The sequence below is a fragment of the Ornithorhynchus anatinus genome, chromosome 16, assembly GCF_004115215.2.
Source record: "Ornithorhynchus anatinus isolate Pmale09 chromosome 16, mOrnAna1.pri.v4, whole genome shotgun sequence".
Classification (NCBI taxonomy): domain Eukaryota; kingdom Metazoa; phylum Chordata; class Mammalia; order Monotremata; family Ornithorhynchidae; genus Ornithorhynchus; species Ornithorhynchus anatinus.
The window spans coordinates 35,788,275-35,932,453 of NC_041743.1; the positions used below are offsets into that span (position 1 = coordinate 35,788,275).

Genomic DNA, 144,179 nt, shown 5'->3' on the forward strand with positions numbered 1-144,179 from the left:
CCTGAAAAATCCAAGAGGAGAGGGTTGAACAGGTGAGAAGAGAGGAAGGATACCAGGAGCAGAGTGGGGAGTGGGATTAAAGCATCCACGAGAGGCCTGAAGACTCATGGAGACAGAAAGCAATTGAAATGGCCAGAATTTTGGCTAGTAGTCTCACGAGGAGCTCAAAGACAGAGGCACCACCTTGAACCTCTCTACAGCTTGCTTGCTTTTTCCTCTTCAGCCACCACGGTGAGGGCTGAGAGATAGAGGCTGAGAGTTGGAAGTAAGCTTAGAGCTCACTCCGTACCATCAGGATATTCAGTGTTCAGTCACCAGGGCTGCTGGTTGGAAGCAAGCATAGGAAATGTTCCTGGGAGTGTTTGGGGGTGAAATTTGGGGCAGGGACATCAGGACAGGGACCCTCACTGTCACTGCAGCCAGAGATGGCTGCTGAGACACCCAGATCCTGCCCAAGTTATCAGATTTCCTAGATACACAGCTGCATACTTGCTAGATTGTCTTCCAGCCCCCTACATCTCCATAGGTGAATTTCAACAGCAATGGCCTTCAAGCACAGAGGAGAACTACATTCATTTGAACTTGAGAGATACAACAAAGTTCATTTTGATTGTTGGTTAAAGAAACAATACACTCCATGGATTCACAGTTAAACCTTATATTTGTCATTTAAGTTATTTTTCGGAACAGTTTAAAAAAAAATCACACGCACACTATATTACCATGATCCTAGCTCAAGTGAACAGATTAGTACATTAACTACACATCACCATAACATAATCACAAAATTCAAAGCACTCATTACTTAAGAATCTAGAGAACAAATATAGCAGAACTACAAACTGAAAACTCAAAGGAAACCTCATGCCTCTGGGCTTCCATCCTCTTCTTCCCAGCCCCCACTCCGTCTGAACATCCCTGAAACACGGCCTGAGTTGGACTACTGAGTGTGCAAGGATTTGGAGATCATCATGCAAAAGCATTATATTCATTTGCAGGCCTATTCTCAGGTAGACTGCGCAGCCTTGTCACCCGCTAATAGCCATGCCTTTCTTCTGCATGTGGAGAGTTGTGCAGAGGGGATGTAATCAGGTGAGCTGTAATGACCTTGACAGTTCTGCTCCCGAGCAGAACAGGAACAAAAGCTCTCTACCAACAAAAACAGCTGAGAGCTCTGCTCTAGTCAGGAAAGGGGCTTTGCACATCTCCTCTCTCTAGGAAGCCCAGTTCGACGGGGCTCAGGGTATGGATTGGAGTGGTTTCTACATCCCACGGCTGCGGGCTCTACTTGGTATCTGGAAGTCAACTGTGCTCTTTCTGCCGACTTTAGCAGCACCAGAGACTCTGAAACAGGAAGTCAGCTAAAAACGAAGACGCAACGGAGAATGCACAGTTCATTTTGTCCTCCCAGAAAGAGGTTGTCTCCAACCGTGCTGATTTCGGGGAGAACTTTGATGGAGAGATGGAACTTCGGATCTGTAGGGGGAAGGTATGTTGAGTTCAGCAAACGTGCTCTCTTTAGAACAGCCTATGGAGGAAAACAGATAGAAACGTCTCCAAAGCACACCCCGACTCTGGGTGATAAGCAAGGGAGTGAGGAGAGCTGTATGGATGTTCTTGAATCCTTAGTGAAATGTTCTAGACAAATCACTGTGTACTTAAGGACTCGTTCAACTCTTACTGAGAAGCTGCTAGGTGACTACTTCGGAAATTCTGACTCATCTTCAGCTCCTGAAGACATTCCACTTGACACAAACTCTGAGGGTGTGGAGAGATGGAGAGTGCAATACCGATCTGGGAATGTTTTAAGAACAAGGGGAGAGAAATGAGATGTCTTTACATTTACCTGGTGGACAAAGGGTCAAAATAGAAGAAGTTGTTCTCCAAAATTACCCTGGACTATTTCACTAAATATGTGTGGGTGCTTTTGTGTGCCCACACACACAGGCAATATACCTTCAGACATCAACTGCAACACCCAAAAGGGTGAAATGAACCCCTAAATTTATGCTGCTGGTGCATATGGTCTCCTTCGAATTTTTCAGATTCCATCTAAATACACTAAGTGCATATGAAGTGAAATCCATCAACACCCAATCAGTCCAATTCAGTTCGTGCTGGGATATAATTTGCCTGGAAATTTCAGATTTTCCCTTCCCCTTTTCCTCCTTGTCTTATAGGCCCAATCAGACGACAACTGAAAATTTACAACTATAACTTTGTTCAGACCAGTAGGAAACCAGGAGGAGGAGAAGAGAATGGCATGTTCTCTCTAGTTTCTGATTGTACAAAATTAAAATATAAGAAAAAAACAAAACAAAATGTTTCTGATGCAAACAGATTAGCATGGAGTGACTTGGAGGTGCTGGATTCTTATCCAGTTCAGCATGTTATAAGCATTTCATGTTTATGATGATCACAGACTTTAATTCAGTTTCCATAGAGTCTCTGTCTTGACGTTTGGGTTCACCAGTAAGAACCTGGCCACAGACTTGCACAGAGTCTCCTTTTCCCATACCCATTATCAGCTTACACATTTGTCTTAGCATTAAAAATACGCACATTGGCAACAAGGTGGGCTCACTATCTTTGTCCAAGAAGTCTTGAGTCTGAGCTAGATCACACATTCTCTCTCTCTCTCGCTCTCACACACTCACACATATACACACACACACTCTTCGTACCAGCTTCAACAGCCCATCTTCCACAGGAGAGCTTTTTATATTTCCAAGCCCAAGATATTATGAATACAAGCCAAATCCTTTCATAAAAAGCAACTGATAATCTCTACTACAGAGGTATTTCATTCCACAGAATTGTGCAATATTCAAAGTCCGTTAGATGCCTGCAGCTCTTATTTGCTTCTTATTCCTTTACGTAAGGAAGATCATTTCTACACTCCCTTTCAACCGCCCCCCCCCCCTTTTTTTTTCTCACAAAGGTCAAACTCTCTGTTTATTCTAGCCCAGTTGGGGATTAGTGAAAATCAATTCCTATTGAAATCATGCAGAGATGGTTAAGTGGGGCTTACCTTCTCTTCAAATGAACTTCTACTTACCTGATTATTTCTCTTACAATGAACTGGTAAATGACTCCAAAAGCTCAGATTTGTGAGTGCTTCAAGTTTCTCAGACCACTTAACTTCATTTCCCCTTCCATCACCAGCAGAGGCAACACTTGTAGAATGCCTCATCTTTTCATTATCATCCTCATTAAGACTTTTAGAAACTCCTTTCCCACAACCAAACAAGACAAAAGCCAAACTTTCTAACAGTTCTGGGAGGGTTATGCCTAAACACAGATGGACCTAGGCAGCAGAGAAAACCTCTGATGCGAAGAGTGGTGAGACCAATTTTTCAGGTAGCAGCACAGAGCAGACAGGGACCCTAAAGTAATGGAGAACAAAGCACTCTAACAACTAAACATCCAACACTCCTTATTTCAGTCAGACGTCTAGGTTTTTCTGATCTGACTTCTCTAGAGCACAAAATGAGCAACCCCCCTCAAAAATGGGATGCACCTCAAACACTAGTAAACCTTTAGAGATAAAATGTGGAATCACTTCTGCAGCATTTGAAGGGATCATTTGCGGCAGAGAATGCTGTCTTTGCATAACCTAGAATTCAAAGGGTGAATAAGGTCAGAGTAGGGTGGGTTCTACTGGATATGCAGCTTTCTGTCTCAAACATACACACACAGTGATATTAAACCACAAAAGCTTAATCAACCCAGAGCCCTTCCTAAAAATGGGATAATCCAGAAAGAAAATATAAACAACACTCTCTTTTGTTCCACTTTCCTTTCCCCGGTGGGGCCACACCTGATGACATCATCTACTGACTTGACAGCCCCTCAACAGTTTCCCCTCCTGGGCTCTGTGAACCAATCCAGGCTCAGCTTTAGGCTTCAATTGAAGGCAGATCACCAGTGTGGCCTGAAGAGCTACTTTATTTTGTTCAACAGCTGTAGTTAAAAACGGAAAGAACAGGCACCCCATCGACCGGCTCGGCATCCGAGAGGAACTTGAGGATGGACGCTGTGGCAACAGGACCTTATATGTTCTACTTGTAGTGGGTATTCAGTTAAGACAGGTCTCCGCATTCCCTGGGAAGCACTCAAGAACGAGCCACAAACACATTAACAGCGTACACCTGTGCGTTTCCAGAGTCCGAGCTACAAATGTACAGACCTCACATGAGAGACAAGCACTGTGTGAGCCCACACAGCTGCTTTCCAACCAGCCATGTTATCTTGGCCGTAGCCGAGAGCGATTAATTTACATTATGGACTGATCGCCTGAGAAATTTCACTGCAGGGGGTGGAAGGGGAGGAAGGAGGACGACTGTGGAGGGAAAGGGGGACAGAGGGAGAGGGGAAAAGTAAGACAAATACAGCTGCAGCCCCCAGAATTCACCTCGCCTGCCAAGTGTCAGCTTCAGGGTCCTTCTTTACAGCAGTCCCACCTGTGGGAAAATCCATGGTCTTGTAAAAGGAAACTGGTTCTGAAAGGCAAGGTTGGGGAGAGTTCCCCTCCCACCCCCAAGACAGATTCTGGATTTCCTGGCTTGAAATCTCTCCTCTTTCCACCCTTAACTGCTCATCTCCCCTGTAATAGTAAAAATAATGCTTCTCTGATGCTCGCATACACAAGGAGAACAACCTAGAAGTGAGCCCTGCTCCCATTTTTCAAACCTTAGTTCACAGGCTGAGGCTCAAGGTGAAGGAGAAAAATCCCTTTTATTACAAACCTTAGCTTTGATCAGAGGGAATGCCACCTGCTGCTTCCACCGAGCCTCCTCCAGAAGCAGAGAGGCTGCTGGATCCCCAAAAAGTAGTTCAATCGAGGGGGCTGCAGCCCACTCCAGTTTCATTGAAGTCTCCCCTATGAGAGCCTCCTCATTCTACCAATGCTCTGGAGATTCCCTTTGCAGATACTTGGCAGAATGATGCTTAACTCTGGCCCTTTCCTGATGACCAATCTCCGGCACGCTGAGGCTCACGACCAAACGACCACCTTTAACAGAGTGGTCAGAAAAATAAGGAGGAAAGAGAGAGAGAAATCTTGGTTCCACCTCCATAACCCCCCCAGAAGAAACAAACAGACATCATCTCCCTCTCACACGTTCACATCCACACACGAATGCACACTCAGGGTTCGCCTTGCCTTCGGCTTGTAGGTTGCAGTTCACGGACAGATGTGGGCCAGACCCACCAGAGCCCCAGGAGCGTTTGCAGAGTACCAGTTTTTAGGTTTTTGTTCTGTCTTGAAGCAGCAGTCTCCCCCACCCCACCCCCGTCTCGGAGTGGCTTTCTTCTCCCATTGGGCTGTGCAGTGGCGTTAGTTCTTCTGCTTAAGTGCAAAGCAGCAGAAATTCTGTCAAACACTAAGTATATTTATAGGTCATTTATGTCTGGGGCCAGAGGGAAAAACCAGGTGGGGTAGGAAAGCAGGGAAAAGGAGGAAGAATAGCAGGGGTTGAGGTTTAAAAGTTTCAATCATTCATGAAAAGACATCTTCCGATAGCAGCACTTCAGCAGTCAGCTGTGCAGACTGGGCCGCCTGGGGCCAACCGCATGCCAACTTTGTTCCAAACATGAGTCTGAAAGCCTCTTTCCTCAGCAAGTACTGGTTAAGTGGATAGGTTGTTTGTCCTGGCATTGGCAGATACATTAAATACTGCAGCTTTAATGAGTCCTGTGAAAGGAAAATGAAAAATTACTTCCTTTTGCCAACCTTCTCATCCGATAGGGAAGAAAGGGAGGGAACAAACCCAGGGTTACTATGGGACGGAGGCTGTGGAAGCTTGCCTTACACCTGTCCCCACTGAGAAGTGGGAACCCCAACTTCAAAGGGGCCCTTCAGGAGCTCTCCAAGAGGTAGAGGTCCTGCGTTCACTCACTTCGCAGTCTCTGGGGGAGTCAATCAATAAAAGAGAAAGAGTGATAACTCTACAGTTGCTGCTACTGTGATGGACACTCCGCTCTACTGGTCCATTTCAATTTGATCCCACTGGGCTCAGCTGCATGGCGACAAAGAGAAAAACCTGCGTTACTTTGGCTTGAGTTTCAGCCCATGAACCAGGAGGATGCTGAACCCTCAAGGTCACCCGACTGGGGCCATGGAAACTGGGAAGAATTAAGAACTGCTGACAAAGTTGAGACACTCCAACGCCAATCCCGACAGCCTCCGACTTTCTACAGTGACTATCTCAATGAGATACTGCTTAGATCACCAGGGCTAGAAGCTTCTCAAAGCACCTGACCAGAAATTCTCCGACTGCTCTACCTGGCCACAGCTTGACATATTGTAGAGAGGGTTTTAAGGACGGAGCAAATGTGGCAAAATGCCACTTTACTGGGTGGAGCTTTCATAAGAACAGATGTGTGCAGAGAAAAACCAATGAGGCCACACATATCCTTTATCCTTAAACCAAGTTGCTTTCACAGAAAGGAATCCATGAGCACAGTAGCCAGCTCCCACTTCTTTTTCAACTGTTTGGAAGAACCGGGATAATCTTGGGCTGTGCCTGTGTTGCCTCCCGCCCCCTCGGGGTCACATGCAGCTTTGGTCTTCTACCTGTGCAAGTGTGAGGTACAGTGTAGTGTTATTTATCTGGAGACATAGGTGTATGTTCTAGAAGGGGAGCGAGTGGATTCTGCTTGGGCTGCTGGATCATTTAGGAAGTCCCAGATGAGGATCGTATCATCGTGTGAACTACTGACGATTTGGAATTCATCAAACTGGAGTCGGAAAACTCTTCCGGAATGTTCCTAAACAGTGAAAGCAAAAAGAAGGCATTATTTTAGCCTGCCTACTAGGGTGGGGTGGCTAAAAGACAACCATCAAGAACTGGGTGATAAGTTCTACCCAGACAACACTGCCCCAGCTTTCTGAAAATGAGATGCTCCCTGATCCACTGGACTGGAAGCAATAAAGGGCAACCAGAGAAATGGGGAAGAAGGCAATGGAGAAGAAATGCGCTTCCGATAAGTTATTGGAAATGAGGTTAAATGAAAGAGAAAATGACGTCTTATGCCAAGTCTGAGTAATAATTCCCCATCCAACTTTCTAAAAAAAAGGGGGGGGCAGGGGCAAGATGGAAAAGTCCCAAAGATTTTGAAGGACTCAAGCTCCAATCAGAGTTTTCACCTGAAGCTTAGAAGCTCTTGATCCTGGGCAAGGCGGAGGGAAAGGCAGTGTTGAGTTACTGAAACCGGGCCTGAGCGAAAACCGGCTACCCAGCACTCTTCCCTCCCTGTTAATTACGGCATTTATCAAACACTTTCTATGTGCCCAAGCACCGTGCTAAACCCTGGGGTGGTATTTAGATTCAAGACTATCAGCAATTGCTGGTGATATGGGAAAGCGTGGCAGGGAGGAAGTAGAGGGGAAAGGCGTCCAGATTCCTTCTGGGGAAGGGGTAACGCAGAGAGATGATGACCTAGGGGCATGGGATCCCCATTATTGCAGGTGAGAGCTACCCCCAGATCTCCTGGGACTTGCAAGGTGGGGTAAGACAACTCAACTATATTATACTTTCCCAAACACTTAAATCAGTGCTCTGCAAACACAAAACCCTCAATAAATACTGATTGACTGTGAGTACGACAGGGATGAAGCTCCAGCTAAAGGGTTTAAACTGGTGTGACTAGTATCTGCATCCTCTAGGATTCAGAGTCCTCACTGAAATCCCTGGTACAACTGCAGTCTCAGAGGTGCTTCTCAGGGCTGAGGCCAGAAGGGTGGGTTGTGCAGGTTTAGGAGGTAGCCCTGGGTCCTAGGTCTTCCCACTTACAGAGCTTTGGCGACTCTCTCCTTGTCTGGACCGCTGCTGTGGCTTCTGGAGGCTGGAGGGCGGGTTGTGAGGATGGGAATGGAAGTGAAGAGGAAAGAGGAGGAAGGTAAAGCAGCTGGAAAAGGGCGAGAGGTTCAGAGCAGGAAGGCCATGAAGAGAGAGCAACAGGAAGGAGAAATGAGTCAAAGAATGGAGGAGCAGGGAGAGCTGGGATTTTGCAAAAGAGGAGAGGGACTTGGGGCGGGGGATGGACTCAGGAGCAGGGGTTATGGAAAAAAGAGGGAAAAGGGGAAAGGCAGGCAGACCAACAAGACTTGAGGGTATTAGGAGAAGATCAAGAGAGTCACAGGGCAAAAATAACTTTGAGGGACAAGACTCAAAGTCAAGGTAATTGGACTCTGATTCCGGATCAGTCCTTCCGCCCATATCTGATGACCTGTCCTTTTCTAGGGCTTATTATGGCATGCTTGAGAGGCAGCAGGATCTACTGGATAGGACATAGGCCTGGAAGTCAGGAGACCTGGGTTCTAATCCTGCCTCTACCACTTGCCTGCTGTGTGATTTTGGGCAAGTCACTTACTTCTCTGGGCTTCAGTTTCCTCATCCGTAAAAATGGGGATGACATACATGTTCTCCCTCCCTAATAACCACTGCTACTTCAGAGCTTAGAATGGGTGCTTGGCACCTAGTAAGCGCTGAGCAGATACTGCAATGATTATTATCTTTCTCACTGATGAGGCCTCTAACACACCAGCTAGGAGGAGAAGTAGAACGAGAAGTGCAACCAGGTGGCGGTGGGGATAGGACATTTAAAGAGCAGAAGGTCAATGGACTTGGGGCTTACAGTGGAAACTGCCCTATCTAGACTTGGGGAGAGCCCTGAGCAGAGCTCAGTAATTTCCCCATTTAAGTTTTATTATTTGTTTAAAATTCCCTAGTCCAACCACTTTGGGCAAACTGCTTAATGCCCAAGACCTAGCTGGCTGGCTGCATGTGCCAAAACATTTTGCCTTAAAGTGCCTGGTTGGAAGCAGCCGCTCAGGCTTCCAGCATGAGAAGTGACGGGGAAACCAGCTTTCGAAGCTGCTGTCAGCTCACGGAGCTCTATTTCTATCTTGGGGAGGGGAAAAAGAATGAAAGAGAACTGGCACACAGAGAGCATTTGTTAGCTGTGGACTTTCTCCTACTGTTTGAAAATTGAACACAAACAGTGGGAGGCATGCCATGTTCAGTATGCAGCCAGGTTTAATTCTGGCAGACGACGAAAACAAAGAACTTGGATCGGTGGATATAGGGCTGTCCTGTTGTCAGAGCAAACTTCCTAAAGGCCCCACTCTACCCCTCTATCATTATTCATGCTGGATCCGGCACACTGAAACAATTATTTATTGGTTCTCAGGTCACATTAGCAATGCTAATTTCAAAAATTCAATAAAACTCATCCCTAGCTTACAAAGGGAGACACCAGTGGAGCTAGAACTGTGCTGATTAAGTGGATCCTAACAAGTAGGTGGATTCATTGCAGCACAAGTGTTCCTGACATTGAGATGGGCCAAATGATAAAATTACTGAAATCAAATACTGTCTCTAAAAAACATCAAATCATGAAAAATAACCGAAGTTAAAAAAAGGTCAAAATTAAGACTTTCAATTAAATTCTCCTTGAATTTGCTGGCTCCTGGGTCTTTGGTTGAGTTGATTTAGGTATCTGAAGCCTTTAAAAACTTTCTTTAGATGATTTGATATACTTGTTTTGATTCTGATGATTTGTTGCCAAACCAGATCTCAGAAGAGTTTCTGAATGTTCATTTTCATGGGCAAAGTGTTTATTTTTTGTGATTTGGATGGCCGGGGCTGGGGGAGGAGGGGAAGGCAGCCAATCTAGTTTTTCTGTGTGCCACAAGATGGTTTCTTTTCTGCCCTACTGAAACAACTGGGGAATTTCAAAGTTTGTTCTGTTTTCCCCCTGAGAGAGGTTTTTTGGCCTGGACTTCTCATTCTGTCTGCAGAGCAGTCAAACTCTACTTAATGGGTTACTCTGACTTCTGAAATTTAATGGACATTTGAGCCTCAAAGGTGAAGAGCCGATTATGGCCGAAAACAATAACAAGAAAAAAAGACAACATAGCTATTTGAACTCTCTCAGGGTAGGTTTAAAAGGCCAAGATAATTCTTGACATCCCTTATAAGGTGCAGAGGGACGCAGGCGGAGGTGAAGACCGTGAGCCCCATCTGGGTCGGGGACTGTGTTCGACCTGATTATATTGTATCTATTTCACCCCACAGGTCTTATGTATCAGTTGTAATTTACTTATATTAATGTCTGTCTCTCCCTCTAGACCGTGAGCCTTTTCATCATCAATATTTATTGACCTCTTACTATGTGCAGAGCACTGAACTAAGCGCTTGTGGATAGAATTTACCAATTCTGATGTATTGTACTTTCCCTTGCAGTTAAGACAGTGCTCTGCACACATTAAGCATTCACTAAATAGCAATGATTGACTGTTCAAAGAGGCCACTCTGGCCAACAGAGTCCCATAGTGGGACAGCTCTATCGCTCTGTAAATCCTCCATGGGCGGCAAAGGTCCCCTTTGGCAAAAAGGAAAATTTGACCTGGGCTTTCTTTCTCCAACAAAACACAAATTCTTCGCCGGGAACCATTTCAGTGTACATTGGAAATGTTACAGTGAGGTGCAGGTCTGATATCTCCAATGCTGAATAGAGTGCACTGGAAGTTGGCCCTCCTTTGTTCTAAAATGTAGAGGACATTCTTTTGGGTTAGTTAAGGATCAGACTCGGCCTAAAGCAGCCTAGGAAACAACAGGTGGAACTATGCCTGTTTCGAGACCCCAACATATATACACCACAAAACACCCATATGTGTCTACAGTCAACAAGAACATGGTGATCTGAAATATATCTGCAGCATTCCCATTTGGGGGAAAACCCCAATTAGAAAAATGATGAGGCATTCTTTTTAAAGGCTCTCACTGGATATGATTTGAGATCAAAAATAAATGAAAATTCCATGACGGAAATGACTCCCGGAGAGTGGTTGTTTTGCTAAGGTGGCAAATACTGCAAATACAGTTCCATATTGTACTTGCAACTAAGTTAATGAGTTTAAGGGTAGATTAAAGAAGCTCCAGCTTTTCTAAAGAGAAAAGTACTTAGTCTGAAATGACTAAGAATGAAAACTCCTCCAGGTATGAGTGACCTACACTTATGCAGTGAAGGTCTTGCCCTGGCTGATGCCAGCAGGTTGGGTTGAGCCAGGTGGGGCTGGACAGAGAAAATGTATTCCCCTCCCCGTGACAAAGCTAGAGATTGCTTGTTCAGTATTACGAATCTGTACTGCAGATGCTCATCTCTCCTTTTTCACCTTTCCTGTTCCACCCCCACCTTCAAAACTCCTCTTGTGATTGGAAAAGACTGAAGCCCGACCCTACTTTATGACTCCTGATCTTGTCCTCCTCTCAAACAACAGGATGTAGACAGGGCAGTTTGGAAAGTGGGTTCTCACTCTGCCTCTGCCATCTGTCTACTGTGTGACCTTGGACAAGTCACTTGACTTTTCTATGCCTCAGTTAACCTCATTTGTAAAATGGAGACTAAATCCCTCCTCCCTCCCTCCCTCTCAGAGAGGGAGCCCTATGTGGAATAATAATAATGATTTTGGTATTGGTTAAGTGCTTTCTATGTGCTGAACACTGTACTAAGTGCTGGGGTAGATACCACATAATCAGGTGTCACATGGGGCTCACATTCTAAGTAGGAGGGAGCACAGGTATTGCATCCCCATTTTGCAGAGAGGGAACTGAGGCACAGAGAAGTGAAGTGACTTGCCCAAGATCACTCAGAAGGTAAGTAGCAGAGCCAGGATTAGAACCCTGGTCTTCTGACTCTGAGGCCCATGCACTTTCCGCTAGGCTATAGTGTTTTCAAACTGATTATCTTGTATCTAGCCGAGTGCTCAGTACAGTGTCTGGCACAGTGTAAGTGCTCATCAAGTTTCATTTAAAAAACAGAAACAAAATGCACCCACAACAAATGGAAAAAAAAACCCACAGTGGTGCTCTTCCTTGACTCAGTTCCTTAAGGACAGCCCAAGTATGCTGTTGGGAAATGGAGGACAGGGAGGGAAAAGATGGGCAGGAGGGAGTACAGGCAGCCATGTTGCTGGAGGCACCATCTTTTGAATAAGATGCAAAACCAAGATGTTGACCAAGTGGGGTCATTAAAACTCCCATGGCACTTTTTGAAGGAGCAGGTGTGCTAGTCCCTGTGTCCTGGAAGAGCTCCAACTTGGGTAATTATATTCTCTCTCCCAAAGAACCCCCTGCAGTTTCTAGTGGATTCAGGATTCTTATTCACTTCCTATAGTAAACTATTGGGTGGAGTTGTGCGCAGCTGTTTAACAGCTGCCACATTCTCCTCCTCGTATAGTCTTTAGAGCATTTTCTGATGAAAGGCTTTATATAAACTTAGTTTGTCACGTTCATCTGCCGCTTTCTCACTTGATTCTCATTTTTGTGAGGTTCTGGTTATGAGACCCAGCTCAGAATTTCCGAGAACCATAAAAGCCTCAATTTCACCCTCTTCATCTTCCCTACCTCTCCTTTCCAACCATCCCCCGCTCCCCTCAGTCCCATCTGCACCCCTCAGGATTCTTCTACCCCCCAACCTCCCCACCCCCCCCCCCCCCCCCCCCCCGCCAAAAATCTCTTACCACGAGAGTCCGCAGGCACAGGGTTCCTGCAGGGGCACGGGGGTCAAGGGCAGCCACAAGATCCCACACTTTAATTTTTCTAAGGGCCAGAAAGAGGACACCATCAAAGCCTTTGTTAAATTCAAAACATATAGAAGAGGAAAAAAGAACAGCAATCGTTCACAGAAACATACATGTACAGTGAACACAACTTATATGATAAATCCAGCTCACGGGAAAATATATAAACTTTTCTGCTCTTGGGACTTGGCTCTTGCATTCACTCTTGGGTAGAGCTTGCTGATCTTAATGGGGGGAAAAGGTATATGGTTAACATAAAAATGAGATACAAGGGAATTTAACTGAACAGGACGTGGGTGAATGGAAAGGTTGCACCAAACCTTTAAGGAAAGAGGCCACATGGAATACAATTAGACAACTTTCTGAAATCTGTTTACAAAGACACTGGGCAGGGAAAACAACAACCAAAGTATTCTTTAATCATCTACAAGCCCTCATTCCCTTATACTTTTACAATGGACACAGTAGTAGTAGGAATAGAATTTAATAAATACTTACTCTATGCAAAGCCCTGTATTAAGAGCCGGGATATTAAAGAACCTAGTTCCTGATGTCTTGGCGGCAAGAGTTACCATATTGGTACAGGAAAAAGGTATTTGAGACCCAGGAACTCAACTGGGCACAGGAACATAAATTCTTAACATCGAATGCACGACCCTTGCCAAGGGGCTTCAAGTTATGGAAATCACCACATTTTGGTTTGACTATGTGTAACAGCTCAACATCCTCAGGGATCAATACTGAAAGCTCGTTGTGGGCAGGGAATGTGTCTGTTTATTGTTGTATTGTACTCTTCCAAGCACTTACTACAGTGCTCTGCACACACTAAGCTCTCAATAAATATGACGGAATGATCGAATGAATCATTCTCCATCCCTCCATTCAAGTAAGGACAATCTCTTGATAAAAGTACAGGATTGACAGCAACTGTGGGGAAGTCTCTTGAAACCTCCCTTTGGAGTTTGGGACACAGATGGAATAATTTAGGACAATCGCCCCCAACTGCCCAGGAATCCTTGGGATGCGTTCCTAATCCTAGGGGGAATTCTCTTTGTTATTCCAGCAGAGTTCCAGGGTCCAGATGTCCATGCTTCTGGCTTTCCGGCTTCTTGGAGAAGCATGGAACTTCAGCATTTGCACCGGTAAAGCCTTGCCTGGGATTTCAATCCCCTCAATCAAAACTTTCAGGCCTCCTCGCCCCACTGCAAATGATAGCTGGGCACTATGATGCCACAGACACAAAAGTCCTCCCCCAGCCTGGAATCCTACCCCATGGCAAATTTATTCCACTGCTGGTTTGGAATTTAGGGATGAGGAGGGAAGCTTTTATATCTGATAGAGTTGGCTGATATGTGGGTGAATTGGTTGCTTTGATTTTTTTTCTTTAAACATTAAACTCCACATGAGCCTTTTGAGGATGCCTTTTTCTAAACTCCTTGTGGGCAGGGAATGTGTCTGTTTAGTCTTGTATTGTATTCTCCTAAGTGCTTGGTACAGTGTTTTGCACACAGTAAGAGCTCAATAAATATGACCGAATGAATAAGAGGTGGGACAATGGGGAGGAGGAGAGGCATAGTAAACCGAAATAGGAGGGGGAGACCACCCCTCAAAACCCAAATTTTTTGTAGAATGACTATTTAGGGGAAGTCATCCCCTAAATAATGGAACTCTAGCTTTAGCTCTGTTTAATACTAGCAAAGATGCAACCAAACAGCTTGGCTAAACAGTTAAGAATAGGTGAGACAGGGAGGGGTGTCAGCTGCTTTCAAGAAATTGAGCAGCCAAATGCCATCAATCACATTCACAGACACAGTCCCAAACTCTGGACTGGGGAGGTGGGTAGGGGGTTGTTCTGCTCATCTGCCACCACTCACTTGGTTGCCTGTATAAGCCTGGGGCTGGGCTTGCTATTGGGAAACCAGTTCACAAAGACCTACATATTTCAACATCAATTACATAAATCCATGAAAGCCAGTAAAAAATTAAGAGGAAGAGAAGGGTTTTTAGACAAGTGACAGTAGACCTGAACAAATTAATTTAGAGGATAAGGAGTTCAGAGTCACAAGATGCTGAGGAGATCCCTTGAATAAAACTTGAGACCGTACTCTCTTAAAAGAAAGGCTCTCGTTGTCAAAGGAGTCTGATGTATTTCTCAGGTACAATAGGAAACTGATGATGAGAAGGCTTCCCTAAAAACATCGGGGTTATCTGGCTGGGGGAGCACAGGTTCAAAAAACAAAAGACAGTTAGCAAAATCTCAACAAGCCAAACTCAACTTTTGTTTTTTGTCCCAAACTTTGATTTTCTGAGTTAGTCTCAGTTTCAAATTTTTTATGGATGGCTACTGGTCATTTAAAATGACAGCTTGATTTCATAAATGGTCAGCTGAGGGGAAGAGGAACAGGGAGCAGCAGGCATTTCGAACTTGCTTGAAACCTCACCCATCATATGCCCCGCTCACTATCCTCTTGTTATCAAAGCGAATACACCGCACCAGCTCTTCATGGCCTTCCAGCACTCGTAAACAGGCTCCACATTCAATATCCCATAACCTGGAAAAAGAGGCAACACAACCCAAATGAAGGCCTGAAACCTTATTTAAAATGCCTGGACTGTGATTATGAAAATTTAACAAGACCATGAAAATGAATAATAAAAATAGTAAGACGGCCTGCACACCAAAGCAAGAAATTGCACTCTGTATCCTAGTTCTACGTGGTAATTCAGGCAGAAAAGCTACATTCAGCTCAGATACAGCACGTACTTTCAAAGTCACCTTGTGCTATTTAATTATATAACCAGGCTCTCTTAGGCATCAGGGGGTCTAGTGACCTGGCCAAGGTTATATGAAGGGAGTGCCTGAGCCTAAACAATACTGACTGCCTCTAGAAATCACCAATGAAGACTTAGCATTTAAGATCAGCTGCTTCGCTACCTTGAGTGACACCTCTGCCTTCCAGTTAAATGACAGAGGTCTCACCAAGGGCCCACTTTGGCTCACTGTTTTACAGAATGCAGATTTTTCCACTAGAGGAGGTAAAGTGTGATGAGAAAAAGAGGCCCATATAATCAAGGCACAACTGGCATTTAAAAGGGTCTTAGGCCGAAGAGCAAATAAACCCTATCTTCAGAACAAAGTGACTACTCGCTGTCCTTGCCCACTCCTGTAGCTTGGAGAGCTAATGATCACGGCTGGCACTACACAAAGCCCTTTTCACTCCTCTGCAAAAATGGGCACCATGTTAAATTTGTGATATCGAGTGACAAATTTGTGAGGTGAGACCACAAAAATCAAGCCTTGCTCTCTTCACCTCTGGATTATGCAGTGCTTTCAGGGACAGATAAAATTCCAGGCAGTGCATAAAGCTTCGGTAACATGATCAAACAAAAACTGACAATAAAGTGCTGGTGTTGGAAGAAATGTTCTCAGTGTAGAGTTTTCATAGTAATAGGTCTTTAAAACAGGCAGAGAGAAAATGCCTTTGGCTTCTCTGCTGTTGCAGCTTCTTTGGGCAGGGGTACTGTGGAGAGAAAGGAAAAGCGGTCTCCAAGGGGTCCTATTCCTCAGCACGCCTCACATCCATCACAGCTCAAGCTTTTGGGGACTCCTGGGCAGGGCTGCCTCTGGACAGAGAGGTACTCTCAGGTTAGTGCTCGTGAATGGAGGGGGAAAAGTGCAGTGTGCATGAGGAGTGGAAGTTATTATTTATTAATGGTATTCATTAAGTGCTTACTACGTACCAGATACAAGTTAATCAGGTTGGACAGAGTCCCTGTCCCATACGGGGCTCACAGTCTTGATCCCCCTTTTACAGATGAGGAAACTGAGGCACAGAGAAGTTCAGTGACTTGCCCAAGGTCACAAGGCAAACAAGGTCCTTCTGACTTCCAGGCCCTTGCTCTATCCACTAGACACGCTGCTTCAAGTTCCTTCATTTTCATCCACGAGTCTCTCTGACAAGCTTACTTTAAGAAGGAACTGTTTGGAGCCAGGAGTCCACACAGATCTGAGCCCTCCTGGGGTCCTGGGGGGGGTCTTCCAGTTTTGCACATCTGTGTCACTGACCCCTTGTAGTGGCCTTACTCCTAGGTCTCCAGTTGTACATTTTTAGGTTGTAAGCACCCCCATGAGGGACAGGGACTGCGTCTAATTCCCACCTGTGTATTCTTCTTAGTGCTTAGGACAGGGCTCTGCCCATGCTCACAGAAAGTGTTAATACGACTACAACAATATATTTTCAACTGTTTTAGGACTCTATACGTATTATAATTCAAGCACTCCTGGAAGATAGTCTATCACTCGGACCAGTCACTAGCTCAGTAACAATGTACGTTACTGACTTATTAAAGAATCAGCAACACTGCTCTATGGTAGGATACTATGGAAATGAAAGGGTATCTTGGATTGCTTTCTAAATACTCTTCTATCAAACAGTGGTTTTTACTGAGCGGTGACTATGTGCAGAGCTCTGTACTAAGTGCTTGGAAGAGTACAATATAGCAGAATTAGCAGACACGCTCCCTGCCCTTAACAAGTTTACAGTCTGGAAGGGAAGACAAACATTAATATAAATAAGTGATTTATAATAAATAATTTAAAGATATGTATATAAGTGCTGTGGGGTTGGGATAAATATCAAATATCCATAGGTCACAGATTCAAGTGCATAGGCGACCCTCTAGACTCTAAGTTTCTGGGCAGGGAAGGTGTCTGCTTAATGTTGTATTGCACTCCCCCAAGAGTGCTTTGCACATAGTAGGTGCTCAATAACTACATTTGAATGAATGATGCATAAGGGAGAGCGAGCTGGGGAAAAGAGGGCTAAATCAGGGAAAATCCTCCTGGAGAAGGATATGACATGAATAATGCTTTGAAGGTGGAAAGAGTGGTGGTCTGGCGTATATGAAAGGGCAGAGAGTTCCAGACTAGGGGGAGGATGTGGGAAAGGGGCTGGTGGTGAGATAGATGAGACTGGGGCACAGTGAGTATGACACTAGAGGAGTGGAATGCGCGGGCTGGGCTGTAGTATATTGGTGAGGCATGATGGGGCGAGCTGACTGAGTGCTTTAAAGCCAATGGTCAGAATTTCTGTTTCATGCAAAGAAAAAGAAGCATTGGAGCTTCTTGAGGAGTGGGGAGACATGGCCCAAAAGTTTTTGTTGATAAACGATCCAGGCAGCAGAGTGAACTATGGACTAGAGTGGGGAGAGATAGGAGGCCAGGAGGTCAGAGAGGATGCAGATGCAGATGCAGTAGTCAAGGTGGGACAGGATAAGTCCTCGGATCAGCAGGGTAGCCATTTGGATAGGGAGAAAAGGGTAGATTTTAGCAGTGTTGTGAAGGTAGAACCGACGGGATTTGGTGACACTGGATATGGGTGGAATGAGAGAGATGAGTTGAGGACAATACCAAGGTTACAAGCTTGTGATATAGGGACGATAGTGGTTTGTCTACAAATATGGAGAGACAAGGGGAGGACAGGGTAGGAAGTTAAGGAAGTTCAGTTATGTTCTATATGTCCCTTTCAGGGGAAACTCATCCTTAAGGGACACACAAAATACCTGGGTAAAGGTCGATGCCACCCATGGACTCTGAGGGTCACCAAGCTCGGTTGTTGGTGGGAAAAAAATTCTTTTTGGGAAGGACTGTCTCACCTGATGGTGTTGTCTGATGAGCCACTCACTACCAGCCTATCTCTGTACTGCAGGCAGGCAATGCCTCGTTTGTGTCCGTTTAAGGTCCTCACAAACTCACAGGTACTTGTGTTCCATACCTCGGAGAAAGACAAAGGGAAAATAACAGGATGTGGTACCTCATTTCATGCTAGGCTGTTCTCAGCAAAAAGCAGGGCTATTAATAAAGGCCAAATGCTGTGCCCAGAAGGTAGAGAGAGGACTGCACCACTAGGGAAAGTAATCCTTTTCAATTATGTAGAGTACAAGCTTCAATTCCTAATAGCCCAGCGCTTGTTTGAAAAGAGTTGCCATGACCTGAGAATCTCCCAAATAGTGTCTGACTATAATGGGGGTAGTCTTATCTTGCAGGTGGACTTCCTTAAATTTCCTAAAATTTCTCCCAGTCCTTAATCAGAACGGTAGCAATAATGCATCTGATGACAGGGACCACGAGTAACTCCAATTTCACTACTCGCGTGTTGCATTACATTTTCTTTTTCCACTGAAATTCTTCAGCTTCTGTGGCATCTCTTCTTATGGGCTGTCCAGATGTGCAAATCTGGCTGACCAAAGCCTGAGCAAAACTTAAAGGGTTTTGTTGGTTCCTATACTAGAGAATGGCTCTCAAACCAGGACACTGGCAAATTTTGTTAACAATCCCTCTCATTCTCGAATTTGGAGGAAGGGGAAGTTTCCTGATGGAATTGACCTGTTCACACACTTAAGGTTTTCAAAGCACCTCACCTTTATAGTCCTATCCCCTGATGCAGAAACGATATACTTGTCATCAAAGTCAACCACATTGACAGCAGCTCGGTGCCCTACGAGCACTCTTCGGAGGGTGATGTCGGTAGGGGAGGCCATATCCCAGACGGCAATGGAGCGGTCTTTGGAACAAGTAACCATCATCCCATTGTTGAAACGCAAGTGGAGTACTGCTTCACAGTGGTGAATCAGAGTGTTTAACATTTCACCTGTATTTACATCCCACACTCTGGAAAGACACAATATCAGAAAAAAGAGAGTCGGGTTTTAAGTGTCAGCAAATTTCTGATGTAAATGATGGTCCCAAAGTTCTTTTTCAAACAGCTTCTTAACAAGCCCCTAAAAGGCAAAGCTCTTGAAATTCATTTAGGAATAACCTCCGGGGCGGTGCCAAAGAGTTCAACTTGGTTTTTGGTTTGTTTTTTTTTTTGGTGGGATGGTAGAACAGGATCAGCATGGACAGTGCTAGACTGAAATCACTGGAAATTGAGACTTTTGATAGTAGATGTTAGTGGAAAGAACCATACTTCATGCAGGAGTGAGAAAAGGAAAAAGGGATACGTCCGAGTCACAAAGATAAACACCCCCATCAACTCCTCAAACTCACATACCCATACTGTCCTTATATCAAGTATACTTGAGCACTTTTCTAAGGGCCTGGGGACACATGCAAAGATGCGATCCCTGCTCTCAAGGAGCTTACGACCTAATGGAGACAGAAGAACAGAAATTGGTCACTACTTAATTGGGGGATTTCAGTTTCAGAAGGTCTACCTCAGGAGGGGATAAAGATGGGGAGAAGAAGAGGAGAAACAGCAGGGAAGGGGAAAGGGAAGCTCAGGAATAATGTCCCTAGACCCAGCCCTGTGAAATAATTCCATGGAGGGGGTAAGAAGGATTCCAACAAGAATGGAATCCTTATACTTTCCCATTATCCTTGATCTCTCCCATTTTCCCTCTCCCTCTCTCGTCTCCCCCTCTAGTTTATAAGCGTCTTATGGGCAGTACTGTTTTGTACTGTACTCTCCTAATTGCTTAGTACAATAAGTACTTCGTGCTTAGCACCTGCTAATAAATATCACATTTTATTTGACAATGAATAGCTATACAGTTTAAGTAACAGAATATCTAACAAACACATCATTATGAGCGCTGAGGTGGCTGCTAGAATGGCATTACTGGAAGCACTGGGGGATAATGAGGGAGTGTTCTCTAGAGGAGGTGAGTTTTTAGGAGGTCTTGGAAGGAGAGGAGGGATGTGGTTTAGCTAACCTGAGCAGATAGAGCACTTCAGGCACAGGCAAAGAGGTCAGCAATGGGTTGGCTGGCCTCCCATCCACTGTTGAGGATGAAAGCGGGACTCTTGCTGGGTGTTCTGGCCTTGGCAGTCATCCCAGCCTGCTCCTATGGGACTTCGGGGCTAAGGCTGTGACTGTAGACTGGAAGGAGGTGGAAAGCAGGTGATCCGCTCTTGGAGAAAAATGACTTCCCTGCTACTACACAGCCAAACTGAATTTCAATTTCTGTGACCTTTGTGCTCGAGCTATAGGCTAGACTGGCTCGCAAGAGACCAGCAGTCCTCACTGCTTCCTGTTCTTTTTTTAACGGTATTGTTAGTACAGGCACTGGAATAAATAGTCGGGTGGGCACAAGCTAATCAGATTGGACTCAGTCCCTGTCCCACATGAGGTTCACGATCTTAATTCCCATTTTACAGATGAGGTAACAGAGGTACAGAGAAGTTAAGTGACTTGTCCAAGGTCACGCAGCCAGCAAGTGGTGGAGCCGCGATTAGAAGCCAGGTCCTTCTGACTCCAAGGCCTATGCTCTATCTACTAGGCCACACTGCTTATGCTTCTCTTGTTGGGAACACAGGGAACAAGGGCCTCTCTGCTCTGGCATTAGATTGTGCTATCTCTATACGACAACTATTGCTAAATATTGGTTATTATCAGGTCCTGCATCTAGAAAGTATGCAAAACATTAGCTGTTGCTGCACATAATCAGGCTAGGTAGGCCTTTAAGTCGATAGACCAGAAATAGCAACAATCTATTCTATTTACAAAAGATAACTTAGGATGATAGGTAGATGTTCAATCTAAGCGCATCAAAGAATGAAGGTTGCTGTTCTCTCATTTAAAAAAGAAGTTACTTTTGATGCATTGTATTTGTGAAGTCCTTTACCTCAAGGCAAAATTCCTTACAGAGATTTCCTGCAGTGCTGTCATACCCAGAATTCGAGTTACATTGAACTCCAGCGGCATAATGGCTGTGTCATCAAATCACCAGAGCCTCTAGAAATTGAGTGTACCCTCCCTTGGCGAAGCTTACAATTAAAAACTGCAGGGATAGTACGGGAAGTACCGGAAAGAAGAGATCATTGCTCACCTCTACAGAATCCAAAAAGGGTTACCACATTCTTACTTGGAATACAGTGCTTAAGTATTTATAGAAATCCCTCACCATCTGAAACTTGGATTTCATAGACCGCTATGCTGTGCGCAGCCCAAGCCAGCATTTCCCCGATGGAGTATTTTCAAAAGATGCAAAAACCCAGCCACAAAAATGACATGCTAAAGGCAGATTTTGTCCTAGAAAGTAGCATGGCCTAATGGAAAAAGCACAGACCCGGGAGGCAGAGGAGCTGAGTTCTAATCCTGGTTCCACTACCAGCCAGTTTGACCTTGGGCAAGTCACAACTTCTCAGTGCCTCAGTTTCTTCAACTGTACATGGGGATTCAATACCTGTTCTTCCTCTCTCTTAGACTGCAAACCCAATATGAGACACAGACTAAATCCAATCTGATTATCTTCTATCTACTCTGGCACTTAATACAGTGCTTGGTACATAGTAAGTGATTAACAGATATTATTAGAAAGTATCTGCTATGGAGGCAATATTCTCCTGTGAAATACTAAGAAAGGACATGCAATACTTTTAAAGGGCAAAAATGCACATACATTTTTAGTACCACCTTGACTGTTCTCAAGTCACTAGCTAAAGCATGGAACCGGGAGTCAGGAAGAGATACACTCTAATCCTGGTTCAGTTACTGACCTGCTGTGTGACCTCAGGCAAGTCACTTGGTCTCTCTGTGCCAGTTTCCCCATTAGCAAAATAAGACTCCTGCTTTTCCTCCCTCTTACATGACAGAGTCTGAATCCAATCTGATTATCCTTTATCTACCCCAGCATTTACCACAGTGCTTGGCAAAAAAGTGCTTAATAAATGCCAAAATTACTTGTTGGAATTGCTTTGAAGAGTTCAGTATGCAATGATCCACTCATTAGACTGTAAACTCCTTGGGGCCAGGGATACCTCCTTGATATATACTGTTGATAGTGACCAGACTGTCAAAGTAATTTATCTTTTGACATGGGAGTTATCACTTTCAAGTAGTTCAAGACTGATTAGAGACAATCAAAACAGCTCAACTGCATATCACTGAGCTCTTGATTACCTTAGGTCAGTGTTTCACAGGCCGGGAGCCAAGACCACCAATTATACTGCAGGAGTATTTGAGTAGTAAGGAAAGAGGGAGAATTGCCAAGCTCAGAGCTGATTCATACAGAGGTCTGGGAGGGAAAGCAGTGAACTGTGGCCTCCATAAACATGATGTGCTAGTATTCTCCATCTCCTATGTCCCTCCCTGGCTTTTTCTTGCTCTCACTCTGTGGATATGCTGTCTTTAAGATCAGGGAGAATCACATGAGGAAAAAAAAAGCTCCAACAAGGAAATGCTCCTGTTTTTCGATCTTTTACTTCCTCTTCCCCTCATTCTTTTCTTCTTTCCTTCCTCTTCCTTTCCCTCCCTCTTTTCCTCTCTTCCTTGTCCCCACAAAGCCCTGCCCAATGCCCCACCTCAAAATAAGGAATTGGTGACCTTAGGAAAAGACTGATAAGTCTAAACAACTCGTAAAAAGGGACCAGAAAAAGGTCCCAGAAAGTTGAGAAAAACTCCCACAACCAATACATCATGACCTATATTTTAATGGTATTTGTATACAGTAGGCACTCAATAAATAAGACTGTTTGATTTGTTAAGTGCTTACTATATGCCAGGCACTCTACTAAGCACTGGGGAAGATACAAGACAAGATACATGTCCCACAGGATTAGAACCCAGGTCCTCTGACTCCCAAGTCTGTGATGTTCTGATGTTTTGGGTGTTCATACCTGACAGTAGAATCAGAAGATCCAGTTATGATGACCCTCTCATCATACTGAAGGCAAAGAACAGAGCCTGTATGTCCAGTGAGAATTCGCTTACATTCCAATGTATTTTTATCCCAGATCTAGGAAGACAAAAAAACAAAATTCAAAGCAACAACAAAACCCCCCACCCAGGATGGCTTTTAATCCCTTTGCAAGTATGTCACATTTCTGTGACTTATTTTTGTAACAATGTTTGAACCATAGTAAAATGAAAATTGCTTTAATAGCATAAGAAAGCTCTCTTTCTATAGCTATAGCATCTGTTTTTATTTAAATGCATTTAATGGATTTAATATAAATCCTTTCATTGAACAGGGATGGATGGGAAGACTGTGAGCCCATTGTTGGGTAGGGATTGTCTCTATCTGATGCCGAACTGTACTTTCCAAGAGCTTAGTACAGTGCTCTGCACACAGTAAGCACTCAATGAATACAAATGAATGAATGAATGAAATACTGAGGGACCAGTATTTGTAAGAAAAGATCAGGCAGTGCAGAAGCAGGGTATATCCTGCTGAATATCATATATTTATAAATTCTCTGGTGAAGCAGGCATTTCTCTTATGCAGAAACCGCTTTGGGTGGCAGGGATGTACACAGAAGCCTACAATTCCCCCCTTGCTTTTTTCACCCTTTCTGTAGTTAGGTAACTAGAAGTGTCAAGAAGGAGGAGGGTTGGAAGTGGAAAGGGAGGTATAGGACACACTTTAATCTTTACCTTGATAGTATTGTCTCTCAATCCGCTTACTATCTTCTGATCATCATACTGTAAACAGTAAACTCCTTTGCTAGTTTCACTTCGGCAATGAATTCTCTGTAAGCTATGTCTTCCACATCTCCAGTTAGATTCTATGGTCTGTAGAAGGAAAGATGAAGAACCAAAATAAAGGAATAGTTTCCTGAGCAAAATAAAACATATTCTTTTTTTATTTCTCAGCAGACTAATAGTAGTAATGGCATTCATTGAGCACCTGCTGAGTGTAATGCATTGTACTAAGTGTTTGGGAAAGCCCAAGAACACAAGTTTCCCACTCCCAAGGAGTTTACATTCTAAAGGAAAAGATGATGGCCTAGAGGATAGAGTGTGGACCTGGGTTCTAATCCCAGTTCTGCCACTTGTCTGTTGTATGACTTTGGGCAAGTCATTTAACTTCTCTGTACCTCAGTTATTAATTTTTCAGATATTTTTTTTTTAGCAAATACTCTACTTTTGTGGACAATAACTACCAACTCCCTATAGAGACTCTCCCAGTTTAACCCCCGCCCCCCAAAACCAAGCAGAGACTTTTCCCAGAAGGATGAAACTGTATGCTCCTTGTGGGTAGGGAACATGCCTACCAAATCTGTTATACTATACTCTCCCAAGTGCTTAGTACAGTGCTCTGCACACAGTAAGTGCTCAATAAATATCACTGATTGATCATCTGGTCAATCACCTCCAATGATCTTTTTTGAATATTTCCTAATTAAGCTTTAAAGGTCATTTTATTAAGGGTGCTCTACCATAGGATTAGCAACGTGATGAGAACCACACAATCCCCCTAAACTATTTAACCACTAGCTAAAAGAATACACCGGCTTCATGCTCCGATTTTCTGTTTGATAAAAAATTCAATTTTGTATGAATTTACTAGATTATTTGCCTTACTGGATTTTGAAAAAGACTCTCACTCAGATTAATGCAATTTAAAAGGTTCAGTTTAAGTGGGTGCATGTGTCAAGTGTGTAAATCAACGGATTTCAGAACACTGGATAAAAACAGAACATTAAAAAAGACATAAAATCAGATTCTAATGATAATTTTCTCTTTTTGCTGAAGGATATACAGGAAGCTTGGGGACTAGAAAGGACTCAGATCCTACCCGAAATCTTTGTATTCTACACCAAGCCTTACCTCAATGTCCTGAATAATTTTAGGATAAAGTGCTCTGTAGAAGGAGTTCGGGGGGGCAGTTCCATCGGGAGGCTTGTTTTTAAATAAATACTGTCCCCTAAAAAACAAGAAGCATTCCTTATATGAAATAAATCCTCATTGCTGCTTTTCAAATCAAGAATTGCGTATTAAAGATATCAAGTGACTTCCATCCGCACTTCAGGTTATATGGCAACGGAAGATTGAATTCAACATGTTTTCTGCTCAATAAAGCAGGGTAGATTTTCAATAATGAGGGGACATGCATAAAAGGGCATAGGTTTTGCATACAAGCAAAGGAGAAAACTGTCTGGAGGCAGGTAGACTCATGCTTAAGAATGAAACCTAACTTCACAGGTGTGTCATTGATGTTCATTCATACACACACACACACCACACACACACACCCATCTTATTGCCACTGCTTGTTTCCAGTAAGCAACATTTATTAGCATCTTCTTCCTTACCACAGCACAGCCCTGGAATACTCATATCCCAAGCTAGATCTTTGCCACAAAAAAAAAATCCAGTAAATGGCAATCACTTCCTGCTGAGTAAAAAATTTAATTCCTCATCCTGAAGTTAAGAACCCACCAAACACGGTGTGGAAGCTAGTAAACCCCACTATGGGTGTACTAACTGCTGTTCTGACTGGCACGGTGCCTTGCAAAGTGGAGATAGGCAGAAATGCCTTTGAGTGTAATCCTGGCACCAGAGAAACTGCGTTTTCTCTGGGCCAGTCATCCCCTCCTCCCTCTATAGCCCCATTACAATATAATTAATTGTTCAATGTCTCCAGGAGAGGTTCTCCCTTGCCCTCTATTATACACCTTGAAAATTAGTTGAGAAAATTTCCTATTAGGAAGGTAGCTGGCTGAATCTGTTAGGCTGAGCCAGAAAGTTAAACAAAAATGACATCATCTGTAAACATCGCCCGGTGGTTATCAAGACAAAGTGTGAACACAAACTAAAGGAAAGGCAGAGAGGAAAAGTCTGATAGTCAAATTATGACCTAAAATACACTTCTCTGAAAGAATGACTTCATGAATGCTTTCAGCGTGGCCCAATTTCAAGCCTCCATTGACAGGCATCGTGGTTTTGAAATCAAAGCTTAAAACCCACTGAATACTCCACTTAATGCACTCTGGGAAGATTTTGAAAAAGCCCCCAGAAAGACCCAGTTTCTGCAATGGTTCTGTTCAAGAGGGCACTTGTACCTTCATCTGCTGGGCATTATGGTCCAGATACTTTTTCAGCCAGGGCCAAGATATACTAGGAGAAATATGTTCTTTTTAGGAAGGGGGTGGGGGATGGTGGGCAATAGGGCAAGGGGTCCAAAACCACCACTGAGTTGCACTTCCCAAGGCAGATCTGTTGGAGCATAACTGAGCAAAATGACCCAGATTTCCAAGGCACAGCTTTTCATTCACCCTTTTTTTTATTATGACCAAGGATGGACAACTTTATCAATCATTTCAACATGAGCAAATAAAAGGCTCTCCAGAAAGAGGTGGCCAGATGGAGGCAAAAAGTGGCTTCATGCTGCCTTTTCTCTACTTCCGAATCCTATGTGAAGACCTATTCGGATGTACCCTCTCTGACAACGGGGACTACTTCTCTCTATGTGCAATGTCTGGCACTCTACCAGAGCGTGGGCAGTTGACAAATGTTAAATAATAAGTGTGAAGTGCGATCATAAAACGTGGCACTGCTGATTAAGAAAATGTTGAGGAGAAAGAGCTTTCCCAAGTGGTCTTTTATTGTATTTAAAGGCTTATCATTTATTGACCATAGGTAGTGTACTCAGCACTGTACAAGACAGAAAAACGAGAGTGCATGCCCTAGAGGGTTACAATCTAACTTGGACCGACAAATCCATTCGGGCATAAAATACATCTGCTGAGAGGGAGCTAAATCTTAGAGGCTGAAAGCTTCATTGATAATTCGAATTTATTTTTTGGTTGGAGGGAATGAAAGAAGCCATCAAAGGGTGTGAGTGTGGAGAAAGGTGTATCACTGCAACAGTGAGCTTTCTGGACAGACTGGAAAACCAACAGCATGATTGATAGATGAGGTGGAGGGAGACTTCTAAGCCAGGCAGAAAGCACAAGGATGAAAGAACGGCAAGGAAGCACTCGCTAAAGAAAGGGAGAAAGGAAACATGAGCAAAGGGAGTAAGAAAGCCGGGAGAAGGGAATCACAACTATAGCCCTAAAGAATATTTGAAAGGAGTAGAATTAGGTTCGGATTCAACTATAGGCCATGGGAAACTCTGAGTGGTATCTTCAGGAAAGGCTTTGGAGGCATTTTTCAATGAACTCATTTGTAAATAAAAGAATTATGCTACCAGTGGTCTTTCTTGGAAAAGGGGTTCTGGCTGCATATTAAAGCAAGTCTTCTCCTTAACAAGGATGAAAGTTTAAGGTACTGATGTATATCAGGGCCAGTTTGAGAGAAGCTATTGAACTGCCTTTTGGGGTAAGCTTTAGTAAGAAAAATAAATTGCTGCTGGATGGTGGTTTGCACTGAAAGAACACTCAGTGATATTTCTCTTATTCAATATTCCTTGAACCTTTGTGATCCATCCAAGAAAAACATCTGATGAAAATGAATTAGGGAGCAGGTCACTAAGTACCCAGAGGCTTGAACCATTTTTAAAAGAACTAAAATGCATGCAAACATCACAGTTTATTTATGCCACCTGCTTTTCTTGTGGCCATCATCTTAGACACCATTTGGAGAGAAGATTCTAAAGAAAGGACTTAGCCCCTAGGGTCAAGGAGCTAATGAAATGCTGCCATTCTGTTAACAGAACAGTTCTAAACTCCAGGGCAACACCCATTCAGGGAAGTCTCTGAAGTTTCTAACCAGATAATGATACCCCATGGCTTCCGATTTTAAGATGAAATTTATATTTAAAAGTGAAGCTCTCCTGTGGAAAACTAATAGACCTAGGAGAAAATATTGATTCAGACTGACCCCCACCCCCAGTATCCTCCATCCTGCTCTCCAGAGAAGGTCTGAATTTTCAGGGTGGCCCCATTAGCCTAGCCTTGAAAACATCCTTTGTCCACTCAACCTAAGAGAATATTTGTCAGGTGAGAAGTACAGAACAGTGATTCCATTAATTTCACTATCTATGAACAACCCAGAGGGTGGGATGGAGAACATTTCAATTTTTCCACAGTGGCATGCTAGCCCCGTGTCATTCAACTTAAAGTGACTAGTGAAAGGGGTGTATTGGCAATCTTCCCTTTGTTTAGCCTAAGAAAACCCCCCCCTGCCTAGGGTGTAGGTGATCTGTCACAAAAATAGCACCTGTTGAAATAAGAGGAATTATAGGCCCTTCCCAAATCAGCCTCCTTCCTTCTAAGGATTCTGAATGTTCAACCTTCTCAAGTTTCTGAGTAGTTAAAAAGCTGAGAGAGCTCACCATCCTCTCCGTTCTGCCAGACCCCTCCAAAGTGAATCAGTCCTGACCATTCTCTCGATCAGCTTCTTCCACAACATGCCATCTGACGTCACCCGGTACCATTCCTTGCACACCAGTTCAGCAGCACAGAGCGATGTGGCATCAAGGTAGGACAGAATATTTTCAGCAATGTGATCCAATCCTCGAGCTGTCAGAAAGACCAGAAACAAGAGGCACGGTGAGATTTCAAAAGACATCCTTTGATATAAGCAGCATTCCATTTGCCATAAGAGACGGTCCCATTCTTTACCCGGCTCTAGGTGCTCGTGAGGTGCAAAGATGGCTCAAATAAGTGTCAATCATTATTTCATGCGATAACTGAAATGAATAGTATTTTCCACCCTCCTCTGAATAGGAGAGCTAAATCTAACAACTACCAAAACCCCCGAAGACATTAAAAATAAAGAGAAATACAGAAAGCAATTCACATTTATCTACAAGGATTTTGGCACTAGGGAGTGTTCTATGGATAGTGTCTTAAACTTGGTGATACAGACCCCCACCCCCAAAATCTTTATATTAGGAACATTTCTCATCTTGCCGCTGCAGCTATTCCTATGTTCAAGCAGTCCAAATATCTGTTTTGTGAAAGAAAAAAATTAGCTTTTAAATGCAATGAAAGTGGAAAAATATTCCCAGTGAGAACTCTAAGAGAAAATGGAACTTTGGAGGGGAAGAGGAAAGGAGAATGGAAAAGGAAACGGAATCTGCAGTGTATGAAAGGTACTTTTGGAGAAGGAAGGCGCCAAGCAGGTTCACTGTAAGGAAAAAAAAAAGCTGGATTTAATTTGAAAGCACTTTTCAGGGTTTTGTATTTCAATAACCCTGCGGTGAGATCTAAAAGACAATTGACTAAAAATGAAAGGGCACTGGACCAATAGCAACCCAGTGGCTATGTTAGTGTATATGCAAAGAAATACAGTGGGGGGTTTGTCCTGGGTTGTTTAAACTGGATGGGCTTCCCCATTAAGAATCTCTACCACCCACTCAAGCCTAATCTGTACCGAGGCCTCAGAGGAATTGATGCCTATAAAATAAGATGGCTGCACTAATAAACGCTCTCTTGGATGCTATTCTAATTCACCAGTTATTTCTCTTCCTAGGTCACAAATCAGAGGCTTTACACAGTCCTGGAGTTCAGAAAAACTCCTCCTGCTCCCAACTCCCTCAAGCAAAAAGTTCTTTCTAACTAAGAGAGCTGGAACACCAGAAGGGTATTTAGCACATCTCTTATCTGGTGCCATGCAAACACACTCACACAAAAATTATGCACACCATCAACAACAACCCAAGTGTGTTTAAATACTTCTTAATCCAATTACAAAGGCTGTAAAGACTTAACCACATTTGTCAGCAGTGCAGGGGTAGAAGGCGTTAAATGCATTTTGCTTGGCTGGAGTCACATGCTCATATTTAGGGATAAACAGATGGAGGCATCCATCACCTGATTCTCATCAAGGGGACTTCAGGACACCATGTGCCCATCCTTTTCATGAACAGGAACCAATTCAAGATTTCAGTCTTGACAGAGCAAATTAACCGGCAGCCTTTAAAGTGCTTCTTTGTGTGGCTAAATAGGTATATTAGACCGTGGCAGCATATATATGAAGTACCCATTTCTCCTCAAGAGGCTTTAAAAATCATCCAAATATTTTAAAAGGCTGTGGTTTTTCAATCTTGGAGGTATAAGACAACTCAGCTTCCAGTTACTTGGGAAGGTCTACATTTTGCTGGCCACATCGTGTGTGATGCTGGACAAGAAAAAAAAATAGGAGCAGGGAAGGTGGGAGGGAGGGTAGAGGAAGACTCCTTTGAGTCCATAATACAATTCATAATATAATATTGGCTTGCAATAGTATTTCAATAAATAAAATGACTGTGTCAAAAAGCACTTGATTACAAATTTAACATAGTAAATATCCCAGCTACTTCTCCAATACATTTCAAAATCAAACAGCCCACTGATAACTGGCAATTTGGTAAACACAGCAAGCTTACTTTGGATAACTGAAAGGTAACTGAAAGGCAGTGAATTTCTAGCAGGTCCCCTACAGCCCCAGCCTGACTGAAAGAGCCATAAGCTAACGTCCATACAGAAGTCATTCCATAGTTCAGAAAGCTGTTATTTAGCTACAAAAAAGAGATTGTGGTAAATTAAAGTCATAGGTCATCCAATCATTTTTAAGGGTCATCAGACCACTCACCATATGGAGCTGAATGTTTAGACAGCTGCGGAACTCATTCACTTCCTTGGCTTCAACTACCATCTTTTAGGTGGACGATTACTATATCAACCTCTCCAGCCCTGACCTCTCTCCTCCTTGGCAGTCTTGCCTTTCCTCATGCCTTTAGGGCATCTCTACTTGCCTGTCCCATGGATGCCTCAAATTTAATATGTCCAATACAGAACTCCTCATCTTCCCACCAAAATCATGTCTTCTCCCTGTTTTACCCATCCCTCTAGACAACACCACTGTCCCCTCTCTCCCTTTATCTCTGACTCATCTCTCTCATTCTGCCACCAAATCCTGTCAGTTCTACTTTCACAACATGGCTAAATCGGCCCTTTCCTCTCCACCCAAACTGCTGCTACTCTGATCCAAGCACCTATTATATTCTGCCTTGACTACTGCATCACCTCCTTTGCTGACCCCCCTAACTCCTGTCTCTCCCTACTCCAATCCTTACTTCACTCTACTGCCTGGATCATTTTTCTTAAAAAACAGCACAAAACACCAAAATCCCCCCAAAAAAACCATACACCAAAAAACCATATTCAGTTCATACTCTTCAAAAACCTCCAGTAGTTACACACCCACCTCCGCAACAAACAGAAACTCTTGACCATCGGTTTTAAAGTATTCAATCAGCCAGTCCCCTCCTATCTTAAACCCTCTAGTTTCCTAATACAATGTAGCCCACACACTTCACTCGTCCAATGCCAACCTATTCACTGTACCTCAATCTCATCTATCTTGCTGCTGACCCCTTGCCTCATCCTCCTTCTGGCCCGTAACTCCACACTGCCCTCCCCCTCACCTCCCTTCATATCCAGCAGACCACAACTCTCTCCATCTTCACAGCCTTATTAACATCTCATCTCAAAAGGCCTTCCCCAACTAAGCCCTCATTTCTTTTACTCCCTTTTCCTTCTGCATTACCTATGCACTTGGATCTGTATCCTTTAAGCATTTAACATTCACCTCACCATCTACCCCACAGCATTTACGTACATATCAATAATTTAATGTCCGTCTCCCCCTCTAAACTGCAAGCTCCTGGTGATCAGGGAACATATTTACCAATTCTGTTGTACTGTACTCTCCCAAATGCTTAGTACAGTGCTCTGCCCACAGTATGCACTCAATAAATACCACTAATTGATTGATTCTCTGCCTGTCACTTGTGAGGGTGTCTCACTGCATCACACAGTAAGGGTGTTTATATGAGTCCTTTTGTGGATGTTTTCTGAGCTCAGGTCTGGCTTATGCATTCTTTGCCCTCTTCAAAGGTCAGGTCTGGGTTCCTAAGGCTTCCTGTTCCTCTTGCCCTCAGAGGTAACACCCTTGGGAGAATGAGGAAGTGAGGGAAGACATTCAAGGCCCCTAAAGCCTTCTGTGCTTGTATTCCCCAGTCCAGCCCTGCTTGAGGAGGAAACACATGGTGAGTATCATCATCATCAACATCAATGGCATTCACTGAGTGTTTGCTGTGTGCAGAGCACTATACTTAGTGCTTGGGAGAGTACAATGCAACAGAGTTGGTTGACACGTTCCCATCCAGAATGAATTTACAATCTAGAGGTGGAGAATAGATGGGAGGAGAGAGTGGGAATGTCTGTCCTCTTACTGGCTCCAACCACTCAAGGTCAGAGAAGGTGGGCAGACTGCGGGAGGGGAAACAGGGTCCAATAGCTCCCTCTCTCCTTCCTTAAGCAGGTTTCCCTCAAGCAGTGCTACGGACTCTAAGGGAAGTCAATAGCATTGTCAGAAGAAGGCAGGGTGGGGGCTGGAGGGGTAAGAGAGAAAAAGGGAAGGTGAGGGCCATCCATCTTCCCCTCTCCCCTCATCTCTTGCAGAGGCCCTAGTGACTTCTGTCCTCAACAGGATGGGAGGTCTCCTCCAAAGGAGCAAGATAACCTACTCATTGACTGCAATTGAAGATATGAGCAGCCCTGGGTTATGGTGAGCCATACTAATTAGGTGCACAGACCGTTCCCACACAGTTGGTACAAAACTCTCTGGAGGGGATAAAAGGGTAAAAATCTATTTTCCATTTAATGAGAGGTGTACTTACAAATTAAAGCTTCAAGATGTTTGTTTCCAAGATATAATTAAATATATAATTGTGGAATTCTCTTCCTTAGAAAAAGCAATTTAAGTTTGGGGGCTGAAATGGGTCTTTTTTATACAAGATATGCTTGGCTGTAATTAATTTTACAATGTGGTTGAAAGCCATTCATTTTTCAGTATGATTTTCTTTAAGAATTGGCTTTTAATATAGGCAATATCCTCATACCCAAAGAGAAGACTTTCCCTAAGTAATAATACCTTTCTGGTGCACAAGATTATTGCTATTAAGCACTTAGCATAGCAGAAGAAATAGATTTCTGTATCTCTTTGTCTACATATTTATATAGTTTTCAATAGCTATTTGGTAACTGAGCACTCTGAGGTTGTAAAATCTTGAGTTTACATGTTTAACTTCACAATAAGGCTCCCGAGGTACCCTTCTTTCTAGGATTCTCAATTAAAAATAATGTTTCCTTTTCAGCCCAAGAATTTGAATCTGCTGTTGATAAATCCCTTTAGAAATCAAACATTAATATATTGCAAAGCACACCTCTAAACAGGCATACTTTCCATGGCTCTGCTTCCAAATGAGGCATAAGCCTCCCAAAGGGCAAGATCTGGATTTGGGTGCAGGGTGAGAGTGTTGGGGCCAGAAGTGAGGGGGAAAAAATAGGAGGGAAGACCTGATATCAGAATGTTTTAATTTAATTCAGGCCTAAGGATCACTGACAGAGAAGCCATCAACATAGAAAAGAAATTTCAGGGTAAAGTCAGGTGTCAATAAGACTGCACAAAACATTTCCTCCAAGAACCATGTTAATATAACTAACCCCGAGGACCAACCCATGGCCAATGAAACCCCTTGGAAATACCTGGCAAAGCAGTGATGAAATCCCTTTGTAACATGGGTTTGAGATATGAATTTATGTGTCCGTGCTGATAGTGACACATCTGGGAGATGAGATGCTCCACAAACTCCACCTGGTCAGACTCCGACCACTGTTCAAAATATTTGACACACAGCTCCTTCTCCTTCTCATAGCTTGCAGAGAGTTTTCTTTGCTTGGGCACAATCATGCTGGAAGTGCCATTGGCAAGTTTTGTCTGAAAGAGGCAAAGAAAGAGAAATACGCAGCATGAAATGAAACTCTGCAACCTAACTTCTCAGAAGGATCTGCTAGGCAACAGGGGGAATTGTTTGGGTGGGGCCTTCCACAGCAATGTACCAGATTTGGACAGTGAAACATGAGGTGCAATCCTGGTTCAGGATACAAAATAGGAAGGGATATTTTCAGGAGAGGCATCATAGGACTCTTATTTATACAGAGCATGCTGACACCTGTAACCAACAGTAGGAATATGTGTGTGTGTGTGTGTGTGTGTGCGTGCACGTTTGGGGGGTGGGGGGTAGGTAGAGAAAGGAAAGGGGCTGTTCTGATATAAGTGCCATTCTTGAAAGTGGTACAGTTAGGGAATAAAAAAGATAAAGAACCACCTTGTTGGAAATTGCTCTGAAAGACCTTTTGGTTGCTCTTTGAGCAGGTTATTTCTAACACCAAAGGGACAAAAACAAACGATATTTTGGATCTCTATTTAGATTATCAATGGTGTATTTTACAAACCCCTTCTCATCACTGCAACACCACTGTCTCTCAAAAAACCCTACTTCGTTTTGCAGATTTTTGCTCGAAATGGTCTTTGGTAGTGGGAAGGAAACCCATATAAAATTGTCATCATTTGATATGCAAATGTTCCTTGCTTCTTTTTGCTACTTTAATTACTATATAGGCGGTCGGTTCATAACTGCTACTGTCCCGAACTCTGACTTCCATCACTATTGTGCGAGACTGGTTAAAGGATCTGGAGAGTTCCTGGTAAACTCAATAACATAGCCTACCACCTTGTAGTTAGTAGTACTCTGTTGAGCAAATATTTTAAAGTGAAAATGCTAAAATGAGCTGCTGCCTAGCATCCAAGCTGTATGTATTTGGTGCAACATAGGAAATTTGGACCTTTAACCCTGATATGCTAAAATTTCTTTTGGACACTTAGAAGATGGGAACAGGCACTCGATCCTAGGTGAAAAGCAACCATCCAATATCTTTTGCATATGTGATGATGTAACAGCAAATTGCTGTCATTGTTTAATACCTGTCCTCCCACAATATGAATCTCCATCTCTGAAGGCTTATCACCTCAAGTTTAATACGTCTGGAACTGGACTTGTCAACCTCTCTAAACCCAACCTCTTTGAACTTTCCCATCACTTGAAAATATCGCTATCCTCTCCCACTCTGCTCACTAACTTGCAGTCATCCTTAACTCCTCTCTCTTTGATGCCCACTCCCCATCTGTCACCAACTTCTGCCAATCTTTCCTCCATAATAATTCACAGATCTGACCGTTACTATTGCGTGTCATTAGCCTAACTGAAGTTCTCGTCGCCGCAAGCTTAGGCTACTGCTTCAGCCTCCATGCAGGCGGTCGGTGGTGGGGCAGAGAGGAACCATTAGAAGTGTGGTTGGGAGTAGCGGGTGAAAGGAATCAACCTAAATGTTGGAAAAATTTAGAGGGGAGCCCATTATAAGGAGTTTTTGCTTGATACAGAGGGATATGAGTAGCCATTGGAGGATTTTGAAGAGTGGAGAGTTTTGGACCTGACAACCTTTTAGAAAGATAATCCGTCCCGTGGCCGGCTATACTTGTGGTTTGAGTACTGGATTTGGGTATTTTTCATTTTTGTTTTAAAGTTATGCCTAAGTTTTTGAGGGTTTAAAGCTGAGCAGAGAAGGTATTTGATTAGATCACAACAACTCATTTAATTGAACACAGCATTTGCATGAAGGAGCTACATTTGCATATAGATATCTGGAAGTAAAAGACCTGCATAGTATTCACTGGCCTACATCCCCACCTCCAGTTTTTCTTTAAGTACCTAGAGTAAATGCTGCAAGAAGCTATGGGCTACAGTTAAAAAATTAAATCCCCAAATTTCAATTTGAAGACTTCTGAAAATCCACAAGGGTACAGTGAAAAAGTTCAGTTATTAAAAAATCAAAAGGCTGTATATTAAAGTGATGGTGAGAGAGTATAATAGTTACTAGTGGTGGTAGAATTGATTTGGCTTTCTCTGCAAAAGCCTGATGACTCAACCACTTGTGTTCAAGTGTCTCAGAAAGCTGACAAACCGCCTCAGTTTAATAGTAGCAGTAACTATCTTATCTGCTACAGATTCCAACCACCTCCTCCTCCTCCTCCCTTCAACGCATGCATCTCCTCACCTTTTCTTTCTGCAGTAAGCATACACTCTTTTTGGGGAAAACAAAGCTGTCACGCAAGGTACAAATTGGAGAAATTAAATATATATATGCACACACAATGGTCCTCAAGATAATATGGTTTTCAAAGGCTATGGAGCAGAGAGCTCTGCAACATTTTCCCAAAGATATGCTGTATGCATCATTATCAAATTATCATGCTTTCTCGGATAGGTGCCTGAACCATGAACCATCAATCAGAGATACTGTTACTTGTGAAGAGGGCCTCGCCCCAATTCACCGTGTTACCAATTTATCCCAGTCAAGCCACAAAAGTGGGTAGATATGTGTTCAATTTTTTTTTTAACATGGGTACTTTCTGAGGAGAGGCCGTGCTGATCAGATTATCTTTTATGCGTGTCTGTAAAGTTGGCCACTAACATTTCGGCTTCCCATAAGGTTGTGACGGACAGTGGCAAGAAAGTGACGAAGCTGCAAACGTGAAATGTGACAGGTGGAGTCCTCAGCAACTGGTCACTGGCATAAATTTGGGATGATGGCATATGGCTCCACCCGAGCTCAAAGCAACTGCTACAGCCAGGGATATGGCATTCTGACCCAGTAATGAGGCCATTTGGGAGCCCGCTCTCCTTTGGGTCTTGCTTACAAGTCTTTCTGGGACAATACTATAAAAGGGGCATCCACATGAATTTCCATTTTATCCACAAACCCAAGAACTATTTGTCTGTTCAACCATTACCTCTGACTTACAATTAATTTAGTTGTCAGTCCTGGATTGGGAGCCATTTTAGCTTGAAAGGAGACATTTCCCTGTCCCTAAATTCGTGTTGGCTTTTATTAACAACCTTATACTCTGTTACCCCAGCTCCATACTTTATGAGGATGGAATGTCAAGGTCCCTTGGGAAGTTTCAAGTCAGTCCTACTCTTCTTAAACCTAAGGGGTGTAGGCAAATGCAAATTCCATGAGTTGCAACTATCCAAATCCATAATGAAGGAATCATTGAAATGAAATGATTTCAAGACTATTGAGAATGCATCCGGATCATACCCAGTAGGACCCTCTTGCTTAGTGACAGATGAAGGTTTCCCATCCAGAACTAACAGATCCTCCTCTTCCGTCAGAGCCAAAAATTGAATCGTCACTTCTTAGATGCTGTATTTTACCCATTATGGCCACGACTTCTAGTTATTGGAAATATAAGGCTTTGGGTGAGAAACTAATGGGAAAGATGGTAAATGTCAGACGTGCAGAAAATGGAATGGTTGTCAATAGAGATAAACATCAGGTTTCTCTGTAGGGTCAGGTTCATCTTTTATGGTTCATTCTATTAATATTTTAACAGCTTCTACTAAATATGATTACATACCAGGTGAACTCATAAGTATGTCAGATCTGATTAGGCTTACTTTAAAAGAGCAAAATGCTCTATTTCTCAGCAACAATTTTGTTAGAGAGTCTGAGGAGCAAGTGTTACTAGATGGAAAATGCACACTGATCCTCTGAGAAATTCCTATTCATGCGACTAAAATAGTAAGACAAAAGATGATCCTACTTTTTAAAAATCCACCCCTTCCAAACCAACACAACTAAATTTATATATGTATGTCATTTAAAAATAAGGTCAGCATGTGAACAAAACATATTTTCCCTATGCACTTCCTTCGACCAGGCTTTATAAAAGACTCCTAAAACTGAAAACGGTCCAATAATTTAGATTCTCTTCTGATTCCTTCTATAATCAAGGGGCTGGGATAGAATCTGAAATGGTTTTGTTTCAGAGCTGGGATCCTTCTTCTCCTATTTGGCTGTCTCACCTAACTTTATAGCATTTAGGGTGATAGGTTCTTTTGTTCTAAACCAAGATACTCACAGCGGTTTAATTTTCAGCTGCATTATTATAGCTACTAACTGCTTGCACCTCTAAGGCTGATAAACCCACTGATCTAGACAGTGCCACCTTAACAGGATTTTTGGATGGGTCCTAGTGAAGGGGAGAAAAAAAAAAGGACATAATGTTTAATTATAAGAAATGATTGAAATAGGCACAGACATACCCCGGGTGCCTCTGCAGAGTAGCAAGCTCTAAACTTGTTATCGTTAATGGTTTAAATTTCACTGTGCTAATCATTTCAGGACACAAGCCTTTCTTGATAATCTAATGAATTATTCCAACATCCTTCAGCAAAAAAAATCCTCCATGACAGCACTAATTACAAGACGTTTTCCCAGTGCTTATGTAAAATATGACAGAGCAGCAGCTTAGGGAATTGCAGAAAACTGCTTCTAATTTCCACTGAGAAACTGACAAACACCTCTCTTTCATCTCTCCCAGCTCTCAAGTAAGATTTAACTTTCTCATTTAGTTAATTACCGAGTGAGGATCATCATTCCCCCGGATCGGAGCGGCGCAGAGCCTTTATCGTGTTAACTTGTGAACTTGATCGATGGCTGCTGCTAAAACTTAATAACTTCACCCCCTGGCAAATTGTAAGATAAATATAATAGGAGAAACTCTGACAGTAAAAACCTGCCAGAAATGAGCGCTGTGTTTATGTTTCTTTGCAGGCAGGAAAAAAAACAAAAAAAACCCCACCAAAAAAAAAAAAAACCACCCCAAAACAACCGACAGCTTATTACTGGGTGCGTGTTACTTATATTTAAAAGACTCCAGGCAGTTAACTTTCTGCGTACTGTTCAAACTTTGCTCTCAAGATGAAAAACTGGATTAAAGCCCCACAAAGGCAGGCCTGGGATGGAAGTGGCAGAAAGAAACAGCAGGTAGGTAGCTGAAATGATTCCATCATGGCTGGATGTGAATCCCTAAAATTGCTTCAAATTTAGCGGATAAGATACCCAGGCAGGCATAAAAATTAAGCTATAAAAACCCTGCAAAAACAAGACTCTGGAACTTTTGAGGCACCTTCAAGAGCTATCTCTAGAGCCAAAGCAGAATTTAGCAGCACTAAAATGTTTCCAATGTCCACAGTTCCATGCCTGAAGAATTCAATTAACTGCAGAATTCCTGGATCCCTGGCTTTTCAAAATCCCCACGGCTAGAAAATCATTCACTGCCTACACCGTTTAACATTTTCAGTGCATGAGGACATTCAACATGGTGCGAAGTGTGGAAAAAAAATATAAGGTACTCCAGAATGTTCCTTACAGAGAGCCCTGCTTCATTTTCCCTACACAAACCGGCTATGTGAGATGACTGAATTCTGAAATCATTTATTTGCTGGCTATGCTTAAAAGTGGAAGTTCAGAATTTAATTGAGAACGGGAGTGGTTTGATGACCCAGTGCCCACGCACTGCCCCCAAACTCCTAAGCAGGAATGGATTCGTGTTTTATCAAACTCCCATATTCCCCAGAGAAGGAGAGGTAGAGTCACGGCCACAGAGAAAGCAAGTTCAACTTCAACAGTAAGTAAAGAATAGTATAATAGGAATAATAGTATGGGCTTAGTATTTACCAAGCACTGTGCTAAACACAGGGTACAAAATAATCGGATTGGACACAATCTCGGTCCCACGTAGTGCTTGTAGTCGAGATAATGGATGAGGAAACACAGGCGCAGAAGGCTTGAGTTGCCCAAGGTCGCAGCAGCCTAGTGGCGGAGCTGGGATTAGGACCTGGGTCCCCTGATTCCCAGGCCCTTGCTCTTTCTACTAGGCTATCCTGCCTCAAGTTGTGCAACAATGACCCTGTAACTGAACAAGGAGGCAAAGCAGCCTTGCATATGGGTAGAATAATTTACTAGCCAGTCTCCCTCAGCAGCTCAGAGTATTCATGAAAAATGAAAATGTGGGGTCTAGAGGTGTACCAGAAGGGGTATCTTCGATGAGGTTGGTGAGTAAAGGGGCTAACTAGGCGTTAGACAAAAGCAGGTAAGGTTAGAACAATTCAAAGATAATGGTGGCATTTGAAGGCTATGTGGCAGAAACCAGCAGGCCACCATTTTGACCACTAGAGAAATGGGGAAAGGGCACCAAGCTATCACACCTAGACTTTCGCATGAGTCAGGCCTGCACCAAAGGCTTTAGGCATATACTATGAGTGATTTATTTACATTAATGTCCATCTCTCCCTCCAGACTGTATGTAAGCTTACTGTAGGCAGTACAACTCTTGTCTGTAGTCTCCCAAGTGTTTAGTGCAATGCTCTGCTCATACATAATAAATACATTGACCACTCCCTCCCCCATATTCACTGGCCTGAGGAAAGGATTTGTTTGGCTTTTTTTCTTAATTTCTTCATTAAATTCTTCATTTTGAGAGAGCATTCCCAGTTAACTGACAGAGTGATAAAACAGTGGTCCGCAGTCTCCACTGAAGGCATGAAGGAAAATGATTCTGCAAGAAAGGATGTAGGACTCAGGCTTCTTGCCACAAAGGATGAGAAATAACCTATATGGACACAACTGTAGTATAGAGCACCCCCATCCAGAGATAGCTCTGGTAAAATGTGATCCTGGATCACTGCCAGCATGTATATTCCAGCAGCCTTTGTTCTTGTGCCACTCACTTGTCAATCATGAGTCACACTGGGACTTCAGAGGCATACAAGATGGCAGACAAGTCAGCATACTGAGAGCCAAAGCACTTTATCTTGTGACTGCCAAATGAATGTCACCTTTCAGTCACAACAGGTCTAAATTCAGCCTGGGTCAGGCTCCAGGTTACTTGCTGATGGAAATAATTGTTTAAGAATGACTGATGTCCTCCTGTTAAATTCTCTGTCCATGTCATCAAACTCATTACAGCTGTCAAAATTAACACCCCTTGAGAAAGTCTGAGAAACAAAAGCCAAAAAGGGGACTCATTTTGGAGGGCAGTCTTACAGTAGAATGAAATGCCAAAGGAACTATCGTGAAGCTAAAGGTGGTGGTATCTTTAAAAGCATCCTCAATTCATTTTAAATATTAATACACTCAGTTTTGTCATCTACAAACATGGATTTCTGGATGCAGTGCTAAGCTGTGTTGGAAAAAACAGGTGTGAACATGGCAAGTGGCATACCGGCCATGGAGTACTAAAACCCAAGTATTCCTTCTGCGAGAATACATCCCCCAAGTTATAGGGAAATAGGGTGGACTCTTTCCATGTTCCAGAAGCTGGCAAAGGATATTTACTCGAGTAGACTTAACTCAAGAAGGAACAAGAGTCAATATCACTAGGCAATGGAAAAAAAAGGCTCAAGGAAAGAATCTTAGTTTACTTGCTACAAAAGGACTGGCAGTAATGTTTGCTGGACAAGCAGTTTCTCTCCCACACTGCTAAACAATAAACATCAACAGGGAGCGGAGATGAAAAACTATTTTCTTAAACCCCTACTTAATGTTTCAGGCAGGCTAATAAAGTTTAATTGTCTGGAATCTGGTTGCTCTTTCTGCAAGTTCTTCTGATAGAGGTTGCTCATCTGGTTGTTAACTGATGCTAATATTACTAAAATAAAATTTCTCTGATGGAGAAAGTTTAAACTAAGAGTTTTCTTCACCTCCCTCCAGATCCTCCCTTGATTTAGGATTATAAAGTTTGATTTGACTATAAATAACCAAGACTGATGAAACCCTTGGATGCTGGCAGGCAAAGAGGATGGTCAGAGACCACACCACTTCCTTCCGTTAATATATATATATATTGAAGGGCTGTAAATTGAGTTCCCAAGCATCTTTCTCAAAATAGCAAATCAGAGAAACCTTGCCAAATTTGAAAAGAATTCAAATAAGCTTATATCTTTTCACCGTCATTGTACTTTTAGGATTTCCTTAGCATGCCAAAAAAAAGCAGCAATTGTTTGCAGATCTTAGCATAAAAAGCTTTTACGAAGCCCAGCACAAGTCTGGATTGGAAAAACCAGAAAATTGAATGGCAGTGCAAGCAACTTTTTAAGAGAGGCAACTTTTTCCAAATGCTTGTTAATGCATGTTAAAGCCAGCAGAAAATAATATGTCAAGAGGCAGGCATGCAAACCTCTCTTAGCTGTATTGAAGTAAATGACTTGTGACTTCTGGAAGTCTTGGTTATCTGCAGGTAAAACTTTAATAACCCTCTGAGCATCAAGGGACTGAAACCATCTCTCTGGAATTCTTGGGTAATTGTTTTCTTAATTTATCCTGGAAAGGCTTAGTTCCGATGCAGCATCTGTTTTTCAGCAGAGGTGATCAAAATAACTAGTTCCAATTCACAGAATGAGTTTAACTGGGACTAAAACCAAAGAAACACTTGGAACTAACCATTAGTCCTCTTTGCATTTCTAGGGTGAGAGATGAACATTTTCCCTTTTGACTGCAATCAAGCCCCAAGGTAATTTTTGGGTTAAAAGGTGGGGAATCTCCTTGGCTTTGGAAAACTGGATAAATCAGGTTTGAACTGATAAGGTAGGCTCATCTGAGTTTTTCGTATAACAAACTATGACTACAATGAAAGTGAGGCAGTGCTGGAATAAAGCACCTGTTAAACCTCAATGGGATCTGATCCTTTGAATAACAGTAATAATGATAATAATAACAGTTCCAGCTACAGGCACTTATAAAATGCTTTTCATGCTGTCTTCCTTATGAAAACTTGAAAAATATTAGCATCTGGATGTGTCTTTCCCTTAACCATAGACGGTATGGAGTTCAGAGTGTTCCAAATACTCATTCATCCTAGGGCCCAACTGGATGGGTATCACCTTCATGAATGCAAAAACAAACTATTTCACATCTCCATACCAATTTTCCTTCAAAATACTCCAAGACTTTCATCTTCCTTTTAGAAGGTTTATTAAAACAAACCACGGTGGAGTTGGAAGATGGAGATGGAGTTCATTAGAATATGCCACACACAATATCTTAGCAAGAGTCTGATTTAACGACGCTGAAAAACAGCACAACAATACTATTGGGCAGTCTTTCTGAAGTTCCAAGAAATATTTTCCTCTCATTTCCCAACTAATTGGAGGGCTAGGGAGAGGTGAAGGATGAGATTACCAGATTGGGCACATGATCCTCAGAGTTGACTCTCTGGTTTCCTTTTCATGTATCTGGAAAGCTAACTTCCCAAGGGTCACAGAGAGCATTTTACTTCCCTCCAAATTTTTTGCAGCATTTTAGCAATCAGCAAAGAGGGAGCAAAGGCAGAGACCAGACTGCAATTCCAGCTGCCATCAGCACCCCTTTCTCTCAAAAATTGGCAGAAAATCCCTACTACCTTGTAATTCTGTCTGAGGGTTATTTACATTTTCCCCACATGAGCATCATTTTTATAGGGATTCGTCAGGCAGAAAAGAGATTTTTAACTGAGAAAGGAAGGTGTGTTCTGAATGGCCCAAAAGTAACTTTTAAAATGCAACAGAATGAGATATTGCGATGGTAATGATTAAAAATACATCCGGGGTGGGGAAGAGATGAGGTACCTCGTTGAAATGCCTTGGCTGCTTTGTTTAGAAAAGGGAATGGCACCCCTCCCTACAGATCATGTTGTTGCTTGATGCAGGAAATGATTTGGGGTAAGGCATCTTCTTATTTGTACCCTTTCTACCTCACTTGGGTGTGGTTTGCTTAAGAGCAGGAGCAGCTGCAAATCCCTCACTTAATACATCCCAGCAAATGGGGTTCCAAATGGCAGCTAATCTTTCTTCCCAACATAGCTTGGCTCTCCTGAAGAGGAGAAACAGTAGGAATAAAGAATAATTATTATTATTACTGTGGTATTTGTTAAGTACTTAATAATAATAATAATAATGTTGGTATTTGTTAAGCGCTTACTATGTGCAGAGCACTGTTCTAAGCGCTGGGGTAGATACAAAGGTAACTGGATTAGCCAATGCTCCTGTCCCACATGGGGCTCACAATCAATGAGGTAATGGAGGCACAAAGAAGCGAAGTGAGTGGCTCAAGGTCATGCAGCAGACAAGTGGCGGAGCCAGAATTAGAACCCAGGTCCTTCGGACTTCCAGGCCTGTGCTCTATCAACTAGGCCACATTGACCCTCAAACATCAGGAGTCCTAGAACCAGAGTTATTCAGGAGGATGCTGGGAGGTATTCCTGGAGGAGGAAATGCGATTGTGCACTAATCCTCCTTCTTGTGCCCTATCTGCTCCTTCGTTGACTTCTCCTGTCCATTTGGCCTTAGTCACTCTCTGTAGTTCTTGATGGGTGGGTGGGTGCGGGCCGGGGGAAGAGGAGTGAATGTGCTATTAAAGAAAATCAAATGTTATAAATTTTGCATTTGGTAGGCTTTCCATAGTCACTATCCCCCCAAAACTCAAATGGACAAATATCCCTGCCTCTGGCACTCTCCTTTCTTAGGCTCCAGACTCCTAATTACTTCCTTCTCACAGAAGGAAAACTCTACCTCTGCAGAACCAATCCATATTAGGGGGCAAAAGCTTGTTAGTCTGTCTTTTGCCAGAAAGGAAAAAAAAAGCATATAAGCAAATAAAACCACACTGGTATTTTTAAGGGCATCAAAATATTTAAATTTTTGCAGCAGTAGGCAAACCAAAGGTAATTGCTTCCTCATACTATTCCTCTGAACGAGGTTAGAGCTCCCTCTAGCACTTTAAATACAGAAACACCAAGCACCCTCACAAAGCCGACACAGTTTGGTGCTGCCCAGAGTTAACTGCAATATGGCCATTTTTATTTTTAATTTGCTTTAATTGTTACCATGATATGAATAATTAATAGGCCGCCTAAGCCAGTTTTGTAAAGTTCAAGGCAACTGAAAGACAAAAGAGAAACATCTTGTTCAAAAAGGGGCCGGGGGTGGGGAGAGTAAAAATGACTGTCACAAAACCTGATGGATTCAAAAATGTTTATCCAAGATGTCATTACATCATTCTCCTACTAGTAGTGCCTGCATTTACTTATGAGAATTTACGATTCTTCACCATTTATCTGCCTTGACAGCTGCACAATCAGGCACCGACTGTAGAGTGCGAAACCAAAATGGGTCAGTGTTAGAAGAACCTTGCTCTTTAGTGAGGGAGAATGGAAAGGTCTGGCTGGAAACACTTAACCTAGTTCCAGCCATTCTGCCAGAAGTATTTATAGGCATTAAATACCCCCCTGGACAATAGGAGAGCATTCAATTTGAAGACTGTGTTATTCGCAAATTCTCACCAACCATTTTTTCCATCAACACCTTATAACCAAGGGGAAGGACGGTACGACGGGTACATCTTTCCAACCTAAAGGTGTGAACCTCAAATGCCGTACTGGCTTTCGCCAACACCATGACCGCCCGTTTCAATCACAAACGCCACTTCTGCAGCCTCTCAACTGTAATCACTTTCAAGGTTACAGTAGTATTACCCTGAAACTGCAGTTCCAAATTCAAAAACATTGTGTTTTGCCTCGTTGAATGCTCCACCTGCTATTTTTGCAAAGAGATGCTGCATTCTGGCAGCCATCTTAAAGCCAATAAAGATAATACAGCAGCTAAAAAAAGAAAAAAATCCCTAAATCCTTGTCTCTCCTCCCTCTCCCCCCTACTCTAAAAAGGAAGGAAGCAATTAAATTTTATTAAAGACACCTTTATTTTAACAAATCTTTCAATATTACAACTCAAAAAGCTGAACTTTCTGCCACTTAAAAATGAGTGTTTAATATTTCTGGCATTTAGGGAGGCATAATATGAAAAAACAGACCATCCTGAAGTGTGATACCGTTAACCATAGCAAACTTTTTTCTGAACTCACTTATTGCATGTCACCCTTCATCAGACCAGGCTTGGACCCTAGTATTTTTTGGCTCAGACTTTCCTTTGCCATCCCCCCCTTGGATCCTTATTGTGGATCAGTAGATTCTCAAATATGCTGGCCCTTCGACACAATATTCAAATAGCCATAGTTAATACATACCACTGAAAACTTCATTTTTCTTGCTTTTTATTGATATCTGCAACCCAACACTATTCATCATTGTTTAGTTTTTTAAAATAGTAGCCACAAAAACACCGAGTAATCTTGACTAGGCTCTGCTGAAGATCCTAAACTGTATATTTGGTGGCTCTACGTTGTGCAGGTTGGGCCTCTATAAATACGAATGAATGAATAAAGCAATTACCACCAACTCATTTCCATGGCGACCCAGACTGAATTTTTGATTCAGTTTGCCAACACTAATTAATTAACCTTTCGAGATGCCCAGTCATGTTGTTTTTCCTATGACAGTATTCTATGAAGTACTTCCTTCTGAAACCCACCCAGCATCAGTCGGGAACTGTAAATCTTGATCTAGAATGGGGATGACAGATCTAAATTAACATGATAGAGGAGCAATTCAATTCTGTCTCTTGGTTCATACACTTCACTCAATTTTGTGAATTTCCAAGGCTTAAATAAACTGGCATTAATTAAGCAACAGTTTTATTACACCCAATCAAAGCCTTAAAAGAAAACCCTACAAGACAGCTCCTCCACAAAATTATGGCTCAATTAACAGTTTTACTTTTTGTAGTGGCTAATGAGAGATTTTTGATTTTTCTCTCTGAAGGGCAGGCTAAAATGGAACGTAATACAAGCACAAGAAAGGATCACCAACAGAAAAATGAGTTTTAGACTTTATATCAAGTGCACAATTGCACAAGAAACAATGACATGCATTACCGTGAGGTTCCCTTTTGATATCAGTGGAATTAAGTACTTCAACTGCTGTGAGACTCAAATACACATGATCCCCTGAGAGATGGCCACAGTCTGAGAAACAGGAATAGCTAGTGTATTCAAAACTATGTAATAATTCATTATAATTATTGTATTTGTTAAGCACTTACTATGTGTCAAGCACTGGAGTAGATACAAGTTAATGAGGTCAGACAATCTCACATGGGACTCACAGTCTAAGTAGGAGGGAGAACAGGTATCGAATCCCCATTTTACAGATGGGGAAACTGAGGCACAGAGAAGTTAAGTGACTTGCTCAAGGTCACACAGCAGGGAAGTGACAAAGCTAGGATTAGAACTCAGGTCCTCTGACTCCCAGGCCTGTGCTTTTCACTAGTCCATGCTGCTCTTCAAAACTCGTTTCACTCCCATGGGGGAAATGAACCCCAGTCTCCCATGATACAGGTGGGGATACTTACCACCACACTAATGACCCACAAAGATAGCGAAGATGGTTACATTTGTACTTAATCTTGTTTGAAGCAACATAACCTGAAATCTCATTGTGATGGAAGCTATGAATAGGTCCTCTTTGGAACTTATTCCTCCATCCCCCCCCATCCCACCCCCACTCCCAGATTGGAGACTGTGGGCCTTAATTTAGGTCTCACAGGAGTAGAGAGGTTTACTAGGTCAAGAAAACATCAGTGTAAAACTAGGGGTCAGTAGCATAGTCTCTACCATATAACCTAATATAAGGAAGACCATATTATCCCAAAGAAGGCTAATATCCAGAAATACGGTCATACTCAATTCTCCAAATTGTCTCTGAAAAATATTTACATATTTCACCTTGAAAGAAAGATTGCCCTTCCTCAAATCTAACCTACTGAAAATCAGATACGAAACCACACAGCCAATGTTGTCTTTGTTTCTTTTTTTAATCTTTTATAATCAAAATGCAAAGTACTAAGGAGATGCAAGCAAATGAGAACTATCAAAAAGAATTACTAATTTCTAGCCTCCTATTAATTAATAGAGAACTCTATTTTAAAACTCTATCCCCAGAGCACTGCTCAATCCCTGGGAAAAAAAAAATCATAAAGCATCGAAAGGAAAAAAGTTACCATGGGAACAAATCCTCCTCTCAAACCAATAAAACTTAAAGAACAAAGATGACACTGTTGCAATCCTACCAAAACTAAGAGAAAACAAGATCTTAATCCACTGAATTTCTAGATTCTCTCCCTAATCCACAAAACAAGGAAAAATAAACACGAATTGCAAATAAATCCCACACAGATGTAAATAAAGGCACTCTTTAGGTTGCCTATTAATCCACAAGTGGCATATTCATCTTATTTACAGTATTATACCCCCTGCCAAGATATTCCATTATAGAGTCACGCTACAGACTCCATAGTTAACAGTGTAGGAGCCATTTTCCCCTAAATCCTGATTTTTTTTAAAAAAAAACTTCTTTTAGCTTGCTCCCTTCATATCTCCCCAAGTACAAATCTTTTCAAGCTTAAATTAATCCTACCCAGTGATCTCTGTAGGCTTCTTGTGTTAGAAAAGAAATAAGCAGGAAAAGAAATAGGAAAGCTATATTTGCTATAAAAATCGGTATAAGGTGCATTTAATTTAATTTATGTTCACTCTCCCAGTGCTTTTGGAAAAGCTCAGATATGTCCTAGTCCTCTTGCACATTACACGTCAATAAATGCCCAGTAAAGAAATTAAGATGATATTAACTTTAAAATTCCTTAATCATATTAAAGGCTTTGTTCTTTCTACTAGAGATTATCGAAGGGAGCTTAAATATGCTAGCTAGCATTTATGCACCTTTCACTTATCAAAATAAATTGATGGATCTGCATTTCCACGATGACCACCTGCCTTTCCTCCCACCTCATTGCTGGCATGGGTGGAAGAGGAATCGGAAAGGGGAGATGTTGCACAAGGCTGCCACTGACATGCTTATGCTGAGCTCTCTCTCAGCCCCTCCAACCACTTAGAACCAAGTGTCCTTAATGCTCAAATCCTTGAAAATAACTGAGGCTAACAAGACACAGATTGTGACTTTACATTCCTCTGGCCATGCTAATCAAATTTAACCTGCAGCTAGTTTTAAAACTTTGAGGATTTTTTTTTTAATTGGAGAGGCTAAATTACCAAGATTAATTGGAAACTAATAATATTCCGATGTTTTCCAAGAATAGACATGTGATTGCAGTGTTAACTGCCACAAATAAAAGGAGGAGGTATTTAATCCCACAAATGTCACTGTTGATCTTAATTTATACCAAATCCATGGTTTTGATAAGGTATGGATTTTTCAGGTTTAAAAAGCTGTAGAATTTGGGGAGGGGATGGATAATGATTAGGGTTTTTCCAGGAGGCATAAAATCTGGACTTAAACTTCTAAAGTTTCAGATTTCATTTCAGCTTTTATTTTTATGACTCACAACATCTGTTTGGCCAGTATTTCTTTGGCACTATTAATCCTTGCCCCAGTTTGCAAATGACACAAAAGCAATACTAAGGCCATCTTGCTTAAGTTCGTATCTCACACTCAAACATCGATCCAAATAAACTTAGTAGTGTCCAAATCTTGGTTTGGAAGTGAGAACTCTATTCTGCAGCAAGAAAAATTATAGTCACCCAAGAGATAAATCTGATCGGGGATTCCAGTTACCCAGGAAAATTTTAGGCTCTGATCAGAATGGAAGAAAGGGAAAAATCCCCAGAAGAAAATAAGAAAAGGAAACATTAAAACGACCAATTTCTTCATAGAATATATTCCAAAATATATACTGCCCCTTCACAAGTCACCATTCATTCATTAAATTGATATTACTCCTACTTGGAAAATTTAGATTAGAACAATAAATCAATTTAAATCCATTTTGATGATGAAAGTGTTAAGAAGCCTCCCATCCCCTCAGAAAAAAATTTCAGGGCATTTCTGGATTTATACCCTCATTTTAAACAATTGATTTTAGGTGTACAAGTTGGATTAAAAATCCTGCATCCCTATGTCCAAGCCACCACCTTGAACTACTTGTCATGTATTAAGCACCCAATATTTAATAAATATTAAACACTGACTGCTCCACCAAAATTGAGATGAAGCTGGGCAGATGGCAACCCAGAACACGAGGACATTTATGAATTCTACATACAGTGTAGGATTTGAGAAACGTGGTCTGGCTCTGTATACCTCTTTAAGTTACTTAGTCACACTACAGAAGCATAATATTTAAGGGTGAAGGGAAGAAGATTGAATTGCTTTTGTTGTGTGCCAATGTAGGAAACGAAGAGGAAATCATAAGCCCTACCTAGCTGCGAGGGAGCAAGTGGTGGGATGGGGAGAGAGGAGGGCTGGGAGGATGAAGAGGTACTTGGGACTATCTTTGAGGAATTAAAAGCATACGATGCCCCCGACTACTTCTTTCGGAGAAACAGGGAGAATGAGAACCTTCCATTTGGAAAGTGGGAAGTGTGGTGAGCTGGAGGAGTAATTTTCATTTAATAATGATGGCACTTTTAAGCACTTACTCTGTGCCAGGCACTGTACTAAGTGCTGCGGTAGACACAGGATAATCAGGTTGGACATAGCCCCATGTGGACGGGGACTTGTGGTCTAAATAGGAGGGAGCAGGATTTAACTCCCATTTTACAGACGAGGAAATAGAGGCATAGAGAAGTTCCGTGACTTACCCAAGGTCACACAGCAGACAAGCAGTGGATCAGGATTAGAACCCAGGTCCTCCGATTTCCAGGCCTATGCTCTTTCCACTGGGCCACAATGCCTCATTTCACCAAGGATTGCGGCACTTCAAAACTAAAGATCAATCGGAATATATGGGCTGGGTGATTGATTAACTCTCCAGAGAGACCTGCCATGCTGGGCCAGACTGGAAGGCCAGCTAAGGAAATTAAAAGTTTGGTGAGAGCTTTGTGAAATTTTCAGGATGCCCTCTTGGATGACAATTCCCTGGAGGTTCCCTCCTGCAGGGGAGCCCTCTTCTGAAGGGGCCCTGAGGTGACTTAGCAACTGAAGGTGTATAAGGAAGAAATGTGTCCCTTATACTGTTGTACTGTTCTCTCCCAAACGCTTAGTACAGTGGTCTACACTATGTGCTCAATAAATACGACTGACTGCCTGAGATATCTGGGGATATGGAGCAAATGGCTTGTTGGACATGTTTCTCTGAGGCAGGCTGACCTACCAAGTGCCAAATAAAAAAAAGTTGCTCCTCAGATACGCCTTTTAACAGTGATCCTGAGAAGCCAGTTTCCCTGGGAAAGACCCATAACAATAGAAGAAAATACTGGCAGGCTAACTGATTCAAGTGGAACTCCAACATCATCTCTGGAAGAAAAATAGCACCACTTTGTGCTTGTGAGAATTATCACTAACACAAGTCACTAGAATCAGAAGCTTCTTTACTCAATGATCTGAAATCACTGCCCCCAAGAATAAAACTTTACATGTACTGAATTTGATCTCCTGGGTAGTGAAAGGTTCAAAGTGGGGGGTTTCAAGTATCACCAGCTTTGAAAGGGATCTGTTTACACACCCATGACCTGGAATGTATTTATTGGTGAGAGCACAGATGCATGAGCTCCTCATGAACCAGGAACTGGTGCTGTAGAAAGGGGTTTATCCCTACCCCATCACCCCAAACACATGTGGAAGTTGAAAAAGCAGGAAAATGGGCCTTGAGGAATGAAGTCTGTAATCCAGAAATAGGTCTGAAAAAAAGGCATAAATGAAAATAATGACAAGCACCTTGTATTCTATATCTACTTCCCATTTCCTAAATAGTGCAAAGTGCTTTAAAAATAATTTAGAGGGGGCACACTCGTGCAAGGGATCAATTTGTGATTCCATGAAGATTTTAGATTGTGCACAAGAGTTTAAGGAACTTCATCTCCCACATAATACATACTGTAAAACAAACAGCACAATGGGCAATGACCCCTTTGGAGGACCACAGTGAAATGCCCTGGATTTCTGAAACTAACTGGGATAAGACCCCACCTTCATGGATTTGGACATAAAAATCTACAGCGTACTAGAGTCGGGTGGCTGAAGAGAAATGTGGGTTACAGTAGGTGCTCAATAAATACTATTGATTCTTCTCGCATGTAAATATGTATGTAAGTTGTAACTATCCAGTTCAAAGATGACTGCCAACAGTTTGAGTCCAAGAGTGTCTGTTGCCTACTTGCACACTGTACCCATGAAAACACAATAATCGTCCTCTTCTGGCCCATTGCCAGTCAGGTGAGCAACGCTCAGTCGCCAGTGATTAAGAGGACTTTTATCATCAGCAAGACTTGGGCTTGAATATTTAGTTGTGGGCAGGGAACGTGTCTACACACTCTGTTATGTTAGACTCGCCCGAGTGCTTAGTACAGTGCTCTGCACCTGGTAAGCACTCAATAAATACAATTGATTGATTAGGCAATAATGATGATGGTTTGCACTGAGCCATCTCTCACCCACTCCCTCTGTGCTCAGCAACGCACATTATGAGATGGCTATAAAGGGAGAACAGGTGTGAGGTCACAAAAGAGCGTGGCTTAGTGGAAAGAGCACGGGCTTGGGAATCAAAGGATGTGGATTCTAATCCTGACTTGCCCATTTGTCTGTTGTGTAGCCTTGGGAAATCCACTTAACTTCTCTGTGCCTCAGTTATCTTACCTGTAAAATGGGGATTAAGACTGTGAGCCCCAAGTGACAAAACCTGATTACCCTGTATCTACCCTACGGCTTAGAACAATGCTTGGCACATAGGAAGCGCTTAACAAATACCATTATTATTATTATTATTGTTATTAAAACAGAATGTCTTTGAGACCTCCGCAGTACCATACACCACTGTACCCTCTCCTGGATTTCATAAACCATCTTTTAGTTGGATATGGAGGAAGACTTCGTTAAGGTTGGGGTGGGTATTTTCCACCTCCTTGTAAAAATCAGAGGAAAAGCAAAAAACAGAAAACAACAGGAGCAGCAACAAAACAACAAAAATGCTACAGATGTCCTCCATGTATATCTAATCTAGATAGCAAGTGCTGCAGCCGAACTCCATTTCCTCCTGTCTTTCACATCAGAGACAAGAGATTGCCTTCCCATTCTCTAAGACTACTCTCAAGATTCCCCTCTGCCTTTTCTTCTTCAGGTTAAGCAATCCCAATTCCATTAACCTTTCCCCCATAACTTCTATTTTCAAAATGTATGCTGCAAAACCTGGAACCATCTTCAGATATATCATTCTAATGATGAATTAATTGAGGAAAGTGTCTGCCCCCCCAGGACTGGCAACAGGCCCCCAGTAGAGAACATCCACCCTGCTTACACACACCCCCAACAGCCCTGCTCACAAATAACCATTTCCACTGCAAAGACCCCTCAGACGTAAAGATAAATTCACAAATGGCTTCCCTCTTGTAGTTGTCTTCTGGAGATGTGTTAATTCACCCATTTACGTAACTTGGACTAGTATACTTTGGTGGCTTTGCCTTGGACAGCTACTCAGAACTCAAAGTTTAGAGTAAAAGGCATTAAATATTTTGAGAGGAAACAAGGTATTCATCCTCACCCAAGTGTATTCCTTTTGGCTGCCCTCAATGGCAATTCTAGATATGCAAATAATTTTTGGCTTGGAAGACCTAAAAGTCTATTTGTTTTTGACCATTTCAAAATTGGACCCCTTTTAAAAACAGATGACATTTTCTCCTGAACACAAATATTCCATATGCATAAACATAAAAAACCACGTAACGTATCTAAAAACCTTATACAACCTGCCACTAAACACTCAAAAAGGGAAAAGCCACTGGAACCATTTTCAAAGGAAAAGTAAAAATAGTGGAATGTCATAATAAACCCAATTAAGGAGGGTGAATAGCTAAAATACTCTGTATTTTCAATTCCTAAATTCCAATCAATTTTCAACAACTCAAAGCCAGAGAGCAGCAGTGGCCGAACCTGGGACATTTTAAAGACTGCAGGAAATGAACAGCAAGAAAGGTTCGGTGGGAAGAGGAGATACAACAGGCAGGTCTTTGTCGGAGTTTAATTGATCTCCCTTCATCTGGTTAGAAGTGGAACAAAACTTTAAATCTAGTAAAATGCAGGAATCAAAACCTTCCAAAACGACCCCGGAGAGAAGGAGGTATTGTTTATAGCTCATTAGCATCAGCCATGTTTGTGATATTAACTTGGAAGGCAGACAGTGCTTCTTAAAGTCCGTAAACAGATTTCGAATGAAGAAGCACTGTTTGAATACAGGGAGCATGGATGGGGGTAATTTAAAACCCATGGATATCCCCCCCGCCCCCTTTCCCTTTTCAGAAATTGTGCCTGGCATTGTGCAGCTGCGCCGCTGTCTTCATCACTCCCTCCATCTCCAGTCTTGCTAATTAAAAGGTTGATCACAGAACAATGCTCTTCTCATTAATTTCAGTGTTCCGATTGGGCAGGATCCCCGCTTACCCCACCTGATCTTTTCACACTGCTGAAGTTAATGTGACAGGAGCCTGAAGATGGATTACCTGCTGCCATATTGCCCATCGCCTCCAATCAGGAGCTATCTGTGTAAACTGATTGTTCTAATTTGCTCTCATTATTTTTACAATATCAGGAGAAAATAACGCACACAGCTCACTGTCAGAGCCATGAAAATCAGCCATTAGTTAAACCCAGACACTGAGTGGCTTTATTAGGGGCACTGCAGTTTATTGATGTAGCTCGTGTTAAACAAGACGGCATTTGCTTCAATCGAAGGAAATGTTTATGCTGAGAGAAAATATTTATTGTAATAATACTCCAAACAACAATGGGATTTTTGAAGTGCCCTGCTCTTCTCTCAAGAGCTTGGTTTCTGGCACGGTTTAACTGCAATGGAGGACAGGGTTAAGCACCATAAAGTACATTGTATGTCGTGTGCATAAGAGCTGAAGAGGAAAAAAAAAAAATCTGTCGATTCACTCAAATTTTTGTGTATTCTTTCCTCCTGCTCCTCCCATAAAGAATAAACCCTTTTCTGCTACAACAAAAGCTAATCAATAAATGTAGGCGGTTTTCTTTAGCAGTGTACTACTAAACAGTTTTTCAAAAGGGGATGTTATGGATAAAGGAACCAAAATGGTCTCTGCAATATCCACTCAAGCATTTCTTTACACTAGGAAATTCTCCATTTTCATATAAAGTTTTGGACAAGGAGGAATCTACTGCAGTCCTGTTGCTACCGGATTCCGGAAAATGAGAAAACTGGAATTTGAAGTATGTGGTATGTGGTAGCAAAAACCAGGCTAACAAGCTACAAACTGGGTTTAAATGCTCCTGCCCCGGCAAGTCACTTAACCCGGAAGAGAGAATACAGAGGGCAGGTTTTGCATTTCCATTGCTACTCAACTTCATGGAATCCGTTCTTTCTAAAGAGAAAAGATCACCAGAAAAAAAAAACAAACCATATACATTTTCAAGCGGAAAAGGACAAGCTAAACTTTGCAGTGGAAAAAAATGAATTAAGCTTGCAATTTCTTTCTAAGCTTGCTGGACTTAGGACCGTTTTCCTTCTAGACATCAAGACGTAGTGTAATGTTAAAACAAATAAAGGGAAATGAGAACAACGTGGGGGATTGAAGGGGGGGAAGCCTTTGCAAACTGGGAAGAGTGTCCTTTAGAAACGGGCTGCTTTAATATAGCATTTCAAGGGTTGTTTTCCTCAACTTGACATGGAGGAAGACTGCGTTCCTCCCATTTCTACCCCGGCCCCGTGTGCCTCAAAGAATTTACATGGCAAATTTCTACATCTATTTTGTCTCTAACAGATTTAGCTTCCAATTTGCTTTCGAGAAGATTCTCGGGTAATATGCAGGTGAGGGTGCCCTTTTAACAACCACTTTTCTTATTCCTAAGAAGCGTGTGCCATGCTTTTCTCCTTCAAATTCCTGCACTAAAAGACTGCACCATACTGCACTCCGCAAAACGTGCTGATGGCGCCAATTACAAGCCCCCAGCCGAATGCTCCAGCCCCCACCATTCGGGCAGATTTATGCGGGCTCTTGCCGACGTTATTACAAGTCAGAGTTTATTGGGAAATTGTTACATTATGCGGAGTGTCTAACAAATTGCTTATGCTGCTATAATTGGATTACAACAGCCGCTTGCTCCCACCGGTAAGATTAGGCAAGTAGGACTCCTGCCGATCTCTGAGCGTTAGCAGTAATTTTATTTGCCTTGCCTCTCTCTTTCCTAACAACATGCCTCTCTCCCTGCCAGCTGTCTGCTGAAAAGGCACAGGCTTGTTCCTTGGCCCTAACAATGCAATTACAGCCCCGCAGATCGCACTGTTTGTGCATTAAGTACAGAGCCAAAACGAGGCGAATTGATCGTTTGACTTTTGGAGGAGCCATGTGATCTCTCCGTGCGGGTGATCCGGCATGCATCAGTGGGCAATGCTGCAGTAAATTCTTGATGAAGAACTTTCGTGTTTCATCCCTTTCTCTCCCCACCCTCTGCCCCTGTCAAGTCAACAGGCCCCATCCCTGGATAATCTAGATCCATCCGCAAGACAAACTCAATTTTCTTAGCTCCCTGGCTGGATTTAAATCTGAACTGGTTTTTAGCATCTTGAGGCGCCTCAGTCAGATATTTCAGCAGCTCCCTAGCGCCAAACTGCATGGTTATCTAAACAGGTTCATAAAGAGTTCACGGGAACAGTGCAGTTCGAAAGAATCAAAGAAAACTTGATTTTGTCATATAAAACCACCTTAAAAAGCCTTTCGGTTTTAACTCCGTTCATATTCATAAGGACCGAGATCAACACTGACACCATGGTATCCTTTCTTCTGCAGATTCTCTCAGCTGGAAGAACAGCGGAGATGCTGGAGGGACAAGTATCAATAGAACAGGACCTCAGGCTCAGAAACGACCAGCTTAATCCTTACGTCGGGCAAAATTTTAAACATTTTTGGTTGACAGCTTTCAACTTCACTTCCCTACTTGGAAAAAAAAAAAAAGATGTAATAATGAGCTCCAGATTATACGTGGCTACCTTGATCCAAGGGCACATGTAAAATGCCCTCTAGGGTAGGGCCCGGTCTTATATTTTAACACTACCTGTGATCTGAATTCTCTATCCATTCCTGCAATTTCAGGGGTAGAAACAGGGCTTCTGATGGCAAGACCACCTCTGTGGCAGGTGGCATTTGTGGCCTCGAGTTGCTCACTTGCATCCCAAACATATGCTAAAGAATGGATAAAATGACTCATTCCACTGATCCCAGCATCCTTTATTTACACACACATGCAATCCAATCAAAGCACAGCACTTATGTACGTATCTATAAATTCTATATTATAAATTATTTATATTGATGTCTGCCTCCCCCTCCAGACTGTAAACTCGCTGTCTACAAACTCTGCTGTACTGTACTCTCCCAAGCGCTTAGTACAGTATTCTGCACATAAGTGCTCAATAAGTACCACTGACGATGTTGATGAAGGAAGAGTCCTGGAATTGTGCCAGCTCAATTTATATGCCTCAGTCCCACTCCTAGCAACTTCTATCTTTAAAATGAGCTTATATTAACTTACATCACATACATACAAATGTGAAACTCCAAAAATCCATCAATGGTCAGAGCACTCAAAACTTTGAAATTAAACTCAAAATGATTCGCTTAAGTCTTACTGCATTACTGACACAACATACCATTTAAACCTATTGGAAAAGGTGGCTGTGCGAAGAAGGCACCATCTGATATCCTACTTGTAGAACTGTAGATTAAAGAAGTCTGTTAACAAGTACTTTAAAACTCAAAAGAAACTCTGAACAGCTGAAATGCCTTATAAATAGCTCAGACCCAGAGGAAGTGCAAACGTCTGCATTGTGAATTGTAGATCTTAATTACCGACAATGGCTGGTACAGCAAGTAGCACGGAAAAAAAGTGAAACAGTTGCACTGTTCATGGTTGGCAATAATTCTTCAGGAAAATATTTACTATCAATCAGTTATGAGAAAAGGGACTCTGTGCTCGTAAAACAGCACGTTGCTTCTCATACCAGGACCATTTTGCTTCAGCATAATCTGAATTTAAACAGCTTGTTTCCTGCGGATATCATTTTGGAAATAAATAAAACAAGTCTTCTATCAAAATCTGGAGTGGAAAGGAACATCACATTTTTCTGTTTCACTCAATTGCAAACAGATTATTAGACCAAGAAAAAGTCAAACCACTGCTCAAGGTTTGTCTCAAACTCATAAAGAGGCAGAAAGCTCAGAATTGAAGCAAAATATCTAGGTAGCCATATGGCAACCAAACACAATCTAATTTCTTTGGGATTTTTAAAATGGAGACATAGTGACATACTCATAATTCAATTTTTTTTGCTTGATGTTTTGTTAAAACCTCTAAAGTACCTGCAGAGCTAACAAGAAATTAGTGGTTTCACTGTCCCCTTCGTTTTCTTTACCAGTTTAAAAAAAATCACGAAGTAGACACAATGTAATTATGGATTTTAAAGACTAATTTGACAGTCAATAATGACTGTCCATTTAAGACACAATAAATTCTGAGCTCATCATGTATCAAGCACAAGCCCCAGTAAAGGTTACCTTCATGAACTAAAGGGCTATAATCACTCAGAATAGAACAAAAACCAATCAAATAGAAAGAGCTTTCTTATACCCAAATTCTCCTGGTGGGTTAAATAAAGCTCTTGGGGACCTTTAACAATCTAGAATCAGACTGCCTTCAGATTCCCAATATCAAAGATTTATAAAGGACACTGTTACGCGTGTCAAAAGCTCTTGTGCAAGTCATTTTTCATAGTAACAGTATTTATTAAGTGCCTACTGTTTGCAAAGCACTGAATTAAGCACTGGGAAGGAAGTTAACAGTTGAGGTATAAAACCAACCCAGGACCCAAAGGAGCTCACAATTTAAGAACCTGGAGGAATTGGGGGAGGGGGATAGAAAATGGTGACTGACAGATACCGAAAGATGAAACAGAAATATAAAAGACAAATAGGATAGAAGTAGCAAATTTCAAGCTCCTCATGCTCACACCAGTATGGCAGAATTCATACCTGCAGCCATAGTGGTGGCCTAAAAGTTAAGAAGGCCACAACTCTCCATCTGCCTCAGTTTTCCTTCATAAAAGATGAGGAAAATGATTTTACTACCACTCTCCTGAAAGAAGTGTTATGAAAATAAGATATTTTTTGAAAAGCGCTCTATTTCCAGGGTCCATTTCTGACTCCTTGAACTACATCCTCGGGCCAGAAATGGGAACGAGGCAGCAATCACCTGTCTCAACCAAAAATACGCTTTCTGGATGTAGGTTCAGTCCCAAGTATTTCCCCTATGAAATAAACTGCTGATGCTGAATGGGAGGCAGGTGTTTACCTACACCTCACACAACACAATACTCAATTTTTCCATTAGATGTGAACTATGATTACTCACACCAAAGCTAATTCAGGTTACAAAAAAATTTTGAACCTCCAAACAAAATCGGGCAAGTGTCAGTCTGCAATAACCAAACATCATTGGGTCTGGTGTTGCCTCAACAACAATTAGTTCAGATGATCAGCTCTCAAATCTAATAATGATGACAATTGTGAAACCTAGATCTACTATGAGAATTCTACCTTGCTCTCAGATGGGTGTTCTATGCAACTCCTGCATACTGCACTTCAAACCTAACGCAAGGATTAAAGTATACAATGACAAGATTTGGGATTCTAGTTACTCTTGAGGCACCAAAGTTATTTGGATCAGAGCCCAGCTGAGCCGGACCAAATCATGTGTTGAAACCAATGGAAAAAGGATGCTACAGGACTAGCAGTATGAAAAAGAAAGCGTACGTAAACAAGGTGGGCACAAAAAGCATGTTCAAGAGAATATGGAGCATAATTTGGATCAATTAAGCACCAGAGCAGGAAGATACTGGGGAAACATCCATAGCAGACCCATCACAAGCAGCAAATGGAGGTGAGGTGAACTAAAACCGTTAAACTTACTGAATAAGGTCATGGATAAAACCAGAGTAAACAAAATAATCCAGCCAACCTTTGGCCCTGTCAACCTGCCTCAAAATAAATCTGGTCTATAAGCTTCTGCAGAGCAAGACGATAGGGAAGGAATACAATAATCCTATATGCGCTACCCTCTTCACTGAAATGGTCTTTGGGAGACCAAGGCAAGAACAAAAATGTTTCCAACTAAATATTTTAGTTTTCTAGGAATTGGTTGGGATACTTTAATCAAAAAAGGAAGACTTGCCGCTGAAGAAAATTGTATAATGAAAAAAAGCAATCTAAGCCAGAGTCACAAGCAAGAGTGACAGGTCTACATAAGACATGTTCATTATTTTTTTGCTGTAGGAAGGAGCCTATACTTATCCGGAGCAAAGAAGGAATCACATCAGTTGAGTTGGTGGCTGGTTAAAGCCAAGGAATCGGGGTAAAATTCTGATTTGCAGAAGAGAATCAAAATAGCTCTGAGGCAGAGTGACACTAAAATGGACACCGTGGCCAGAAAAGGATGGAGCAAGAGACAGAATGCTGAACAACATTGAGCAACCTTATTTTCTCACCCAAGAGAATATCAGGAATCACACCGTTTTATCACATGCCAAAAGTTTTCTAACCATTCACCACTAATGTAGTACACTGATGGGGAAGGAGGAGAGGGAAAATAAACAAAACACTCCACACACTCCACCCCACTAACATAACTATCTAGCTTGGAGAGCCTGGCATAAAAAAGTATGGAGTGAACAATAGGAACAGATGCTCTCTTGGCTGACTCTCAATAGAGCTCATTCAAATGATCACCCCGTCCTTGGATTTGAGCTCATGCTCAGTTTTTACCTTGTCTAGTCGGAAGTCACCCACTTATGATGAGAATACAGCAGTGTAAGAAACAAACCCAAAGCAAAAATCAAACCAGAATGATTTCAATAAGATATTTACCTTTAGGACTCCTATTTTGTTTTTATTATATCCCAGTTACAGAATATAATAATGATGGTATTTGTTAAGCGCTTACTGTATGCCAGACACTGTATTAAGTGCCGGGGGGATACAATCAAATCTGGTTGGACACAGTCCCTTGTCCCACATGGGGCTAAAAGTCTCAATCCCCATTTTATAGATGAGGGAACTGAGGCCCAGAGAAGTTAGGTGACTTGCCCAAGGTCACACAGCAGACAAGCCGCAGAGCTGGTATTAGAACCCATAACTTTTTTTAACTCCCATGCCCGTACTCTATCCACTACACCATGCTTGGGGCCTGGTATAGCTAAAGGAATTTTAGTTGCTCTTCTAGATTAAGAAATCCACTAACTCTGGAGACAGTAGAGAGTCCAAGACATCATCTCTGGTTCTAATAATAATGATAATAAATAATAATAGTAATAATAAAGTAACTGAGAGCCTGGATATAAAATACAGTGAATTAAAGTAGTTAAAATTAGGACTGGTGTAACAACAGATCCCTGAATGGCTATAAAGACAATAATTTTGCAAATACTTCCATATTAACAGTCAGATAAGCAAATAAAAGAACTAAAATGGTGCTCCAATTTCTATAAGTCTAGAAACGGAAACCATAACTTGACTGCTACTTAACACTGCAAAATCCAACTTGTTGGACAGTCAGACTACGTTAACATGAGTCCAGAGAACATAAGGAATGCCATAGCAGACCACACTGATGGTCCATCCAGTCAGGTATTCGATCACTAACAGTAGCAACAGTTTGATGGTTTCCCTTCTTGACATTAATCCTCATCAGGGTGAGGATGTTCTGCCTGTTCCCTCTGGAGCCTCAGATCTAGTAGATATAAAAGCTTCAGACTACTTTGGTTTGTAAAATCTGTTTGGGTTGACATATTAAAAAGACTTACATAACTGTATGCTTAAAATGCACTTACACGGAATATTCCCCAAGCATTTCCATTCAAATGAAACCCCAAACCTTCTTCCTCCTGAAATATCCAGAAATATAAGAATCCTAAATAGTTTGCGGACCCACATGACTGAATAGTTCAACTAGGATATTGAAAACTCTTATTAGGACAGACATTTTTTTTTAAGCTTGTCTCCGGAAATGGTAAGGACAGTCAACAACATATTCTAAATGGCTGCTCTAATAAAGAAAAAGAAGAATACTTAGTTCCAACTAAGCAACTGATGAAGCGTAGAATATGGGTTCCGAGTTTACCTTGTGTAGAAATAGATAGCTTTTATAAGGACCCTAGAGAGCAGGAGTATCCAAAAGCGTGCTAAGCAAGCAGTGAGCACCCTGGAAAATAACCAATGGAGATGCAGTCTAGTGTCTTATTAATGTCTGTCTCCCCGTCTTGACTGTAAAGCTCGTTATGGGCAGAGACCGTGTCTGCTAATTCTGTTGTACTGTCCTCTCCCAAGTGCTTAGTACAGTGCTCTGCCCTTTGTAAGCGCTCACTAAATATGATTGAGTCATTTAATGAGTAGGTCATTTTCAGCCTTTAGTTCTAGCCTCCATAATAACACTCACTGCACATGTATTGCCTTGTAACTCTACATTTAACTTTTGAAAACACCTGAACCATATTCTTCCTAGATATGACTCACCCAAGACCACACCCCAATTTTATGGCAGTCCCAAACATTTTTAAACTCCTATAACACAAGGGTTACATTCTTGCAGAACCATGCATCAAAGAAAACAATCACGACACAATGGGTATATGCATGACTGTTTCTTCTGACAACTGTGTTATGCTGTATCCAGACAGATGTGTTGGGAAATGAACATTTTCTACTTCTGCCAAGTTGTTCTAGCCAAAATGCACTGTGAAATCACATTCTGGCAGTACTGAGTAGCTGGGGGTTACATGGTGAAAGCCCTAGAACAACACAGTTGTAGAATTTGCGGTTCTCAGGCACTTCAAATACTGATGCATACTTGGCAGCCTTCAACAATAATCAGAGGCCAAGAAAGTCAACCTTTGGATAATAAGCTTCCTCCTTGTATCCTTTAGCAAGAATTACTTTAGTTTAGTCTTAGTTTAGCCTTCAATAATCATAGTACTATATCAAACCAAAACAGATAAATACCAATTGCCAGGTAGGCGGTACGTACAATGTTACTTACTTTGGCCACGCAATTTTCAGTCTTCATAGCAGTGCTTGCTAGACATACTGTTTCCTGGTTTAAGCAGAGTCTGGCACAACTGCTGTAAGTCTGTGAAGACATTTTTTTGAAAAAGGTTTGAATAGAGGAACACTGCTCTACTGCCAATTCTTCACATTTTGGTGCGAGACAAATAGGTACACAAATTCTAGTCCTATTTGTGCACCAGTTTCCTTTCCCTGAGGTAAACACAGGAAAATACTGCTAAGCTTTAAATTCTGAATAGATATAATTCAATGTCAAGAATCAGGGAATGGGTACCAACTTTTCAGTTTGAATGTGGGGGTGGGGGAAAGTGGTACTTTTAGGTGGGAACAAGTAGAGGAGGCCAAAGGAGTGGCAGGCAAACTGTGAAGAGCAAACATTTCAAAAACACACAATTTTGGGGCTTTCCCGCCACACTTGCTAGACTGGGAGTTCCACCATAAAAGCTATAGGGGCAAAAACAATGGCTTTGCCCCAAATCTTGAAATCCAAGGGAACAACACATCTCCATTTGGAGGGATTCAAATAGATCTCCTTGGAGTTGGCACCTGTGGATGAGTGTGGTGGATGTGTGTGTGCAACCTGGGAAAGAAAAAATGTTAAATTCCAAAAAATTTACCACATATCTTAATTTTTGCTGTTTGAGCCTGGGTCAGATAAAACATGGCTTCCAAGAGGGAATGAATGACACTTTGGCATCTTCTGCCCCTTATTAACAGAGTTCCAAGAGGTTAAAGAGTTTATTCACAGTAACAATATGAAGAAGTACAACCAGAATTGCTAGTGCCAACAAGAATACAAGAAGCAGCACCTCGCCCCTATTCCTCCCCTATTCCTAGCAGCTCGCCTGCCCCCACCTCCCCACCCCCTGGCACTTCAAATCTGGCCCCTCTCCTCCATCCTCTCACAATCCCAAATCCCATGGGCCATCATTTTTGTCCCTTTGAACTTCAATTATAGCAACAGTTGCCTCTGGTGGTAGCTGCTGCCAGCGCAATCACATCGAGTCTTCCCATTCCCTTCCTGGCTTGTAGCCCCACCTCCCTGCCTCAGCTGTCCATAAACTGGGAACAAGAAGGGAGAGGGGAGGGCTGTCACGGCAGCACTGGCGGCCACGTCCACGGACACAGCTGTTACCCCCATCCTGCCCCGATCCCACAGTAGGAGCTGTGGCAGAGAGAAGGGACAACAAGGAAAGACTGCAAAGGGAGAGAGGGGGAGGGAGGCAAAAGCAATGGCATCTTGCGTGTCAGCGGCTTAAAAAAAGAACACAAAATGGAGAACAAGGGGAAGACCGGACTAAGTTCAGGGAGTGGGAATGGGGCAGGACAAAAAACCCAAGGAGGGCATTAAAGGAGTTGGATGAGGGGAGGTGGCGGGGAGAAAACTGATTTACTTGTGACTGGATGTAAAATTAGGGGTGGGGCTTCTGGATGCTGGTATATGTCAGCAAACTGTACACAAATATCCCTGGTTTACACATATCGTGGGATGAACATAACCCAAGGTACACCTGTAGCCTTTATGGATACAGATGGTTTCCTTCATGTGTGAACCATTATTGAGGCAAATACTGGTTCATATAAAAACAGGATAGAAATTTTAAACCAAGAATACCTGTTATATTTTCCTGTCATGTTCTAAGCTCAGCGTTCAGAATTTCTCTTGCAACAGTTGCCACTACAAATATTTACAGCTGTAAAAAATATAGGCAACATAGTTTTCCGCATTATTTTTAGAAGCCATGAGGTCATTAACTCTTGCAAAAGGAACGTGGTGCTTGAGATTCATATCTCATCGGCATGTCTGCCGATGATTGTTTTTCTCAACTCTAGTGAACAGAACGCAGGTCTAAATCCACCACTGACTCGCTGAATAACTTTAAGGAGGTCACTTTACTACATGACCTCTGCTCCCCAGGCATAAATGGGTGCTCATTCCCACTGCACTCTAACCACACCAGGATGTCATGAGGATAAATGAGCTAATACTTGTAAAAGCACTTCTACTTCCAGGGGAAGAAAAGTGCTAAGTAGTGCAAGGTAGTCTCAAAATTGATTGACCTCCCCCAAACCAGTCAATATTCACTATAGTCATATACAAGAAAGTTTCTAAAACAGGAAGCAATGTTTGGAAAGGTTCCTTCATTTCCCAACCAGAGGCAGAGAGGTTTGCGTTGGAGTGCTTTAATATTATTTTGTACTGCATATAAAGAATGCAAACATAAACCCGTAAGATGCCCATTTGCTGAAAACTACCTTCTTTTTGAAAGCTGGCTGTAATTCTGAACAAGTTTTCAATTTTCTCACTGCTGCTAGGGTAAAACATTTTAAAGAGTTTAATTTTTACAGTGGATTCAATGACATGGGATTATCTAACAAAGTAATGGCTAATCAATAGAAGGTTTAGTTGTCAGGTGAAACATATAACACAGTAAAAGGGATTGATTGCCAGACTACCTCTTATTTACTAGGAGGTATATATTTAAAATGACACAAACTTGTTACCAAGCGGCATTCTTTTAACCTTGCAAAGAGCTGCTTCAGAAATCTGTTCAGGAGCCCTATAGCAAAACAAGATACAGCCTAATGAAAATGGTGGCGGGGGGGGGGGGGGGGGAGGAGAGGAGAAGAACTCTCTAGATGTATGGCAGCATCATACTGTGTCAAGAGCAAGAATGTGAGGCACAGAGCAAGAACACAAAGCTGAATCTTTGGGAAACTGGAACAGGACTTTAAAAATGCCGCATCGATGCTGCCAAACCTGATTTGGGAAACGCACAGCTATACAGGATGGCATTCCTGGTTGTTTTTAGGACAGATTCTCCTAGTATTCCGGCAGCTGGACGCAATAGACCTGGGTTTTAAAATGTCATGCCTTTATTAACCGATAAACACAAAACGGAAAGAGGTCCAACTGCACTTGGCCTGGTGAAAAGCTCTTTCCTTTACAAGTTAAACGAGTAGCTGAAGCATCTGCATGAAAATGTACTTTTTATGGTCACTGCCACCCAGGAGTTCAATAATATTTTTTTTTTACTAAGTCAATGATTACACAATTTATCAAAGAATGATTGCCCTGAAATAAAAATAAAATAAAGCCCCCAACCCCCTATACAGTCTTCCTTTCTCAAAGTGATTTTAGGAAAGCTGGTCATTGAACTGCTTCTTTCTGAAGGAGGGTTTTTGAAGCTGGGCACAAATTGCCAAATCGTGCAAAAAAAAAAAGTTATTAGACTCTAAAGGATTCAGTGGAAGTGGGAAGTTATATAAACAAATCACTACATCAGATCTGGGAAGATCACTTTTGTCTCACTTAGGAGACCTACATTAGTTACCCTTAAGGTCTTTAACACGGACTATTTAAAATAAGCCCCATTTATTTATTTATTTCAAATGAGGTGCTCCTTCCAAAGTATTAAATAATGTCTACAAATGCAAAAGCATTTTTATAAATGGGTAATTAAAACAGATGACTAAAATTAAGTCAAGCTGCAAAACATTACCCAGGATGCACTGGGGTTTTTTGTCATCTGTGTGTGTTGTGGGTTTTTGTTGCTTTTTTTTAAAATAAACATTAGACAATTTCCTCTATTAGACGTCCAAAGAACTTCGGAAAAAGGTGGAGGAACTTGTGTAGGAAGGGCAAAAAAAGAAATAACAGCACACCCCAAACTAAAGCATTTGTTGGGTAGTCCCTAAAGCATAGTTTGTCATATTGCAATTACACCTTGCCTACTGGCAAGCTAGAGTGCGGAAATCTGCCACTAGAGGGAGGAAGTGTCTCGACACAACGCGATGGTAGACGGGGAAATGGGTTTTCTTGAGCAATTATCCTAACAAAGCTCCCTTGGCTGTGTGTACCTTCTAATTACTCAATACAATTAAAATGACTAACCTAAAACAAATAGAAAAAATCCGCCTGCCTGATATCAAAGACTTCATTAAATCTTGGGTTTTTTTTTTTAATCAATCAAATTGGAAAGGAGGAAATGCTCCTGTGTCCAAACGCAACAGCTATTAAAAGTAAATGGGGTGTGTTTCTCTCTCTCTCTCTGTGAGTGTGTTTTAAAGGAAAGAACTATATCTCTTGGAAAAAAAGATAAAGAAAAAAAGAAATGCCATGGTATTTACCCATCTGGATACTGCTTGAAAATAAATTGTCCTCCAAAGAGCAAAAATACAGTGTGTTTTCTCTCAGCTCACTGGCTTATGAATCTGACTTTTTTTTGTTGTTGTTTTGTTAATACAGACACTCTATAATGTCATTTTCGGTTCTGGCGATGCGCTACTCCCCCCCCCCCCCCCCCCCCCCCCCCGCTTGTCTAACTGTGTAAAGGATGCCCAAGGTTTAGATCAAGTTATTTTAACTTCAGTGACTTAGTTGATGTGGTTTTTGAATGGTCTTTCCACGACATTATGAAATCTTTCCAGTTTGGGTTTTTTAGGGGAGTGGGGGACATGCGTGCAGGGATAGATAAGAGCTATTTGCTGAGTCTTACAAACTTTAAATCCTTCATTTGTCTAAGGTTCACATTAAGAAAAATGACAACTAAGACATTTTTCTTTCTAGAGACAATTGTGACATTTCCCCAACAGCCGGGAAGGTGTTGAAAACCTGGCAGCTGTTACCTCCTGGGATGAGACTACTTTTTTTTTTATCCTCCCATGACAGTTTTAACTCAATGGGTCAGTACCTTTAAAGGCGGCAAAGTATCACCGAAGAGGATGGAGGCTTGAATTACTGCTCCCTCCCTAACCAATGTAAACCCTCACTGCAGGTGAACTCTTCATCTATAGAGGTGCATGGGGGAGGAAAATGTAATGCCCTGAGCCAGATGGTTTTTATCTTGTTTTTAAAGAATAAAGGGACAAGCTAACAAGGGGGACAGCTACTTTGTTAGCTTCTTGGCCTCTCTCATGGCTTTGGATCCCCAGGGTTCCAGCCACACAAGAGAAAGAATACAGAAAAACGTAAACACTTAAAGAAATATAACTAGGGGGCTGGCATCATGCTGCTTTCAAAGAGTTGAGAGGAACTCTGCTCAAAGCTTTATTTATCACTGCCCACGTTCTCAAGATGGTAAGTGGACACATACACAAAGGGCATGGGGGAAGGGAGAAGGATTAGACAGCAGTCACAATTTACTCAATTACAGAGGCACAGAGGGCTGACAGATCCTATTAGCGCTAATCTTGGGCCAACAGAGGAGTCAGCATGTCATAAGGCAACATAGTTTGGGAAGTAACTTGTACTTCTACCAAATCCTCCATGGTCTCTATAATTGCTTGGAGACAAGACCCCCCCGCCTCCAAACTAAGAAAATAAGGAAACATTTTTTTCAGCATAAACTTTGGGGAAGACAAAGGTAAAAGCAAAAATGTAGTCTCATCATCTCACTCAAACTATTCCTGGCTTTTTATTCACAACAGCAGAGTTTAGCCACGTTAAAAAGATAGGTTGTTTCCCTTCCCCGGCGTCCTCCTCAGCCCTGCTAAAATGAAATCAATTACGATCAATCAGGTGCACAAAATGTCTGGCATTGACTGAGGAAGCCGAATCCCTCAGCTACTACTACAAATAGCTTGCCAATTCGATACCTCAAATGCAATTGTCACAGCTGCCCCTTATGAAAAACCCACCTAAGAGCAATCTTCAAAAATAAATACATCAATAAAACAAAACTAAACCCATGCTACAAAACTTTTTGTTCCAACACACAGAGAAGCCCAGAATCTGGCTATGAAAATAGACTCGGCTCCGGAGGGTGAAAGTTTTCCACTGAAATCACATCCATCAGAAAGCTCTGCATAAGCAATATCAAGCTGGGGCCGGCTTGAAGCACAACATACATGATACTAATTCTCCTTACGTCAGCGTTTCCCCACAAGACGCCTTTGACATCTCTCCCCCTATAGAGCTCGCCGGCAGAACAAACCATGACAGCAAATGGCACTTCATTATTACTCCATTCAAGAGAAGGAGGGGAGAGTTTAAACAACCTGCATTATGCCTATCTTTTTCAAAAACCAGTGGGATAATCAAGTTCAGGGCAGCTCTGGACAGCTGCCCTGTGACCTGTTTGTATTGACCCTTACTATTCATCACTTTTTCCTACGACTGGGAGGGCAGGCTCCTAGGGAGTGACCACCACAATAGACAGATACAAGCCAACGGTAATCTGGTTCGTGCAAAAAACCAGATGGCACCGCAGTAAATTTACAAATCTGCATTCATGGGGCTGTTAAAACACCCAGAAGCTAAAAGGCTCTGAGGGCCCCAGGAGGATCTCCTCTCTGTTTCTAAAGGCCATTTCTCTTGCGGAGACCATTGAGCTCATGTTCTTCATAAAGAGAATAGAGATGGAGCCCTTTTCAAAGGGAGAAAAAAAATCCTCATGACCTAATTAATCTCAAGGGCTTGGAACTCAACACTAAATGATTGGTATTAAAAAAGTCATTTTGGGGGAGCGGGGAAGACAAGTGAGAGAGGAGGTGAGGGGAAGCTTTTTAAATGGTGCAGAAAAGCCCTGTGTACATCCTTTCAAAATACTCTGCACAACAGAACTTGCAACTGGAAAATGATTCAATAACTCATGCATTTATTTTTAAAATGAATCAGATTAGTCCCATGTGTGACCTGCTGGTCCATCTGTATGTGCTGGACTTAATGGGCACGATTCTCTCTCTAGCTTCAGTATGAAGTATGAGAGAGATAAATTTAGTTTAATTTTCAACAGATCAGCCTATCCATTTTCCAAATGGACCATCTGGATCATCCTATTAAAATTAATTTATAACTTTGCAGAGTGAAAATTCGTTTGTTAGCTTAAATAAAGTTGCCAAAACTTTTGTCTTGTGTCATTGTTTTCTGGTGGTGATTTCCACAAAGCCATCCAAACGTTTCCACCTCAAGTTTGATTTTAGGCCATAATTTTTTTATGTTCCTATTCGCAGGTCGAGGAGATTTCCCCTCTCAAAACAAGGAACTTAAAATTTGGATTCAAAATAATCTCCTTAAGAGTCCTGAAGATTTTATAAAAACCTTTTCCTTCTCTTTTATGCAGTGGGACCGGGGCTGTATATCTGATCTGCTTGTATTTACCCCAGTGCTGAGCACAGTGCTTGGCCCATAGTAAGCCCTGAACTAATTATCACTATTACTTCGATTACTATTATGTAAAAACCCAAAGCTATTGAAATAGAGTCATATCACCTCAGAAGTTAAAAACAATGTAAGCATTAAGAATGATTTCAAGCACTTATTCTCTTAAATTAATGTTTTTTGTGCCCACTAGCACAATACAGGCAGTAGATGATTTCTAAATGCTGTAGATCATTGGCGATGGTTTTAGATTCCTCTGTTCATGTATGTGTTTTGAAAAAGGAACTCAATAATACCAATCGGCATATTTCAGGAGAAAAAGGATAAGAGTATATTTAGCAACAGAAGAACAGAACAGCTATATTCTCTGGTAATACTGTACAAAACTGCATGGTTGGTAGCGGAAGATGGAAGGTTGATATGATAAGAGTTCACTGTCCAGGTGGTAGAAGAAAATAATAATAATAATGTTGGTACCTGTTAAGCACTTACTATGTGTAGAGCACCGTTCTAAGCGCTGGGGTAGATACAGGGTAATCAGGTTGTCCCACATGAGGCCCACAGTCTTAATCCCCATTTTACAGATGAAGGAACAGGCATAGAGAAGTTAAGTGACTCGCCCACAGTCACACAGCTGACAAGTAGCAGAGCCAGGATTCGAACCCATGACCTCTGACTCCCAAGCCCGGGCTCTTTCCACTGAACCACGCTGCACTCCACTGTCCCCAGAGTAGTAATACATTGCCATAGAGAGGTGGGGAATGGAGACCATGGTCTTTCCCAGTATTTTTATAAACCATAAATTTGATTGGGGAGGATTCACCCTAACCCCTGTAAAACCCCACCGGAACTATGTAATGTTCACGGAAATCTGTCTCTATCCTGTGTCTTCCCAAACTGACTTTTCAGATTTTTCTGATCCCTGAAAAGAGAGCACTCTGGCCCAGAACTTTGACACTTACATGTTTTTCTCAAATAAAAGAGCGAAGAAAAATTTCAAGAGTAAGGTCCTTAAGCCTTTAGAAAAGGAAACACACTATGGATGCATTTATTTCAGGGGAAGAAAACCAAACCCCCAAATGTCTCACCAAAATCCAGAAGAAACAGGAATAATTCACTTAAGGAGAAGCCAGAATTACTTTCTACTTGCCGGTTTAGGCTATCCACAGCACTAACACTAACAGAAACTAATGTAGAAACCAAATTATTCCGACTAAACTGAAGCTAGTACAGATGGGGTTCAGTTATCTTAGACAGGCTTTTGGCCAATTCTGTTTGGTCTTCTATAATTTTTCTCCTTCCCTGGGGGTGAAATGCTCTCCCCACTACTTACTGGGTCCAACCTTGATTAATTTGAATCTAACCAAGCTCTTAGAACAGTGTTTGACACATAGTAAGCACTTAACTAATATAATACTATATTATTATTAAAATATTAATGTGTATAATAATAATGAGTGGGTGGGAAGAGGGACTGGGGGTAAGAGGAGAGGAAAGAGGGAGACAGTAAGAGTGTCTGATCTAGTCTTGGTTCAGAAAACCAGTTTGGTAATTAAGGCACTTATTTAGCACTTACTATGTGCTAAGCACTGGGGTTGATCCAAGGTTTTGAGATCAGACAATCTCTGTCCCACCTAGGGCTCATTACTACCTTATTCCCATTTTAAACATGAGGAATCTTATTCCCATTTTAAACATGAGGAACTGAGGCCCAGAGAGTTTAAGTGACTTGTCCAAGGTCACAAAGTAGGTCAGTGGCAGAGTTTCACGAACCCAGGTTTACTGACTCCCAGTTACACGGTCTTTCCACTCTGCTCCTCTGCTGCCTAGTGTTCCACTGAACTAAACTACAGAGTTCTTGCATAATGGAGAGTCTTTATCTTATTAAGAAATACCTATGTTGCTCATCACATGGATGTGACCTCCATTTTCATTTTAACTTCATAATGTGAGGTGGAATTGGCTTTCCTATATATGGACTCTTCAGAGATGTGTCTATTCCTCGGGGCAATAATAAGCGTTCAATAAATACCTTAACTAACTTTGGAGACTATATTTATCAATTATTTCTTTATATTAACTTCTGTCTCCCCCCGAAGACTGTAAGCTCGTGTGGGCAGGGAATATGTCTACCAACTCTGCTGTATTTTCCCAAGAGCTTAGTAGAGTGCTCTGCATGCAGTTTTTTTTTAATTTTATTTTTATTATTTTATTTTGTTAATGAGGTGTCATCCCCTTGATTCTATTTATCGTGATTATGTTGTCTTGTTTTTGTCTGTCGGTCTCCCCCGATTAGAGCCCGTCATTGGGCAGGGATGGTCTCTATCTGTTGCTGAATTGTACATTCCAAGCGCTTAATACAGTGCTCTGCCACAAAGTAAGCCGCTCATAAATACTATTGAATGAAATAGCCTCTCAAATATCACTGATGATGATGACGAAAAGATGAGGAACTAGGAAAAAAATCTCAGCAGCCTGAAACTGATAGCTCTAGACAGACTAATTTCACAGTACTCTTAATTTAAGCTCAAGAGTTCAGAATGGTTTCCTTTTCCTTTTGTTAAAGAAAGACTGAATTTCATACCTGTCTAAGTGAACTCTTCTCTGGTATTATCTTCCTAGGGGGCTCGTCATTATTACAGTCTTCTCTCTCAGAGGAATTCTGTGAAAGAAAGTAAGCTTTAATTCAGTTCTCATCATCTCCAACATAGTTCTGTAGGAGGAAAGGAAACTGAATGTCATTTCAAACTCTGCAAGCTAGAACACTGTATAGGACTATATACATTTAAATACACATATACACGCATATGCAGTCACACACATGCAAATATGTGCACATTTAATTCTGTTTGGTCAATGCAAAATGGGACGCTATGAGTCTATTTGTGCTTCCTCCTGACACCACAAATATCGACCACAGAAATCAGGACAAAATGGGCTGACTGAAGGCCATATATAATCTAAAATACAAACATAACTTTGAGACCTGCACCATCTGGTTACTATTTTTCAGGTTCTCCTAACTTCGTTATCTAGGCAGCCCCAGAGGTGAATCCCAGTGGACGGTTAGAATGAATTCTGAACTAACTGCTGCATCACTAAAGGAGTCAAGATAAAATATACCATATAAGAAATGAACATACAGAGCCATCACCTAAGGATTTAGAAGTAGAAGCAGCATTTTATCAAGTGCCCCATTTGGTGTGGTACACTGTACTAGGTGGTTGGTGAGTACACAATAATAGATGGCATGTTCCCTGCCCACAAGGAGCTTACACTCTAAAGGGGAGAGAAACTTAAAAATTAGTGCTACAATAGCTGAAGTAGGGGAGCTAGTCCAACAAAAATTAACTGCTGAGACTGCGTCTTAGATCCTATTGGCATAGCACTTGGTACCACTGAGGACCAATCAGTCCATTCAGAAATAAACATAGGAACATCTAAAATAAAGCAAAATCCAGTAGCTACGTTAGGCCACCAAGATCTGCAAACAAAAAACTTGAGAGTTTCAAAATAGAAAACAGGCAAAACTCCAAAGATATAAAACAGGGGTTTATCCTAGACAAGGAATTGGATTTCGTTTTTTTAATATCTATGATTATAACATTAAAGTTCAAGATACACTAGTTAAAATTTTATCATCCATTCAATCCTAACAACATAATGAAAAACTTCCTATTAGAGGGATAAAACACTAAAACAGGATACCAAGAGAGGTTGAGGAGTCTCCAGCCCTGGAGCTCATTAAAGAAATCACCGACGAACAGTTTTAGCTATTCAACCTAAATGGACACGGTTCCGTGATTTTTAAATTTTTTTCAGAACTGGAAAAAGGCCCCAATAGTTGACAAAGTTTACATAACAGCTAATTTTAAAAAACATTGATAAGGGTGAAGAGGAGTGCTTTCCAACTGGAATGTGCTGCCCACCATGGTGAACAGCTTGCTGTTGTGTTAGAATAATTTAGTCCCTTTAAACTGTGAGCCTCCCGGACTGGACTATATTAATCCTCATTTTATATACACACACAGACATATACACATATATATACACATGTATATCTACCCCAGTGCTTAGTATAGTGCCTGGGACCCAACAAGGATTTAACAAAATTATTATTAGTAGTATTAATGCTAACATCAATAGAGAAGTAGCGTGGCTCAGTGGAAAGAGCATGGGTTTGGGAGTCAGAGGTCATGGGTTTGAATCCCAGCCCCGTCACTTGTCAGCTGTGTGACTGTGGGCAAGTCACTTAACTTCTCTGTGCCTCAGTTACCTCATCTGTAAAATGGGGATTAAGACTGTGAGCCTCACGAGGGACAACCTCATTACCCTGTATCTACACCAGCACTTAGAACAGTGCTCTGCACATAGTAAGCGCTTAGCAAATACCAACATTAATATTAGTATTATTAATAATAATAATAATAATAATGAGAAGGCAGTTCTCCAGCCACCTAGTGGTAATAGCCTGTGCTGATTCAGAGAAGATCTGGTTCTCGTTTTATGGGATAAAACTGGAACAGGTTGGCAAATGTGCTAGAGAAATGAATGTAAAGGCCTGCCTTTCTGAAGAATTTGAGGGCTTTGGCCTATGATTGTATGCATATTCTCACTTTCTTATTTAGGCCTGAGGCTGGCACTCTGCACAACTCCTCCTTTGCACCCATCTCAGGTTCCAAACCCAGCAGTGACGGCATATAGTGACGGCCCGTTCATCATTCACTGGTAGAGTAGAAAAGGGAACCCGACTCAAAACCTCAATAGAATAAATCAATTAAAACCCTGTTAGTCAATCCAAGCAAGGCTCCTTTCCTCAGAATTTTCTCTCAACAGATACCATCGCAAGCATGAAACTTGGAAGATGTACCTTCAAATTTCATGACAATTACTCTTTGGCATTTTTCATTTAATTTACCTGCCCTTAATAACCATCAGAGAAATTGTTTCAAAATGATTATCTTCCATATGTAGATTTTAAGTATACTATTTTAAAAGTATTTTATAGGGTTATTCCCCCAAAATATCTCCAATTAAAGATATCTCTAAAATATTACACTTTACATAGACAGACAGGCGCTCATCTGTAAAAAAAAAAAAAAAACCAAACACCTAAAAACAAACAAAAAATAGTGGCTCTAATATCATGAACAGGGATAATATGTCTGTGAAAATAACTTTTCCATTAATACTCTAAAAGTATGCCCTCAGAATGGGAATGTCAAGGTTAAATGTAGAGCATCTGTTTGTGAAATAATTTTTAGAAAAAACAGAGCTGCTTTTTCAAAAATTGACAAAAGATCTCCCCATTCAGGGAGGTGGCTGGAAATGAGCAGAAATGGGGGTGGGGGGGCGATATCAGATAACTCAAACTGCTGGTTACCTTTTTCAAAATAGCATATATTTCAGAGCAACTGCAACTGGTAACCTACTAGATTACACTATTATAAAATAAAATAAAAAATCAAGTAGTCCAAACCTGGTTAACTCAGTACATATTTCCTTGGCCTTTGCATTTTAAACAATGTTACTGTATTTCCTATTTTCATGGGTCCCAGTGATAGGAGGTTACCCAGCAAATATACCAAATTGGTTTGAAAGTGTCAAATCTTAGGGTCTTGTTCTTCAATACTTGCTCCAAATGACTCAACTTCGTCGAAAAAAGGCTCCACTGACATCGAGTTCGTTCCAGATCAAAATGTTAGAAATCATTTTAAGTGACATTTTAAAAGCACCAGCATGCTAAACTTGCTGGTTTTGGATACAGACTGGTCTGTATTAAAAACAACTTTTCAGAGCAAAATATCTCATTTGTTTTTTATTCTCAAAAATAACTTAAAAATATAACCTTATTATTAAAATCAAAGACCTATTAATAGTTTCTACAGAAAGGTACCAAAGAGTAAAACCAGACCTCTGGTTGGAGAACTTTGGTTTAACACAACTTCAAGCTCCTGAATTTAGGCCTAGCATGTGAAGATGATATGCCATGGAGGGAAGACTGGAGTTGAACAGGAAAAGAGGAAATTAATCAGATTGCTATAAATGTTCTCCCTAGGTAATATTCCAGGACATTAGATCTCTGGGATGTAGCCTCCCTGGTGGGATGTTAACTAATGCCGATGAAGAAAAGATGGACCTGTTTTTTGGCAACTGGGAGAAGGAAACGGGGAAAGAGATTCCTGAAAAATACGGATGAAAAACAAACATCCACTTAAACAGTCACAAAATTATGAGTCATTTTCTTTCATAACATTTCTTTGGCAGGCATCTTAATCAAGGTCAAACAGGGCAAAAGAGCCTGTGTTTAGCTGCTTAGACATCTGTTACAAATGGAAGCATTCCCAACAGTAACAGGACAAAATATTTCATATTTATATTACACGTTCTATTAGAAGATCTCGAAGCTCTTTAGATTCCCAAAATATATCAACACCCTTCTGGTGTATGCGATCTTTTACTGCCTGTTTGGAGGGCAAACAATCCCAAGAATGATTTAGTTAGCATTAAACAAAAATACAATGCTACATTTGGGTAAGGAAGTCTTCACTACCCTGCTGCCAGCTTTAACCAAAACAGATGCTTCTGCCCTTGAGTTTCCTAAAATGGTCACTGTTCAGTACTTTCTCCCAAGTTTGACATTGTTATTATTAACAACAAAGACCCAGAACAACAATAAAAGAGATACCTTGGCCTCGATAATTCGGTTCTAGCATAGTCACTAACCCCCGTGTGATCCAAGCAGGATGCTGGGCCTCAGTTTCCCAATTTGCAAAATGGGGATCATTCCTAACACTTCTACACCACGAGTTGGGGGCAATTCATCGGCTAACGTCTGATTCCTTCACACGTCTCACACACAAAAAAAGCGATATTCACGAGGAGGCAGCACGACCTAATGAAGAGAGGATGGAACTGGGAGGAGACCCAGGTTCTAATCTTAGTTCTGCTACTGGTCTGTATGACCTTGGGCAAGACTATTAATTTTCTGTACCTCAGCTGCCTCAACTGCAAAATGGGGATATGCTTTTCCTTAGACTGAAAACCCCAAGTGGGGCAGGCCCCATATCCAAATTATTTTGTATCTGCCCTAGGTGCTTAGCACGCAGCAAATATTTATTAAAGCTAAAATTGCTATTAAATATATATTTAGTATTTGGGAATGGGTTTGTAATTAAAATTTTATTTTATATCCTTTACGATACCATCTCCTAGCCAGCTTTTATGCAAACTACTCCTTTAGCATGTTTGCCATTTGACACAGTCTATTAAACCATATCAAAGCCTGGCTACACTGCTAAACTTCAACAAATTCCCTCTGACTCAAGCTTTTAAGGGCAATGACATTTTCTGGTTATAAATTCAATCCAAGTAATATCGGGAACCAGATATAATAAATGGCCAACACTCTCGGGGACTACCAACTGGACAGGGCTTCCTTTAGTATTGCTTTACTCCCCACAGCGGAAGTCAAAAATCTGCCAAGTAGGGTGTTTTTTTTTCCCCTGCTATGTTGTCCAACACTAATTATAAAACAGTACAGATGCAGCCCTTCTCAAAATGCAAAGGGACCGTGCATATATGCAAAGAACAACTATTTTTTATGCTTCCAAATTCTTAATCCTGTTTGGAGCTGTCAGTGGGGGTTAATGGAAGCCTTGGATAGGAGAATTCCAATCTGGTTGGCAGATGGATAGGTTGGTTATAGCTGCATAACTATGTCTTGCCTGCAGGCACAATTCAGAACACTGTTAAAGCAATATAAAGTCTCTGTCAAGCTGAACCATTTGGATCAGTAGCAAGGAGAAATAATAATAAAAAAAGAAGTTCATTTCTGGGCCTTGTGCATTTATGCTAGTATGCAGAAACTGATTAATTGTCACAGTGTGCTGGTCTTCTATACCTCAGATCTCTACTTCTGGAGTAGATTTTGCATGCTAATATAATCATTCTCCCTCTTGAGACATTAGCAAATAATCAAATGAAAAACAGGATCATAATTTACTGAGATTCGAGCAATTCTCTATGCAAATTTGACTTGTTATTGCTGCTGCCTCGTTAATCTGAATGCCTTTGACAAACTCCTTTGATTTATGAACTCATGACAACTCCAATGTGTATATATTTTGCTAGATTGACATTATCATTAAGAGTGGGTGGACTGAGCTCACATGAATGGCTGATTTTATTCGCTGGTGTCTGCTGCTCAACAGCTGAGCATCTCCTTCTCACAAAGCCCCTGAGCGTCAGGCTCTTCCCATCTACCCATCCATTCATCATCTCGATGTTAATTGGCCCAGGCTTTAAGCAAATTTTCAACACGATTTAAAGGCACGATGACACTGATTACTGACCCTCTGCCATACGGTGCCTATTGATTAACCTGACAGAGATGATGAGCTTGAGGGAAACTAGGTGTGTGTGGACCTGGGGGGGGGAGGGGGGGCGGGGGGAAAAAAATATATTGTCTACACAGGCAAACACTTGTCATTACCTCACAAGCCAGAATTTGTACAGCACATATTCTTAAAACACAGCTAATGCCAATGCAGAAAGCACTCTGTGTTTGGAAACACCACAAATATGTCATGTCATAGCGCATGACAAATACAGTATTTTAGAAGCGCTCCCCAGATAGATTGCTGCCTTTCAACCAATTATACTTCTCTAGCTGATATTCTTTAGCTCAAATGCAAAGCAAACACTGGGTGGCCTGTTAGTACTGTGGGGCTCATACAGCTGTGGAACAACTCAGGGTCCAAGATTGTGAATTTGCCCTTTTGGGTTAGTTTAAACAAAGTATTAGGTGCTCCTTCCTCCCACTGTGCATCAGAATAGGGGGCGCAAAGGGAAAGAAGAATAAATGATAACTTCAAATGGCAGGGTACAGACGCAATTTCTTCTCTCCACTGACAGTCAAATTGCAAAAGAGGCCAAGAACATTATTGCTGTGGAGGGATGGTCTCATATTGTTTTCTAAATGTTTTCTGTTATTTAAATACCTCGGCAAAATTCAAACTGCTGGGCTGGCTCTTGGCACAGAGATTATCAAACTAGATGCAGTTTTCTGAATTAACATTTGCATTTTCTTCATCAAGCCAATTGACATTTAAGACCGACCCCGAAAATCTCTGTTGTTGCCTAATTTCAGAAATGTTCTTCTTTACTCAGGAGACTAACTTGGGCTTTTAAGCAGTTAAGGCATAGGAGGACTAAATATTTCCTCGATTCGCGGGGGAAAAGCGTCCCAAAAGGACACAAATAGTTGGGTGCGAGAATTCCTGAACGGATCTAGTACTAAGAAATCCAAAATGTGACTCGAGACATTTCTAAGACCATTTAAATGCACACATAATATTTACGTTAGGAAACAGACAAAAGCCGTCTTTAGATAAGGGAAGGTTTGGGGTTGTTTGTTTAAAAAACAAAGCAAACAAAATTTTCTCCCCGGGGTGACGACTGCTGGACACACACATCAACTTGTTTACTTACGGGTCCTGGAGGGACAGCCAATATACAATTTTACACCTGGGGATTTTGATACAGCAACTAACAGTTATTTCAAAGAGCTCCGTCTAAAATAATAGAAAACAGCAAGCAGTCACGACAGTAGTCCTTTCGCAGTGACACGGCCTGTTAAGGTAAGAGAGCAAATGTTTTTCCAGACACCCAGCACTGGTCCCTGTTAATACTGGAACAAGTGAGAGTTTAGCTACATCACTAAAAGCCTACCTTCTGTTCTCTAAAGATAAGCAAAGTTAACTACGTTCTGAGGTCTTCTGATAGGAAATATGGGAAGCCCAAGATGGTGACAAGGCTGAGTAGCCTCATTTTTGAATATATCTGAATAATCTATATCTGAATTGAGCACCTTAATATTTGACCTCTACAAAGGAGACACAATATCAAGGAAACATTTGTTACCATTAACAAAGGAGAAAAGACATAACTAATACCCTTTTCTCACTGACTGAACTGTAAAATGCTATTATAACCCAGCTGTCTGCAACACTTTCAGCTTTGTGACTTCTTAATCAACGGTTTGAGCATTAACCTAGCAATTAAAACTATGAAAATTTATGGGGAAAAAAATCAACCTATAATTGGGAGACTATGCTTCACCTGAATTAATATTCTGCTGAAATACAGCAACTGGGTTTTTGGGGTTTTTTCTGAGGGGATTAGCGGGGAGGGTTCCCAAGGACTAAGGCTTTTAAAAATAAACAAAAAACAACACAAGACAAATATCCCAAATTAAAGCTATCCAGGGCAATATGGCTTAAGGACAAAAACTTCAACGGGCTTTTTTTTTTTTTTTTTTAAAGACCTGTTCAAACCAAGGTGGTGGTGTTTTGAGTTTCTTCCTATTCAATTGGCTGCACACTAATTTAACTAGTTTAGGAAGTCTTCCACAAGAATGAATTGGTGTTTGCACATTTACTTTATACTCTTTAAGCCAAAGTGGGCAAACTGGACATAGACTCGTAAACACTGCATTGACTATAACCTTGGAGTGGGAAGATGAAAGGTCAAGAGAAATTACCTTTTGACATCGCCTAGTGAAGGAAAGCAGTCTCCTTTACTGCAAAATGCCTAATTTGCCCCTCTCAACTTCTTAAATGCATAAAAACATTCAAGTGAGTCATTTTTGATAATCAAGCTTCTGACCTCATGTTTTTGCATCTCATTTTGACAGGTGCTCCAATTTCGGTCGATACCATATTTATATAAACAATACATTCAGAGATCCTTTGAATATAGTTTTATGTGGTTGAAGAGGCAAACATTTGCTTCTGCTAATCAGGACATATGGTTATTTTTTGTAACTCAGAGACATCTGCATTATGGAGAGCTGCTTCGATTTTTCATAACAGGGTTGAAAACTACAGCACCCTTAGGATGTAAGTTGAAATCCTTTTTATCTCTGCAGCATCATTACTTAAGCTGCCTGCCCTGTTTCTGAATCTTTTTCCCCTCCTAAGTGATCAAAGAATTCAGCATCTTAGCTATTTTCCTTGATTTTGCTGTCTCTGATTTGCTATTACATTTTAGCAATACCCTGAAAAAATCCTGAGTTTAAGGGTTTGGGCGAATTGGTTGCCCTAAGGGTACCCACCATTTTGGGATGACAAAATTAAGTCATCCCAACAGCTCCCCAAAGTTCTCAAAACTTGAAGAGAGGGATAGCCTAGCACTTCTTTCAGGTATATTTTTCCCACTGAGCAGTAAAAAGCACTGTGCCTTGTTCAATCATGGCTTCTTAATTTGCCTTTTATTCCGAGCTCTTGCTCTTGTCACTGTCCTTACCTTTTCCGCTCCCGACACACACAGACTTAGTGATTTTTCAGGGCTTTGAAATTCCAACTACTTGCCTCCTTGCTGATTTCCATTTAAGTTTGTTTGTCCTCAGGAATGGAAAACATTGCCCAGCATAACTCTTGAGGGAAGATCCTATCTTGAAGCAGTAACATATTGATCAAACACTCCTTCTTGAACTCCAGTCTTTTTAGGAGAAAAATTACTGCTACAGAATAAATCCCTTAATACCAAACAATCCAAAATGGACAAGAATATGGGAGGCTAATGAATAATTTCTGAATATTTTCAAAGTCTTCCGCTGCAATATAAAAATATTTGCGATTACCTCAAACCATTTTTCTTGATTTTCTGTGCATTTTCCCTTCAAAATTCCAAACCAAAGAGGCAAACTTCAGAACACATTCAGTGAACTTCCACAGCTGAAACTCAGTTGTTTAAAATGGCAACTGTCAAGTGTTTAAAGAAATGGTTTGGAAGGCTGGTTAATTTTACTACCTTCTTCCTAGGCACTGCTCACAAACATTCTAACTTTTTCCAGTCATGGCCCTCTGTGAGATAAAACGCAACCCCTAACCCTTTATTGACAGTTCGAAGAAGAAGAAGAAGAAGAAGGGGAAGATTTTCCTTTTCCTCAGCCTTTAATTTACTACTTCACTAAACAGTGACAAATTCTAACAGCCTCCTATTTTACGCAGATGCAAATGATTTTCCTACGGGGCAAGAATATTTGAGGGAGTGAGGAGATGAGGGTGGTAAGGATATCTGTAACCCTGGATGGAAGATTCGCTTACATGATCGAGAACCAGAAACATGTAATGTATTTCTACTACACTGGTAAGGGCATTTTTGTCAACTGATACCGGGTGTACATGGTAGGCAATACTTGAAGAAACCTACTGCCCAACTACAGTGGGGTTTCTCTGATCACATACTACCCTTCCTCTCCCTCCCCTCCACCAACTGCACCTTTTTCCATTGTCTGTTGACTCCTTCACAGTTCCCAACAAATTTTGGCTCACTCTAAACCCAAGAATTGGAAGGCCACTTCCTCGAGATGACAAGCATACCACCTATTTAGTGACTGGTTGACAGATAAAGACCAAAAGAGTCCCTAATTCCAGGGCTTAGGGTATACGTGTGTGTCTTCGGACCATTTCTCAATTCTGCAATCTCCAAGTTGGGCTGCATGCAAAATTTCAAGTTTTATCGACATTTCCAGTTCTCTATACCGAGCTCAGTTATTAGCCATTGTCAGTGTTATGGTGCTAAGGAATGAAAAAGGACTGCTTCGCTAACTGCTGAGTTTGGTAATGGATGATTGATTTGACAGATATCAAACAACATTAATTTCAATACTATAGAATGCGTTCTAGGAGTAGAGTGTCTACGAACACCCTGGCTGGCTCTAGTTTTGTTGCTTGGGTGTCTAAATTCTTTTCTGTCTAACCCAATGTACCTCGGCTGCTACTGCAAGCAACCAGGGAATAGTTGACTTCAAAAATGGTTGCATATCACCGCCTGCTGCACAAAGGGCATTGTGAGTAGTGGTCGGTGAGAAAAGTGTAACCGTTTTTAAATGCCAGTGGTTCCCAACATCCGCGTTCATTCTGAACAGAATGAAGGCCGAGAGCACTGACCGGTGGGTCACTTGACCCACGGGGGCCTGGAAAGGTTTCAAGAATAACAGAGGTCACGTAATTGCCAAAAGCACATTAGCCACTCAATCACAATGGATAATTAAATGACCTACATGATTCTTGAAACGGCTTCTCTATATTCAGTCTATTACTTGCCTTCCTCAAGAAAAGCGACTCATCTGGAGTGACCTGACCAGCAAACGGTACCTGGGCCTGAAAACTGACCGCTTGCCTCTGCTGCTTCGTAAACGCTCCCGAATAGCAGTCACGCCACAGGCTACACCTTCCCGAGAGGACATCCTACTTAAAAATAGAAAGGTGGCCCCTCTCCCGAATACAACTGGGTGTGGAATAGGAAAGAATTTTATAAAATCCCTTGACTGGGTTTTTCTGTTTGTTTGTTGGGGTGGGAAGGGCACCTGGGGAGTGGAGAAAGGAGAATTAACAAGAAACAGCCTGAGGAATTTTTTTTTTCATTTTCAGGTTCTGAATGGACGCTGAAGGAATCTAAGATTTTGAAGTGTTGGTCAGCACTTTGTCCAGTGGCAGTAAGCCATTAAATTCCCGTTTGCCTGGACTGCATTTTTGATGTCACGGGCTGTTAATGGGATTTTTCTTAGCCCAGGTCCCTAGTACACACGACAAGTAGCCTCTAAGCAAATAAAATGTACTTGGAATACCTAGTAACCCAGTGTTTACATGATCGCTATAACCTAAGGAGTAAATATTTTCATCTAAGTATGATTCATGATGTCCCAGCCACATTCAGTCAAAATGGTTCAGTTCGTCTTCCTAAAAGACCGTGTTGAGTGAGGTGCTACTAAAAAGGAGCCAAATCAATGTAATGGCAATAATTTAGTGGGAGAGGATTTGCCCAACAAAAAGAAAAAGAAAAGAGCTGGCTGTGGCCCTGGAGAGGCAGCTGCACATCTAGCAGTCACTACCAAAAGAGGCGGGCCATCAAGTATCCCAAGACAACCCCACAATGAGGGGGGAAAAGAAAGGGGGGCAGGGGACAAATAAGCTCCCATTCAGATTACCTTGAGGCCCAGTAGGATTTTCTGTTTCCACAGGAAATTATGCAGCTTGAGGCTACTGGCTATGAGGTACACCATCCCTGATCTCTTTCCTCGGACATGAAATGGCTTATTAAACCTACAACATATCTGTTTAGTTAACTTCTGGTGGGGAGGGGTTAGAGGGGAGAAGAGAAACAAAAATGTACTTAATGCTGAATTTTTTCTCCAGGCTGAATGCCTTTCATCCAATAAGACATTCAAAGCAGTGACCCAGCAAATGGATTGAAAAAGCAATCTTCCGTCTCAGTGCCACATTATCATTCCTATTCAGTAGTCTCCATGAGATATCTCAATCAGCTGTGTGTGTAAGTGACAACGCAGCCCATTGCTGGGTTAATTAAACATTTGACTTTAACACCCTCCCCATCATTAAGCAAATAAAAACAGATAATTCAAACTGCACTTCATCCTCAGGGTACACAACACACATGTCAAAATTAAGAGAGTCCAAGGCCCTAGGGAGTTCTGTGGGGGACATAATCAGTTAAATCTTATCTGGTTTATCAATTATTCTATTGATTAAAGCAAGGTGATTATATACAACTCCTTTTGCCACATGGGATTGATGTCAGCAGTGCAGGAGAACAACTCGGGGTGGGGAGGATTTCAAACAGATTTAGTAATGAAAAAAAGACCAAACAGACCAATAAGAGTGGATTATTACCTACCAGTGATCCATATACAGAACACTTGATTCTTAGTTTCAGGCGTGTGAAGTGAAATGTTTCCGATCACAGTGTGCTCATACTATATTTTAGGTGACTGTGAATCCTGGAAGATGAACATATTTTCTACCGCCATACACAGAAGCCTGTTAACCCAAAACTATAGTTTATAGGTACTGTCCTTATCGTGTAAGTGTTGTTCCCTCAAGAACTGGAAAACTCTGCTGTCATTTAAGAACCATTTCTCCCTCCCAAACGGGAGCCAGCACAAGTGGGTTTTGAGGATGTCCTTGGCACGTGACTTTTACAAAAAGCATGTCCTTCAAGGTTACATTTGGAGAACGTTAAAACATAGATTTCACCTTGCAGTCTCGAAGAGTTCGTTCTTCTAAAAATTCATGCCAAGTAAAAAGTTATGGTCATTTTTCTTCCATTATGTAATCAGTGGTCCTAAAAAGATCACTTCTGAACTCTACGGTTTGAGCCTTAGACCTCAAGGGGAAGGACAATCCATAGATTCAATTAAACCACTGATCCTTCTGAAGGTTTTATGTCCACCTGGACAGTGAAACACTCTTCTTCCTGCTCCTCCCCTCAGAAAAAAACAAAAACATCAACATCGACAACTTGCGAAGGTCCACAAGAAACTTAAACCCGTGCTCTAATGCGTATTAGAAGGACCACCCTCCCACCCCCTAAAAAAAAAAGCTCACCAGGAAAGATCAGCCAGATTATCCTTAATCTGAATTTTTACATTTTTACAAACTGTTGTTTTTCAAAATCAAATTTGTCCACTGCTATGTTGGCACGGGCACATTCAAGCGTAATTTAACTTATCTCCTTCGGATTTTCCGTTTTCAGGCAGACTAAGAAACCTGCATTAGCATGCTGTATTTTACACTCACCACTAGAAATACTGAGGGTGCTATTTGTATTGTATTCTTTTTAAGGTTTGTTCTCTGCAGCTGTTTTCTGCTTGCAGTGTATTTTGTGTAATCAGCACATCATCATAAATACATTGGCTGTTCCCCTGAGGGTAGCTGTCAGTGTTTAATTTACAGAACAACCTGGCCAATGTGAATTTTAACACTACAGCACTATGGCAAGGAGTTACCACACTCGGAGAAAAACAGGTTTCTATGAATTTTGATATCGGGAGCTGGTCCCAGGACAATTTAGGTGCTAGAAATAGTTTGTTTAGAGAAGCTTTTATACCTTATACGCAATGGATTCTTCCCAACTTACTGAAGGACTGAGCCGCTAAACCACAAGTGGGCGCCACTATCCTGCAAACGGGAAGGCTTCCAACTCCAGGAGTTGGAAACAGATGTTACACCACCTCTTTTTCGGGGTGTAATTAGCCACCAAAAGGTGGAGGTGAAACGCAACACCGGTGGTCATTCACAGCCTGGGTATGGATGGGAAGGAGCCACAGGGCGCTGGACCGATCCGAATATATGTGCCGCGCTTGGGTCCCTGGGATGGATCATTCCAGAAACATTCACCGATTTACTGCCACACTTCATCCTGACCTCTCTAAGCCAATTCCCTATTTCACTGAATAGGAGATTATATTTATAGCTCAAGTCAGAAGTTGTTTTCTTTGAGGCTTTATGGACATTTTGGACCTCGGGGCCGACCACGGCGTCAGTGAGATGCTATGGAAACCTCTGGTACCAATAGGATCTTGAATTCTTTTTAGTAGCGAAGCCGTGGTGAATTACTGGGTTACTCTGTATAAGGGAAGACTGGGACAAGAAACCGAGATCTAGCTGCATTGGGCAAAGTTTTCATCACAAACTTAACCAGGAGATTAGAACTTCGGCCTCCACGGCACAGTAACAGATATCATAAAGTCCCAAGTTTATTTTCTTTCCTCCCACTCCCAAACACAAATCGAACACACCCCTGATCCCAGGATATTACTGAGCCCTCTTCCCCCACCCAGAACAATAATGGGCTCCCCCAGGTATCCGCCTTTCCCTGCCACCCATCCTGCTCAGAATATTGAGGGATATGAGGAGGAGAAAGTAGCTGAATAATAGTAGTCTCAATTTATGCTCCCATCCAGTTCTGTATCTCTCCCGTGAGAAATGGAACTATTTGGATAGAATGCCATAACTCTCAGAAATCCGTTTTATAGAAAGAAAAACAGACTTTCACCTGCATAAAACTTACAAATTGTACACTTTATGCCTAGACTTTAGCAGAAAGGTGGACCGTATTACCAGTTGGGCTTTTCTGATAATATGGCTATGATTCAGTTTAAAGGCGCTTTTCCAAATTAGTATTCTTGTGGCGAAATTAAACTGATTTCAGAAGAGACGACTACTGCTCAGCTCTCCTGAGTCTGTGTTTGCATTTAAAGTTGCTCCGAATTATATATTCATGATATCTGTTTTACATGAATCATTGAATTGTGACTAACATCTACTTAAAATGCGGGATGATAAAGATTTACTGCTCTTAGGAGTGTTTCAAACTTCCCCAGGTTTGCAATAAAATTAAATTCCGTACTCTTAGCCAGATCAGTAGAGATTTGTAGGGCTTGATCTTGCACAGCAGCTTAAGTTTTAAATATTTTCTAGCTACTTCTTGAATATGTGAAAGCATAACCAAGCTTGGTGAGATTCAACAACACGCTGGAATTAACTTCAATGTTTCTCATAACTAGGAACATAATGAGGGAAAAGTGATCATTTCTACATGAGTTTATTAAGGCGGTGCCGCGACAGTAACGCAAGGCCTTTCAAAAGCTCTACGTAAATCCAATAAATAAATGATACACCACAGGCACTTAAAGGTAACAGGTAACAAGATATATAAGGAGTACTGACATAGCATGCTGAATTTCTCCACTTGGAACCCTGGAAACAAAAACTGGTGAGCGCAGCTTGGAAGGAGGATTAACACAGTGACTGTGAGCCCGTCACTGGGCCGGGATTGTCTCTATCTGTTGCCGAATTGTACATTCCAAGCGCTTAGGACAGTGCTCTGCACACAGTAAGAGCTCAATAAATACTAGTGAATGAAAGTCTTCAGTTACATCACTAATCCCGTGTTCAAATTAACTACATTTTACTATTTTGACCATGTAGAGTGAAGCTTACCTTTTTTCTCTGTTTATTCAAAGTTAAAAAAAAACCAATAAAAAACAAACCCATATTGGGACCTTCGTACCCAAATTGGATGGGGTGGGCTTTGGGTTATTTGGTCCCCCCAAATCGTGCATTTTTGCTCTTCCCAGGAGACCACGTAGTTCCATAGGTGGCCATAAGATAGCAGCACAGTCCACACCATCACTCATGTCTCTCACATCTCTCTCTTCCCCAAGGCTTCACATGTGCTTATTTCAACACGCAGAGACTCACACGGAGACACACCCACACTCGAGCTGATTCGAATTCAATTAGCGCAGTCTGCAACTCCAGAAAAGAGTAATTCAATTAGTGCATTGTGGAGCGCTACAATACCTCTAAGCAGATGTTCACGATCCTCAGGAACCGGCATTAGCTTTAAAAGTACCTGTACCATTTCAATGGGCGACTCCGCACTCCATTTATCAAAGTTCGAGCGAGTTTCTAAAAGGATTCGGGGGGCGGGGGGGGGGGGGGGGGAGAGAGACACAGCCAGGTCCCTAAGTAGCTCAGATTCTTCAGTGACTAATGCTGGGGCTTTCTGTTTGTCAGTAGGTCCTCCTGATGTTTAAATAATAAAGATGATCATTAATATGAAGGTGAAGCAATACGGAAGCCTGTGGGCTGCAATGCATTTTCATGTTAATGGCTATATTAATAATACACCAGGGCAAGCCGGAATTCTGTATAATTTTCATGAGTGATTTAGGGGCTTCCATAAAAGCGCATATCTCACTGTTCATTTTTCTTCTTAGGTAACTGTTTATACTAACGCTGTTCATCCAAAATTTAAAGCATTGCATCAAGTAGGTGGGACCACAATAGCTAGTTTCAAATCTGCCTCAATACAGCAGTGATTTTTTAAAAATCTTGAGTAGCATTATACGATTTTGGTGTCTTATTTCTAATCCCAAATTACAGAATAACGGAACAAAAAACACTCCCAGCGGCCTCACTCCCCTAGGCCAGTAATAATAACGACGCAATTGTTAATAACAATGACGGTAATAATAATAATATGGTACTTGTAAAGCACTTACTAGCTGTCTAGCACTGTCCTAAGTGCTGGGGCAGAGAGACGATAATCAGGCGGAACACCGGCCCCCTCCAACATGGGGCTCACAGACAAAGTAGACAGGGGAACAGGTATCAGATCCCCATTTTTAGTACAGTTGAGGAAACTGAGGCAAAGAGAATTCAAGTGACTTGTCCAAGGTGACGCAGCAGGCAAGTGGCAGGGCCGCAACTAGAATCCAGGCCCTCTGATTCCCAGGCCATTGCTTTATGCACTAGGCCACTCTGCTTCTAACTTAACCCTCAAAAACAAGTAAGCGGCACCCATCCTGCCAACAATTCTATTTCCTTCAGTCAACCCCCCGCCCGCCTCCCCCAGTCACAGCTCCCAGAGGAGGAGCCTCAGAAATGCCAAATCAATGTTATCTTTATTTTCCAATACATTTCACTATTTGTTCATGCAAGAAAACACTTCTTGACTTTCCATTTTGTAGAATTAGAAAATGAAGCAAAATAAGTGGTTTTCCTTTAAGATATCTGAGAGCCAATGGACGGTATAAGTCATGTAGCTTCGGGCCAACCCAGGGCTTTCATCTCAAATGTTTACTACTCCGTGTTTTAGCAGAGCAACAAAAATTCATTTTGGTTAAAAATTATTATGGACGTGTCAGCTTTAAAGCAGCTGAAAAAAAAAAATAAAAGCAAGCACCACTTCAAAGCGATGCTAAAGGTTTATTAAATTGTAAAAGAAATCCAACAAAACACTCAGGGTCTAATGAACTCTACCCTGCAAATGCTTTTATTTTGTAAAATTAATATTATTTAGTAGCAGTACTGACACATTAATTCACAATGCATCTTGGATTCCCTCTACCCCCTCTCACCCAGCGAAGATATTGGTGAGGATTTTCAGCCAAGCATATTATATAAATGCCAATATGTCGGACTAATGCAACTAACAATAATGGCTTTCCACCTTACCTGGTCATAAATCTACTTACAATAAACACAAGCTTTTTTTAAAAAAAAAATCAATATTGTGACCAAAATTTTCAAATATTAGAAAGATATGAAGAACCAGTCAGATGTCAAGGCCATAGGAAGATTAGGGTAATAAGCAGAGCCTTGGAATTCATTTTGGTTTGGTTTTTAACGCTGCCCTATAGCACTGCATCTGTTTACTATAAAGCCCATCGTGGGCATGCATTCTCTCAAACGCAAACACACACTTAGATATGATTCAACTCCTCGGCTACACAACCACATTCAGGTAGGATTCAGCTCCTTTCTATTGATTCTACTGATTTTGAAGGTAGTGATGCCTGTCTACCTGGTTTGTTTTGCTGTGTCTCCCCTTCTAGACTGGGAGCCCGTTGTTGGGTAGGGATTGCTTCCATCAGTTGCCGAAGTGTTCTTTCCAAGCGCTTAGCACACAGTAAGCACTCAAAAAATACGACCGACTGAACGAATTAATGATTTTTCTTCGATGCAGGGTTCAGACTCTTCCATGTACATGAAGATGATGTGCAGGACTCACTTTTTTTTCCCTCCCTTCCCCCCAAGACTGCATTTATGTTCCAGCCCTGAGTTGATGTGGTTCCATCGCTGCCCACTTCTCCTTAACACTGTCCCTTTTCATACATTTAAAGGAAACTACCCTCAACCCCATCAATGAAAGCGGACAAATGGAGTGGGAAGGAATGAACTGCAAACACCTCAAACAAGAAAGGTTGCTTAAAAATCTAAGTGTCACATTCTGGCAGTTCAATATTTCATAGCCAATACAAGGAATGTGCAACGACACTGCAACTTTAAATCTTTTCCTCCTATGTCAGTCTCTCTTCCTCTCATTGTAATGCCAAAGGGAACAGCAATCAGAGTGGAGATGTTCAACGTGATAGAGGTCAGGACACCGGCGGATCAACGTACCAGAAACACGACCTTGTTTATTTTTTTTTCCCCGGTATTATTGTTTACAGGGTGCTTTGCTCATGTACCTTGTGGTTCTTAGCTAAAAGATGAAATTACAGCCCAGGATGAAGCGCTCAGGCACACATCCAATTTGTGTTTCCATCTCAGAAAACAAAAAGCTTCTAAGGCCCTCAGGCTGCCATTCAAACTTGGAGAGGCTGACATTTTTAACAGCATGAACCAGAGACTGGCAGAGGGAATGATCTAATGCATTTCTGACTTGTCAATCAAAGATCTCACCTCTGCTGTCTTGTAAACAGTTGGGGGCCATCTAAGTACATTCATAAACCTGGGGAGAGCTTACCACCAGCTGGGGTGTTGGAGCCACATACTCTGGCTTCTTTTCTCCAAAATTATGATTCAGTTTTATAATCTCACTGTAAATAGTCCACAGGCACATTTCCAGGACTACTGGAATAGAATCAACACAGGGAATACGAAACAGATTTCGGTCAAGTACTTTACTATCTTCACACTGATGGAATCCCCTTCCCATTCTCTCCTCATTCTACCAATTCTCCCCCTGGGCTGCTATCACCAATGAAATGCAAAAAAAGATCAAACAACAAAAAAAAACAACCCAACCACGAAACACCCATAAACCAAAAATCTATGAAAAAGCATTGCAGCTTCCTGCCCAATCATCAGTCAGTGCAATTTATGCAGCACCCACTGTGTGTGGAGCACTGTACTAGGTACTTGGGAAAAAATTGCCCTTGTTGATAGTTATGTAGGAAAAATGGGCACCCGACCAGCAAGTGTGAGTCCTTGTGCAGCTGAAAATGTGTGGGGATGACTGAATCAAATCTCAGTCCATCAGTTTGAGTGCCTACACAACTCACGACTCTGGAAAAATTCAGTCACCCACCATTCTGTTGTATTTACTGAGCACTTACTGTGTACAGAGGACGGTATTAAGAGCTTGGGAGTGTACACTGAAACAGAGTTGTAGACACGCTCCCTGCCCAAAGTGAGCTTCAGGGATCTCATGAAGAATTCACTTGCCTCTGGGTGAGCTCTCTAAGGATAAAATAATGCTTAAAAATACCCATCACCTTATTCTTCTTGACAGTGGAGACATGGACATAATTACTCCAGATTAAGGGAATAGGAGTTGACTGCACACCTTGAGATAACCTATTTACAAACTGACCAGACCACTGGAAAGTTGAACAATCTGAATGACTTGGCAATGCCTTTTCACAAACGCACACTACTTTCAAACCTCTGCCTAGTAGGTAGTGAATACGCAACGAAATAAAAGGGACAGAAACCAGCCTTATTCTTTACTGCACCAACCTGCAGTCTTCTGTGGTACTGCTTATATGACCCCAACTTCGTTTCCTTAATAAATCCTATGGATCTGCACTTGTGATCGCTTTCTAAAGGCAAGATGTGGCTTGGCTTTGCAACTTGCAGTTTGGGCATCCTTGAGAATCTGCTTTCTTTCTATAGGCTAATGAAGTTGAGGCTCATATATTCACTCCTACAAAAGACCATGTGAGTATCTTTCCAGAAGACAGAGGCCAGCCAACAGTTGAAGCCAGTTATCGACACCATCAACTGGCAAATATGGCAGTTTGGGCAAGAATTCCCACATCACGGGAAATCTCTTTGCAAAGCCTCTGCGGCCACGGGGAGGATTTCTTTTTTAAATCCTTCTTTACTTGACCGTCTATACACCCATGGCTCCTGGCTCCACAGAATACAAATATTACTCAGCTTAAAAGTTCAAGGAAAATAGCCAACGGCTCAATTAGCTGTAACAAAAACCTTCGAATACAATGCACCCGTATTTCTAGATTTACGTGCCTCAGCCTTGAACATCTCATAATACAAGTTTAATTTTCATCCTATTGCTGTATTTTAACATTTCATTTAGTGGTTAGTAAGATTTAGTAGACTTGCCAGCATTCTTAAATAATACAGTAAGTTGCCTCTCCTGAATTCATCCCTGCTTTCCCAAGGTCCCCACCTTTGCCAAGTTCTTTTAAGATTATTCAAAGATGATTGCTTTCCCTCAGCCCAAAGATTTTACAAATTTCAGGACCTGTTCATGCCATCTAGAAACCAGCTAGGTGTACAGAATGTGCTTACATCCTGTAAATTTCCCACTGAATGTCTCCGTCCTGTGACTTTACATAGAAAAATAGAAATTTAATTCCTTGGCTGTTCCACCACTTCCTGCTGCATACTCACTACTTAAGAGTACACAACTCTGTGGCTTAACCACAGGCCTGCATCACTTGTTTTCCCCTCTTTCCCTGAACCACTGCGAGCTTTGTTCTAGCTTCTGTCCCGAGCATAACTGCCCTGGGCCTGACACGCACATACTTTTCACTGTGCTTCCCCAACTCTCTGGGGACCAGGATGTGCCTAAGTGAAATGCACATCTGTGCTCTGAGAGAAAACTGAGATCTTTGCTCCCGACCATCATGTGGCCTACTGGGTCTACAGGTTGGACCATGAAGCTACGGAACAGAACGAAATCATTATCAATGTGTCTGTTTTGCTATTCTGGGCTAGTGTCTGGAGGTAAGCATGTAAATAACCAGGCAAATTCAACAGTGACTAACTGATCTTCCAGATGGTGCTTCTTCTGTTGCCATAAGCAAAGAATGTTGTTATTCTTCTCAGGACACACCAAGCTTGCAAGAAAGACTCTCCGATACAAGGAAAACTACTGGGCTACCAAAAAAAAAAAAAAAGGTTCTAAAATACCACCCTTAAACTTCTACCTTGGACAGAAAACAGCACAGCACAACTTCAGCTGCATTCTCCCTTTTCTCTCCTTGGTCCAAAATCACTATCCTATTTCAGTGGGGTTATACTTCTCTCAGACTGAACTTATGAAGTAATGCTGCTCTAGTGAATTTTTTGATGTCTAAAAATTGTGTTCAGTGGCAATTCTTTCGGCGTTCTTTTCAACTGACCTCAAAACTTAAAAGCAAATTAATTAAAGGTCTTTTAAATCCTTCCCTCCAAAGAATCTGGCTGATGCCTTGGCCAGATTTGAATGTGGACTTGTTATAATAGGCCAACATAAATGATCCCTTTACTTTCAACAGGATTTGGTCAACTCCACCACCTGTCCTGCATGGTTCTGTGATGTTGCTATGCAGCTGTTCAAATATCTGCAGTACTTTATCCTACAGGTGGTTGCATTTCAACGATGGGTGAAGGATTTTTAACATTTATGGAATAACTGGATTGGACTCACCCTCTAAATGGTTTAAGGAAACAAATGTCAAAGAAAAGCCATACATTAAAAATAAATTCACCAAATTATTATTACAACCAAACGTCATTCCCAAAAAGCTTCCATCTTAAGTGGTCACAATTACTTTTTTCCAAGGAATGCCATCAAATGAAGCCCATTCGACATGTACGAGTACCACGTTCTTACCACGTACCAAAGTTCTTTCACTCACTCTATAGGGGCTCCTTCACTCTCTCAATACGGTCCTGAAAAATCAATACATTCCACTGGCTTTTCCCTCTCTTCATTAGTTTTTCTCATTTTCCAAAAGGTTTTCCATTTTCCTCCTTGGGATTCTTCCTCAGTGGCCTTTCAGTGACCTACCTACCCATGTTTCTTCTGAGAAAATCTGGAATGACCTTCCCAGGCAACCCATTAATATCACTATTAAACCGACCAGGCAGTCAGGAGACTGAGCCCCGGGGGCTGTGAGGATATTCTTCGGGGCACTTGGAGGCCTCCGGTGCTTGAAACCAGAACCATCAACCAAAATATAACTACATCTCTCACCTAGCGGAATTCAGGCAACTGGATGTAATTCATTGATTCACTACATTAATTGGCTCTATGTAGGTCCAGATCAAACAGTACATATTGAATGCTATTTGTTCGCGTTGCTTCTAAAACTTCAATATTTCGTATCTAATAAACCCAAGCACCAATTGCCCACTTGTACCATATCAATTTTGGCCAATCGATCGCATTCAATCAATTTACTGAAAATGCCTCAAGAGTGGATCAGTCCGTATCTACACGAGAAGATTAGTCATTACCACAAGAATGCTGAGTGATGAGAAAAAATATACGTGATGGAGAGGGGAAAAAAATGAACATACGAGTGAGAGGGACACAGGCACGTGCACGCACAAATACCCAACGCACACCCACACACACCTGCACGAACATACACCACAGAGACAGAGAAAGTACCTGGAAAGCTGTGAGTGCGCCAGTCCCTGGGTTATACAGGCATCGCAGCGAAGGCATGCTGTCCGCCAGGCTGGAGCAGCCCAGCCACAGAGACCTGGGCATAGAGCACTGCAGAGAGAGGACAACTATGAGATGGGACAGTATGAGACAGGATGGCACAGATTATAGGATCTTTCAAGGCTTTGCTGAATTGCATTAACACAGTTGCAGCTGGCCTTTAAGACTCAGACATCTTTAAGAAACACACATTACTAATTATTCTGCCCCTAAAAAGAAACTAAAGCATTAGTAACCCAAATGAAAGACTGAGAGAGAGAGAGAAAGAGGGGGAGAGGGAGAGAGAGGGGAAAACAGGAGGTTATGGTCCAAGAAATTAAATATTTAATCAACTTTTGGTATAACTATTCTTTCTGTGTATTGCTTTAAGGAAAATTACTTCTCTGTCCAATTAATCAACCCTCCTTCTCTATGCATAGCCACCTCTCAAATGCACCATAGGGCAAACAATTCTGCAAAGTAAGCATAAAGGGGGATGGCCCGTGGCAGCATTTTAACATTAGAATGGGAGAGCCGGGAGACAAAACAGGAAAGTTTATTTATTTATTTTTCCAGAGGGTGGGGAGGAAGGAGAAAGGAAAGAAAGTATTACAGCCCTAGGGGCTGTGACAGTAACTAACTCTGTGACAGTTTGCATGTGTTTTATGTATCTAGTTACTCTGCTATTCATTAACCAAAATGCAGAGTTACCATAGCAGCTGCCTCTTCATCTTTCCAGATGGATCAAAAATACAAAGGGGCCAAGAAACAACCAAAAACAGAAGGAAAAAAAAAAACCAACAACAAAACAAAACAAAGCCCTGATAGCTGCTGCTGGTATTTAAAACCTCCTCACCAAAAAGTAAAGTGAGACTGTAAGTATACATATATTATAGTGCACTCGGTAGCAAATGGTAATAGTTAAGCTTGTAAAACTGTTTCCACTATAATCGGGCTTTCATTGTCTTCGCAGCTTCACAAAACACACTCCCTTTTAGTAGGAATTTTTCCATGCTTGACTTCACTCTAAAGATAATAATTCTGGAAAGTTCAAGGGAAACACTTAACTTAGGTGCTATTTAATCAAGCAGTATTTAAACCAAAACCAAAATACCTGGCCACCCTGGACTTCTTAATGGGGGAGGGAGCAGGGGGGAAGGAGCTATTTTTGCAAGTACCAGTTATCACAAATAATGCTGAACTCATTACATTTCAACCACTGCATTCAGCAAGGCTTCTTCTAATTGCAGACATTAATACTTGAAAATAAATATAGCATGCACAATTCACTGTTACCATGAGCATCTGTATATTATTCTGGGGGGAAGAGGGAATTAAAGAACTACAAACAAGGGCATGCCGGTCTGGGCACATGGGGATGCAATATATTTGCAGAACCAAAAAAAAAGTTACCTTCTTTTGAAAAGAATATCTTTTTACCATTCCCTGCCTTATGTTTTCCTTGGAATTTCCACAGAACGGGGAATTTTCTTCTCCCTTATTCCCGGCCACCAGGTTCAAAAGTTCATTACTAACTTAAGACATAAAAGCCAAAGGCATACCATTAAGGCTTTTCTGAGCACATTAATTTATCTTCACTGCACAAAAAATGTATTCCACATTATTTTGAAACAATAGATAACAGAATGAGGCACAAAAACCTTAAAAATGTTTCAGCTTCTATTACGATACCTTTATAGGGTTTTATGAGTTATTCTCATTTTCATAATGTATTTTCAAATTGACCTGCACTTGCCCATTTTGACAATGTGGCATTTGACAAGTTAAGCTTTCTTTTGTTTTGTTACAAAAGTCTAATCTTTCCTTCCATCTTCCCACTTAAGAAAAAACTTCCAAAAACTAAAACGAAGGGGAAAAGAGAAGTTTGAAAGCAATAGTTGGGGTTAAATTTTTTGGCCATTATGTTTTTGTGTTCTAAACTTTGTCAAAAGGGTGACTAATTCTAACACAGAAAGTGAGACAACCCTGTAGGTCCAGATTTTATTTCTGATCAGTAAAAGGTTATTTAACAGTCCACCTGCACAGGTATTATTCCGGTATCAACGGGCACAGAGTCCATTTATATTTTTGTTGTCTTGTCTTATGCTGTAGAGTCATCTCCGCCATGGACACATCTCTCCCAGAACGCCCCGCCGCCATCGGCAATCGTTCGGGTAGTGGATCCATAGAGTTTTCTTGGTCAAAATATGGAAGCGGTTTCCCATTGCCTCCTTCCTTGCAGTCAGCTTGAGTCTTCACCCTTGATGTTGTTACTCTAGCATTATTAATGCCCTTTACCACCCTCAAACAATGGCATTTATTGACTACTTATTGTGTGAGAGCCCTATACTGTCTATATTTGGGTCGAATTTTTTGAAAGCCTCTGCCTAAACTGCAAGTCTCCACAGTATTTCCCAAAATTATATTGAGATTCCTAAAATCTTATTTTCCCCAAATAAGAGGAAAAAAATGAGTCTCGCATAGACCACCACCTAGTATTTATTATCTCAAATATAAAATTTAAACTTTCTCCTAAAGTGGAGAAAATTTTTTGGAGGGATCAGGAATGCTGCACTTGTTCAGAAAACTACAGTCCTGCCTACTTACAGGTGAGCAACTTCAAGGTTGTTATCTGAAAATTATAGAACTGCCACTATAAATCAATCGTAATTATTAAGCTCTTACTGTATGCAGAGCACTGTACTAAATGCTCGGGAGTGTACAACACAATATAACAGATATTCCCTGCCCTCAGTGAGCTTACAGTCTGAAAACCCTGTTCTTCGATGTTCCTTTTTCACATGTATTTTATATATGCATGCCGTCATATATGCAGCACCAAAGTCTATCAATCCTATCCCCTCCTATCCCCAATTATCCCAAGAGTGTGTGTGCCCCCTAAGTTTTTTTCCAACAAAGAAAAGAAATAAGAAATTTAACCTCTGCAGTGTAAAAGTTGCTCTGCATAATTCATATACTGTACATCACCTGGGTGATTTACCACTCCATAACAGGTCTAGGCATTTTGCCACCTCTTTCGCCCCAGTTGACTCACCAGATTTTGAGAGCACAGAAAGAGCAAAAGAAGTACCTTAAAATTTATTACAACTGGAATCCTTTCACCCAGTTTTTTTTTTTTTTTTTTTTTTTTAGAGGGCACCAGGTTTTAAAAGCATGCACGATATAAAAAATGCCTGAGCACGTTTTCGACCACCTGAGGGAAGCAGAGGAAAGAGTGAAAGGCTCAAACAAAGGACTTCAGGTATTTCAATAGGGATAGCTCTTGTGTGGATCAGGAGTGTGGTTCAACAGCACAAATTCATTTACAGAGATCACTAGAAGCCTCAACCCCTCCCCTTACTCCCCAGCTTGAACTGGATGTCAGAGATTCTCTTCACTCTGATAGACAGCCCTGCAGGCAAAGGGCTGGCCTCAGCATTTACTATTTGAAAGCTCAATGACAAAATCTGGTGAACCCGGTTCCCTGTTGGTCTGCATCTAGGAGTAAAAGTAGCTGTAATAATCAACAACAAAAAAGCTTGCTGCAGAGAGAATTTAGACATCTTGAAGCCACGGCACTGGAGAATTCTCTTTCCCCACAAACCAGCAGCAATCTTCAGGCTATCGGAAAGGCTCCATGGGCCAAAGGGTGGATGGATTCAGGTCACCTCCATCTATACAAATTCAGAAGTTGCTTGATGGGAATTTCCCGTACTGAATCTTGTAGTTGTGCTGATCAAATATATTAGTAGGCTCAAGAAGCGTTTGAATAAATTCACGCCAAGAGCTCTAATATGGCTAACAGGTAAAATGAAAAACTAGAGGTGTTAGAGGGCTCAAAAAGGGTTGAGAACATGAACAATAGGTTCAAGAACGGTTAGGGTCATAACCATAAAGATAGATGCCCAAGGAGAGCAACCAACTCGCTCCAGAAATCCTTCAGTTGCCGCTTTAGAATTTCTTAGGTTTAGGAAAACTGGAGTTCAATTACTGCCCTGAGAATGACAATCTTTCCTGAACCTTCTGTATTTCAACTGAAGTTCTGATAAGTTGGGATGAGCTGCTGGGTGACACTAAAAACCCTTGAAGCTTCTGAGGACAGGAGTGATCATTTGTAGCCTTATCAAAGGACACTGTCATAAAAGCCTTGGAAAGGCAAAATTAACCTGCTTTTTTTACATGCTAGAGTAGTTATCTCCCAAAACAAGCAAACTTACTACTGTCACTTTTCTGGAAAGGGAAACTGAAGGTCGGTGAGGAAACTGGAGAAAGATACAGAGTGCTAAAGATATAGAGTGCTACTGCCTTCTCTAACGTTAATTTAATTTGGGGTACGGAATTCGAAAAGAAATGGCTTTGGCCTACTAAAGTCGATCACCTCCTATCAGACAATAAGCAAAGATCCCGGGAGTCAGAAGGACTAATCCTGGCTCTGTCATGTGTCTGCTGTGTGATCTTGGAGAAGTGACTTGGGCAACTCATTTAACTTCTCTGTGCCTCAATTACCTTCTCTGTAAAATGGGGATAAGGGTGTGAGCCCCATGTGGGACAGGAACTGTCTTCAACCTAACATATCTACCCCAGTGTTTAGAACACTGCTTGGCACATAGTAAGCGCTTAACAAATGCCATAAATATTATTACCATCAGACATCCCAGTTGATTCTTCTTTTTCTCGGAAGTTTAGTTAATACTGGGAATTCAGAATCATAACTTTAAAGGGAATGAAGAGTCGGTATAAGGCACAGAGTGGAAAGTAAATAAGTATGGCAACTACTGTTCCTCTTCAATGGCTGCTTTTTCTCGGAGTAGTCCCTCATGTAATTCATCTTCCTAGAATTCTCTTGCACAAAAATACCCCGGATTCTATTGCCCATCTACATCAAATCCATCATGTGAGGCTGCAGGGAAAGACAAGGAGGCTATATGGATGGGCGTGCCATCATCATAATTCTTACATTAAACTTGGACTATGCAGATTATTTGATTTGCCAAGGACTTATCCAAGAATATGCTAATTTACAGAAGAATAAAAGAAAACTCACGAACTGAGGCAAATGAATCACTTTTATCTACCGTGAGGTAGAAATCTGAGTGCTTAAAAGCCTATTTCATTCCAACAGTTAAGATTAGCTGTAGCTTTCTTGCTCAGAGACCTAGATCTGAACTTTCAAAAGATCACTTGCATTGGAAGACACTTGACTTGGGAAGTGAAGTTCACTTTGCAACACACTAGAATTGGACATCAGGACAACAAGGGAAAAAATATCACTTATTTCAAGTATTTCCTTGGCTAGAACACCATGCAAATAAGCGACTGGTTTCTTGAACAGTTCCTGTGGAAACCAAGATAAATATAAACAAAAATTTACATTCTATAATGAAACTGATTTGAGAATGAGGTCATGAAGAAGGGTCCCAGGACTGAGAAGAAAAAGATTCATGAGATAGGTGAAAACTAAGGAGGAATACTAATATTTACAGAGCAGGGGGGAAAGTGTTTAGGATAGAGTATCAACATAATAATGGAGTGGAACTAAGCTGGAGGAAAAAAATCTCTCACAGGGTCCATTCAAGTTGTAGATCCTGGGTCACTGCATTGGAGTAGTTCTGTTTCTCTCTTTCCCTAAAAACACAGTTTAGAAAACTGTACCATGGTTGCTGGTGCCTCGAAAAACATTACGGATTTTACTGTATTTTAATTACTGATGTCAAATGTCTCGTGCATGTTAGGTGGCTAATGACAAAAAAAATTTAGTTATCAATATGGTCTAAGAAAATCATTTTAAAAACTTTTTTTCAAATAAAAATAACTACGTTAACACTATGTGTGAAGCATGTACTGAACATAACTTTCAATAAACAAAGCCTAAGCTGGTTCAAAAGGATAGTAATCTAATGCATAAAGATGAGTCAGGAAATTTGGTCCAATTTTAATTTCTGTCACTGATTTACTTGGTGGAAATGGTCAGACTGCTAAACTACCCTCTGTGTCCCAATTTTTCAAATTTGTAAAATATATATATATCTTATCATTATATTTAGAAAGCGCTGAAGACCAAATGCAAAATGCTTTGCTTATGTCCCTTTAATGTAAGTTTACTTTGATGACGACTTTATGGCTCCAACAATACAAAGATTTTGATGTTCCAGATTTTCATCTTGCGACTATTTTTATTTTCTCCAACTACTTGCATTTCATTCCTCAAAAACCTTAGATCAAAGGTGGGATGCCTTTAACAATGAAAACAATAAAAACAAATTGTTCCCAAAGCTTACTTGGAATGACTAAACCTATCTACCTCTAAACATAAATTTCATTCATTATTATTTATTATTAAGTACACAATTAGTCACATTACAGTCTGTGATAAATTGGAATTTTAAAGAAACAAGTGTGTTTTAAAATTCTAATAACTATTCATAAGCAGTAAATTATACTTCCTTGAATTTCCACTGCTGTGAACTAAGTACGTAATTACCTAAGAGAGCCACCCAACATCCAAAGGAGCCATTCCAGTGAATTGTGTAAATAATATGCCTTAAAAAAAACTAACTTATGAATATAGATTTACCAGATACAGAGTGGTTGTGTACCTGCGAGACCAGAACGCAGTCTTAAAAAGGCCTTCCTAATTATGAATTTACCAGAGAGACTGGAATGACCCAAAGCAAATTAACAGACACTTTTTTTATAACTTTCCATGAAAAAAGTATTCTCTCTTGTTCTACTTCAGTTCAAAAAACTAAAGGTCTTTAGCCAATGGCAAAACATTAATCAGCAGATAAGGATGACTCTTCACAATTCAATTTGACTTCATGCAATTGTACCTTCAAATTATTGAACATCTTTGGTTTTTTCTTTCATTTGTCTTGATACAGTAGGATCTCGACTTGCTTGGTCAATGGCTAGTATTATTAGGGGTTTGTTTTTTGTTTTGGGCTTTCTTTAAAAAAAAAAAAAGCAAAGACTAATGCAAAAAGGAAACTACCTGCAACTGTCCAAAAGAAAAATGTATGATAGCCATAACACTGGGCATCAGAATACTAAATCTAGTTACTGCATTTTGTTTAACATTCATAAAAGAGACTTTTCAAAATTTCTCTGTCAGTTTATAACCAAAAACGAATGGTGTATTTACATTCAGAGGACAAAGTTTCAAAATTAAGTTGAGATATTCTGTGATATAATATGGAACAACATATTATCTAAGTCTCAGAAGCCTTTGTACCCAATTGCAACAGCCTGTCTATGTTAAGGGATTCCTACAATAGTGACATTTTCCAAAAAATCCAATCCAAAACAAATACATAAAACACAAGTCAGGGTGAACTTGGCAGAAATCAAAGACTTCTCATTTTTAAAAAGGGTCATAAGTGAAAGTGAATGATAGAACATTTTACCTAGTCTTGCTTTGAGATATTTTTATTTGAAGATTCTTAAAAGCCTCAAATCTCAAACAGTAGGCATTGTAATTCTTTTGAAATGTTTAGTTATTTGCTGGGATAGAACAAGGGAGGAGTAAAAATCTTTCATTTTGACCTACGGCTTGTACATTTCCCCCTAGACTGATCTGCCCATTCCGACCAGCTGCTTTGACCCAATGGAGTAAAATATCATGTCAATAATCCACTTATTAAGGCTGGGCTGGCTGCATTGCAAGGATCAGAGCACTAGTCTCTCACTTTCCTGGCAGAAAGAGCCAAAGAGGCTACATTTTAAAATCCTCTGGAGAAATACTAGTCTTAAATACTAGGCTTCAGTAATCCGTCTCCCTGCAGATGTGCATTAGATAATGATGGGTTCAAATGGGGGCTAAACTGAATTCCCCTCTAACAAGATGGGTGAGATGGGGAATATGAAGAACATATATTCTACTCTTTCATGTATGACAGGATTCCTTAGTGAACAGTATTCTGACCTGCAAAAAGTACCCCATTCCTTCTTGGACACCCAAGTAACATTTGTGATAGAGTACAGGCAAAAAGAACCCACCGGCTCATTACTGAAGAACAAATGCTTACATAAATAAATAATACAGTACAGGCACCGAGGTATTCCTGTCTTACTGCAGCACAGAACTGAGCCAATACAACGATCTGGGTGTTGAGGCTATCTGAAAACCATCAATTGATTGAGAGCCACACAATGTTTGAAAGAATCATTCTAAGGATCAAGTGTCATTTTCCTTGGTAACCAGCAGAAATCAACATTTACTCCCCCTCTGTTGTGTAATTCAACTGGAGAGTAGGTTTATTGACATTTTACTAGCTTGAAATACAGTGAGGACAGGGTTGACAGGATATGGTGCCCCAATGAAGTGGGACCGGGGGGGAGGGCGGCACCAACAGCTTCAGGCCCCCTCCTACGGGAAGCAGGATTTAGATGGCCACCAAGGCAGGGAGACCTGAAAAAAATCTTGCTTTTAGTCTTCCTTTCTACATCAGTGGCCATGATGTAGATGGCAGCAAGCCCGGTGGGATGACAGCTAAGTCTTTCGGTGTCTCTCTCCCTTTCTGCTGGCTCCCTTCCTTTCTCTCCTCTGGCTATCGATCTCCCTGGTTCGGTCATACCTACGGGAAGCGTGGGTCGTTTTGCTAGTGATCTAACAACGACAGCACAGATTTTGAAATCATCATTTTTTATTCAGGGCTTTAAAAATTCCAGCACATGACAGTGCAGGGAGAATGGAGGCTGCAATTCTACGCATTCCATTCCATCCCATGGGTGCTGTAATACCTAGGCACAAAGGGACTTCAGGACTCAGAGTCAGCTTTAACTTTTGAATTCCCTTGCTAAATGTTAGTTAGTTCATTAATGAAATCTTTGAAGTGTTTGTTAGGTATTCCAGCCATTTAACAGCTTAATTTGTCTGACTTTATTACTTGATGCAAGTCACATATGACCTACTGGCATTAAGCAAACAACAGAAATGCCTGGGTAAAAAAAAAAACACCAAAAAAAACATGACTCCAAAAACCCACACTTACCTACATTGTTCTATTGCTAAATTAAGTCTTTCTCTTACAGCAGGCTTTAGTTCTACAAAAGGGTTGTTTGCTTATGTCTGCTTGCAACGGAGAAAGTGTTGATGGTATGAACTGTGACCAACATTTGAAAGAATAGCGTATACATTAGAAAAATGGAAAAAACCTCACAGGTAAATATCACTGTCTTTTTCCAAGTGATAAAATAGTAGAGATTTTCTGAAAGTGGACTTCTAGGGATGACTAAAAAGGTAGTTTAAGAAGCTTATAAGGACTTCTAATCAACACCATTTTCTTGAGTCCACTCACACGCCCATCAGAGCTCCCTTCTAAGGCATAGGCACATTAAATATAAAAACCTGCTATTAAAGGGGAGAGGGTAATGGCATTAGTGTGGGCGACCCATGCTCAGGTAGTGTTCAACTATTATCTGCAGTTTAAGGAGGCTGAAAATATGCAAATCTATCCACTACAGATTTTATATAAAATTGTCAGTTTTATGGATATTTATAGTATGTGTCCAGTCTTGCAGAACTCCATCTTCCTCCACCTCATTTGTAATATAAACTGCTTTTAGACCACATTAATACATTGTTACTAGGATACTTCTCACACACAGTACAAACCAAGCAGCAGATCAATACTCTAATACAGTGAGGACAATTCTATTATCGTGAAAACCTGTTCATGGCAGCCAGATGCCGAACAAAGAGCACAGCTTTCGCTGGGTTTATTCCCAACATGTCTCCACTCCACTGGGATGAATATTTAAGTTGGATGGGAGAAAAGAGGTAGAGGAAGCAGAACTGGCATTTAAGATGACAATTAAAGCTCTTTCAATTACAGCAAAGATTTAGAAATACGTAAGTCCAAAAATTCCTTAGCAGGCCAAAATGATTATTTCAACCTAAATCCAACTGCCCCTAGATAACACATTAAGTACCAGGACACTGATGTTCTGGAGTGCTTTGATTCAAAACATCATTTTAAAACTAAGGAGTTGTAAAGACAGGTAGAAGGGAATAGAGCAGTAGCAAGAGAAAAAGGCCATTATTCAAAACGGAATTTTCAATAGCGAAAGAAACCCAGAAAATAATGATAAAATTGCATAGGTTTTTCTGCCATGTCTCAGGAAACTAACTTTACCTCAAGTTTACCCGTCAGGGGAAGGAGTTTTACCTTTTCATTAGACCTATACGACAGATTTCCTTTGTGGTCCGCTTTGGGCTACAAATTGAGTAATTACTTGTTAAAACCGAAATGGAGAGAATAGAGGTTCCATTTATACCCCTTGCAGGCAGTTGCAAGAAACTCACCATTGTGGCTCCTGGGGGATTATAGCTTTATGCCCCAAACAAATTCCTTATTTTGCCTTAGTCTATTTACTTCCAATGAGTTAAAAAGTACAATATGTCCTTTCAGGATGAGCCTTAATCATGTTCACAACTATAGTTGTCATGACAACAGGATGCACCTTATCTATGCTGTTTTCATTTTTTCCGTTTTAGTTGCCATAACAACCCAATCATTCTGGCTTTCTACAAAATATAGCAACTTTATTTCTGTTTGCTCCTAAAGACAGTAGATTTTTTCATAAAGAAGGTAAATACATGTTTTGAAGAAATCTAATTTATAAAATAAAATATTGGTGGGGGGGTAGGTTCTATCTATGCCAAGATTCTTTTAGGGCAGGGGCTTTCATAATGTTAAAGTGAAAAATCGATCTACCAGGATCAAGCTTGCATTGCCCCTGAAACTAGGGCTTCTTATAGGCCCAACTAATAATTTTAACTGTTTGGTGCAGATTCCCAACTCTCCCAGATTATGAAGTAAATCTGAGGTACCGACCAAATCTGAATTACAGTCTACTCACAAATGAAGATTAAACCCAATCATCATTAAGGCCCCTCTTCTTTTTTTAAAAAACAACAACAACAAAATGGTATTTAAGCGCTTACTATGTGCCAAGCACTGCTCTAAGCATTCGGGCAGATAGGAAGTAATTACGATGGACCCAGTACCTGTCCCACATGGGGCTCCCAGTCAATCCCCATTGTGCATATGAGGGAGCTGAGGCGCAGAGAAGTGACGTGCAAGTTAAGTGACGTGCCCGAGGTCACCCAGCAGACAAGCGGCAGAGCCGGAATTAGAACCCAGGTCTTTGCGACCCCCAGGCCCATGCTCTATTCGCTAAGCTATTCGCTAAGCTAACTGCTTCTCTACAGTTAATAGAATATATACTCCTGTAAGACTGACCTTCAAGGTTCAAAGATGACACTACTGACAGTGAAACTTTATTTGTGTTGGCTGGTAAGGATCATGTGTCTGAGAGTCCCCTCCATATTGTGCACATATAAATACGGTTTGCTGCCATCCCATTTGCTATTTACGGTGATGGCACTATTTTAATTCTCCTTCTTGGTGCAACCTTCCCAAAGCCACTGTTCTAAGAGTCGCTTCATTTCTGAATGTCGCGTGCTGGGCTGGTCTGTCCGCTGCTGCTGTCAACCAGCTGTCCACAGATGTGTCACGCCATTTTAGGTTTTGCTTCATTGTGCTTTAAAACGTTTCTTCAGTCCTCCCTTGTTTACAGTCCCCCTCCCCACTTAAGTTCGCAATACAACAGCTGTTTAGGTAGCCTGCTCCCATCCATCCTCCTCATTCTCTACCCAGAGAAGTTATGATGCAATAAGCACTGCTTTGCTTTGATGTCAGTGGACTGCCTTTCTTCACCTCATTGCCTGTGATTCTATCTTGCCATTTGTACAAAGGGTTATTTTTATTTAATAATTGGAACCACTGTTTTTCTGCCATTTTTATGCCTTTAATCTCCTAATGATCAGGACATGATGGTTTTGAAGGTTATTTGCAAAAAAAAAAAAAACTGCTTATGAAAGAGACTATTTTACTAGTTTTTGGAGGGGAAGAAAATGCTATAAATTTTGTCAAAGTTCTAAGCTGAGTACCAAGCAGGTATGAAAATAATTCATAATTCTGAGATATTTGGGAAGCAACATAGCCTGGTGGAAAGAGTGCAGGCCTGGGAGTCAGAGATCCTGGGTTCTAATCCCAGAATTACCACTTATCTGCTGTGTTCTTGGGCACTTAACTTCTTTGTGCCTCAGTTCCCCCATCTGTAAAATGGGGACTGAATCCTCCTCCCTCCACCTCAGACTTTGAGCTCCATGTGAGACGGGGACTGAGTCCAACCTGATTATCTTGCATTTAGCACGGCACTTAGTACAGTGCCTAGAACATTCTAAACACTTTAATCCATGCCATTACAAAATTGCACACTTTAATCCAGTGTCCATTAAAGCATGGATGACTGTCAGTTTCAATCAAAAGTTAGATCATTTTGCAAACTGTGATGGTCTTGCTTTACAGATTTGAATTTTTTTTTTAATCTAACAAGCTAAGGCTCGGCATCTCACAGTTCAGAAAAACAAGACTACTTTAAGAAGTCCAGTGGAAGGGCTTCTAATGAAAACACATCAACAATCTACGCTCTTCAGATAGGACTACATAGTCAATGAAGTGCTTCTAAGTAACTTTCCAAAATAACCATTGTGGATGAAGACAGCACTGCCTACTCTTTCAGCTTTCTTGGGGCAACTTTTTCATGTTTTAAACAGAAAGCTAATTTAAACTGAGCAATCCCATACAAAAAGTCTTGAGTCCTGGCATAACGGAAATGTCTCCCCCTTATACCAACAATGAAAAGGTGGTTATTTCTAGCAGCTATAAATTAAAAGCAGAATTGTTTTTTTTCTGCATCCAACCTGAAATGAGCTAGGGATTTTGGTCCCATTTCTTACCGTCCAACAAATCACGTAACCGGCACTCTGGGCCTCCTCCAGAGACATTGGAGAATGAAAAGCTGAAGACAGAACTTAGTTGCAATACTGTGGGCAAGAGTGTACTGATCAAAGAAAAGTTGCCCTACCCTGCCCTGCCTTGGTGCTCTTCAGTGCTCTACGGTGGATGAATCAACACCCACCTCCACCGCTGTGGTTTCTTTTGGGCTTAGGATATGTTAAGATATGAAGAAAATGAAAAAAACAAAGGAATGCAATCCACTGCAAAATCAGTTCCGTCATTTTCACGTTCTAGATATTTGGAGACCGATTGATCAGAAGGTTCAAAGCAATTAGCAACTGGGGCAGGGTCAATAATATTCTGCTCGCACACTGATAAGCACCTGTTGAACTACAAATCACACTGCTAGACAAACCAACTTAGCTGGATCCAAGCTTTAAAAAGGATCCCAAAATAGAGGTCTCCAATGGAAAAAATTGTGACTGATCTAAAACTGACTCCAGATTATCATTTTTTGTGATAAAAAAAATCAGTAATCCTAGAATATGGATCAGGTTTTGGCCCTTAAAAGTTTTCACCTGCTAGTAAATTATACTTTCTATCAAAGTAAACTGACACAAAACGTCTCAAAGTTCTCAAACCCAAATAAAACAATCATTCCCCCCAACCTCCCCATTTGTTTTTTAAACCTGGTAGTGCTTTCCCTTTCCTAAATCTAATTTTTGAAGGACTTCAAATTATAGGACATAGTTTCTATTTGCCAATCCTAATACAACCCCTCCAGGCTTACAATACTTGAGTCACAGCTGCAACTTCAGTTACTATACAGGATAAATATCAACCTCTTTACAGTGCAAGTTGTTTTAAAAGTCAAATCAGATGCACACCACAAACAAGAAATGCTAATTAAGTATGGCGTGGGGTCAGGGATTCTTTTTGATGCAAGGCTTTAAATATAACTTTTGAAGTGTAATTGAAAAATGTCATAGGGAAATGAAATTTCCATTACTGTTGTTTCAATTTCTCCTCCTTTCATATAAGGAGCCAGAGCATATCTTAAGTTTAACCAAAGTCTGTTTCTATCTATAGATCTAGATCTATAATTCTACTTCGGCTGTCAGGAACATCGTTAAGATCTCCACCGTCTAGCCACTACTGGTTTAAATGAAGGGAGTGCGTGCTTCATGCGCCTGCTGAACTCCAGTGTAAAGAACCAGCCACAGACAGCCAAGGACACCAAGCAGGTCCCAAAGGCCATGAGTGAAGGCAGGCAGCTAAACAACATGGCCTGGTGGAAAGAACACGAGCTTGGAAGTCAGAGGACCTGGGTTCTAAACCCGGCTCTGCAACTTGGCTGCTACGTGACCTTGGGCAATTCACTTAAAATCTCCGTGCCTCATTTCCCTCATCTGTAAAATGAGGATTAAATGCCTGGTCCCCCTCTTCCTTAGTCTGTGAGCCTCAGGTAGGTCAGGGACTGTGTCTGATCTAAATACACTGTACCCACCCCTACACTTCATACAGGGCTAGGCACATAGTAAGCGCTTAAATGTATTATAATTATTACTACTTGTATTTGGGGGAAAGAGAAGCTGTGAGGAAAGAGGTTCCTCTTTCCTTACAACACAAGTACTGACTAAGCGAAAGACCTTATCATCAGGATTTCTGGGACTGCTAATGCACTGGAGTGGGAAGGCAGACGGAAGTTGGTATACGCATTCAATGGGAGTCCCTTTACTATCATGATTCCTGGGTTCAAATGACAAGGAGAGCAGAAAGAGGCTGATGACTACGCCTGCACTTCTTCAACAAGCTATCAAGGGAAGGAGAAGCCCGTGGAACGTCACAAAGCAAAGGAGATGGGAAAGGAAAGGAATGGGAAGGAAAAGGAAATGGGAGAGAAAAGTAGAAGGGCAGAAAGATAAGAAAATCAGAGAGGTCACAGAAGTAGGGTTTTGGGCACCATGTCGGGGCGGGGAGCAAAAAGTGGAAGGAAGCAGCTTCAAGACTGTGAAAAGACACCAAAAGGAGTAGGACACTTAGAAGCAACGTGGCCTAGTGTAAAGGGCATAGGCCTGGGAGTCAGAGAACCTGCGTTCTGATCCTGGCTCCGCCACATACCTGCTGTGTGACCTGGAGCAAATCACTTAACTTTTCTATGCCTCATTTACCTCATTTTAAAAATAGGGATTCAGGCTGGGAGTCCCATGTATCCAATCTGATTATCTTATATCCACCCCAATACTTAGTACAGTGCCTGGCACACATTGAGTACTTATCAAAATTCCTTTAAAAAAGAGCAAAAGATTATGACAGAGACAGAACAAAAAAAAATTAAGTGAAAGAAAAGATGAATGAAAAAAGAAAGGACCAGAAGACAATTAAAGAAGCAGAGAATAAAGAAATGGGAATAAAGAGTTAGAGAGAAGTACAAATAGAAAGGTAAAAGAGGTCTGGACAAAGGGCCAAAAGAAAAGCTGAGGATCTGTGACGAATACCCAAAGAAGGGGAAAAGATAGAGGGTGAAAATTAATCTAAGACTATTTACTGAAAGCCTATTGTAAGCAAAGTACTGTATTGGGAGAGTGTAATAAAGGTAAAAAAAACATGGTCCCTACTCTTAAGGGGCTCACAATCTACACAGAGAGAGAGAAAATGAAAAGGGCCTGGAAAGGAGAAATAAAAGGCCACTATTTAATCTGGGCTGAAACTGAGTGTTTCCATTAATATCATTATAAAACAAAATTAGCATATGGAATTCATTACCACAGGAAGCTTCCATCAGGTTCGCAAAGGGTTTGGAGACATCTGAGGACAAGACATCAGAAAGTCAGGGATGAAGAGATATAAATCTGGTAGGTTAGAAAGTCTTGCCTTTAGGAAAGATGTGAAGGAGGGCAATCGTCACAGTGATCCTCTAAGCATCCTGTGGCCACTGTCAGAGATGCAGTATTGGGCTGGATGGATCATTGGTCTGCTTCAAAAATGGTATTTCTTGATGTTAAAATGAACTAGCTAAATTGGGTCAAGGGTCATGGGGAAGAAGGAAAGAAGGGAAGAGAAACTGTTCAATTCATTTATTTAAGTAATCCTTAAAGATTCTTTAATTCACATAGGAATAGTAAGGGAATTATGGAATATTTTTTCCCCTCAACTGTACTCACTAGCTCCACAGTATCCTCAGCATTCTCAATCTAGGCAGAGTAATAATAATTCATAATTACAACATTTGTTAAGCACTTACTATGTGCCAGACACTGTACTAAGCACTGGGGTGGATACGAGCAAAGCGGGTTGGACACAGTCCCTTGTCCCAAGTGGGGCTCACAGTCTCGATCCCCATCTTACAGACAAGGTAAATGAGGCACAGAAGTTAAGTGATTTGCCCAAGGTCACTCAGCAGACAAGTGGCAGAGCCGGAATCAGAACCCATGACGTTCTGACTCTCAGACCCATGCTCTATCCACTAGGCAAGGGGGAAACAGTACAAGATTGAGACTTGAGTTCTAATCCCGGCTTTGCCGCTGGCCTGCTCTGTGACCCTGAGCAAACCATTTAGCCTCTCTGTGCCTCTGATGAGAATAAGAAACCCTCCTCTCCGCTCCTCCTTGACTGCGGGCCCCGGGTGCGACAGGGGCTAAGTCTGATATGATCGTCTTGCATCCACCTCAGAGCTGTATCCAGGGCTTGACACATAATAAGCACTTAATACGATGATAAAGGATAAAGGACAAGCTGCCACTTGTCAGCTGTGTGACTGTGGGCAAGTCACTTCACTTCTCTGTGCCTCAGTTACCTCAAATGTAAAATGGGGATTAAGACTGTGAGCCTTACGTGGGACCACCTGATTACCCTGTATCTACCCCAGCACTTAGAACAGTGCTCTGCACATAGTAAGCGCTTAACAAATACCAACAGTATTATTATTATTATAAACAACTCTTGTCTTCCTGAAATGCACGATATGAATCTTTGCATCAGATACCTCTGGAGGCACCTGTGATTTGAAGGATGCTGGAGGGGCTGGAGGAAGACTGACCTTGCTTGGCAATTGCTCCATGTCATACTAATAGAAACCAGTAGGTGAGTAAACAAAGGGGTTAAACATATCTATCTATAAATTCCTAATATGTGAAACTCCTTCAGTAGACAGGGATAGACTGGCTGATGCCTGAATGGATGGGGAATAAAATGATTAAAAACTGAATGTTCCGGTAGGAGCTTCGATTAACTGGAGTCCAGTGACTTCAGCACTATTTCCCCCTTCGCTATCATGTACTAAGTTTTTTGTCTGCCTTCCAAAGTGATACCATTATGGGGCAGGAGACTTTGTCAACGAACTTCAACAGCATTAGCAATATTTCAATAATTAAAGCAAAATTTGTTTTTGATAAATTAGTACAGAAATACAATATTTTGGACGGAAAGATAATCGGCAAATTTACCTGTAATCATTTTTTGCTCCTACAACCCGCTCCCCTTATTTATTGTACTGGCTTTCTCCGATTTAGCTTGAGATACACACTCCTGACTCACTTTTCCACATTATCAAAAAACGCAATCTTGACAGCATTAGTGATAAGTCAAAATTGTCCTTTCGTGTCAAATATTTCACAGGTTTATCTCTACATCTTCCAGAAACAAGGCCCTTTATTCCACTCCAAATACCTACTCTTTAATACCAGCATTTCTCCCTCTGGTTTCTCTTTCCCTGAAGATGAGCAACCTGATCCAACCTCTTAAGGGGCCAGCTAGGCTTTTTAAGTCATCTGAACCCAAAATGCTTCTTCCCACTCTTTCTATTTGTACTGTTTCATGAACTAAATCTGGCTCTGGGCTGTTCCCTTCTCAATTGCTTCAGAACTCTTATAAAAGCTATTGGGCAAATCCTGATCTGGCCAAAGCTTTGTGGCTAATTTTGCCCTTCTTTTTTTAAATACCTCACTAATGAGAACTATAATTTAGCACCAACTACTCATAAGGAATTATAGCTCTGCTGACTGGCAAGTAATTTGCAAAAGCATATCAGTTTAGCTGCATAAAATAAATATCCACCTGCCCGTACTAGCACTAATCAGGGCGTGAAATTAAACTTTTTATTCAGTGGGAAAATAACTGCTTCAAGGCGGCGATTTAGTCTGGGAAGCAAATATTAAGGTCAGCTTATTCTCTCTGATGTTTGTAGTATTTCTAATAAGGGGGGAGGGAAGGGAAGGGGAAAAGGGCACAGAACAGCCAAAACTTGCTTGTGATCTCGAGAAAGGAAAATATTTCAATGATGCGATAGCAAATTTGCCTTTGCTAATTGCATATGCTTAATGGAGCCAAGTTGTTGAAATGTGGCATTCAGGAGGGCATCTGGGAGAGGATACTGAAAACCTGCATTGACCACTATGGGTATTATATATGCCCAACCATTGAAAAAGTAAATTGAAAAGAAAAACATTTCTTAAAATCCACATTTTGGAAATTTTCCAAATATGGACTTCTACAACTCCTTTTCCCCTTAATGAGGTCAAATCACAACAGCCCATAGGAAATGAAAACGGGAATAAGCACTTGATGTACATATCTCTACACTCTATTTCACTCAGCTATCATTTATTTGAATGTGTATCACCCCCAAAAGACTTTAAGCTCCTTGTGGGCAGGGATATCTACCATCTCTATTGGAATGTACTCTCCCCAAGCACTTAATATAGTGCTCTGCACCCATTAAGCACTCAGTAAATACCACTGATTGATAACAGGGACAAGTAAAAATTACATATCCCAAATTTTATCTTGGCAATTTTTTCAATGGCCTCTCTCAAAAAACCACTAAAAACATTTGCTGGCAGGAGCCAGGGTTCATTTTTTTCTCCCCCACGCTCATCCTCTGCTGGAAGTAGCAGAAAAGTGAAATATGCAAAAAGTAGCAGCAATTGGAAAAAAAATGAAAAGCACACCAGAGTAGCAACAAAGTTGGATAATCCAGAAACATAATAACTAGCCCCTCAGCAACGTAAAGTTGAAAGTACCTGTAATGAATCAATCTAAGCATACCTTCTACCATCACACTCAGAATTACAAACCTCTTCTTCAAATTTCCTCACTTGAATTATATGGTATTTTTTATTTGGGACTCATCCCTGAGAAGCCTTAACCAAAGGCAGGGACAAATGTTAATGTGAACTACATGAAGTGAAAGAGTGCCCCTTATTTACCTCATTTAGTTCAAATTTTGCGAGAAAGGCCAAATTCTTCATTTAAATTTAAACTGACTACAGAGGCCTAACAAACAGGGCAGGTAGACCTACTTCTCCTGCCAATTACAGATAACTAGAATTGTCACGAGTCCATTCAGCAAACAGATGTCATGTTGCAGAGCTTTGATATTTTTCTTAAATACCTTTGAAAACAAGGATCAAAAAATATGAACTCTTATAAAAAGGGCTTTATTGTATTTTTATAGCATATTACATACCTTGTAACAATCATTTTGTTAAGTGTGAATGTCAGTTTTATTTTCGGTCCCTTTTTTTCCTGGCTATTTACAAGCTTTGTAAGAATCGTTCCTTAATTAAGTCTAAACATAGTTTTATATAAATGGATTCCTGGAAATAAACCGTTCAGACTTAAGAAATGATTGTTACGGAGACTGTAACAGGCCGTAAAAAACGAATGCCACTTTAAACAAAGATTTCTCATTTTAATTAAAAAGATAATCATCAGAACATTCGTACTCTTAACTGAACCATTTGAAGCAACATCGATGGAAAAAGTATCTACTCTCCGTTACAGGCTTACATAGTTTAATTTATATGACATTTAATCTAAGCCTCAGTTGGTTTTACATAATTTATTTTTATATAGAGTTGCTTCATTTTCAAGAGACATTGGTAAAAATTAGGAGTAATGAGAAAAATTAGCTTCATTTCCAAAATTGTTTTCCAAAAGAATCTCAACAAAATCAACAAGATTTTGCTAAACATGCAGATTTTAGAAAGCCACACAATACTGAAGAAGACCAATAAAAACAAACGGATTTGCACCTAGCCCCTCTGTGGTCTTCATTCGGAATATACTCCTGAGTTGGAGGGGAATATTACCATGGATCAGAAACATGTGGCAGATTACATAGGGAGATACATAAACCAGTAAAATAAGATTTCTTTGGGGCTCACTATCCTAAATGATTTCAAAATATCACGTGCATGGATTCCACATGAATGGCGAATGTGAGAGAGGCCTTTTAAAGACATGGTTGGAATGGGTTTCCTTTGACTCAGAAAATCATTTGATCAGCTTTTGAATTGGCTTTGTCACCTGGTGGCAAATGCAAGTATACCATAATGCCATGAAAATGACTAAAGTATCGCCATCCCCAATCACTGTCTAGCAACATCGAAGCTGGTGCAATCACAGAAGAGGATAAGGTGAAGGAACTCCCAATTACTCACATTATTACTACTTGCAGCAATACTGAATTCTGGTCCATTAATAGCACAGATTTTGTACTAGGAACCAAATTGAAATAATAAAACCTAATGACGATATTCCGCTGAATGAAATGTGCCACAGATTGGCCACTTTTTGCATTAGAATATTTAAGATCAGAGAACTTTTCTGAGGGGGAATAAAAAGCATCTTTTGATGATCTGTCTAATCACTCATAATGCAGAGGAATGATTACATTTCTAAAAGTGATGATGTTCTGAAACTCTTTGCTGATTTTTTCCCCCCTAATTCGGTAATGAAACAATTCTGGCAACTAAATACCTCTAGAATAGACAAGGGAAGAATGCTATTATATAATTTATTAGTCTACAGAGTCAAGCACTGAGTGCTCAAAATCAAGTGAAAATATTCAAATGATTATGCACATTTTGGAAATTCGAATTCTCCGGCTCTCCCAAGTCAGATTTTTAAAAATAAACTTAATTTTATCACATTAAACAACTGAATCAGTATGCCTGTGGCTTTTAATGTCAATATTCCAAGGGATTCATAAATTAGGGGGGAGCAACTGTGCCCCTTCAGTAAAGAAAAAAGTACTGTAAATTGAGTTCAGCTATAAAGAGAATTCCTGTAAAACTACTGGATACTGATTATTCAGTGAAAGCTCATAAACATGTATGAGCACGCATCGCATTTTGAAGTCTTTCAGAGCTCTCATTACGACTCAACATCTCATACTGTAAATGGAGAAATGGGAGCAAAGAGAAGTAAACTGAGAATCAGCCTACAAACCTGATGGTGACAAAGCCAGAAAAGAACCTAAAACTTCTAACTTCCAGGTTTCTCCTCTAAACATTAAAATCTGTCCCCCATCTCTGTCATAATAAGACTGTCCCTGGGGGAAGACCTACATGTCACCACCTACAGGTCTCCTTGCAGACGGTAGCCAGTCTGGCTGGCAGGCAGCCTCAAAATGAAAGCCCCAGAAGCTGAAGAAATAATGGACTTGTCCCTATGGAAATTGACTCAATATTTAATTTAATATTGTAAGACACCTTGACAGTTGTGAAAAGTGCTATACAGATTAATAACATGGCCGACTCGAGTCTAATTCAAGACCTACTTAACTCAATAAAAAGGGCCAAAATCCAAACGTAGTCCCTTGGGACACAGTGGAGACAAAGCGTTAGAGAATCAGAGGAGGAATATTTCTGGCATTTGGTCTCCAAAGGGGTGAACGAAATGATTTTATAATACTTATAGTTGTAATCTGAGATTTATATTGGACTATAATCTAGCAAAAAGGTCATGGTTGACATGAAGATCCTACCTTCCCAGTAGGAAACTGAAATATATTTGCTACCAATTTCCAAGTTTAAAAAAAAAAAAGAAGGCAGCTGCATGTTTGGCAACTTCCTTTGAACCCTGTAGTTAGATTAAAAATCAAGGTTTGTACCTGGCATTTCGACATTTCCATATTGGACAAAATTTCAAGAGCTTTCAGACTTAACTGATTTTCCATTCTTGATAAACTCAGATTTTAATGTAGTGCTGCTTAAAGCATTAATCCACAACAAATAAACTTCTAGCCAACACTACCGCTCATAATGTATTCTTGGAAGCAGAACTGCTTGAAGTACCCAAAACCTACTTAAAAGCACCTAAAATTAGTGTTCAATTAAGTTGGTGTCAATGTTTATTTTGGTTTCTTGTTGTTACTGTATTTCAGGCAAAGAAATTGGAAATAACAATGCTCTGAGGGAATGAGGTTGGGAATTAGCATACAAACCTAAATAAACCGGTCTTAGACTGGAGAATTCTACTGGTTGGCCAAGGTTATTCTTTCGCTGCTAAGGCCACTCCACAATCTCACAGATAGTCAATGAATAGCCTTTCAGTGATCATTAACCAGATATAACAAGAGTGAGATGTCAATATTTAAAGTTTCACATTCAGGATAACAAAGTAGCATCAACAAACTAATCAAGCTTGTTTGCCAAACACAAGTACAAAGGATGAAAGCAAAACACAAGGTAAACAAATCTAAGGAGTCATTTCCCCCACCATTATCACTGATCCCTCTACTTACTACTTCCCTCCCGGGCTCAAAACTGACTCACTCTGCGCTAGATGGAGGGATCACTCTATTCGGCCACCAAAATTATGCTTTCAGGACACCCTGTTGATAGCGCCTTTCTACAGCACCTTCCTCCACCCCTTTCAGAGTCAATTTAAGTAGAATATGTCGCGTGCCATACCGTACATAGAGTATTGTACTAGGCCCTCGGGGAACCTCCAAAGAAGTCAAAAACTTCCTTTTCAAAAGTTGCTTCGAACTCACCAAGGACCTCTGCATCTTAATTTTCGAAGTTCTCCCTCCTTCAAGTCCCTCATTCATCAATTGCCGCTCTTCTAGCTAGGAATGCTGCTTTTCTTTCATTATTTTTGATCTAAGAAGGCCCGATCTTAGCAGGGTCCTCTTCGCTCAGCGTGTCCCCATCCCTTCCTCCCCACCCCCAACCTCCAATTGGTGTCTCGATCATCCACACCCAACTATAGTACAACCTCTAAATAAAGAATACCAAAGAGTAAAGCGCTCCACTGGTTCGGGCAAAGCCCTACCTCTGGACAAAGAATTCCCCTTTAATATCGCTCGACAAAACTGGTCCCCCGATTCAATCGGGAAAAGGTTCTCCTGTACTTTCTCGATCTGGTCCTTCTTTCTCAACGCTGACCACCTCCGGGCCGCTCGACCCTGAACATTAATTTTGCCTTGAATAACTGACCGCCTTCTTGAAGCAATTGCTAATTCCCTTCACTTCTTTTGATATCTACTTGGCCAGCCCTCCTCTCTAAAAGACCCGGTCCTTGCCACCCCCTCGGAGGAGCAGCGTGGCCTAGTGGAAAGCGCAGGGGCTTGGGAATCAGAGGACATGGGTTCTAATTCCGGTCCCACCACTTGTCTGCTGGGTGACCTTGGGCATGCCACTTAACTTCTCTGTGCCTCCGCTACCTCATCTGTGAAATGGGGATGGAGACTGTGAGCCCCACGTGGGACCACCTCATTACCTTGAATCTACCCCTGTTCTTACTCTGTGCCTCCGTGACCTCATCTGTGAAAGGGGGATGAAGACGGTGGGCCCCACGTGGGACCACCTCATTACCTTCTATCTACTCCTGAGCTTGGAACAGTGCTTGGCCCATGGTGAAGGCTTAACAAACGCCATTATTATTAATTATCAGTTCACAACCAACCAAGGGCCTGGCCTCCCCGAACCATGACCTCGTCCCATCTCCACCTCATCACTCTTCTCCCTCCCAAATGGAAACATTCCCTTCGCTGCCCCCGAATCCCCCCATAAGCCAATGCCCCCCAAGCTCCCCCCGACCCTCTGGCCACCTCTCCTCTGCCGAACCTGCCCCCAGGTGTATTTAAATCGAAGCCCGTTTGCCGTCCCGTTGCCCGTTTACTCGTATCGCCATCTGCCCGTCCCCCTTTAGACTGTGAGCTCGTTGCGGGCCAGGACCTACTGCTGCACTGCACTTTCCCAAGCGCTCAGTACCTCGTTCTGCCCACCGCAGGGGCTCAAGAAACCCGATCGAATGAAAGAAGGACCGTCCCCTCGGGCTGCCCCTTCGCCCCAGCATCTCCCAAGCGCTTAATACAGTGCTCTGCACAGAGTAAGCCCTCCGACCCAGTTGTTCCCCCCCTAATCGGGTGCTCCCCGCCCACACCCATCCTCGCCTTCCTTGGCCACTTTAGTTGCCGTCTCCCTCACACCGTGCCCCCTCCCTTCCCTGGGCGATGGGCGCCCCACTCCGCGCCCCCCTCTCCGCTGTCACTGGCCTCTTACCCACAAGATGGCGGAGCTGCCCCCGACCCCCCGGTCCCTCCCTTCGCCCCGCTTTCCCCGCCTCCCCCTTCCCTCGGCGGGCCCCGAGCCCCGGCTCTCCCCCCTCACCATAAACTTGAGGGCTTTCTCCTGGAGCACCGCGTCGGCCGGGTCCATAGTCGCCGGGGCCCGCCGGGTCTCCGCTCCCCCTCCCCCGCCCCCAGCCAGGCCGCAGCCAGCGCAGCCCCCTCGCTCCCGCCTCCTCCTCCTCCTCCCCGCCCCCTCTACCTCACCGCCACCAGGCCGGGAAAGGGGGAGGGGGAAGGGCAGGAGAAACCGGCCGTCCCGCGCAGGCGCCGCCCCGCGGGCTCTCGGGATTTGTAGTCCGCAGCCCCCGCGCGGCCGGGGTCGCCGCGGCGCCAGGAACTCAAACTCCCTTCGTGCTCCGCGGCGGGGTCGCCGCTGCGCCCCCTGTCGGTCGAGCCCGCAGCGGCCCGAGGGACCAAGGAGGGGACCGGGCCCCGCCGCCTTAGGTGTCGCCGTCCCCGCCCCTAGGCAGGTCCCCGCACTTAATTCATTCGATCGTATTTAGTGAGCGCTGTCCTCAACGCTGCAGCACTGGGCTGGTGGCTCAGTGGAAAGAGGCCGGGCTGGGGAGTCCGAAGTCACGGGTTCGAATCCCGACTCTGCCCCTTGTCAGCTGGGTGACTGTGGGCGAGTCACTTCACTTCTCTGGGCCTCAGTGACCTCATCTGGAAAATGGGGATGAAGACTGTGAGCCTCACGTGGGACCACCTGATGACCCTGTATCTAACCCCAGCGCTTAGAACAGTGCTCTGCACATTAGAGAAGCAGCGTGGTTCAGTGAAAAGAGGCCGGGCTGGGGAGTCAGAGGTCACGGGTTCGAATTCCGGATCTGCCCCTTGTCAGCTGGGTGACTATGGGCAAGTCACTTTACTTCCCTGGGCCTCAGTGACTGGTGTCTGGTGTTATTAATAATAATAACGTTGGTATTTGTTAAGCGCTTACTAGGTGCAGAGCACTGTTCTAAGCGCTGGGGGAGATACAGGGTCATCAGGTTGTCTCACGTGAGGCTCACTGTCTTCATCCCCATTTTACAGATGAGATAACTGAGGCACAGAGAAGTGAAGTGACTTGCCCACAGTCACACAGCTGACAAGTGTTGCCGAATTGTACATTCCAAGCGCTTGGTATAGTGCTCTGCACATAGTAAGCACTCAATAAATACTATTGAATGAATTAATTAATGGCAGAGTGGGGATTCGAACCCATGACCTCTGACTCCCAAGCCCGGGCTCTTTCCACTCAGCCACTGAGCCTCACGTGAGACAACCTGATGACCCTGTATCCACCCCAGCGCTTAGCACAGTGCTTTGCACATAGTAAGCACTTAACAAACACCAACATTATTATTACCGATTAGACTATAAGCCCGTAACTGAGCAGAGTTGGACTCTCTCTGTTGCCGAATTGTCCATTCCAAGCGCTTAGTACAATGCTCTGCACAAAGTAAGCGCTTAACAAATACCAACATTATTATTATCGATTAGACTGTAAGCCCATCATTGGGCAGGGATGGTCTATATCTGTTGCCGAATTGTCCATTCCAAGCGCTTAGTACAGTGCTCTGCACATAGTAAGCGCTCAATAAATACTATTGAATGAATGAATATACTAAGCGCTTGGAATGTACGGTTCGGTTAAAGAGATAATCCCTGCCCCACAACGAAAGGCGAGAACAGGTTGGCCGGCTCCCACCTGGGCTGGGAGACGGAAGTGCGGAGACACACACGAGGCCGGCGCCTCTGTTGCCCAAGAGAGGGTTCTCCCATCCATTCCATTGTATTTCTTGAGCGCTTACTGGACGCAAGGCACGGTCCTAAGCGCTTGGGAGTGCGGTACGACGGCAAACAGACCCATTCCCTGCACACAACGGGCTCTCAGTCTAGAGGGTTTCATAGAGGATCATTTGGGGCATGTCTGGGGAGGGGCAGACGTGCCCAGCGCTAGAGGGTCACACAAGGGAAAGTGGGGCTTCGTAAAGAGAGTCTCTGAAACCAGAACCAGGCTCCATCCGTAGCGCTAATTCCCTTCTGAGGTCAGGATCAGTAGAGGACCCGCGTGCCCTGTATCAGGTCCAACTTTTGCCTGATTCTTCTTATTAGGGCTGGCACCCCTCGTTTGGGGGTCTCCGATTACCAAGAGATTACCACCTCTTAGGCTTGGGCCCGTTAGAGCTTCAGACGGGTGAAGACCCTAGCGAATGAATCATCATCATTGGTATTTATTGAGCACTTACTGTGTGAAGAACATTGTACTAAGCACCTGGGAGAGTACAACACTCAACCCCTCAGTTGTCCCTGTACGTCTGCCTTGTCTGAACTGTCAACCTCATCAACAGCACCGAGTGCATACTGGAATACAAGACCCCGAGAGAACATGTTCTACTTGGGAGCGACTCACTTTATGGGTCAGTGGAAAGAGAAGAAAATCAATCAATCGTATATACTGAGCGCTTATTGGGTGCAGAGCACTATACTAAACACTTCGGAGAGTACAATATAACAGAGTTGGTAGGTACGTACCCTGCCTTCAAGGATCTTACCGTCATTTAGAGGGAACTTGAGAAAAATTGGGCGCTGCTGCATTATCTTAACCTGCTTTCTGTTTTTCCCTTCTTTCCTTCATCAGATTGAGGTGATCATCGTGACTTCTACAGCTCCTGCTTTGGAGAGGCGAGAGAGTAGAGGAGGTGCTTGTCTCCACCCCCTTTAGTTTGGTGGAGAGAGTTCAGCTCCAGAAGGACACAAACGCCTGGCTGGACAGCACCGCACCCTCTCTCCAGAGGGACAGCCAGTGGCTGGGAACACTATGAAGGGGCCATGGACAGGCTACTGCAGGACATCCGGGTTCTAATCCCCCCTCCTTCACCACGTACTTGCTGCGTGAACTTGGGCAAGTCACATAAACTCCATACCTCAGTTCCCTCATCTGTAAAATGGAGATAAAAAACCTGTTCTCTCCCTTGGACTGTGAGTCCCATGTGGGACAGGGTTTGGGTCCAATCCGATTGCACTGTATCAGTGCTTAGCGCAGGACATGACACACACTACAACAACGATACTGTGAGAGTGGCTAGCATACAGAAGAAGCATAAAGCACAACGCATTTAACCGAGGGAAGCTTACGGCCTGAATTACACTGAAGGAGGTAACAGGAGAAGTCCCGGTCCTTGTCTTGAGGAGCTACTAGTCTAATGAGATAGACAAGGCAGAAACCCAGACAGATAGGATAATAAAAAAACATGAATGACTGGACACAGTATATAAAGGATGAATAATACCGCTGACAGCAGGAAATATACATACTGAATGTAATTAAAGAACACATCATTCCCCTCGACCAATCAATCAATCAATGGAATTTACAGATTGAGAAGCAGCATGACCTAGTGGATAAAGCATGGGCCTGGGAGTCAGAAAGGATCTGGGTTCTAATTCTGGCTCTGCCAGTTGTCTGCTGGGTCACCTTGGGCAAATCACTTAATTTCTCTGTGCCTCAGTTACCTCATTTGTAAAATAGGGATTAAGACTGTGACCCCTCTGTGGGACAGGGACTGTGTCCAACCTGATTAACTTGTATTAACTAACCCCAGGCTTAATACAGTGCCTTGCAAATAGTAAGTGCTTAACAAATACCATAAAAAATTACTGAGCACTTACTATCTGCAGCACTGTACTAAGCACTTGGGAGAGTACAATACAAAAGAGTTACCAGGCACTTCCCCCTCCTCACAGCCTTCTATGGTAATCAAAAACTCCTAACCACGGACTTTGAGGCTCCGCATCAGCTGTTTCCCTCTTAACAATCCACCTTACCCCTTCAAAGCTAAGTTTCAATCTATACCTTGCTTGCCACTCATCTTCTCCCCATTGTTTATGCCTCTGCCCCCAACTCCCCGCTTGAAAGTCTTAAATCTACTAAATTACATTCTTCCTCAACTTCAAATCTCTCCACCAAAGTTACCTCTTCCAATCCCTTCCTTCCTGGTCCTGTCATCCCATTAGTCACCTTAGCCCTGGGCATCTGTTCATTCCATGTGTACCATACCTACTTTTCTGCCGAAATCTGACCCCCAATCTCACTTTGATAGTGGAGTTGGGGCAGGGGTGCCGAAATAGAAGTGGAGAGAATGTGCTACACCATCAGTGGTAAAGGCTTCTGATGGGTGAGCCGCCTATTACGTTTCTCTTGATGGACAGGCTCAGTAGGAATCCCAAAAATAACCGGCTAACGTGGGTGGCAAAGACCACAGCAGCTACCAAAGCGGCTACCCTGGCAACCGCCTACTGGTCTATGGCATCGGCATTATGCTGCGATCACTTTGGCCAAAAATGGGTTTTGTACATACAATGATTTAGCACACTTTGGAGTGTGCTTTAACCCTACTCACCTCCTTACTTGTTGTTCCCACTGCCCCAGCTGGAACCAGACCGGCAGGGATAAGAGTGTGAGGGACACTGTACTAACCTCTAGCACTATATCAGTGCTTAGAACAGTGCTCGGCACATAGTAAATGCTTAAATACCATCATTAAAACAATCAACGCCTTCATGCACGTCCTCATTCCTGAAGCCCTGGTTGCTGGACCTTCATTTAAACCAGAGGTTCCACCGTCATTTATTTAATTGCCTAAATTTATTCTTAGCATTTGTATCTCTGCAAAAATGTATAGTGTGTTTGGCAATTTATGTCCATTTCCTCCTCCATTGGATCGTAAACTCCTTGGGGGTAACAGCTGGACTTTTACTTCTGTTATATATTTCCAAACGCCTAGAACAGTTGCTCCCTCCCCTCACAATTGGTCTGCAAATCTGCTGTTAGAAGATGATGAAGAGGAATTCTTGAAGTGAATGGGCAGGTGAAGAATCTTGGGGAGTTTGGGGCTTTTTAATAAGCAGGTGAGATGTTTCTGTTAAAAGTGTCACCTCAACCCTCCCTTCAGGCACCGAAAATGCTCAGATTTGAAACATGAGAAATCCAGTAAAAGATAGAGTTAAAAAATCACCCACCAGGGTGTGGTTTGGGAATTAGGTGTAACCTACAAGAAATTAACCCTGGAATTAATTTGAAGTCTCTGAAATTTAATAATAATGTGGTATTTGTTAAGAGCTGACTATATGCCAAGTGCTGTACTAAGCGCTGGGGTAGATCCATGATAATCAGGTACCTCATGGGGCTCATAGTCTAAGTAGGAAGGAGAACAGGTATTGAATTCCCATTTTTCAGATGAGGGAAATGAGATACAGAGAAGTTAAATGACTTCCCCAAGGCCACCCGACAGGTAAGTGGTTGAGCCAAGGTTCGAAATCCGATCCTCTGACTCCCAGGCCTGTGGGCTTTCCACTAGACCACACTGCCTCATAAAAAAACACATTGTGTATTTGGCAATTTAAGTTTAGCTTTGCTGTCAGTAGAAATTGGGTTTGTCCAAGAGGTATTTGTGAAAAACACTGAATAGCCCAACCAAAGATGTGAAACCTATTCAGAGGATAACACTTCTGGAAGAGAGAATTAACTTCCAGGGGAGAAACTTTTGTTTACTAATCTACTTATATATAATAATAATGATAATAATAATGTTGGTATTTGTTAAGCGCTTACTATGTGCCGAGCACTGTTCTAAGCACTGGGGTAGACACAGGGAAATTAGGTTGTCCCACGTGGGGCTCACAGTCTTTAATCCCCATTTTACAGATGAGATAACTGAGGCACCGAGAAGTTAAGTGACTCGCCCAAAGTCACACAGCTGACAAGTGGCCGAGCTGGGATTCGAACCCATGACCTCTGACTCCAAAGCCCGTGCTCTTTCCACTGAGCCATGCTGCTTCTCCATCATTAACTGACCTGCCCATTGTTTGTTCTTACATTACAAACTCCTTTTCAATCTAGCAGTGGGATTTACTGAGCACTTACTGTTTGCAAAGCACTGTACTATGGAGAGAAAATGCAACAGAGCAAAGGAGTTAAACATGTCCCCTATCCACAAGGAGCTTACAGTCTATTGGGAGGGATAAACATTAAAATAAGTCAACAATATGTATACATATATGCTGATGAGAAGCAGTGTGGCCTAGTGGATAGAGCATGGGCTTGGGAGTTAGAAGAACCTGGGTTCTAATCCCAACTCTACCACTTGTCTGCTCTGTGACCTTGGGCAAGTCACTTCATTTTTCCATGCCTCAGTTTCCTCATCTGTAAAACAGGGTTTAAGACTGCGAGCCCCATGTGAGACAGGGACTGTGTCCAACCTAATTAGCTCATATCTACCCCAGAGCTTAGTACAGTGCCCGGCACATAGTAAGCGTTTAACAAATACCATTCGAAAATGTAGACGTGATCAAGGGCAGGATTGAAGAAAGTTGGTGGAAGAATTTCCCTTTAACACTGACCTAAGCAAATCAGGGAATTTTAAAAACAAATTTCCTTGGTCATTGTTTATCCTCACTCTTGAGGGATGGTGACTTTATCTGAACTGTAATGGAACTAGGCAAGACCCTCACTCCTTATTGGAAAGCTCGGAGAAATCAGAGCCCAGGAGCAGTTTAAAATAAACTGAAGCCCAAGCCACTTAAATCTCACACTGTTGCTCAGCTAGATTGTGAGTTCCTCTCTAGACTTTCTCAGTGTGCTAGGCAGTGCCCCTTGATCATCTCAGCTTACACACTAAGGCTCCATGAACAATCAAACCAGCCTCCTATCTACCCCTGGAAACTGCCCGAGTTCTGAGTGAAAGCAAAGTTCTCTGGGAAAGTCCCCAGCACCTGAATTTGCCTTCCATTTTCCTTTCCAATCTACCATTCAGTGGTCTTTGTTGAGCACTTAGAGTGTGCAGAGCACTGTACTAATCGCTTGGAAGAGTACAGTACAGTTGATATACAGGATTTGAATGTAGGAACCCCTATGTGGGACAGGGACTGTGTCTGACGTGATTATCTTGCGTTTCTCCCAGTACTTACTACAGAGCTTGTCACATGGTAAGTATTTAACAGTTATGATTATGATTATGATTATTACTATGATCCCTGCCCTCAAGGACTTACAATCAAGTGGGGGAGACAGACATTAAAATAAATTACAGCTACTATCTTCCTCCATTCATACACTCATTCCTTGCTTTTATCTTTGTAATTTCCATCTCTTACTCCTATTATTCATAATCGAATCCTGACAAGTCTCAAAAGAGCTGAGTGGAAAACAGAACATGTAATTGATATGAAAATATCACGGTAACACCAAGGACCAAGAATGAGGCTGTCCTATCACAAAAGCACCCAAGCATGGGCAAGGGAATCAGAAGGACCTGGGTTCTAATCCCGGCTCCGCCACTTGTCTGCTGTGGGATCTTGGGCAAGTCATTTCACTTCTCAGTGCCTCAGTTACCCCATCTGTAGAATGGGGATTAAGAGTGTGAGCCCCGTGTGGGACAGGGACTGTGTCCAACCTTATTACCTTGTATCTACCCTAGAGTTTAGAACAGTGCTTGGCACATAGTAAGCGTTTAACAATACCATAATTACTCATTATTATTATATTGAATCATCAAAATTATTTTATCGGTATCTTTGCCTTCGACAGAATTCATTAAGTGCCCTCCGCAGATATATATTAGAAAGCAAAGAACCGCTAGCCTTTATTTTGTAAGATGGTGAGATTCTGCCCAGGTTTGCACAGGTGGTTGAAAAGACTAACATGAGATAGACACTCTCTTCCACAGTGGGTGTGCATATAGTTCCTCGTTGTTCTGAGAGCAACCGTTCCTCTGACTTTCGTCTGCCAGCCTGGTAATCCCCCAAGTGGCATAGTTTGAGACTGTATTTCACTATATCTATAAACTATTTATTTGGCTGTCGGTACAGTCCTCCTCTCCAGTTCCCCAAAGAGCAGCTGCTCGGTTATCCTGCTGTCATCCATTCTCCTCACGTGTCCCTCCCAGTGGAGCCGTGTTGCTGAGGGCACTGCTTCAGTGTTGGTGAGCTGACTACCTAGCATCTAATCACTCATAGTTTTATTCTACCCCTTTGAGGTGGAGCAAGGTATTTGGAAATGCCCCAGGATTTCAGAGATGCTGCCATAATCACCATCTTCAAAAAGGAAGGGTTGAGGAACCGGGGAAGCTATTGTACTCTTGGGCGAGTACTGGATGCTTAGCTGATGTGGAGAAAACTCCTAGAAGATGATAAGCGTCTGATTTTTCTGACGAGCGGACTGGCTTCCTTCTTCCTCAAGTCCACATTTCCAGGGCTCCTGGCCTAGACTCTGGTGCGCTGTAAGGGGCCAAAAAGCCTCCAAAACTGAACTGTCTCTCCTAGAGGCAGAGCTCCAGCGCTCTGACTCTGGGCATTTATTTGTCAATATTATTTGTTGTTAGCTTAATTGTTGGAAAATTGAAAAGTGTTATACATTGCCACAAAGCCCTTAAGGCTGGTTAATCCATTTGGATTGTAACCAAGGTAATTTTTATTAGCCGAGCCGATTTTGATTGTAATAGCAGCGCCCTGGTAAAGGAGCCGATGATTCCAATGTGGCAAATATCGGGACCGACTGGGGTTGGTCAGCTGTTATCCCTGCTCTGGGAAGGAAAGGAATTAGAGGAGAGTGGGTGGAAAACTAGCAGCCAAAACTGTGATGGCCAAGCCTCAGCGTGTTAGGTCTGGATACGCACCAGACACTCATTGTGGGAGTGGAACAGTGCACAGGGATGTTTGGAAGTATAAGAGAATTTGACCCTTGATCTGTACTTCAGGAAAAAAAAGTGCTTCTGGAATTACACCTTCGGAAATCACATTTCATTCAATCGAGAAGCAGCATGGCCTAGTGAAAAGAGTATGGGCCTGAGAGTCACCGGTCCTGGGCTCTAATCCCAGCTCAGCCACCTGTCTGCTCTGTGACCTTGGACAAGTCACTTAACTTCTCTCTGCCTCAGTTACCTCATCTGTAAAATGGGGATTAAGACGTAAACTCCACATGGGACGTGGACTGCATCCGACCTGATTAATTTATATCTATTACAGTGCTTGACACGTAGTAAATGCTAGTACAGTGCTTTGCTCACAGTAAACTCTCAATAAATATGTTTGAATGATTGAATGAATAAACAACAGAGCAATTAAGAAAAATCAATCTCCAGGGGGCCTTTCCCCCAATTAATTTATAATCTCTCCAGGTTATATCTCCCACCCACCCGGGGAAAGCTACGACTCCTCCCCTTTCCACTACACCTCCCCACTACCCATACCCCAAATCCCACTAGCCTTCAGGGCGTCATTTTAGTTTCTTAATTTTGGACCTGCCAATGACTTATCAAGACTGGGCAATAACAGCAACCACAAACAGGACAGTCTCAGTAATGATGTGGCCTGGGTTCCCCATGGGTTTCAGTTCCTGCCCTGTAAAGTGGGGAAAATATCATTTCCCTAGCCTCTCCCTGTTTCCAGGCAAAACAGCCCAGTTTGGGAAGGAGGAAGACAAGGAGAGTTTCTCCTGTTTAGATCTCCAGGGAAAGAGATCATCCCACCAGCCTAGAACCAAAGATATGCCAAATGCTACCATTTTAATAGTAATTATGATAATTATAATAATAATTATGGCATTTGCTAAGCCCTTATTCCATGCTAAACACTGGGATAAATACAATACAAGCAGATTGGACTTACTTCCTTTCCCCCATGGGGCTCACAGGAAGGGAGGACACATATTTTATCCCCATTTTACAGATGAGGAAACTGAGGCCCAGAGAGGCTAAGTGACTTGTCCAAGGTCACACGGCAGGCAAATAGTAAATCTGGGATTAGAACCCAGGTCCTCCGACACTCAGCCCTAAACTTTTCCATTCGGTTACAGGTCCAGTGAGGCTCTGTCCTAAGAGTGGAAATTTCAAACATGAAATGGAACGGGAGTGAGTCCCAAACAGAAGGATTTCTCCTCAAAAAGCTGCACTTGGTTGGCATCTGCTTGAGGTGGGGATTTCACTGTGGAGAGATCTACCTCAGTGGGGAAATAAGATGGCGAGGAGGAGCAGCATCAGGGAATAGGAATGGGAAGGAGCATAGGAATACTCTCCCTAGGCCCGACCCTAGATTAGAATTCCCATGGGGAAGGTCAGGAAGGGTTCCAGTAGAGAACACCTCTTTAGGAAGAGAACAGGTCCCGCTACTCTCTCATTTCCCCTACCTGTAATTTATCTTAATGGCTGTCTCCCCCTCTAGAATGAAAACCTGTGGGCAGGGATCATGTCTATCGACTCTGTTGTGTGGTACTCTCCCAAGCGCTTAGTACACTGTTCTGCACACAAGTAACACTCAATAAATACAATTAAAAGACTTATTGAAAATGAGGGGAAGGGTAAAGTGGTACAGGGCCCTGTGGAAACCCAAACACTTTGTTCCCCATCTTGGATGCTCGGTAAACGAGATGGCTGCCTGGGGCCAGTGAAGGGGGAGCACAAAGGCAGAATGCTTAGGTTTGTTTTCTCCTCACTGTTTCATGAATATAAATATTTAGTGCATGGTGTTTTGCAGAATTAAATCTCTGGGACAGGATCAGACGGCTAATATCATTATGTAGATGCTGGGGGAAGAAATACCTGTGACTGCTGTGTGTCTTGTGATACGCTGATGCCATGTGAGGACTTTATGCACTTTAATTTGCCAGGGCAATCATTAATTGCATATGAAACAGTTGGTGTTTGCCTGTAAGTGAAGCTGATTGGGTCAGTCACTGAGTGTTTGGCTCAATGATCTACAGCTGGCATTTCCCTCCTGCACTCTTGCCTTTAGAAGAGTTCTCATTCACTGTATCTGGGACCCCCTGAGGAAGAGGCTGCGAAAACATTGGGGTTTTTAATCTGTGTGTTCCTTTGGGCATTATTGCTTTAATTTTAATATTTTGGATAATAGAGGATGATTTTAAATTAAATTTGCAGGCCTGCCATCTGTGTGCACTTGGACTTTTTCCTCCCCTCTGACAGTTCTTCGACTTAATTCTTTCTGAGTTTTAACAAAAAACAAGAGGAGGGAAGGAGTGGTTCCGGTGGGGGTGGTCTGGGGCAGGGAGGATGGCCCCCAGGGAAAGCCAGATTGGAACTTTGGTTGGGGGGAGAAAGGGACTGAAGTCTCCTGGTGCCTTCCTCAGGTCCAAGTTGTTCTTCTGTTGCTCTTCCTGGAAGTCACAGGCCCTCTCTTAGCATAGAGCAAACGCTGAGGCAGAGGTAACAATGCGGGTGAGGAGAGGGCTGCCATGAATCACGTTTTACACCTGGCAGTCCCATTTTCAACTGGTCTGTCATCCTCCCACTTCCGATATTAGGTCCAGTATTTCTGTTACTCGACGCTCAATCTCCCTCCGGCCAGGTTCCTGTCACTGAGTCCCATGGCTCGGTAGTAGCATCTCAGTTTACAAGGGCCTGGGGGAACGAATGTAGTGGTCTTGGAGCAGTGTAGAGAGTCAAGTGTCCACATGGCAACATGCTTGGCAATTATGTAGGTTCTGTGGAGTCCCACAGATGTATAGTTTTAATGCATCCTTATCGGTCAGTTAGTCTTGCTTATTGAGCATTTACTGTATGCAGAGCACTGAGCTAAGCGCTTGGGAGAGTACAATATAACAGGCATATTCCCTGCCCACAATGAGCTTACAGTCTATTGGGGGAGACAGGCAATAATAAAAATAAATTACCACTGTGTATGTAAGTGTTGAGGGAGGAGTGAATAAAGGGAAAAAATCACGGTGGAGAAGAGGGAGTGGGAGAAGAGGAAATGAGGGCTTAGGGTAGATTTCTTGGAAGAGTTGGGCCTTCAGTAAGGCTTTAAAGAGGGAGAGTAATTGTCAGGAGATATGAAGAGGGAGGGAGTTCCAGGCCCAAGGTAGAACGTGGGCAGGAGGTGGCCGGCAAGATAGACGACATGTCTGTAAGGGTCCCTCTTGTCTGTAAACACCTTGTGGGCACTGATCTTTTCTACCTATTTGTCCACCTACTGAGAAGCAGAATAACCTACTGGAAAACACACCGGCCTGGGAATCAGACGATCCGGGTTCTAATCCCAGCTCCACTACTTGTCTGCTGTGTGACCTTGTGCATGTCACTTAACTTCTCAGTTCTTCAGTTCCCTCATCTACAAAATGGGGATTCCATACCTGTTCCCCTTCCTACTTAAGACTGCGAGCCCCACGTGGGACCTGATGATCTTGTATCTACCCAGTGCTTAGTACAGTGCTGGCACATAGTAAGCACTTAACAAATATCACAATTGCTATTATTTACCTACTTTATGGTATTGTACTTTCCCAAGCACTTAGCACAGTAAGTGACATTGATTGATGTCACTTCCTTATAGTTTGTCACTTAGCATATGTGCAATGCAGGGATAGGCAAAAGAGAGTTCACAATTCCTTAATTCCATCAGTGGCCATCGTAGGTGGGGAGTGGAGGGGCTAGAGTGGTCAAGATGGCCATGGAAGTCCTACCTGGAAGACAGTAGACCAGTCAATCAATCAGTGGCAGAATAGATCTGGGGGCAGATGTCCCCTGACAAGTTGTTGAAAGCTTGATTCCAGAATCTGGGCTCTGCCATGCCTCTCAGGAGCTAGACAAGGGATTGTGGGAAAAGGATATGACACCAGGAATGGAAATAAAAGGAAGGACATTCTAAGTTGAGTCCCCACCTTGGCTCTTTGTGTTGCTTTGAGACATTCAAGACATTGAAGCAGCGTGACCTAGTGGAAAGACCACAGGCCTGGGAATCAGAGTTCTTGGATTCTAATCCCAGCTCCACCACTTGTCCGCTCTGTGTCCTTGGACAAGTCACTTTACTTCTTTGGGCCTCATTTACCTCATCTGTAAAATGGAGATTAAGACTGTGAGCTCTTTGTGGGATAGGGACTGTGTCCAACCTGATTGGTTTGTATGTGCCCCAGTGCTTAGAACAGTGCCTGACACATAGTAGGTGCTTCACAAATATTATTATTATTATTATTATTATATCGCTGCTGCCATCACCATCAATATTCCCCAGTTCACCTCCCCTTCCAATGTCTTGAGAGCCCTCCCTCGCCAAGCTACTTGTAATGACTCTACCAAGAATGGTGTTAGAGGCAGAAGACAGGATCATTTGAAAACCCCCTTATCGGTCCTTCATTTGCATTTCAAAGAGAACCAATGGACCTGCTTTTAAGCAGTGCAAATTGGTTCCCAACGAGGTGCTAATGGACACTGATAAGTGTCAAATAAATCAGAAGAAACATCTTCGACCAACCCACTTCCCATTGAAACAATTGTTAACACAGCATGATTACCATTTTGTAGGAGCAGTATTTTTCAAACATCTACGATAGCCAAAACAGTCTACTGAGTGTTGTGAAAACATACACAGGTGAGAACTGGATCTAATCCCTGGTCCTCAAGGGACTCACAATCTAGGAATAAAGTGGGGAAAAGAGTTTGGCAACAATAAAACAATTATGAAACAACAGAAACACAAAACAACATACAAGATAAGGACAATGATAAATACAGTTAGAGTAGGCGGGTGTTTGTGGCTAGAAGGGCGGAATTTCAGGCTCCTTTCAGTTCAGCAATCACAATAGTCATAATCTGTTTTCTCAGTGTTCTGAAAGACGAAAAGTCCTCACGATGCTGAGGATTTCTCACGCTTTTCAGAATGGAGCAGGGACTGATGGACAACAACAACAACAACGATAATAATAATGGCATTTATTAAGCATAGACTGTGATCCGATGTGGGATAGGAACTGGTGCCTAATCTGATTGTAATTCTATCGACCTCAGTGTTTAGCCCGGTTTTTGGCACACAATAAGTGCTTAACAAACCACTATCATTATCATTATATTATTATAATATTGATCTTGATAGTGATAATAATAATAATGTAGGGGCTTACACAGCTTCTCTCCCGGGTTGCGATGGTAAAGGAGGCCGGCCGGGCCTTCACACTGTCGCTGATTTCTCACCCTTCTCAGGCTGGGGCAAGATCAGTCAATCAATCAATTGTATTTATGTGTAGAGCACTGTACTAAGCACTTGGGAGAGTACCATTGAGCGGAATTAGCAGAAGAAGCCACAGTACATTTTTCCGGTGGCTTCTGGTTGTTCCTTAAGCTTGTGATTAGAGGAAGGTTGAAGGCGAAAAGGTGGAATGGGAAGGGGTGGTAATGATGGTAATGGAAGCTCCTCCGTGGAGAAACAGGGGTTAATAAGGGACCAGGGAGGCAGGTCGTTTTGCTGCTGTCGTTTCTCACCGTCCCCATTAAATCAGTGGCTCGAGGGCAGCTATCTTGTCTTGTTCATCCGCTGTCACTGGCCATAGTGCCACTTCAGGGATCTGTCCCTAAAGAGGGTAGGAGCAGAGGGGTATTGGCACAAACTGGCAACTGGCAATTCATCCCGGGGACCAGATGGCCTAGTGGCTAGAGCACGGGCCTGGGAGTCAGAAGGAACGGGGTTCTAATCCTGCTCTGCCACTTGTGTGCTGTGAGAGTCCACTCACTTCACTTCTCTGTGCCTCAGTTATCTCATCTGGAAAATGGGGATTAAGACGGTGAGCCCCCTGTGGGACATGGACTGTGTCTAACTTGATTAGCTTGCATCTACCGCAGCGCTTAGAACAGTGCTTGACACATAGCGCATAACAAATGCCATCATCACCATCAGAGAGCCTACAGGAGCTGGTGCGAGTGAGCAGTGCGGTCTCCCAGCAATAGCCTCCCCAAGAGGGGGGAGCAAATCTTGGACCCACTGGACACCCTCTCCAGGGTGGTGGCAAGCTGGGCTTCCTGACCTTCTCTCCCTTGCCCTTAGACTGTGAGCCCAAGGCGGATGAGAGACTGCGCCTGATCTGACTTTACCGTATCACTTATTTTATTGTATTATGACTTCAAAAGTGGCATCTTTCCAGTCACCTGAACACATGCAGCTAGATGATAGAAAGAGCTGAATAAAGTAATGGCAAGAGTGTAGACTTGGAACGGGATTCTGATTCCTTTCACCAGGCCGGCGGGGGTGGAAAGAGCGTGGATGGCAGGGTGGCAAAACGTAAGGGAGGCTGGAAGTTCTTGGGACATTCTAAACGCTTAATAAATACTACCGTCACTATGGTAGTAGTAGAAATATTAATAATAATAGTAGAAATATTAATAATAACGATGGTATTTGTTAAGCGCTTACTATGTGCCAAGCACTATTCCAAGCGGTACTAATACTATAAAAAGCAGCGCGGTCTAGAGGAAAGAGCACAGGCCTAGGGGTCCCGGGACTGGCTTCTAATCCCAACCTCACTATTTACCTGGTGGGTGACCTTGGGCAAGCCACTTAACTTCTCTGTGCCTCCATTTCCCTAGCCACAAAAGGGGGATTCATACTTGTTCTCCCTCCTTAGATTGTGAGGCCCATGTGGGATAGGGCTGATTGATCTGTATCTACCCCAGTGCTTATTACAATACTTGGCACATAGTAAGTACTTAAATACCACCATGATTTGTACATTCCAAGCGCTTAGTACAGTGCTCTGCACATAGCAAGCGCTCAATAAATACTATTGAAAACACTATTGAATGAATTATCATTATCATTATTATTATTGTTATTATTCTTGATGGAAACCTAGGTACTCCTGGTTTCGGTCAGAAGGATTTGAGCCCAGTTCTCTGGAAATGAGAAGGCAGAACATGCCTCCCATCATACCATTTTGAGGTGGGACGTTTACTCAAACAGTCCAATCCTCTTCCACTTGGCAATTCTGCGGCTCATACAAATGAACGCTTTCACTATTTTTCGAAGACTTTTGTCATTATCCTTCATCCCAGTGTAATCATGGACTGGAAAGCAGCGTGGACTAGTGGAAAGAGCCTGGGACTCCCAGGTCTTGCATTCTAATCCCAGGTCCTCCACTGTCTGCTGTGAGAAACCTTGGGCAAGTCACTTAATTTATCTGTGCCTCAGTCCTCAATTGTAAAATGGCAATTCAATACCCGACCTTCCTCCTTCTTAGACTGTGAGCCACATGTGGTGCAGGCACTGTGTCCGGCCTGATTGATTTGTATTTAACTGAGTGCTTAGAGCAGTAAAACCTTAACAAATACCATTTTAAAATATTAAAAACTAGAAGGATAAAAAGTTTAGCTTGGTTTGGCTTTTCCTCTGTCTCCCTGTCTTGCTATCTTCCTTTTCTCTCCCTCACCCTCTCACACTTCACTACTCTAATGCCAACCTAGTCTCTTTACCTCAATCTCGTCGACCTTACCATCGACCTCTCGCCCACGTCCTGCCTCTGGCCTGGGACATCTCCCTCTTTATATCCGATAGACAATTACTCTCCCCATCTTCAAAGCCTCACTGAAGGTCCATCTCCTCCAAGAGGCCCTCCCTAACTTAAGCCCTCATTTCCTTTTCTCCCACTCTCTTCTGTGTCATTCTGAATCGTCCCCTTTATTCGCTGCCCATCTCAACCCCAAAGCAGTTATGAACATATGCGTTATTAATGCATATTAATAAAGTCTACTCCTCTTGACTGTAAGCTCACTGGGGGCAGGGAATGTGTCTGTTATAGTGTTATGTTGTACTTTTCTAAGTGCTTAGTACAGTGCTCTGCATACTGTAAGTGGTCAATAAATACGATGGATTGATTGATTAATTTTCCTAATCAGAAAAAGGACCCAGAAGCCCCAACGACAACTCCACCTGCTCGGAAGCAGACAGCCACCCCAACAACAAGTGCCTCCAAAAAAAGCTTTTTAAAGCCTCATGAATATTTAGTGCATCCTCATGTAAAATATATGACTTTGTGTAAGGATCAGGCGAACGAGGTGCATGATTTTTTTCTGATTTATGGGCCAAGGGACGGATTATTCATAGCAGAGCAGCTGTGTGGAAAGATTCATCCGCTGCAAAATGTGATTGTACATCAGGCAGTGTGTGGGAACGGAGCTATGACTAATGGCTGCTTTACATATAAATGAGAAGGTTTGTGCTAGGAACTGTAAAAAAAATACAATCATTCAGCTGAGGGCTGGGCTCCTTATCTTGGGTGCAGGAGAGGGATTGTGGGGTTGGGGGGGCGAGGGGGGAGTTGGCAAGGGGGGAAGAGAAAAGGAGAGGAAGGAGAAAATCAGGGACTTGAATCCTCCCCAAAGGAGAGCAGCAGAAGGAGTGATGCGAGGGAGAGAAGGAAGAGGCTAATGCAGGGAAGATCCGACGCAACCTACTTCCCCTCGGGGCCTGACTAAAATCGATTTTAAGATGTATTTTTTCCAAAGAGAGCAGGCTAGAAAGTGAACATTCCCTGGAAAACTGGCTTCCCCGGACATCCAGGAGACCTGTTGGAGCCTCAGGAGGCATTTCCTACAGTGGACTCTTCCACATTTCCACAAGATGATCCCAAGATGGAGTGCTCTAGGGTTTTGCTTTTCAAGCTGCATAAGGTTTGGGTGGCTTGGTGTGGGCGGGAGGAGGGCCTGGGTGGTACTTAAATATATTTGAGCAACATGTGAAGACAGAGTCCGTCTATGTTTCTCTCTATCTTTCACTCTCTCTCCTTTCTTTGCGGCCTCTTTCCCTCTCTCATATATCTGAGACAGGTTGTCTAGACATTGCAGATGTGGACAGATGTTGGGTCTATAATTTATAACAACGACCTCCAGAAGGCAATTCCAATTTGTTTCGGTAAGGATTTGAGTTACAGGCAGAAAAAATATCCTGTAAATACTGTTGACTCACATGGATACTACATCAAGTGTTTACTTAGTGAACACTCACTAACTATACAGTAATTACCAATCCTTGCAGATTACCAGAGAATTAAATTACATTGAAAGGATCCAAATGTAATGACCATGGAAGGAGATCCTGGTTTAGGAGAACTGGAGGATGTAGTTGATCTTTAATTATGAATGATGATCTCTGTTTCTTGTCATCTTGTCCCCATGATTGGGGACAGCTGTTCTACAAGAGGGTTTATCCTTCTATTAACTTCTTATGGTATTTGTCAAGCGCTTACTATGTGTCAAACACTGTTCTAAGCGCTGAGCTAGATAAAAGTTGATTAGGTTGGTCACCATCCCTGTCCCGGTTGGGGCTCACAGTCTAAGTAGGAGGGAGAACAGGAGAACCAAGGCACAGAGAAGTTAAGCGACTTGCTCAAGGTCGCATAGCAAGCAATTGACAGAGCTGGGATTAGAACCCAGCTCCTCTGACTCCCAGACCCGTGCTCTTCCCACTAGGCCATTCTGCTTCTCAACTACCTCTAAGATCCAAAACACTTCTTGAGAAGAGGTAATTGGGTAAGGAGGGAAGAGGAGGGATAGACCCCTGGGTGATGCCATATGACCCGTTCTGAATTCTAAACCACAGGGAAACTCTTGTCAGAAACTGAACTGCTCAGACTAACTAATCAAACCAGTTTCAGTGAACAGAGCAGCCTAGTAATAGCATGAACAATAATAATAATAATTCATATTAATAATTTGGTATTTGTTAAGAACTTACTATGTGCTAGGCACTGTACTAAGTACTGAGGTAGGTACAAGATAATCAGGTTGGACACAGTCTCTGTCTCGCATGGGGCCCACAGGCTGAATCCCCATTTTACGGATGAGGGAAATGAGGGACAGAGAAGTAAAGTGACTTGTCCAAGGTCACACAGATGTGACAGAACTGGAATTACAGGAATTACAGGTCCGTGCTCTTTCAACTAGGCCACACTGCTTCTTTATAATGGTAAATTTTGTTATGACACCAAAATGGTCATTCACTTTAGCATGTGCCAGTAGAATATAGAGCTGAATAGAGTGATGTCAAGAGGTGTAGACTTGGAATGGGATTCCAAGTCCCTGTACCATCCTGTTGAGTGTCCAAAAAGCACTGATGGAAGGGTGAAAAGATGGGGGGGGGCACACAAGGAGGTGGATAAAGGGAGAAATGGGGACAGACAAGGAAAGGAAAGAACTTGAGAGGGAGGGAAAGGCAAAAGGAGATAGAGAAGGAATGAAGGGATGCAGAGAAAGAGAAGAAAAATTAAGAGGAATGAGGGAGATGGAGAGCTATAGAGAGAACCAGGGAAATAAGGAGAGAGAGGGAACATGAAAAACCTATGGAATGCACCACAGGAATAGGATAGTCTAGTATTAATCATAATAGAATCATCATAATTATTATTATGTAAAAATCTTAAGGATGGGGATTCATTCTACTCTGACATCCATTCACAAGCTCTAGACATCTGTCAGATAATCAGGACTTTTTTGCAATAATAGGTATTCTCGAACAATGCCTGCATTGTCACTACATGTAAATATCAAATTAATTGGAGAAACACAAAAATATAGAATAATTAGACATCCCCTGTGGTTCAATAGACAATATATATTCTGTACTTAGAGTTCAAAGGCAAAGATTTTACCCAACTGTAACATGTCCATTTCAAGTAAGCACTTTAGAAATGCTTTTTGGATGATGATGATGATGATGATGATGGTGATGATAATGACGAGAATGCAAGCATTTCTCTAGAAAATTACTACTGATTTCTGCAACATGGCTTAGTGGAAAAAGCATGGGACTATGAGTTAGGAGACCCATGTTCTAATACTAACTGGGCTGGTTTAGGGTTAGTTCTGCCTGGAGACAGGGTGATGGATGAGTTGACCTCTGAAAGGTTCCTTTATTAATAATAATAATAGTAATAATAATGGTATTTAAGTGCTTACTATGTGCCAAGCACTGTTCTAAGCGCTCGGGGAGATACAAGGTAATCAGGTTGTCCCACGTGGAGCTCACAGTCTTAATCCCCATTTTACAGATGAGGTAACTGAGGCACAGAGAAGTTAAGTTACTTGCCCAAGGTCACACAGCTGATAAATAGTGGAGCCAGGATTAGAACCCACAACCTCTGCCTTCCAAGCCTGTGCTCTTGCCACTAAGTCACACTGCTTCTTCCTTTGGCCCAAATCATTGGTGATTTTAGAATCTGGCATTTTTGAAGCTCCATGGACAGGTCAACCAGAGAGCAGTGAGCCGGAAATTGGGCAAGGGCTCCTCCATCCATCCAGGGTGGAACCTAGAGGCCTGCCTGGAGCCCAGGGCTGGAATTTTAGGGAAGCCAAACAAGGTAGGTTAGAAAGAATTAAAAGGAACTTCCTGCTAGGAGGGCTTGTGTCTCACTGCAAACTTTCAGAAAGAAGCATCAAATTAGAGGAAGTGCCAGTGGGTGCCAAAGCATCACAGCCCAGGATGTTAACTAGAGTGGACACTGTGTGGAGATGATGGGCAGGTACTAAAGCCACACCTCTGTATGTGTCCAGGCAGACTGATTGCCAGGCTCTCACATAGGCAACCTTGCATTCACTGAAATGGCACAAGCTCACCAAGCCAACTCTGCCAGGGCAAGCCCCAACCCAATGTGGAAGAAGGTTTAGGAAGTCTGAGCTGGGAGTCTACAATCACTAACAAGGGAGTAGCAAAATTAAGTCTAAACTGTACCATCACTCACTTCCAAGCCCCTGTATCATTTGTTCATGTGGACTACCTTCCCTGCCGGAGCGAGTCATTCATTAGCAAATGCCCAGATTTAGATCAGTCCAGATTTAGATCAACCGGTACTGTTTGAGGTTAACCTTTCTGAGCCACTTAGACTGACCCTGGGGCTATTTCGTCTAGTGTAGCCCGAGGTTGGTTTGGAAGGCTCACCAGCAAGGGCAGAGGGACTGAGTCATGTTTGTTTGCTCTGTGGGATCTCTACCCTTTGAAGAAACAATTGACTCTAGCTCCAGGCGAGAAGAGTCAGCTGGTGGCCATGTTTGAAGTCCAGGGCCAGTGGTGTTGGGGTAGGGGGACTGAGGATGGGGCCGGGCCGAGGGTCTGTATCCAGCATGAAACCAGCAGCAGGGACCCACACAGGGTATTTCATTCTTCCAACTGTCACCCTGAATAAGGATTGTCTCTTAAGGGCCTAGAATCAAAAGGAACAGAATGGGCAACCTCACACTATTTCCAGTAGAGTGGGACTGGTGGCATGATGGCCCCCAGCTATTACCATATACTGGCAGACCAATCTTCTCAGAGAGGAGCTGGAAAAACAGTGTGGCCTGATAAAAAAAAGCACAGGATTTGAAATCAGAACACCTGGTTCTAAATCTAGCTGCATCGTGTGACCTTGGGCAAATCGCTTAATTTCTCTGGGCCCCCATCTCGTCATCTGCAGAATGGGGGTTAAACACCTGCTCTCCCTTCCACTTGGACTGGGATCCCCACATGGGGCAGGAACTATGACTGAGGTGATTGTATATTCCCCTGTGCTTAGCAGAGTGTTTGGCACAAATTACGTGCTTAACAAAACCAGAATTATTATTAAGGGAGTTGCAATATTAAAAAAGTTTGTAGAGGAGAGAAGAGTGAAGAAAAGTCGGCTATATGATCAGCAGCGGCAGTAACAACAGCATTTTATTACTGTGTCTGGAAGGGGGTTGAGTTGCCACTTATCTTGGTCCCCAGGGACCTTGCCTCATATGTTCACACACACATATACATACACTCACCCAAGCACCATCCCCCTCAGGGTCACCCTTTCTGAGTTTACTCAACCTCAGTCCTCACCCCCATGTCTCTTCAGTCACCTCCACTCTCCCCCGGCCCTCGCATCCCACCCTTCCCCCCATGAAGAAACAACAAGCCGGCGAACCCCATGGCCACCGCCTCAGCTCCATGATCCAGGCAGTCCCTCCTCCCACTCCACTCCCTGACAGATGCCTCAGAGCCCCGGGCCGCAGTTAAGGTGACGAGATGCAGCAATTCTTTATGAACATTTCATTCCTGCTCGCTACACGACGTAAATTAGATGGTGTGTTACATTCGGGCAATGAGAGAGATATGTCACCACGGCGCTGGCCCATTGGATGGAGAGGGTAATCCTGCCGTGAATTTCATTACTGCTTTTATATAGACAGAATTAGCTTGGTGACAGCGAGCCTGATTGTCTTTCACTAGGGGTTTGGGGAAGAGCTGAAAGGATTTCGCCCTGATGTGAACACTACTGAGTGACCCCAGCTCACCAGCCGCTCCACTGATTGTTTTGCACCTTGCCGACACTGCAATTGATTTAGCTTGTTTTCTCTCCTCTCCTCCTCCTCCTCCTCCCTCTCCCTGCACTGACCCTCAGCCCTCCCCTCCCCGGTTTCCGGAGGAGAAGCAAGAAGAAATGTTGGGGCTAATACTGCCAGACATAAGTGTGTGTGCGTAGGGGGGAGAACCAATCAGTGGTATTTATTGAGCGCTTAATGTGTGCAGAGCACTCTACTAAGCACTTGGGAGAGTACAATATAACAGAGATGGTGAAGGAGACAAGGATGAAGGTGACAGGAAGCAGATGGAGCCTGTCACTGCTTCTCTTTGCCTTTTGCTGCCAGAGGCGATGCCAGGAGGATGGCCTCTTTCCTAGTCATGTCTCTTGGACTTTGGATTTTGTGCATCTTCTCCATCAGCCCCCGTGTCTGCCCTTCAGAGTCCCTTCTGGGTTCATGCTAGCATTTGTGGCCCTGGACCAGAAGGGATAGGACACCATTATCATTATTATGATTGACAATACTATTTTAAGGGCTTACTATTTGCCAAACCCTGTGCTAAGAGCTGGGGTATATATAATGCAATACGATCAGGCATAGTCCCTGTCCCACTTAAGGCTCACAGGCTAAGGGGAAGAGAGAACGGGTTTTGAATCCCAATTTTACAGATCAGAAAACTGAGGCACAGAGAAGTTGTGACCTGCCCAAGGTCATACTGCAGGCCAGAGGTAGAACCAGAATTAGAACGCAAGTCTAAAGAAGGAACTATCTGTTACAATACTTGAAATGCCTGCTCCCACACCTCCACTGCCCCCCATCCCTTCTCTCCCACAGAGTTGAGACCAGGAGCCATCTATTCTAGGGTCTAGTACTGTCCTGACTCTCCATCTGAGGAGGGTGTGGTTGGGAGAGTGGAGCTACTGGAGCAGAAAGTAGTTCTTTCCTTTAAGCTCCTCCTCCTCTTCCCTCAACCCCACTGCTTCCTCCCACTTGCCAATTGAAATACCGGCTTGGCAGGAGTTGCTAAATTTGGTGACTCTTATAGTACCAACCAACCACGTGCTAACATTCACTCAGTCACTCAGCTCTGAGTGACTTCGTGTTCGATAAATCTGGTGCCCCCTTTACGACTGGTACCTCCGGGGCTCCAAAGCATTAGCCAGAGTAATGGATGATGGCAGGGAGAAGGGAGAGTGAGTGCCACCATGCCAGACCACAGGACTCTGCCACTGCCCTCAGAAACAGTCAATTCACCACTTGGAATTTCTCCAGCCTGTTCATTTTCTAATGTGCTTTCCCTTCAGCTGCCTTGTGTAGCTTCTTTGAAGCTCTCTGAAGCAGAAGGGGCAGAAATTATTACCCCCATTTAATTTTGGGGAGAATGAAAATCCAGAGAAGTTAAATGCCTTGTCTGAGATCACACAGTCCATCGATGGCTCAGTCTCAGACTTGCCTTCTTTCCACAGCTCAGGGGTGGTCTGGAGACCATGCCCGGCTCAAGGTTGAGTCTATTCAGCCCTCACTGTCGGCGGGAAAAGCAATACTACGAAGATACTTTCCCATTCTAAACAGCAACCGAGTTTCAGTCCAGTCCCAAGGATCTTGCATGATATTCACCACATCCCCTCACACTTACGCAAATTTCTTTACACCCTACTATTTCCCCTATCTGTAATTTAGTTTAATGCCTGCCTCCCACTGTAGACTGTAAGCTCCTTAAGGGCAAGAATCGTGTACTTTCCCAAGAGTTTAATACAGTGCTCCACACACAGTCAGGACTCAATAAAGACCTTTGATTGATTGATTGGGACTAAGAACCTTGCTGAAGATATTGATTATGGGGCTAGTGGCTTGTGTGTCTACAGTCTGTACTCCCACTCCCCTGCCAGTCTTATTCTCATTAGGGTAGCGCATAAGGCAAGCGAGTAAGCTTTGGGAAGTGCCTGGAGGGTTGTGGTCATCATAGCGTTCACAACCTACTGCCAATGCTGTGTCATAGTGCCGAAGACCTGTCTCCCCTTCTAGACTGTAAGCTTGATGAGGGCAGGGAATGTGTCTGTTCACTGATATATTGTACCTTCTCAAGCACTTAGTACAGTGCTCTGCACACAGTAAATACAATTGACTGACTGATCTGCTGATGTCAGATAGCCACCTTGATGCCCAGTGCAGTCTTTGCTGCCCATATTAGCCAACTAATCTGACATCGCGAGATGTCAGAGGGGTTTTTTTTCAGTCAGAAAGCTTTACCACTGATGGCATAGTCCCATCATGGACTTCCCCACCTTGGGCTCTTGCACCCGCTCCTTGTGATGAGTTATGGATCGGACTTTGGGGAAGGAAAAGGAAATATCATCATTACCCCTCTCATTACACATATCTTCTTTATACATGAGAATAACAGTACTGAGTTTATTTGCCTGTTCATATTTGTTGGAAATTGGAATGGGAAGGATAAAGAGTACTTTATACAATAAATGCCTCCACAGTTTCACTGATGATTACTGTGAACATACATGTTTCATAAGTGTGACCCTCAGTAGCTTACTAAAAGTCATTAAGTGGCCCTTCAGCCCCAAAAGTTGTCCACCCCTGAACTAGCCCAAGATGAAATTTCCTGGTGCTTATGGGTCAGTTGACCTATTTCCTTTTCTTCTTTCCCTAGAATCCCTGCTGGTACCTGGAGAGTATGCAGTAGAGGTAGGAGGCATGGGAGTGGGGTAAAAGGGAAGATTTCCCAAGAGAGTTCCCAAGATTTAGTAGGAGTTCTGTGTGCTCCTCCGCCTCCTCATTGCATAGGAATGGCTT

The 144,179-nt window shown here is 42.2% G+C and overlaps 1 protein-coding gene across 13 annotated transcripts; it reads right to left on the bottom strand.

The window, feature by feature from the left end:
* Nucleotides 1-642: 642 nt before the first annotated feature.
* Nucleotides 643-119,450, bottom strand: BTRC (beta-transducin repeat containing E3 ubiquitin protein ligase). 13 transcript variants are annotated; one of them, XM_029080536.2, is made up of 16 exons: nt 119,354-119,450; nt 95,110-95,217; nt 72,683-72,760; nt 62,971-63,060; nt 61,766-61,819; nt 33,795-34,026; nt 28,592-28,778; nt 25,141-25,237; nt 23,965-24,102; nt 23,208-23,326; nt 19,010-19,259; nt 18,245-18,363; nt 15,031-15,141; nt 12,533-12,608; nt 6,578-6,771; nt 643-5,695 (listed from the first exon to the last, which is right to left on the bottom strand). In XM_029080536.2, the coding sequence occupies exons 1-15, from the start codon at nt 119,399-119,401 to the stop codon at nt 6,610-6,612; spliced, it is 1,869 nt and encodes a 622-aa protein (XP_028936369.1). In that variant the 5' UTR covers nt 119,402-119,450; the 3' UTR covers nt 643-5,695; nt 6,578-6,609. The 13 variants fall into 13 exon arrangements, with proteins under 13 accessions (XP_028936369.1, XP_028936368.1, XP_028936372.1 ...); XM_029080535.2 differs by having other exon boundaries at nt 12,530-12,608; XM_029080539.2 differs by lacking the exon at nt 119,354-119,450 and adding an exon at nt 105,449-105,559 and having other exon boundaries at nt 12,530-12,608.
* Between the last annotated feature and the right edge of the window lie 24,729 nt (nt 119,451-144,179).

Excerpts from the sequence above, each read along its gene's own strand:
- BTRC (XM_029080535.2), bottom strand. The coding sequence starts at position 119,401 with ATGGACCCGGCCGACGCGGTGCTCCAGGAGAAAGCCCTCAAGTTTATG. Across the intron at positions 95,218-119,353 it reads AGAAAGCCCTCAAGTTTATG|TGCTCTATGCCCAGGTCTCT; the intron begins GTGAGGGGGGAG and ends CTCTCTCTGCAG. Across the intron at positions 6,772-12,529 it reads TGTGCCTGCGGACTCTCGTG|GAACATTCCGGAAGAGTTTT; the intron begins GTAAGAGATTTT and ends TTCACTGTTTAG.